Raw genomic sequence first — 144,179 nt, forward strand, 5'->3', positions numbered from 1 at the left:
GGATCGGATGAGCACAAGCAGTAAACAGCAGCCTGCCAAGCATGTCCCACTATAGCCGATCCTCCACACCATGCCTTTGATCACATGAACTGCTCTCTGCACATTAACTAATCGTAAAGTAGCAAGCGTTTAAACATGTCATTATTTCACCTCCTAAAGAGTTTATTGTTGTAGTTCCTTACATGCCTTTACCTTAACCATTCATGTATTATGTTATTCACTAGTCTCATCTCATGGGGCGACTCACACTTGATTTATAACTAGTGGTGGAACTGCTGATATAAATACACAGTTGATAACGTGCAAGCTACACCCTAAACATGACAGCCATCTTTCACAACAATGTACTGCTATATACTCATACCCTCAGTGCAACTTGCCATGATATACGCACGTTCAGCCTAGCATGCTCAAATATAACACACTTCTGTCTAAAAAAAAAAAAAAAGAATGCAGCTTCCGAATGAATCTAAAATGGATGCTGTCCAGGAGGTGGGAGGGTCTGGGAGGGAGGGTCTGCTGCTGATTGGCTGGAATGTGTCTGCTGACTGTGAGGTACAGGGTCAAAGTTTACTCAATGATGACGAATAGGGGGCGGACCGAACATCGCATATGTTTGCCATCCGTGGCGAACGCGAACAAGCTATGTTCGCCAGGAACTATTCGCCAGCGAACCGTTCAGGACATCCGTGTGTGTGTATGAGTGCAGTGTGTGTGTGTGGGTGTTGCGGAGCTTTGGTGGGGGGTGGGTATTTTTATTATTATTTTTTTAAAATAGTTTTAATAATTTGTTTGTTTTATTAATATTTTTTTATTATCATTTTTATTTTATTATTATTTTTAATATTATTTTATTATTTTATTGTATTATTATTATTATTTATTTATTTTTTGTCCCCCTTCCCTGCTTGATACATGGCAGGGAGGGGGCTCTCACTCTCTGGTGGTCCAGTGGATGGGCACTGTGTAGGAGGGGGCTGGCAGAGCTCTTACTTACCTCCTTACAGCTCCCTTCTCCTCCGCGCCGGTCCGTGCAGCTCCCTCTGCCAGCTCACACTGTAAGTCTCGCGAGAGCTGCACTATGACCCGGCGGCTCTCGCGAGACTTACACTGGGAGCTGACAGAGGTTCTGACCGGAACGGCGCGGAGGAGGAGGGAGCTGACAGGAGCTGCAGGAGAGGTAAGAGCTCTCTGCCATCCACCTGTCTGTATTATGGCAATGTAAATTGCCATAATACAGACATTGACTCGAGTATAAGTCGAGTTGGGGTTTTTCAGCACAAAAAATGTGCTGAAAAACTCTACTTATACTCGAGTATATATGGTATATTTACTGGCAATATTGCACTATATTATTTTGTGTCTTTTTAGATACTTCAAGACGTGTGATCCACCTATTGTATTGTATGTATTGTATTTTTTAGAGTGGTGTAAAGGGTTTCCTCTCAGGTGGCCTGTAGCATCTTGTGCTACCACACTCATCTGCTCCTATCACTGTATATATTCCTTTATTTTTATTTCAGTGACCAGTAAAAGGCTGAAAGCCTCAGCAGAGCCTCTCTGGCTGTCCAGCAAACGTTCTGCATACTGCAGCAGCTGGGAGGAAGAGGTGATGGGCACTGAGAGCAATTTTAGGGTTAAACCACTGGAAAATGTTTTAACCTCTGAAGGTACCAAGATAAGATGGTGCCAAGACACTACTGCCCCCATAACAACTTCGATGAGCTGAATTTGTTATTGAGGGGGAATGTTTTTTTTTTTAATGGAACCATCGGGACTTATTAAATTCAACACCAAAAAGGGCTTTATAAAGTGAAATTAAAACAATTTTGAAATAGTTACTCAGAACCCTGAAAGCCTTCAAAAGTGAAAAACAACAACACACTGACATCCTCCGAGTTGATAATGTGAGCTAGCAACATCACCAAATGTTATAATTATAATTAATTAAACAAAAAAAGTATTATTGAACACTATTACACTAATATTAGATAGTGAAATAGATAATAAAGTAAAAACACGTGTACACTATATCCAAAATATAACATAATACTGAACTTGTTTAAAAAAAACAAAAACATGCAGGTTATTGACACGCATAACCTATTATCACCACTGTCCTACAAAGGAGTCAAACAGGCAGGTCAGATCTTTCCTAAATTGATCCATTTTGTTTCTTGTTAACCTCATGATCTAGAAATTTCAATCTCAAGATAGTGTGATTAATAAGAATGATAATGCAAGTTAAGTAAAGTCGATACTGATTGCTAACTTTGGCAGCATTATCAGCAAAAAGAGGTTGCGGCATTTTTGGATTTTGTTCACACTAATGCAAGAAAAGACAAAATTCAGAAAATGTTGTTAGTTGGATTCTGATAACCGATCCCAATGTCTAAATTGGACAAATAAGATACTTTGAATGAGAATTTATATTGCAGATATACTGTATAAATAAAATATCACCATTATATCCATAGTTACGCAGGGAATATAGAACATGAAAATCTCAAATTACGATTTTTTTTCTTTTTATTAAAAAGGTATTATTGTTAGAACTCCAATGACAGCCTGTGACAATGCAGTCTAGTCACAAGAAACATTTTGTGAAGGTGACACCCTAAAATACTGGAATAGAGTAGCAAAATTAAAGGCTCGTTATCCCTACCAAATGATTTCAACAGTATGTCTTACAAAGGTGTTGATCCCTCATTTGCCTGGCAGTAAATAAAATATGCTTGGCTCCACTGCATCTGAATATAATTTTTATGGTAGCAGAAATTGATAATCCTTAATTGATATCTTTTCCAACTGTTGTCAGATGATTTATCTACCATATATTCTGCAATGAAACATAATTGCATTTACACGTCAACTGATTTATTGCTTTTTCTTCTTCGTTACTGAGCATTTAAGACTAATTATATCTCAGATCCAGTTTGGCTCTGGCCACATAATGAATCACCTCTGAATGAGATGACTAATATTAACGGGACTGTTTTATTCATAATTAAACAGCATGGGACACTGGCATCATCTTTCCAAAATTACAAATGCAAAAAGATCTAGAGACGGATTAAACTTCAGACTGTAGACAAAATAGCACTCTCTAGCTTAAATGACACCAACTAGCAGATGTTAACACAGAGGTTGCTCATTTTTCTTCTCCCATAAAACACTAGGTGAGAGGGAAATTGAAGTCCCACTCCATGTCTGCCGATGCCTTACTCTCTTTGAGAAAAGCCAAGTTAACACTAAAAAGTTTCCACCTCACCTTAGTGTGACTAACAGGAGAATAATTTGGAGGAAACCACCTGTTAAGCAGATTACATGTGCCAAAACCCTCACTACGCAGACATGGAATCAATTGGTTTCAGCTCAAAGTGTAAAAGTACAGCTCTCAGCTGCAGCAATTAAAGGAAACATATACCTATGCAGTAATAAGTAAGAATATAATAACCAAAACAAAATACATTCAAATATCATGAGGGGACTAACAATGGATATCAATGTAAAAAAACTAGGGATCCCCGTGGATCCCCACAAACCGAAGAAGACCTCTCTAATGACCCCACGTTGAACAAATTTGCATGGCCACATTTACTAGAGTCATCAACGAATACCCCCCTTCTCGTGTTGTAGTGGAGGATAATTACATTTGAGTATTCCAATTAGTCTTAATTGTTTGTAATTGTTTCCCTTTGAGTTTGGTTCATCTGATCCCTATTTATAATTAATAGAACTATTGTCAGATAAAAAGAAAAGAAGTCACATCTTGAATGCTTTATTCTGAATCCTTCAGTTCAGTTTAAAAATCACAATATACCTTTTAGGGAATAAACCCTATTGTACATTTCACTGCCAACTATATTTTTTTCCAAATGAAAATATAGGAAAATGTAGAAAACAAAGTAATTTATGTATCCCCTTAAGAGGATCAACTATGCAAAAAGACAACATTGTAAAATGAATCAGTCAACATCCATTTAGCAATTTATTGTCTTCCAGTTATCTCCTGTTGGCTACAGGCTGGCATGCACATGTCTATTCCTGATTTGTAAGAAAAAATAAAAAAAAATACACTCAGATTATTGCATATCTTAATCTTAGATATATGCACCAAAACCATCTGTGTAATCATTATCCATTAATCCCTATATAATTACAAATGAAGATGAGCAACCCATCACTTTGTCCGTTATATATTAATATATATATATATATATATATATATATATATATATATATATATATATATATATATATATATATATATATTATTTACATATGTAGATAAATATATAAATAATTTTTACCTGTTTCAGTGTGGTATTAAAAACTTTAAATGGAACACTGAATATAATTAGTTTTGACTGGTAGACTGGTGGTTGATAAAAGTCCTTCGGGGACTGAAACGTCGACTTGATCGTTCTTTTGAAATTATCACACGCATGTGAATAAATTAAATATATTTTTCAAAGAAGTCCTCTTGAGTGCACTCTTTTTCTATTTTTATATATATATATATATTATTTACATATGTAGATAAATATATAAATCATTTTTACCTGTTTCAGTGTGGTATTAAAAACTTTAAATGGAACACTGAATATAATTAGTTTTGACTGGTAGTAGAAGCTTTTTATGGGTTGTGTCTGATTACCACTGTTATTACCACCGAGGCCTTGAAATGCATTAAAGGATGCTTTCTACTTTCTAAGGACCATTAAACAGACAAAACAATGTTTTTATATGTGCTACAGTGTGTTGATTTTTTTTAATTTATTTTTTTACTTAATTGGCTTGGCAAAAATATTTTGCTCTAATAATATCATATAATTTATAAAACACAAACAAGTAATGCAACACCATTCAAGGAGATAATTATATTTGAAAGAAAAACAGAAAAATAAACTGAACTTTTTAATTCTAATTATATTTTTATGGTTTGGGAAATTATCCTATCTAAAAATATGATCCTTACAACACGTAATAAGCTGCTTAACAAATCATGCTGCCCTTAACATTTTTCATATACTAAAATATATTAGATGTCTTTTTTTCTAAAATGAACCAGTGTTTGTCCTTGACATTCCTTGTACATGGGGTCATTCCATCACACGGTTATTCGTTGATGGTCTTCTCAATGTTCTTTAAAACTATCAATTTCAGTCTTCACTTTCACTATAATCTACAGAGACCATGTAAGAGATCAGAGACAAATCAAATTAACTCATCCGAAAATAGTGTAGGTTACATATGTTCTTCTTTATGTTCTTGTTGGGAGACTCCTTATGTTTATTTTACTTTTTACGTGAAGATTTAGAAAATATCTCCATGTAAGTGTTGATTATTATAATATTATTATTATTATTATTATTATGAATATTAACAATTATATGAAGATATACATATTTGGCTTAACCACAACCAACAAACAGTATAATGTAACTTCACTTTGTATTATACTTCCACATTTAATTTTTTATTTAGTTTTATTTAAAGTGTGAATTGACATTTTTGTACGCATATTTATTTCGGACAATGATCAAGAAAATCCTAAAGAATAAAACAAATGTTACATTTTTATTAAAAAAAATCTACAAATGTATATCAATATAATGCTGTTTCACTGTTGATGTCAATTTGTGAAAAGAAAAAGAAAGAAAATAGTAAAATGACACATAATGAAATATTAATATATGAATTATATCAGGACGTATTACTTTACTGAGAGGGTAGTGGATGCATGGAACAGCCTTCCAGCTGAAGTGGTAGAGGTTAACACAGTGAAGGAGTTTAAGCATGTGTGGGATAGGCATAAGGCTATCCTAACTATAAGATAAGGCCAAGGACTAATGAAAGTATTTAGAAAATTAGGCAGACTAGATCGGCTGAATGGTTCTTATCTGCAGTCACATTCTATGTTTCTACTAGTTAGCGTTAGCCTTAGCTAACATAGACTTAATCTTCTTTCAGTTTATTTTTTATTTTTTTATAAGGTATTTGCACCCATCCTTTATTTTATTTCTCCCCTACCTCAAGTAAAGTTACGGATTGAGCAGTTGTCCATTTCGGCCATGGACTTAGAGTACAGCAGGTGGTTATGGTACCCAGGTGCCATCTGCTGGCAATGTGTCAAACCGCTTAAGAAAGGTCTGACACATACCTTGATGTAATAGGTGCCCATGGTCCTTTTGGGCTGAGTTGGTCTAATTAAAGCAGATGTTCACACCATATTAACACAGCTTTCAGTGGCTGAGAGCATCAGCTGATAGCTCTAAACCAATGAATACTATGTTAACCTGGTGAGAATTAATACTATAATGAACAAATATAAACTTCTACTCAGACCAGAAAGGCCATTTGAGTAAGTGTCAGATAAAAGCAAGGTAAGCTACTTTGACAAATAAAGTTATTTGTAGATTAAAACTATGTGCATATCATTTTAAGCAATTGCTATTCTTGTTTCTAGTGTGTAAGTGAAAGCAATGAAGCCTCTGAATTAGTGATAATGACAGCAAGAGGCTAATGTGCAGGCCGGAGCACCTCCGGTTTGTGGCAAGCCATTTGAAAATGGTTTGATGCATAATCAGGGACCGGCCAGGGGCAAGCTGGGAAAATAACCACAACAATGGGTTGTAGTGGTTAATTATTGTAATTAGTGTGCCTCAGTAAGAATAATAAATTGTTGGAGGTTTACTTTTATTTTATTTAATGGCCAAGTGCAAAACATAACATGGGATGAATTCACGGAAGATTTCACTGAACAGACAATAGACTATGGCAGAATTAAACATATACAAGTAGAGAAAATGTGCTGGGAGCAAACAAATACATTTTAAAACAAAAATCATGAAGGACGTGATCTCTCCCTTATAATAGCTGAAGCAGCTATGTCCCCCTTGTATTAACACATAGTAAGAATTTATATACTGTCAGATCACAAGGTACAGTTGCTGTTAAATACTTTGCTTTTTAGTCATGTTCTAATTGCTGGTTCCTGGAAAAGACACAGTGGACACTCTTTTGTGACATGTCTCTTCCCAGCAAGGATGCAGAAGTTCTCTCCAGAAAAACTGCATGTGTAACTTAGACATTGCAAAGAAAAATGTGTTTTTATTCCATTTGTTCAGGTTACTATGGTGCATGTGCAACACCTTAAATAACTATCGCCACTGTTACCTTCCTGATCTCGTGCAGAGAAAGATCTTAAAGTTTGTTCTTTGCGACCAACAAAGAAACAAAAACTGTGACTACATGATTGGATGTGTCAAGGTACAGTTAAGTCTCAACTGAAGCAATCAGGAAAAATAATTAAATAATTTTGTAATTAACAATATATTATTAATCCCACTGGACAGCTACTACTGCTGAAAAGGATTATAGGCACTTTATTTTTTTCCTAATCTGTTTCTACAGTGAAGCGTTTTTTTGTAAATTACCAGTACAGCCCCTCCATGATCATTGTCAGTCATGTATACCTTGAAGCTCAAGAAAGTCATTAAAGCCAAATTAAATACTTTTATTTCCTGTACCCCACATACCTTTTAACTACTGAAAATAAATAAATAAAAATTGTCAAATTGAAAAAATAAAAATGACTCTATAATAATATCTATAAGAGCTCCCGGGCTGCACTGCCCCCAGATTATTATTTTGAGCTGCTAATATTAATGTTATATATTTTTATATATATTTTATTTTGCTTGAAAGATTGAAAATAGAAAGTGCAAGACAGCCAAAACACCTACATTTTAAAGTGCGTCTCTCTCGGGTACATTTATAGGATAATGCATGTTCCAACTGCAGAAAGATTTTAAATTCTGAGCGCCTGCTTAAGCTGGCATTTGCTACCCAATAATATTTTTGGAACAAGACAAAATATTGCTTTCCAAACTGCTGAGGTTATTGTCTCATTATCACCATGTGTTGTTTAACTCTACAATTACTACAAATATGCTACCAATGGCTATCAGCTCCAAAACCGCGTCATTTCCAGATTCTGCTCAAATGTATTTGGGAAGATAATAGACTTAGGAATAAAGAAGGCTTAGGGGAAAGTTAATTATGTCCATATAAAGGAACATTTGGACGCTTGTTTGGAAACAATGAGCACTATACTGAGAAACTCTGAAAGTTGCGGTTCTAGCACATTTACTGGACAATTCTGTAGTTTTAGGACTTTTGACACCTCTAATATAGAAATATAAATGTATGCCAAATCAGTAATCTCAAGATAAAAGGCATGACGTTATACTAGGTTTCTATAATGTAATTTTGTTTATTTATTTTTTTCACAATAACTTAGAATAAGTAGAATTATTTTAACAAACCCAAGGATTCAATGATACTAACAATGTAATAAATTATTAGAACCTCTTCAGCTCAATGCAACATACATTAGTCAGTTTTCCTTGAGTTCACAATTTGCTCCAAGTTTCTAATGAAGTGAATAAAGATTCCATTTACGAGAAGTTGGAAATATTTGGCAAATAGTGAATTCTCTAAGCGTTCTGATTCAATCTGGTATCGCGGGCAGATGTCATGTACACCTGACCCTAATGAACTTTGTAAATATACATATATGATTTATAAAGGATACAAATGCCCCAAACTGTATAATAATAAAGATGATGGTAATAACTGTCAAAGGAATACTTCAGGCATCTACACATCTTATTTAACTTTTGGCCTTAATATTCAGCTTTATATTATCCGTGTTTAATATTATATAGTTCTTGGGAAACAAATATTTGCATCATTCTGTATCTTAACCTTTAAAAGAGAGGTAATTGTCCAATTTAAAAAAGTGTTGACTTTTCATTGTCTAGTAGTGATAAGTGGTGATAATCTATTAATGATATTATTTTTATTTCCTAAATATGTGCTGCTCTTATTGAAGGGTGTTTAAAAAAAAGGACTGATATATGCAAGGGATAATTATAAATATAATGAATGGTAATTGCTGATAGCACTATAACATTTGAATAATCAGATTAATGTAAAAATAGTATAGAAAAAAGTATATAAGTGTATGTCACAGGTAAACTTTAAAACAAGACTATCTGTTGCTTCTTATATAGAAGGAAAGTTCTTCAACTAACAAGGAAAATCCCCATGAATAAAATATATCTAAAAGTGCAACCAACAGACTAGTGCAATGATTTATTCAAACAAATAAAAACACAATAAAGACAGTCCTCACTTACCGACCTGGTTCTGTTCTTACGACTCGGTTGTAAAACGAATTGGTCGGTAAGTGAGGATGCGCAAGAGAGCATGCGCTAGAGAGCAGGAATTCCCTGAACATAGACAAGTTCACTAGCAGAAGGAATCACGCAAATCTATGTCCGGGGAAAACTCCCCGAACATAGACAACCTCTCTAATGTGGGAATCCCTCGAATCCCCACGCTATAGAGCTGTTTTTAAGTCTGAGCAGTCGTAAAGCAGGTAGCTCACAAAGTGAGGAACACCCGTACAGGTGTAAAAAGCAATGAATGCAGAAATTCACACAATTTACAAAGTATATAAAACACACTCATTTGTCAAAAACAAAAAATATGCAGAAATAATAACAAATAAAAAGGAACAGATATTACCCAGATGTGTAATCTCTTATTATTCCAAATGGACACAGTTCCATAGCAATCTGAGTTAAACATTATGCTGAATGATGCATGTAAGGTGTCCTATTCTAAATAAGCTGTTAAAGAGTGTTTCTATGTAAGCATCGGCTTGTGTAGTCCATTCTCCTGCCAGTCCTGTCGTGAGACTGCTGTGCTTATCAGGAGGCAGGTGGACGGTAGCTCCAAAGGGTCAAAAGAGTGTGAAAATCGGTAATAGTTCGCTCCCCACGCCTATGCATTTTGTGAGAGGTTCTCACTTCTTCAGGGAGCATGAATGATTGTACAATTACCGATTGAATGTCTTAAATTGAATGAAAGGGAGTAAGAGGTGAAGGGAGGGTTCTTTTTAAAAAATGGCGGCATCGGAGGGAGGCAGGAGGGAGCATGGAGGGAGTGAGGAGTAGGTCAGTGAAATCTTACAGGGATGCATTAGTAGAGGTGGCCATCAGAGAATAATAAAAGTTGTGCAATATGAATTAGAACTTCCAATGAGAAGTTCTAATATTCTGTGCAGTATAACATAAAACTAGTTATATCATATAATATTTCATATTACTCACAAACAATATTTAATTTACTGTATGTCTATTACCCAATGAAATTATCCAAATAAACCAATCATTGTAATTAATCTCTAATGCATTTCAGGTTTAAAATGCATATTGAATAACTCTGTTGAGGTATTTAATCCATTGTCATAATGTTCCAATACCTAATGTTAAAATGTATCAAATTATTATATTTATCTGTGTTAGTGAAGCCACATTAAAAAATGAATATTAAATAATATACAGCATTAAGTAAAGATGTTTTATTTTCCTAATATGGTGTAAGTTTGAATAGGGATAAAATCAATTATTTATTTAATATGACGTGTTTCGCTGCTCCGTCTCCGCCCATGTGCCTGATGTCACGCGCTTCCCTTCAAAAGGAAGCCGCGACTGCATCCAAATTGTTCAATCAATGTTTGTTCATCTTTCATCTACTTGCTACATTGTTGCCGCATCTCGACGGAGCTCTGCTAAATGATTTACTATGTACCAAACCTCTCTGGCTTTGATCTTGGCTACGCTCTACTTTCAACTCCCTGACAAGGAACAGACTTCACTTAGGATTCCTGCCTCTCTCCACTTACTCTGGAAAGGACTACAATGCTCATCATCCAAGAAAGGCAAGAAAAGTTCTCCAGTTATTGGGATTACTAATTGGTTCTTACCTAAAGCTATTTTGTAAGGAAACGGAATACTAAAGTCTGGCATCTGGGATTCTACGTGCCATCTCTTTTGAAAATCTAAATTACTGATTTATGTTAAATGAACACTATACTATATTTCCGTGTGTTATATTTCTGATGTATTTTATATATATTTATATACTGTATAGCGCCAAACACCATTACAATTATTTAATTATTAGTAATATTTATTTAATAAAATAATTGCCTACAGTGATCCTTTAATTATATTTATTGGAATCTAAAAGACTATACCCACTCTCATACCAGGATATATATATCATTGCCAAAATTTACTGGTTCAAGTTAAAACAACAACAGGAATCACCTGCTCTGTCAAAACTATATTGAAGTCTAACAGACTATACTACTTTCTGCTAATTAAGCATTCCTTATTTTCATTTATTTCTAAATGCTATATTCTTTAATGTTAATCCAAGACTTTGATACTGTTGTTTAAAAAAAGATATGTTTTGGATTGCCACATTATACCCTTTTTTGTTTTTGTACATTTACTATGATGTGCAGCCAAATTAGAGGATGCTAAGGAGGACTCATGGGAAAGTTGTTCTCAAACATTTTGATTGCCATGACCACCACATCAGGCATCTCACATACACACACATATACTGAAAGACTGAGTAAGGAAGAACTTGATGTAATAGTACTTTATAATCCCAGTGTCACTTTGTAATTTTTTGTTATGTGGACGTCAGACGCTCCAAACTTATGTCTTTTGCCAGGATCGGTGACCTTACATATTCATGTGCCAATTCTGTGTTTGCGCATTCTCATCTTATGAAGACATCAATATGATGAATAATGCTGCCACCACAGGTTCTTTAAATTCTCAGTTTTCCTCTAAGAGTTGTATCTTTCTGGTTCTTCCACCCACAAACACATTCCTTGTCTCATTGTTCTAATTGTTAAATTTTTTGACCTTGACTTTGTATTTTATTATTCTGGCCTCTAGTATCCTGACTCGACTAGTTATTCAGTCATGTTGTACCTCCTCTCGACCTCTGTCTAGTTAGACCTGTTATTTCCGTTTTATTTCTGAATGATAAGCCCAGCCACTCTAAGGCCAGTAATATGCTTTTGTATATTGTTAGATTGTATAGAAAACTGACCTACACTTTGCTTAAGCACCTAGTAGTTGTGACACTTGAATGCCAACTTGCATTGAGTAAATGTGTAGATGTTCCAGAAATAAACATATACCTCCATTCATACTTGACATCATGTTGTTTTTGAAACCAAAGCATGAAAAACTGTTTTATATGAGGGTGCCAAGTAGTTAGGCTGGCTTGAGCTCACAAAAACAGCCCCTAGCTCTACAGCATTGACAATGCTGACTCAATTGTTCATTTAGCTGGCTGTATATGCTTCCCTGCATTTACCTATCCTCTGAGCATTTTGCTTCTAGCCTCATTAAGAATGACTGCAGCTGTCAGCATATTCGCAAGCTTCACTTCGCAAATCATGTCAATATTTACATTGCCACTAGGCATTCATTCATTCCAAATTAGCTCTTGTTAACCAAGTATTAATGAAAGGAAAAATCGAGGCTGAATGTGATTATCTCAAATGCAGAAAATTCATCAAGGTGAAAAATATATCAATGGATTTCTTAAGGCCATTGATGACTTTCAGTGTTAGGACATTTTTCAAAACTTTGAAGACGTAAGAATAAAATGAAATCAATATACTGCACCAATTGGACAGAAGTCAGGGTTTCATGAATCTAAAAGGAGAACAGTTTGTAGAGGTAGACCCCTTGCATCGTCAGATTCAACAATTATTGTCAGCTATACCTATTTACCTCATCTCTATTTGTCTATTGCCCTTACTTTTTGTACATTTAAATATCCTTAGGGACACACAAAGTCTATAGTGTAGAACCCTTACTCAGTGTGCCTAGTGGTGTATTAGCTTTATCTTAATCGAGAGGATTATAAGAGGCTGGCCCAGTGCTGTAGCAGTGCTGTATTTGTTTTTATTTTTTTTTTAACCTGGACTTGAAGGTTTGATCTGCCTAACTGGTTGGATTTACAAGTCAATTGTCAAGGTAGCTGGTATGTAGGCAGCGACATGTCAGTGGTGCAGCTGATATGACTTCATCATAGGATCCTGCCAATGCCCAGCACTCTCCTGGTAGTTCAAGGGAGGCAGGACTGCAGTGAGGCTCATCAGAGAAGACATTTGAAGTGTGCACCACACGAGGAGAGCTGGATTTGTGAGTAAGCTTATGTATGTCAGTGTGTGTCAGTGTTACACACAAATACACCACTGCATTAACTAACACTATAAAAAAATGAAGTCCTTCATTAAAACGGCAGCTCTACACACACACCCACAATTGCCCCACTAGCCTTACATATTATTTCTAATACTGCTTTTCTTGGGATTGAGCCTGGAGGATGCTATGGATGAGTCAGGGAGCTTACAGTCTGCACCTCCACCAGACCACAAGCTCAGATATTTAATCCAGTGCCTTCTAGAAATAGCACTGCAAATGATTTGCACTAGTCAGAAATGCAGACTTGATACACATCTTTTTTCCTTACCTGGCCCATGATAAGCAAGAGGGATATATTTTGTTATTATGTAATCCCTATTCCCTCTACAATACAGGCCCTACCCCCTGTACTTCAGCCCATATTTCCACCTCACTAATACCCCCGCTCCATCTCACCATCAACCCTTCCCTTTCATCAACACTCCTTCACACCATCAGCCCCCCTCCTTCACACCATCACCCCACTCCCTCACACATTCACACTCCCTCCCATCACCACCCCCCTCGCTCACACCATCACCCCCTTCCCTCTCACTATCACCCCCCTTGCTCACACCATCACCCTCTTCCCTCTCACAATCACCCCCCTTACCATCACATCTCCCTCTCAACATCACCTACCTCCCCCTCACCATCACCTCCCTCTAACAACCACCCTTCCTCACCATCACACCATCCCTTTCACCATCACCCCCTCCCTCTCACAATCACCCTTCCTCACCATCATACCCTCCCTCACACCATCACCCCTCCCTCTCACCATAACCTCACACCAACTCCCTCCCTCCTTTACACCATCATCCCCTCCTTTATACCATTACCCCCCTCCCTCTCACCATCACCTCACACCAACTCCCTCCCTTCTTTACACTATCATCCCCCTCCTTTATACCATTACCCCCTCCCTCTCACCAAACCTACCTCTCACCATCACCCCCCTCCCTCAAACCATCACCCCCTTCCCTCATACCATCACCCCTGTCCCTCACACCATCACCCCTGTCCCTCACACCATCACTCCCTTCCAATCACCCCCACTCCCCCCCCTCACCATCATCCCTTGCTTCATAGCATCAATATCTGTTATAAAACCAGGAAAGGGTGAGCATGGGTGGTGAGCTGATTCGGTGGTGCAATGGGCCACTTGACTGGATTTGACACCCAGACCTAAGGCTGCCAGCCCTTCCCTGACTACCCCTATCCATAGACTGTAGTCGCTACCTCCCCACACATACTACACAACAAACAGCCCCACCAACAATCAACACCACATACAGCATTTCCCCACAGATTAATGCCACAAGCAGTGGCCCCACACAGAAAGCCATACACAGTGTACCAAGAAGTATGCAACACTACAAGGAGAAATTCCACAAACACGCAATACCACAAACAGCCCCCCCCCCCCCCAAACACCACATACAGCATATCAACAGATCTCCCAGACATGCATCCCAACAGACATCGCTACAAACATGCAATACCACAAACAGCCTCCACCACACACACACAATGGCAGCTTATGCTCACATACACAATAGGCAACACCACAAGTAGTCCCAGGGGCGGGCTGGGCCGGAGGGCAGGGAGGCAATTGCCCCCCAGGCCGCCCGAAATTCCTTTAGGACCGGCCGCAGCGGGCCGGCCCTTTAAATGCTGCAGCCACCGAGCGCTCTGTAAAGAGCGCTCAGACGGCTGCAGCTGCTTTTCCCTCCCTCCCCTACCCTGTAGGTGGCCGAGCTGGAACAGGAGTTTCTGTTTCCTGTACCCGGCCGGACTGACAGGAAGGTGCACACTGAGCACCTTCCTATCACTCCGGCTGGGCACCGCGGACGGAGTGCAGCTCGGCCACCTACAGGGGAGGGGGTAAGAAGAAGAGGGGGGGGGGGTAAGAAGAAGAGGGGGGGGGAAAGAAGAAGAGGGGGGGTAAGAAGAAGGGGGGGGGTAAGAAGAAGGGGGGGGAGTAAGAAGAGGGGGGGGAGTAAGAAGAGGGGAGGGGGGGAGTAAGAAGAGGGGAGGGGGGGAGTAAGAAGAGGGGAGGGGGGGGAGTAAGAAGAGGGGAGGGGGGGGAGTAAGAAGAGGGGAGGGGGGGAGTAAGAAGAGGGGAGGGGGGAGTAAGAAGAGGGGAGGGGGGGGAGTAAGAAGAGGGGAGGGGGGGGAGTAAGAAGAGGGGAGGGGGGGAGTAAGAAGAGGGGAGGGGGGGGAGTAAGAAGAGGGGAGGGGGGAGTAAGAAGAGGGGAGGGGGGGGAGTAAGAAGAGGGGAGGTGGGGGAGTAAGAAGAGGGGAGGGGGGGTAGTAAGAAGAGGGGAGGGGGGGGAGTAAGAAGAGGGGAGGGGGGGAGTAAGAAGAGGGGAGGGGGGGAGTAAGAAGAGGGGAGGGGGGGGAGTAAGAAGAGGGGAGGGGGGGGAGTAAGAAGAGGGGAGGGGGGGAGTAAGAAGAGGGGAGGGGGGAGTAAGAAGAGGGGAGGGGGGGAGTAAGAAGAGGGGAGGGGGGGAGTAAGAAGAGGGGAGGGGGGGAGTAAGAAGAGGGGAGGGGGGAGTAAGAAGAGGGGAGGGGGGGAGTAAGAAGAGGGGAGGGGGGGGGAGTAAGAAGAGGGGAGGGGGGGAGTAAGAAGAGGGGATGGGGGGAGTAAGAAGAGGGGGGAGAGTAAGAGGGGGGGGGGAGTAAGTAAGAAGAGGGGAGGGGGGAAGTAAGAAGAGGGGAGGGGGGGGAAGTAAGAAGAGGGGAGGGGGGGGAAGTAAGAAGAGGGGAGGGGGGGAAGTAAGAAGAGGGGAGGGGGGGAGTAAGAAGAGGGGAGGGGGGAAGTAAGAAGAGGGGAGGGGGGGGAGTAAGAAGAGGGGAGGGGGGGAGTAAGAAGAGGGGAGGGGGGAGTAAGAAGAGGGGAGGGTGGGGAGTAAGAAGAGGGGAGGGGGAGAGTAAGAAGAGGGGAGGGGGAGAGAGTAAGAAGAGGGGAGGGGAGGGGGGGAGAGTAAGAAGAGGGGAGGGGGAGAGAGTAAGAAGAGGGGAGGGGAGGGGGAGAGAGTAAGAAGAGGGGAGGGGAGGGGGGAGAGTAAGAAGAGGGGAGGGGAGGGGGGAGGGGGGAGAGTAAGAAGAGGGGAGGGGAGGGGGGGAGAGTAAGAAGAGGGGAGGGGGGAGAGTAAGAAGAGGGGGGGGAGAGTAAGAAGAGGGGAGGGGGGGAGAGTGAGAAGAGGGGAGGGGGGAGAGTAAGAAGAGGGGAGGGGGAGGTTAAGAAGAGGGGAGGGGGAGAGAGTAAGAAGAGGGGAGGGGGAGAGAGTAAGAAGAGGGGAGGGGGAGAGAGTAAGAAGAGGGGAGGGGGGAGAGAGTAAGAAGAGGATAGGGGGAGAGTAAGAAGAGGGGAGGGGGGGAGAGTAAGAAGAGGGGAGGGGGAGTAAGAAGATGGGGGAGTAAGAGTGGAGGGGGGAGTAATTAGAAGAAGGGGGTAAGAAGAAGAGGGGGTAAGAAGAAGAAGGGGGAGTAAGAAGAAGAGGGGGGAGTAAGAAGAAGAGGGGGGAGTAAGAAGAAGAAGGGGGGTAAGAAGAAGAAGGGGGTAAGAAGAAGAAGGGGGGTAAGAAGAAGAATGGGGTAAGAAGAAGAAGGAAGGGACAAGAAGAAGAAGGAGGGTTAAGAAGAAGAAGAGGGGGTAAGAAGAAGTAGGAGGGTTAAGAAGAAGAAGGGGGGTAAGAAGAAGGGGGAGTAATACGAAGAAGGGGGTAAGAAGAACAAGGGGGGGGAGTAAGAAGAACACAGGGAGGAGGGGGGGTAAGAAGAACACAGGGGGGTGAGAACACACAGAGGGAGGAGTGAGAAGAACACAGGGAGGGTGGAGGAGGGATGAGAAGAGCACAGGGAGGGTGGGTGAGTGTGAGAAGAGACCGCTAGGGGAGGGTGGGGGAGAGGAGAGACCACTAAGGGGCAGGGGAGAGCTCTAAGGGACAGAAGGGACAGCTCTATAGGACAGGGGGCAAGACAGGGAGCTCTTTAACACTACGTGCACACACACACACACACACAATGCATCCCTATACATACACAGAAACACACAATGCATCCCTATACATACACAGAAACACACAATGCATCCCTATACATATACAGAAACACACAATGAATCCCTATACATACACAGAAACAGAACATGCTTCCCTTACACACAGAGAAACACACAATGCATCCATTACACACACACACACACAATGCAACCCTTACACACAAAGACAATGCATCATTTGCACACATACACAGAAACATACAATGCAAACCCTTACACACACATGCAAACACACACACTGTTTTTCTTACATACACACAGAAACACAATGCATCTCTTACACTCAATGCACACACATACAGACACACACCTTGCATCCCTTATGCATACAAACACAGATTCACACAATGCATCCCTCACACATAACCAGAAACACATAATACATCCCTTATACACAAATACACACTGCTTCCACTACACACAAACACACTGCATTACCTGCACAAACTGGTATCCCTATACACTACTTACCATAAGCACACATATTAGATAACACATAACACATCCCCTACACACTCCACTCCCTGTGAGCGAGCTCATGGGTGGGTGGAACATATAAGTGGACTTATGAGTGGGCCTTATGGGCATACTCACCGTCAGGCACTGGGGCCCAGACCTTGAGCTGTGCCAGAGGCCCCCAAAAAATGGAGCTGCTTCCAATTCTCCCAGAACGTTGAATTTTGTGACCACAGTTGCAAACAGCCTCCAGAGGTCCTGTTCTACACCAGACCAGTGGAGCCAAACTGCAGCCCATCATCATCCTCATCTAATTGTAAGTAGGCAATCTAGTATATTATTAGTGACACTAATCTATAATTTACCTCACATTAAAGGGACACTATAGCTTAATGAAGTGGTTCTGGTGTCTATAGCTGGTCCCTGCAGGCTTTTTAATGTAAACACACACTGTGTGCAGCACTGGCGTTAGTTCATATGGCAGATCATATGGGTGGGGCATTGTGATGTCACATGGGGGGGGGCGGCAAATTTATATTTTGTCTAGGGCGGAAAAAATCCTTGCACCGGCTCTGATCCTGGGCAGGTGCACCAGTCTACTGGTGACCCACAGGAGGGGAGTGCACTGATTGCACTGCACTCTCCTCCTGCCCAGACCCATCTTGACCGCAGTGCAAGTGCCCTCTGCCCCTAATTTACAGTGGCTCACACTCACAACAAGCAGTGCCTGGAGCCCTTTGCAGAGACGGAAACAAAGAGGTTCTGCGGCAGCTGGCCGTCCTGCAAGCATTACATTAAACAGCTGTTCCCCATGCAGCCACAGGTGGCGTTGTGCTGGGAGACTGTGATTACTCTTCACTTCCTCCCAGCCTACAGAGCAGCGCATGGGGGAGAGAGGAGGAGGCATGATTTAATCTTGAATAAATCCTCTAAGCAAACCTTTATAAATTTGGAGGGATCAGCTCTGTTTCCACAGTTTATTGGTGTTTACTCTCATCTCTGTATTAATATTGAGGGATGTCTAAGTAGTAACATCAGTGTGTGTCAGCAGGGCCAGCCGTTGGGGTGGGCAAGCTGTGCGGTCACGCAGGGTGCCATGACAACAGAGGCGCCCGGCAGCCAACACAGCTCACAAGTTGGGTACACCAGCATATTTAATTTAAACGATTCGCTGGTGGTCCACTGGTGCGCACCAGCAGTAGGTGCAGTCAGATCATATCCTCTCCCTCGTGGTTCCGGCGCTCAGTTAGTGAGTCAGAGCACAGGCTCAGAGATTCTCAGCCTGTGCTCTGACAACATTTAAAGTCAGAGCCGTGAAGGAGCTGGTATGGCATAGAGCTACTGATTAGCATAACATCAATATCCGTTATAAAACCAAAAAAAGGTGGGCATGGATGGTGAACTGATTTGGTGGCGCAATGGGCCACTTGACTGGTTTTGCCCCCCAGGCCTAAGGCTGCCAGCCCTCCCCTGAGTAGTCCCCACCACAAACATGCAACCCCACATAAAGAAAACCTGCCTGGCTTCAGCTCTGAAAAATAAACACTCTCTACATTATGTAGAATAAGTTTAGGTTTTCTACAAGAGTAAATATATATAAAACTCTATGTATGAAAAACATTTCTTCACAGAGTTTTCTAAACAGATCACACAGCTGTCAACAAATAAAGTATTACTTAGTATTGTAAACAACATTATAAACAATATATTGATATCATCTTACCTGGGGTCTTCTTGATGACAGTCCCCATTTCACCCCCACATCCTTCAGACCACCTCTGGCTGTCTGGCCTGAACTAAACTGATGGTGCCGGGCTTACCTCATTGGCTGAGAGTGATTTGCTCTCAGTATAAATGGGCTGGCCCTTGCTCAGGAGAGCAGGTGGGGATCTGCATCAGGCAGACCCCAAGCAAGAATTAAAACTAATACTAAATTGTGTGACAAGTTACATTAAAGAGTGCCAGGTCATTCTTATCACCAGATCCACAATATCACAGTTATTGTGCTTGGAGTGGTCTTTTAATACTCAATAATTAATAGGAATCAGCTAAGATTTCAATTTGTACACATTTTATGATCTAGATATCGTGACTAGTGAATATACTAGTGAATCAAACCAATGGCATTCAGATTGCGCATAGACCTCCATAGTGGGCTTAATATTCAATGATGCTACAATATTAACAGCGAAAAAGATATTTGCTTTGTTTATGCACAGTATACCTTGATTATTACATATTTAAGCAGATTGAAGTGTTAGGCAGATATTCACATGTGCAATATGGGAGTTTATCCATGGATAGACAGACAGATGGACTGATGGACAGACAGAGACAGATAGACAGACAGGACTTTAAACACAGTAGAGTTGTGTATTGTAGTATCACACAGCAGCGGAGGCCTGAGTTCTTAAAGTTGTATGCTGGTTTCATAATTTTGTGGCGTAGTTGTTGTGTGTTTTAGAAGCTTGTGAGATGGCCATCAGTTTTTTTTTGTTGTTTTTTTGTGTGGATTCATAAGGTTAAACCACTTCCTTCTCAATTTGTAACATGCTCAACCAACTGAGCTGTACTCCTATGAAAAACATCATATGAAACCCATTATCAGGATGCAGAGCTATTACAGCTTCCCAGATTGCTTTTCTACACACAGCAGTGTGAAGATCTACTCTGATTATGACATATCTCTGCAGTGTTAAAAGAAAAATTAAACTGACAGCGCGCAGCAAATTGAATGCTGCTTCATGTTTCACTGTAAGGGAACATTCCTGGTTATAGAAAATCGATCTACCCTACCCCAACTGCACTAACAAATTGCTCCATTTGTTCATCTCTTCCCTGCCATGAGTTACAGCGGGAGAGCTCTGGTGGGAATGATGACGGTAAAGACTCTTCCTATATTTTTCCCATATAGAAATACAAAAGCTACTCACCTGAATGAAAAAGTTGTTTTTCTAAATTTGGGGTTCTAACTGTGTACTGTCTTGTCAGCTGAATTAAATCAAGTGTCAGTGGAAAGTGCACAATGTGCAAAATTGGTAGATCATCATGCAAAAAATTACTGTTGATACAGCAATCCATATATATATTTATCTTTTTGCACAGTTTTTGCCACATTCTTTTGTTTTTTAAATTATGCAAAATACAATCAAAATGGACAACGTTTTCCTACAGAATTCAGAATTCAAACAGTTGGCATTAGGTTCTGTTATAGGAATCTTTTTAGTGCAATGAAAACTGTAATTCACGGTGTATCATTTAAGAACTGGTGGTTTCTGAAGTTTAAAAATTTTTTACATGTAGCATGGTGACAGGAGCACATATGGTCCATGTTGCTATAGTGTGTCTTGTAGGTGAAAATTAGTTGGATATGTTTAGTAGATATTGTTCATAACTAGATACATGCGTAAAACCATTTATGCATCTTGTAATAATTTGTTCTATATGCGTTATGCAGCCCTTCTTTTGTCAGGTACAATTCTTAGTTCAACACATTGTAGGTGTAGGTAACTGGCCAAGTTGGTTAGTGGGTAGTGATGTACCGAACTGTCCGCCGGCGAACAGTTCCCGGCAAAATTAGCGTGTTCGCGTTCGCCGCTGCGGGCGGACACATGCGCAGTTCGATCCGCCCCCTATTCGTCATCATTGGGCAAACTTTGACCCTGTGCCTCTCGGTCAGCAGACACATTACAGCCAATCAGCAGCACTCCCTCCCTTCCACACCCTCCAACCTCCCTCCCAGCATCCATTTTCGATTCATTCGGAAGATGCATGCTTAGTGAGAGGAGGGAAAGTTTAGCTGCTGCTGATTACATAGGGAAATTGATAGCTAGGCTAGGGTATTCAGTGTCCACTACAATCCTGAAGGACTCATCTGATCTCTGCTGTAAGGACAGCACCCCAAAAAGCCCTTTTTAGGGCTATAACATCAGGCTGCTTTTTTTTTTTTTCCTGTGTAATGTAATTGCAGGTGCCTGCCTGCCTGCCAGCTTCTGTGTGAGGTTCACATTGGATACTGTGCCTATTTGCCCAGTGCCACCACTCATATCTGTTTTAACAATAGGTTAAGCTTTACATTTAAAATACATTTTTTTTTTCACTGTAATAGAAGAGCAGTTGCCTGCCTGCCAGCTTCTGTGTGAGGTTCACATTGGATACTGTGCCTATTTGCCCAGTGCCACCACTCATATCTGTTTTAACAATAGGTTAAGCTTTACATTTAAAATAAATATTTTTTTTTCACTGTAATAGAAGAGCAGTTAGTTGTCTGCAAGCGTCTGTGTTTCAGGCCTACTTCAGCGTGTGCTCTGCAGACCTGTGCCAGCGTGCTTTGACAGTTGCCAATCATATCTGGTGTCTCTTTAGCGTGCTTTTACAACCAAAATTTTGTTTCCACTGTAATAGAAGAGCAGTTGCCTGCCTGCCAGCTTCTGTGTGAGGTTCACATTGGATACTGTGCCTATTTGCCCAGTGCTACCACTCATATCTGTTTTAACAATTGGTTAAGCTTTAGATTTAAAAGAAATAATTTTTTTTCACTGTAATAGAAGAGCAGTTAGTTGTCTGCAAGCGTCTGTGTTTCAGGCCTACTTCAGCGTGTGCTCTGCAGACCTGTGCCAGCGTGCTTTGACAGTTGCCAATCATATCTGGTGTCTCTTTAGCGTGCTTTTACAACCAAAATTTTGTTTCCACTGTAATAGAAGAGCAGTTGCCTGCCTGCCAGCTTCTGCGTGAGGTTCACATTGGATACTGTGCCTATTTGCCCAGTGCCACCACTCATATCTGTTTTAACAATTGGTTAAGCTTTAGATTTAAAAGAAATAATTCTTTTTCACTGTAATAGAAGAGCAGTTAGTTGTCTGCAAGCGTCTGTGTTTCAGGCCTACTTCAGCGTGTGCTCTGCAGACCTGTGCCAGCGTGCTTTGACAGTTGCCAATCATATCTGGTGTCTCTTTAGCGTGCTTTTACAACCAAAATTTTGTTTCCACTGTAATAGAAGAGCAGTTGCCTGCCTGCCAGCTTCTGTGTGAGGTTCACATTGGATACTGTGCCTATTTGCCCAGTGCCACCACTCATATCTGTTTTAACAATTGGTTAAGCTTTAGATTTAAAAGAAAAAAAATTTTTTCACTGTAATAGAAGAGCAGTTAGTTGTCTGCAAGCGTCTGTGTTTCAGGCCTACTTCAGCGTGTGCTCTGCAGACCTGTGCCAGCGTGCTTTGACAGTTGCCAATCATATCTGGTGTCTCTATAGCGTGCTTTTACAACCAAAATTTTGTTTCCACTGTAATAGAAGAGCAGTTGCCTGCCTGCCAGCTTCTGTGTGAGGTTCACATTGGATACTGTGCCTATTTGCCCAGTGCCACCACTCATATCTGTTTTAACAATTGGTTAAGCTTTCGATTTAAAAGAAATAATTTTTTTTCACTGTAATAGAAGAGCAGTTAGTTGTCTGCAAGCGTCTGTGTTTCAGGCCTACTTCAGCGTGTGCTCTGCAGACCTGTGCCAGCGTACTTTGACAGTTGCCAATCATATCTGGTGTCTCTATAGCGTGCTTTTACAACCAAAATTTTGTTTCCACTGTAATAGAAGAGCAGTTGCCTGCCTGCCAGCTTCTGTGTGAGGTTCACATTGGATACTGTGCCTATTTGCCCAGTGCCACCACTCATATCTGTTTTAACAATTGGTTAAGCTTTCGATTTAAAATAAATAATTTTTTTCACTGTAATAGAAGAGCAGTTAGTTGTCTGCAAGCGTCTGTGTTTCAGGCCTACTTCAGCGTGTGCTCTGCAGACCTGTGCCAGCGTGCTTTGACAGTTGCCAATCATATCTGGTGTCTCTATTGCGTGCTTTTACAACCAAAATTTTGTTTCCACTGTAATAGAAGAGCAGTTGCCTTCCTGCCAGCTTCTGTGTGAGGTTCACATTGGATACTGTGCCTATTTGCCCAGTGCCACCACTCATATCTGTTTTAACAATTGGTTAAGCTTTAGATTTAAAAGAAATAATTTTTTTTTCACTGTAATAGAAGATCAGTTAGTTGTCTGCAAGCATCTTGGTGTCAGGCCTACTTCAGCGTGTGCTCTGCAGACCTGTGCCAGCGTGCTTTGACAGTTGCCAATCATATCTGGTGTCTCTATAGCGTGCTTTTACAACCAAAATTTAGTTTCCACTGTAATAGAAGAGCAGCTGCCTTCCTGCCAGCTTCTGTGTGAGGTTCACATTGGATACTGTGCCTATTTGCCCAGTGCCACCACTCATATCTGTTTTAACAATTGGTTAAGCTTTAGATTTAAAAGAAATAATTTTTTTTCACTGTAATAGAAGATCAGTTAGTTGTCTGCAAGCATCTTGGTGTCAGGCCTACTTCAGCGTGTGCTCTGCAGACCTGTGCCAGCGTGCTTTGACAGTTGCCACTCATATCTTGTGTCTCTATGGCGTGCTTTTACAACCAAAATTTGTTTTTCACTGTTATAGATTGAATAGCAGTTACTTGTCTTCAAGCGGGTGTCTCAGGCCTACAGTGTGTGCTCTGCAGCACTGTTCCAGTGCACATTGCCAATCATATCTGGTGTCTCTATAGCGTGCTTTTAAAACCAAAATTTGTTTTTCACTGTTATAGATTGAATAGCAGTTACTTGTCTTCAAGCGGGTGTCTCAGGCCTACAGTGTGTGCTCTGCAGAACTGTTCCAGTGCACATTGCCAATCATATCTGGTCTCACAGTAGCTTGCACGCATAGTACCACAAATCCCCCAAAAAATTACAGGCAGAGGCAGGCCACCCCGCAGGGGCCGTCGTGGTCGTGGTGCTGTGATTCCCTTTTGCCCTAGAATAATGCCCAGTTTTCAGAAGCCACGTACCCTGAACTTGAAAAGTTCTGAGGACTTAGTTGACTGGCTAACACAGGACACCCAATCTTGTACAGCCTCCGCTCGGAACCTTGACGCACCATCCTCCTCCAGCTTAGCTTCAGGCACCTCTCAAGATAGCACTCACCCGCCTGCCGCCACCACCAAAACTAGCACCACAGCCGCTTTACTTGGTATGTCAGAGGAGTTATTCACACACCCGTTTGAAGAAATAAGTGATGCGCAACCATTATTGCTAGAGGATGTAGATAACAGGGATATGTCTCAGGCAGGCAGCATTAAACACATGGAGGTACGGTGTGATGATGATGATGTTGTACCCGCTGCTGCTTCCTTTTCTGAGTTGTCAGATACAAGCGAAGCGGTTGATGATGACGATGCGTCCATGGATGTCACGTGGGTGCCCGATAGAAGAGAAGAAGAACAGGGCGAAAGTTCAGATGGGGAGACAGAGAGGAGGAGGAGGAGACCAGTTGGAAGCAGGGGGGGGTCGTCACAAGGAGCTAGTGGCACAGTCAGACAGCATGCATCGGCACCCGGGGTCAGCCCGACAGCACGCCAATCAACGCATGCTGTGTCCACCACCAGAATGCCGTCATTGCAGAGCTCAGCAGTGTGGCATTTTTTTTGTGTGTCTGCCTCTGACAACAGCGATGCCATTTGCAACCTGTGCCAAAGGAAACTGAGTCGTGGGAGGTCCAACACCCACCTAGGTACAACTGCTTTGCGTAGGCACATGATCTCACATCACAAATGCCTATGGGATCAACACATGAGTACAAGCAGCACGCCTACTCTAAGCCGCCATCCTCCTCCTGGTCCAGCATCTTCAGCCACGTCAACCACTGCTGTCCTTCTTGCCCCCTCTCAACCATCCGCCACTCCGTCTCCCGCCTTGAGCAGTTCCCGCTCATCTGCCCACAGTCATGTGTCTGTCAAGGACATGTTTGAGCGTAAGAAGCCAATGTCACCAAGTCACCCCCTTGCCCAGCGTCTGACAGCTGGCTTGTCCGAACTATTAGCCCGCCAGCTTTTACCATACAATCTGGTTGAGTCTGAGGCGTTCAAAAAATTTGTAGCTATTGGGACACCGCAGTGGAAGGTACCCGGCCGGAATTTCTTTTCACAAAAGGCAATCCCCAACTTGTACTCGATTGTGCAAAAGGAAGTCATGGCATGTCTGGCACACAGTGTTGGGGCAAGGGTCCATCTGACCACTGATACCTGGTCTGCAAAGCATGGTCAGGGCAGGTATATCACCTACACTGCGCATTGGGTAAACCTTCTGATGGCTGACAAGCAAGGAATGCGTGGCATTGCAGAGGAGTTGGTGACACCGCCACGAATTGCAGGCAGTCCTGCTGCCACCTCCTCTACTCCTCCTACTCCATCCTCTTCCATAACCTCCTCGGCTGAGTCCTCTTGTGCCGCTGCTTCTTGCTCCACATCAACGGCACCCCCCCAGCTCCCCAGGTACTATTCCACATCCCAGATACGGCAGTGTCACGCCGTCTTGGGTTTGACTTGCTTGAAAGCAAGAGTCAAGAGTCACACCGGACAAGCACTCCTGTCCGCCCTGAACGCACAGGTGGAAAAGTGGCAGCAACTGGATATCGGCAAAGTGGTGTGTGACAACGGAAAAAATTTGATAGCGGCATTGAAGTTGGGCAAGTTGACACATGTGCCGTGCATGGCACATGTGTGTAATCTGATCGTACAACGCTTTGTGCATAAGTACACAGGCTTACAGGACGTCCTGAAGCAGGCCAGGAAGTTGTGTGGCCATTTCAGGCGTTCCTACATGGCCATGGCTCACTTTGCCGATATCCAGCGGCGAAACAACATGCCAGTGAGGCGCTTGATTTGCGACAGCCCTACACGTTGGAATTCAACACTCCTAATGTTCGACCGCCTGCTCCAACAAGAAAAAGCTGTTAATGAATATTTGTATGACCAGGGTGCTAGGACAGCCTCTGGGGAGCTGGGAATTTTTTTGCCACGCTACTGGACGCTCATGCGCAATGCCTGTAGGCTCATGCGTCCTTTTGAGGAGGTGACAAACCTAGTCAGTCGCAACGAAGGCACCATCAGCGACATCATACCATTTGTTTTCTTCATGGAGCGTGCCCTGCGAAGAGTGCTGGATCAGGCTGTAGATGAGCGTGAAGAGGAAGAGGAAGAGTTGTGGTCACCATCACCACCAGAAACAGCCCTATCAGCATCGCTTGCTGGACCTGCGGCAACGCTGGAAGAGGATTGTGAGGAAGAGGAGTCAGAGGAGGATTGTAGCTTTGAGGAGGAGGAGGAGGAGCAAGACCAAACACAACAGGCATCCCAGGGTGCTCGTTGTCACCTATCTGGTACCCGTGGTGTTGTACGTGGCTGGGGGGAAGAACATACCTTCAATGACATCAGTGAGGAGGAGGAACGGGAAATGAGTAGCTCGGCATCCAACCTTGTGCAAATGGGGTCTTTCATGCTGTCCTGCCTGTTGAGGGACCCTCGTATAAAAAGGCTGAAGGAGAACGACCTGTACTGGGTGTCCACGCTACTAGACCCCCGGTATAAGCAGAAAGTGGCGGAAATGTTACCGAATTACAACAAGTCGGAAAGGATGCAGCATTTGCAAAATAAATTAAAAAGTATGCTTTACACAGCGTATAAGGGTGATGTCACAGCACAACGGGAATCTAACAGGGGGAGAGGTGGAAGTCATCCTCCTCCTCCTCCTCCCCCGACCACGCCGGCAAGGACAGGACGCTTTAAAGACGTGTTGTTGATGGAGGACATGCGGACCTTTTTAAGTCCTATGCATCGCCACAGCCCTTCGGGATCCACCCTCAGAGAGCGACTCGACCGACAGGTAGCAGACTACCTCGCCTTAACTGCAGATATCGACACTCTGAGGAGCGATGAACCCCTTGACTACTGGGTGTGCAGGCTTGACCTGTGGCCTGAGCTATCCCAATTTGCTATAGAACTTCTGGCCTGCCCCGCTTCAAGTGTCCTGTCAGAAAGGACCTTCAGTGCAGCAGGAGGTATTGTCACTGAGAAGAGAAGTCGCCTAGGTCAAAAAAGTCTAGATTACCTCACCTTTATTAAGATGAATGAGGGATGGATCCCGAAGGGACTGACACTGGGCGATACACTCGCTTAAAAAAGGCCTGATGAGATGAGCTGCCTTGGGCTAAAAATGGTCCACTGCTGTATTTTAGCTCTGAATGACGTTTGACTTGCGTGACTTATCCGCCACCAACTAGGGTTCAAGCCGCCATGTTTTAGGGCACTTTCTGCCTGTGAAACAAACATCAATTTTTCTGGCCGCTGCTACAGCAGCGGCTGCAACAATACCAAATTTTTCAGGCATGTGTACATGCCTAATTTTTAGCCCCACTGGTACAAGTGGACTGATTACAATTACAGGGCCTCTAAAGAGTCCTGTATTGTTATTTGTCGTCACTACCTTCCCGCGTCGGGAAGATTTCTTGCACAGGGCGCCCAAAGGCCTAAGGCTGGCCCTGCGCATGGGTCAGTGGCTCTGCACCAGACTTCCCTCCAATTGATCAAAGTTAAAGGATTTCAAGTGGACTGATTACAATTACAGGGCCTCTAAAGAGTCCTGTATTGTTATTTGTCGTCACTACCTTCCCGCGTCGGGAAGATTTCTTGCACAGGGCGCCCAAAGGCCTAAGGCTGGCCCTGCGCATGGGTCAGTGGCTCTGCACCAGACTTCCCTCCAATTGATCAAAGTTAAAGGATTTCAAGTGGACTGATTACAATTACAGGGCCTCTAAAGAGTCCTGTATTGTTATTTGTCGTCACTACCTTCCCGCGTCGGGAAGATTTCTTGCACAGGGCGCCCAAAGGCCTAAGGCTGGCCCTGCGCATGGGTCAGTGGCTCTGCACCAGACTTCCCTCCAATTGATCAAAGTTAAAGGATTTCAAGTGGACTGATTACAATTACAGGGCCTCTAAAGAGTCCTGTATTGTTATTTGTCGTCACTACCTTCCCGCGTCGGGAAGATTTCTTGCACAGGGCGCCCAAAGGCCTAAGGCTGGCCCTGCGCATGGGTCAGTGGCTCTGCACCAGACTTCCCTCCAATTGATCAAAGTTAAAGGATTTCAAGTGGACTGATTACAATTACAGGGCCTCTAAAGAGTCCTGTATTGTTATTTGTCGTCACTACCTTCCCGCGTCGGGAAGATTTCTTGCACAGGGCGCCCAAAGGCCTAAGGCTGGCCCTGCGCATGGGTCAGTGGCTCTGCACCAGACTTCCCTCCAATTGATCAGAGTTAAAGGATTTCAAGTGGACTGATTACAATTACAGGGCCTCTAAAGAGTTCTGTATTGTTATTTGTCGTCACTACCTTCCCGCGTCGGGAAGATTTCTTGCACAGGGCGCCCAAAGGCCTAAGGCTGGCCCTGCGCATGGGTCAGTGGCTCTGCACCAGACTTCCCTCCAATTGATCAAAGTTAAAGGATTTCAAGTGGACTGATTACAATTACAGGGCCTCTAAAGAGTCCTGTATTGTTATTTGTCGTCACTACCTTCCTGCTGCCTTCCTTGCATGTGGTAGCTGTTTGTCAGGGATTTGTCAATCCATATCTGCCAAGTGACCCTATGTAGGGGGAACAGTCTCTATTCTGCTCTGTGTCAGTGTGTATCAGGGATCATTAGGGTAGGTGTCAATCCATATCTGCCAAGTGACCCTATGTAGGGGGAACAGTCTCTATTCTGCTCTGTGTCAGTGTGTATCAGGGGTTTTGAGGACAGGTGTCAATCCATATCTGCCAAGTGACCCTATGTAGGGGGAACAGTCTCTATTTTGCTCTGTGTCAGTGTGTATCAGGGATCATTAGGATAGGTGTCAATCCATATCTGCCAAGTGACCCTATGTAGGGGGAACAGTCTCTATTCTGCTCTGTGTCAGTGTGTATCAGGGATCATTAGGATAGGTGTCAATCCATATCTGCCAAGTGACCCTATGTAGGAGGAACAGTCCCTATTCTGCTCTGTGTCACTGTGTATCAGGGATCATTAGGATAGGTGTCAATCCATATCTGCCAAGTGACCCTATGTAGGGGGAACAGTCCCTATTCTGCTCTGTGTTAGTGTGTATCAGGGGTTTTGAGGACAGGTGTCAATCCATATCTGCCAAGTGACCCTATGCAGGGGGAACAGTCTCTATTCTGCTCTGTGTCAGTGTGCATCAGGGGTTTTGAGGACAGGTGTCAATCCATATCTGCCAAGTGACCCTATGTAGGGGGAACAGTCTCTATTCTGCTCTGTGTCAGTGTGTATCATGGTCTCTGTGGACGGTGAACAGTCTCTATTCTGCTCTGTGTCAGTGTGTATCATGGTCTCTGTGGACAGGGAACAGTCTCTATTCTGCTCTGTGTCAGTGTGTATCAGGTGTTTTGAGGACAGGTGTCAATCCATATCTGCCAAGTGACCCTATGTAGGGGGAACAGTCTCTATTCTGCTCTGTGTCAGTGTGTATCAGGGATCATTAGGATAGGTGTCAATCCATATCTGCCAAGTGACCCTATGTAGGGGGAACAGTCTCTATTCTGCTCTGTGTCAGTGTGTATCATGGTCTCTGTGGACGGTGAACAGTCTCTATTCTGCTCTGTGTCAGTGTGTATCATGGTCTCTGTGGACAGGGAACAGTCTCTATTCTGCTCTGTGTCAGTGTGTATCAGGGGTTTTGAGGACAGGTGTCAATCCATATCTGCCAAGTGACCCTATGTAGGGGGAACAGTCCCTATTCTGCTCTGTGTCAGTGTGTATCAGGGGTTTTGAGGACAGGTGTCAATCCATATCTGCCAAGTGACCCTATGTAGGGGGAACAGTCTCTATTCTGCTCTGTGTCAGTGTGTATCAGGGGTTTTGAGGACAGGTGTCAATCCATATCTGCCAAGTGACCCTATGTAGGGGGAACAGTCCCTATTCTGCTCTGTGTCAGTGTGTATCAGGGGTTTTGAAGACAGGTGTCAATCCATATCTGCCAAGTGACCCTATGTAGGGGGAACAGTCTCTATTCTGCTCTGTGTCAGTGTGTATCAGGGCTGAGCTTTGAGGACAGGTGTCAATGTTAGGTGATTTCTGCCCTTTATGGATTAAAAGCAGACTCTGCATCAACTGTGTAATTTTCCATGGGAGTTTTGCCATGGATCCCCCTCTGGCATGCCACAGTCCAGGTGTTAGTCCCCTTGAAACAACTTTTCCATCACTATTGTGCCCAGAAAGAGTCCCTGTTGTTTTTAAAATTCGCCTGCCCATTGAAGTCAATGGCGGTTCGCGCAGTTCGCCGGTTCGCGAACATTTGCGGAAGTTCGCATTCGCCGTTCGCGAACCGAAAATTCCGGGTTCGCGACAACACTATTAGTGGGTAGTAAAATATGAATCCACTTATCCCATAATCTGCTGATTTTATCACTGCACTAGGAGAATGAGGGCACTATAAACACACTCTGGGAGACGTAAGATACAGTCCGAAAGGCCAAGAGATTAATAAAAGAAAAGGATCTCAGCATTATGTGCATGTCTTTACCAATAAGTTCTAATCGACTTGATTGTGAAGATAAAATCATAGTATTCAGTCTATTTTCTTCCACTAATAGCCAAGGATAATGATTGGCGATCTTGGCATGTGGCACCTGTACCCACTCTAGTAAACTTGAAATGTCAGCATTTTCTATATGTTGTTAATGGCCAAAGAAAATCCTTGTATGTTTCACTGAGCTAGAGAATGCCCAGAAACCCACGTGCCTATTAAAGAGAACCAATAAGCTCTTAAATAATAGGAAAAGTAGCGACCTAATCTAAATATCCTCCCTCATAATCGTTCACAGGATACAGTCAGAGCCACTAACTCCTTCATAATGTATTCCATTATCTATCTGTCTGTCTGTCTGTCTGTCTGTCTGTTTATCTATCTTTATCTATCTATACGATCTGTCTATTATTTTAGTGGACAGGTAAAATGTTCTCTTTCCATACCTCACAGATGAAACATTATCAATGCAATTATTTCCCTACTGAATAATGCATGGATCATCCATTTCCCTGAGGTTAGTGGGAGTTACAATAAAAGCAGCTGCTGGAATGTTAATGTAGCCTTCACCTTAACTTCTTCACTACACTATTGCTACTTATTAACCTCTACATAATATTGCATAACCATTAACCCCTACTCTACGCTAATACTAATTCGTAACTAATACTTAGCCTTTGCACTACCTTAAGAGTAACGCTAACCCTAACCTAAAACCATCATGTAATTTTAAAGATACATAATGGTGATGTGTGTATTAATGTACAAGAATGTCATATGGACATATTTCATTATGATGTCTCCAGACATTCTCATTTTACCATTAGGTATCTATGAGTCTCATTACATGCAATAGTAAATTGGCTTACCCATAAAATTTGCCAAAATAATTACTCCTTTATAATCAAACTGGTTTATTTCTTTGCATGAAATGGTTAAATATTAGATCAGTGGTGAATTCAATGTTGTTGTATCACTTACAATTAAGCTCTCTGAAGCACGTGGATGTAGAAAATTAAACTGCATTGGCTCGAATTTAGTCACACAGTCCACTCACCCGTTATCCATCTGTTCTTCCAGCCTAGTTTCTGTGCCAAGGAAACTTTTGCCAGTGAGGGGGTGTCTGCTAGGCCGTCCAAAAGATTTACGAGATTCCATACTAAGAATGATTTTGGGAATCAGTCAATTTTATCACTCTTGATGGACCCAGAGAACTCTGGACAACTGGCAAGTGATAATGACACAAAAGTATTTTATTTTGTTCCTTTTCTAAAGAGTTTTTCATTTTTATTTTAGTGTTAGTGGTTTACAATAAAAATATTCTACTATTCACTGAATTATAGCAGATGTGAGATAATCCAACCTAAAGTAAAACATGCAAAAAAATAAAAAATAAAAAATACATACAGTCCTGTCTGAAATACCCAATGCATTGTTCAAAAATGATTACAGTTTTAAAACAACCTATTCATTTTTCAATTTATTTTGTCTAATAGATACACTATAAACATCTCCAATTTTATTAGACTGACATAACTGTCACAAAGCCAGTATGTACTGATGATCCACAATATTAAAACCACCTGCCTGATATCATGTAGGTCCCGTCATACTGTCAAAACAGATCTGATGCATCAAGGCATGGGCTCCACAAGACCTCTGAGTTGTCCTGTGGCATCTGACACCAAGACATTAGCAGCAGATCCTCTAAGTCCTGCAAGTTGAGAGGTAGGACCTCCATGTATCAGATGTGTTGTTCCAGCACATTCCACAAAAGCTCAGTTGTATTGAGATATGGGGAATTTGGAGGCCAAGGCAACACCCTGAACTCTTTGTCATGTTCCTCAAACCTTTCCTGAACAATGGGTGCATTATCCTTCTAAAATAGGCCACTTTTATCAGGGGACACCATTTCCATGAAGGGGTGTGTGTGGTCTGCAACAATCTCTAGATAGATGGTACATGTCAAAGTGAAATCCACATGAATGCCTAGATGCAAGGTTTCCCAGCAGAACATTGCTTAGGGCATAACATTGCCTCTGCTGGCCTGCCTTCTTTCTATAGTGCATCCTGCTGCCATCTCATTACGAGGTAAATGACGCACGCACACCAGACCATCCAACCGATCTAAGGAAAAACGTGAATCACCAGACCAGGCAACCTTCTTCCGTTGTTCTATGGTCCAGTTCTGAAGCTCACACCCCTACTGAAGGTGATTCCAGTGGTGGACAAAGATCATCATAAGCACTCTGCCTGCTTTGAGGCTACGCAACTCCACATGCGGCAAACTATGATGCACTGTTTGTTCTGACACCTTTCTATCATGGCCAGTATTAAGTTTTTCTTTTTTTGGGATCGAACCAGACGTGCTAGCCTTCACTCTTCATGTGCATCAATGAGCCTTGGCTGCCCATGATCGTGACACTGATTCACCGGTTGTCCTTCCTTGCACCACCTTTGATAGGTACTATTTACTGCATACCAGGAACACACAACAAGATTTGCCATTTTAGAGATGCTCTGACCCAGTCATCGAACCATCACTATTTGGGCCTTTTTAAAGCCACTCAGAACTTTTTGTTTGCCTATTTTTCCTGCTTCCGACACATAAAAATTTAAGAACTGATTATTTACTTGATTTCTAATATTTCCCACTCCTTGCCAGGTGCCATTGAAACAATATAATAAATGGCTATTACTTCACCTGTCAGTGGTTTTAATGTTGTGCTGAACAGTGTAGAAGCAGTCAAAATACTTTTACTGTTTATACTCACATCCCAACCCCAAAGATACACAGAGGACATCATTTAAAATGGTATTTGGCTCCACCATTATACTTGTGTATACAAAACCCATGTATAGATAAATTGTGAGTGAAAATTAGAATATAGTATATCAAGCCTTATATTTGACCCTGTAACTTTCAAAAACACTATAAAACCTGTAAATGGGGGGGTACTGTTATACTCAGGAGACTTCGCTAAATACAAATATTAGTGTTTCAAAACAGTAAAACGTATCACAATAATATCATTGCTGTGATGTATATACATGATTTTTATTATTTTATTATTTATTATTTTTAAATGTATTTTTATTTACTTATTATTTATATTTTATAATATATATATATATATATATATACATGTGTAATTTAATTACGAGTATATTTATATATTAATATATGTCTATTTGTGACTTTAATTTCTTACATTTTAACGAGTATATACATAATGAGTGTTAAAATGCATCCCCAGCTCAATTTCAGATTATTATTATTTTACTTATTGAATAGAATGAGAATTGCGGATTTGCGGATGAATCAGTAACTATGGTTGAAAAACCACCCTCTGGCAGATGAGACAGCGTTAGAGACACTGAGAAGAAAAGTCAAGGACAATAGGAGTAGATTTACGCTTATTGCTGATTCTATTGTGAAAGGTGTTTACTTAGGTGTTGATCATGCTGACACAAAAGCGTTGTATGGTTTCCCAGAGCTATTATTAAGAGGGACAAAATAGATATATTGTCACGATTCTTAAGGCTGCTAGAAAAGGAATGTCCAGCTAGATGTTTTCCCCAGTAACAATATTATTCTAGTGAAAAAGGTACTTTGTGACAAAGGGTATGATCTTGAAAAGGTGGCATAAACAGCATTTATCTGTGAAATTGCCCATGCACAATCAGGTCACATGACAGAGTGTAATAAGTGGCTGTGTTGGTACAGCAGAGAAAGAGACTAAACGAGCATGTGAACTTTAGGATGTGATAAAGATGAATCCTTAAGAGAGAATATTTGCATCCATCTAGTAAATAGAGAAAATATACTGTATACTATATAGATTGATCAGTTCACGTTTTTTCTGTGTTATAAAAGCTGGACAGGATGGGGAGAAGTCCTGAAAACTGCAAGGTGGGGACCTCAAGAGATTCGATTTGTTGTTCCAGCACATCCCACGATGCTCAATTGGATTGGGATCTGGGAAATTTGGAGGCAAAGCCAACACATTGAACTCTTTGTCATGTCCTTTAGGCATGGATATGACTATGTGTTAAAGTAACATCCACATGAATGCCAGGACTTAAGGTTTCCCAGAAGAACATTGCCCATAACATAAAATTGCCTCCACCGGCCTTCCTTCTTCCCATAGTGCATCCTGCTGCCATCTTTTCTCCTGGTAAGCAATGCACACACACCTGGCCATCCACCTGATTTAAAAGAAAACGTGATTCATCAGACCAAGCAAACGTTTTCCTTTGCTCCATGGTCCAGCTCTGATGCTCACTTCCCCATTGAGGGCACTTTCAATGGTGGAAAGTGGTCATTATTGGCACTCTGGCCAATGCACTGTGTATTCTAACACCTTTCTATCATTGTCATCATTACAGTTTTTGGTAATTTCAGCAACAGTACCTTCCTGTGTGATCGGACCAGACTGGCTGGTCTTCGCTCTCCACATGCAACAATGAACTTTGGGTGCTCATGACCCTGACACCAGCTCACCAGTTGTCCATCCTCGCACCCCTTTTGATATGTACTAACCACTGGGAACACCCCTACAAGTTCTGCCATTTTGGAGATACTTTAACCAAGTCACCTAGCCATCACTATTTGGTCCTTGTCAAAGTCACTCAGATCTTTTTGCTTGCCCATTTTTCCTGCTCCAAACACATGGAAATTCAACAACTGACTGTTTGCTTGCTACCTTAGATACCCAGCCCCTTGACAGGTAATGATATAATCAATGTTATCTACTTCACCTGCAAGTGGTTTTAATCTTGTGGCTGATCATTGTGGGTGATGCACAACTGTACATTTTAAAATGTAGTCAACTCATTGGGGATCTTTATAAAATATATATATTTATATATATATATATATAAAGCTTTTGTATTTAGTGACTCTTGTGCAATGCATCTAGATATGTGATGTTTCAGCTAACCAGGTGACATATTTTATTACTATATATCATGTCCTTGTCGCCTCACTCACCTACCTCGCGCTCCTACGCTCTCTCACTCACTCCACTAGGACATTTAGTCGAAGCACGACCGCCCATGCAGTGTGGTCGGTTCAATCACCTACGCCGACCACTCACATTCATGTGGACCAAGGACATACTTGAAAATGAGAGAAATCTCAATGTATCTTTGGTAAAGATATTGTATCCTGGTAAAATATTTTATAAATAATAACAGCACCTCTGTTTGCACGAACGCCACTTACCAGATACAGAAGGAAGAACTCCATGCGTACGAATGCCACCTCTGTTCATGCAAACGCCACTCACCTTTACTGCAGACAGAACTCCATTTGTACGGATGCTGGCTCCCGAACACAGCAATAACAGACATCTGTTTGTGAGAATGCTGCTGCTTCCACGTGCGACCACACAGAAGGAAGAACTTAAGGAGAATCAAAGGGTGTGTGTACTCTGACAAAGAGCCTTTTAAGGGTACAGGAGGTAGAGACCAGGGTGGAACCTAAATTAACAAGACCACCCACTTTCCCCATTTAAGTCGCACACACCCTTCACTCTTCGTTCAGTTGTACTGTTCTCCTGATTGTGTAAAGACCGTCAGAGACTTTCCTGTTGCATCCTGATCCTGTTCTTGATTTTAACCCTTGCCTGTATCATCACTTCTGAACCTGTGCCGCCTGTTCGGACTTTTGGCTTCCCCGACTATTCTCTTCATCTAATCCTTTGGTACTGCAAACTTGGTTCTTTGCCTTCAACATCTATCTGCATATTGGTCTCTGTCCACTAAACTGTGTTCCCGTCACTATAATGTTTATGAATATAAGTTTGCACTATGAACAGAGGTCTGAAACTAGTTCCAGAACAATGAGTATATAGAAGTTGTTGAGGGTGATTGTGGAAGGAACAGGACTCTAATGTTTGGATAGCGCATTTTGATAGAAGTGTATTGTTAGGTTATGGTTATATTATACATCTTGTCCTACTGGTAATAAAAAAAATCATAGAGAATGTAGTTGAAGACTAAGCTTTAAACATACTTGAAATAACATTCCAAGTAACATAACGTTATAGCTAGCTGTATAGGTATGGTGCCAGGAGATCCATATTATCATCAAACCCCCCCCTGCCCCTCCATAACTCTCCCCCCCACCCACTCCCCCAATCCCAATTAGAACTAGTGAAACCGGTTTAGAACAGTTTGACTTCTTACCTACTGATTAGGACCTGGTTGATCTTGGTCAATGAGCCAAGCCCTGCACTACTGGGCTCATCTCTGTTATAGACTGCTGGCTGGCCTGGAGCATGTAGAGTGGAACTGTAGCACCCAGCAGATCTCAGTTGGAATTTGTTGGAATTTATATTTCACTGTGCATGGGCACAAATACATATTTTGGGGGTTTTGGGAGACCATAATCTGTTATGATACTGTTACTCATGGGACATCAGTCATAGGAGGGTAACTTACAGGAAGGGGAAAACACCCCTATTGCCCTATCCTGCTGATGCCACTGTCACAGAAATGTGACTCCGTAGCAAGTACAACCTAATTTATTCAGTATAACATTGAATCCAGTGAAGTAGAAACTGTAGACCGACCACTCTTTAAATGTATTCAAACAATGTATGAAGAGACAGAGGTATACGCGACTGTATGTGAAATGAATGAATTTATGTTTGCAAGGAGTGAGGTGTCTTGGTATTCTTATAACCAGTTGCAAATTAAATTTTCCAGCAGACAGCTGCATCTGCCAGTGTTGAGCTTGGAATCTGAAGCAGACTGGGTTTGAGTTTAACAGAGTTAGGCATCCAGATAAACGACCTACATGTAATGAAGGAAGGCAATGACACAGCAGCACATGAAAACACCAAGGTCAGGAGGAGGGATGGGTGATATGGTGGTTTGTAGGATTATTGCTTAAGCGATGGGAAAAAACATTAGTGACATGCAGTGTTTGATCAAGTGCGGGAATGACTGTAAACTAGCAAGACGCAGGGAAAAATGGGTGATTACATGCATGTCGAGCCATACAGGGAATACTTTATGAATGTGGAAGAAAGGAGATAGGTAATTGTTAGATGAAACTTAATAATTTTGACTTTGCCGTAGAATAATAATACAGCTCCATATAAAGGGAATAGACCCCTCATATTTAAAATGTTGTGATCGCTTCTAGAACTGTGAGTTTCATTCTAGTAGCTTCTAGTAACTTTACTGACTAGATACTGCCTGCTTGTGGTGCTCACCTACATTATCTGTATAACAATCCTCTCATTACAAAACAGTCATCAAAACATGAAGGCTCCTTCTGTAAAATGTTAAATCCTTGGTGAAAAGATAACATTAAGACAATGTCCTTAAACCAGCTCTGTACTATACCCTAAACCAGGGGGGAAAAAAAACGTTTAGTCGTACTGTGCCAAAAAATAAATCTTGAAGTCCCTTGGCGTGCCAGTCCTTTTTTTTTTTTTAACTGAGGTGTGTATGTTGCAGTATTCTGCTTGTGTTATTTTTTGGTGCCACAGTTGCTTTGTAGCATTGTATTTGTTATGTATGTGGGCTGTTATATTGTATATGTTCCGGAGCAGTTTGTCGTATTGTGTATGATACCTATGAATGTGGGCTGCATATCAGGGCTGCTTGTGTGGTTGATATGTTTGGTGGAATATGTATGCTTGTAGTATTGCGTGTATGTGGACTGTCAGTGGTGTTGTGTTTGGAGGGACTGTGTGTGTTTTTGTGTGTGGGCTGTTTGTATTATTTGTATGAAGGGGAACCTTCTTCAAGCAGCTCTGTGTATATATAGCAGTGTGGGTGGTTTCCTGGGGTCCGGAGGGGACTGGGCTGACCAGGTACAGCCTACAGGTAAGGGCAGGAGATGCTGTGGGCTGCTCTACTGCAGTGCAGATTCCTGTTCACAAGTGCTGGGAGGAATTGATCTGAGATCACTTATCTTAAGTGCTGCAATGCTTAAATTGAGGATTGCCCCTCACCAACTGCAATTACCACTCGGTTTGCACTAGCAGATATCTGCTCCTCATAGGCCAGAGCCTAATTGGCTCTAGCAGACTTGAGTGTCGTGCAAAGGCACCTCGAATGCCATCCATGGAACACATGCCATAGGTTGCTGACCCCTGCCCTAAACCGACCTTAAATCCTAATGTGCTCTAGAAATCACATTGTGAAACGAAATAGTTGAATTAATTCAGAGTATTAAATTAACCGACCTACAATCGACAAACTCAACACTTGCTTCATTAACTGCCAGCTACACTGTATTAACTTTCACTCCACTGCATTAAAACCCACGCACCCACAGCAGGGTTTTAATGCAGTGCTTTCTTTTTAACTCTCAATATACTATATTAATGCAGCACTTTAATAAATTAGGAAACTGAAATGATCTATTTACCCATTTTACAGGGGGCTTGGAGTTAACAATAAAATGTTGTTGCAATGTATTTGCTTGGGCTACCCCTAAGCTAAAAGGTAATCCAGACATGGACCCCATGCTCACTACGCCTAGAAAGGTGTCAGCTACGCCTCGCTGATGAAACAAGGAGAAAAGGTTCATCCGGGGTTCGCATCATCTCTCATACAGAGAGGACTTGCCAGCATTTCGGTTCTGAACTACCCTTATGGGTGGGATCAGTCTGATATGCAAATAGTATAGGTTCTCTTTGTAATGGCACAAGTGAGCAAAAACATTTTTGTAACATGAACAGGGATTAACCGAAGGGCAAGCTACTGAGTTTCTCAGAGTTCACATATTCTCTGTTTTGTAACAATGAAATGATGTCAGAATTACACCCTGGCTTTTCAGAACTCCACTTGGGGATCCAATCCCTGTAAGCACCCCATCCCAAGCTATGCCCTTGCCTATAATCAGACTACATTCCAGTAGAACCGACTCCTTATCAGTCTGCACTGACAGCACCTTCTGACTCCTGTACAGCAATACTGGAAGGAAGTGAAGTCACACTCTACGGAAGCCATGGCAGAGTGAGTGGAGTCCTCACACTTCATACAGCCAGTTCCCAACTGGACTCCAAGGAAGTCATTTTCCTCTAGTCAAAAGGTACGCAAACAGAAATGTGTCTGACTCCAAGCTGTATTTCAATATTTTTATGTGAGTGATAGTGTGTGTGTGTGTGTGTGTGTGTATTTGAGTGTGTGACATTGTATATCTGTGGGGTGTGTGTGTGTTTGTGTCTGAGTGTGTATCTCTTAGTGTGTCTGGGACTGTGTATCCATGTGTGTGTGTGTGTCTAATTGTTTCTCTGGGAGTGTGAATGTATGCTTGTTTGGCACTGTGATTGGCAGGATTGGCTAGTGGTTTTGTAAGGACACTTAAGAGTTCTGAAGTCATCTCTAATTAGAACTTTGCAATTTACCATTTTCTCCTACTAGATTGGTGCATTAAATATTGCCGCTGTGGTTTTTTATACTGTTTGACAATGTAAGTAATTTTTGGACTACATTCTCAAGGAAATAATGCATTAAAGGAAACAATAGATCTGGTAATTAAAAGTGTTTTTTCTTATTCTACACAAAATAAATCAAACTGTACCAAGTTGTATTATGAGTATGTATTCCACAAAAGAATACGGTATTGCAAATACTATAATTATTTGCAACAGTGGCTGAGATTTGCTATTGCTTTGTTCAGATACATATAAATGTTTAATAATTAAAAGTCTTACTTTTAGCTTCAGCACAGGAGAAATGTACTTGATCTTGTCAAGGCTAATCGTTTGTAATGTTTCATTATGTTGTGCATGTGTAGCTCAGCTTTTGTCATTAATAGGACTTACAATGACACCTCATCATCAGTATATTCTATAATCCTAAAAGCATTCAATTAATGGATTCAAAAATGTAGGTATCAAGTCAATATCTAGTGAACTATACAACTAAATAAAAAAAGTGGGAAAACACCCAGAATATGTAAAATAAGTATAAACTAGAACAACCTGAATTCAGGTGAAATATCCGTGGATATGGTCTGTATAGAAAAATCAGACCGCTAACATAGCGTAAAATAGTAGAAAGAAAATTATATAAATAAGTGTAAATATAGGTACACTCACAAACGAAGGTGAAATCAGGCTTGTCACCCTCTCAAGGGTAATATGATGAAGTTTGTTTTAGTGAAACAGTGAGGGGTATGAAACTTTCATAACAAGCGCATCAAAGAGAACATTTCTGTGAAAATAGGAAGCAGTTTGTAATGTGAACTGCATCCAGTGTCTATTTCACTATACTTTCTGGCATGTATGTTTTGCACGTTGTCTTTTCACATAATTAGGAGTCCAACACATCAACACAATCACATAGTGCAGAGTCCCAAGGCATTTAACATTGTCCTTTTGCCAATATTGTATTTGCCAGTTTGCTGTATGTGCGATATCATTTCTGTGAAGGAAATGCAGGTTTTTTTGCAGGTTTTTTGTAATACCGTCCTGTCTGATTTGTATGCATCTTTATGAGTATAGTTTCAATCATTAGCAATAGAATCTTTGTTTATCTGCTCGAGAATGTTTGTACCGGACTACAGACATGACCTGGGTGACAGCATATATCCCCAAGACTGCTTACTTTGCTTTTCACATGTCAATTTGTTGTTGTTAGTGCAATGACCATTGGACTTGGAGATCATAGGAAGTGCGCTGAGTAAGAGTGAGCATGCTGCTTAGAAAGCGAGGATTTTTTTTCTAAAAAAAAAGAGATCATGAGCCAGAAAATTAACAATATATCTGCTTTTGATCGTTATTGGGTTGAGATCTTGACATATGTCATCATAATAGGCATTTCAATCATATCACAGTGCAAACTGCTGAGATAGATTTGTTGTATGAATGCATATACCCTAAATATTTTATTAATAATTACTGTAATTGGGTTCTCACTGGAAAAATGTTTACACATAAATAGGTAATTGGGAAGATCTCCTTTGGATTTTATCAATAACATAAATTAGCTGAAAATAAGGACTTTTGGAGTGTTTATATTGTGCTGATAATCTACACACTTAAACAATAAATTATAATTTTGCATATGAAATAGGCACTGACTGTACAGACTGTTTTACAGATGCTCCTCACTTAAGGACCGGGTTCCGTTCTTATGACCCCGTCGTAAAATGGATTGGTCGGTAAGTGAGGCGCATGCACACCAGTGCAGGTCTCTGTTCTGGGAAATTTTCCTGAACATAGACAAGCACAGCAGAGTAGGATATCCCTCAAATCTATGTTCAGGGAACATTCCCCAAACATAGATTAGATGGATTCCCTGCTCTGGTGCGCTTGTCTATGTACTGTGAAATTTCCTTGAACATAGATTAGAGAGATCCCCTGCTCTGGTGCCTTGTCTATGTTCAGGGAAATTTTCCCTGAACATAGACATACGCATCAGAGTAGGGAATCCCTCTAATCTATGTTCGGGGAAAATTCCCCAAACATAGACCAGCTCTCTAACGTGGGGAATCCCTTGAATCCCCACGCAAAACAGGTAGGTCGCAAAGTGAGGACCACCTGCATTACTTGTTGTCATAATTAAGAGCAAAGATTCTAAAATCTCAAAAATCTCAAAGACTCTAAAATCTCATCTGCTAACTTGGAGACTTTATAATGAGTTAACTTATTTTTAAAATAACTCTTTAAATGATCATAAATATTCTATGCAGCAATTCAACAACTATGCTTGCAAAACAGAAGCCACACATATTAAACGGTTACCAAATCAAACTTTTTTTTTTTGCAGGTGACACACAAAAATGTTGTGTAATAGTTTATATAATTCATATGTTGCCTGAAGGAAATCAGTTAATTAATCAAAGTGGTTGTAATTAGCTCATATCCATCAATCATTGATTCAATTTTCTTATGCAGAATATGAACAATATGAAAACTTACTTTTATCTTTATTGAAATCTTGGTTTGCCATGACACAAATATATAGTTTTTATTGATTCACCTCTATTTAAGGAAAGGTTCCGGTTAAACGTACAGTGCTTTACATGCCTTACATGCATATTAATTACACTTTGGGATGTTTTCATTTTAATAAAATGTGGAAATTATAATCTTGTGTTTTACCACAACAGGTTTTCCTCAGTCATTGTCCAATATGATCTCCATCCATCTTGCCCTGAATTCTGACCAGTTTCCAATCATCAACACTACATGATTCTGACACCATCATGTTTTACAGGAAGGATGAGCAGCTTTGAACCATACATAGCATAGGCAAAAACTACAATTTTGATATGATCAGATGAGAGAATGGATCACTATGCTTGCGGCTTCTCTCTCAAATGCCATATGAGAAACTTGTAACGGCTACCTCAGTTAGTGAGGGGGGTATCAGCCATTGGAGACGTCCTTCTTCCCGGCAAGATGCTGTGCAGTAGTGGAGTTGCTTTATCCCATCTGCTGGATCCGAGTAGAGAGCAAGGCACAGCTCTTAAATGAGCTAGTGATTATGATGAGCAGGTTCCCATTTAATAACGAGACAAGGCTACGTTTTGAAAGGTCAAAAAGATCTGAATTTTAATGGCAGGTATTCTCCTTTTATGCGATTCTCCCATGCAAGAGAGACACCCACAACAATTATTACAATAACCAATTAAATACAAGGTACAGCCCACACATCTCCTCCCCTTAGATAAGCATTTAACATAATTAACAAGTACACACTTTTCCCCGAGTTTTGGATGTACCCCAAATATCTGGGGTACACCCATAAATACGGTATCCCCTGATAGCCCTGATCTGGGTGAGGAACATATTCAAAAATCACCCAGATCGGGCCAGGGGTTCGGGAGTTATGGGGTGTTAAAGTTTTGACCAACCGCACAGGCACAGTAGCCGAAAACAGTTCCATAAGTTTTGGCCTTGCGGTCGGTCTCTGTTCGCGGAATAAGAAATCCCGAAAGGCTTGTCATCCGTGGTTATCCTGGTGTTTGTGTGAATCCCCATGTTCAGGTTAGTCTTTCTACCGAACGGCAGCTCGTTCGGTAGTTTCCTTCAGTCGGTTCTGACACTCTGGAGGTCCCAGCAGTGTTTGCTTAGTCGAGTGTCCAAATTAAATTCCAGACACTCGACGACCAAACACAGCTGTTCGGGAGTTTAAGATGGCCGCCGCCAAGTGTTCGGCTCCCGAAATGGCGGCCACCCAGGGACTTCAGCACAGCGTTCGTGTATTTCCAATGTAGCTGATATTAAACGAACAGGGAGGTAAATTGAAGCCACACTTCCATTGCAGGGTGGTCTAGTTGTTCGGTATATAATTCGGGATTTTGAGCAGCTTGCATTGTAGTCCATTACAATACTCCAAAAAGGATTTTGCATAGGATTGTTTCATAAATTACCATTAGTCTCAATTACCTATCTTGTTGGGTGTCTGGGTTACTGTGACATTTTCTCCCATCTCAGCTCCCATCTCAGCTGGATCCTTTAGAGTTGCCATTGCCTTATTGGTTGTTTATCTGGCTAGTGTCCTCATATCTTTCTAATTAATTTTTGTGGACTTTGTTCTCTAGGCAGAGGTCTGGTATCAATTCTAATTATAAATAGAGAACAATGTTAAGATCACCTCCATGCATGTCACAGGCTGCCTTATGTTAGAGAGCAACACATCCAAGTTGCAAATGTAACTCTTATTCCAAAGCTGAATCAATAAATCAAAGTGAATGTCAAATATTAAGCCAGACTGAAAACATAGTTGACTAAGAAAATGTTTCCAGTTTGGCTTTTGTGTTCTTACATTTAATTCGGTTTGAATTCTCGACAATTCGTACTTTAGAGAATAACCATGTAAAACTATGGCTGCATATTAGCAGTAAGCAATAAGCAAACGTGCAATAAATAGAATAAGCTAGCCTGTCACATCATGAATACTGAAATGATTTAAATAAATGTAAGGGGCTTTTAGTAGAGAAAAACTACACCCACCGCAACTTATTAGCCCAGGTGTGCCCATTATATCTTCATTGCTAAATGCCATTGAGTTAGGGCGGTTGCCAGACTGAACGGGCATTTTCCTAATGATTCTCATACACAATAAATTATGTGGAAGATGTTCTGCCTGTAGCAAAATGAGCTAAATAGCAGATCATTTAATGGAAGCTGTTTTACATTTCCCCCAAATTATTGAATATACTAGACACATTTCTTTCAGCAGATGATTGGAATGGGAGCAGCAAAGCCTGCAGGAGAAACGATCTGTTACTCCAATTAGTGAATGTGTTATTTAGCTTCCAGTCAGAGAAAAACAGCTCTTGTCAGGTCATGTAGAATGCGAGAATAAAGAGAAGCATGTTTGCACTAGATAATCGTGCTCTGGATTGTTAAGGTTGCAATCCATGTTCTGGTACCAGGCTACGAAAAGGAATGTATTCATACAAAAACATTTTATTATATGTAAACATACTTTTTTCATGTATGTTTGTTGTGGTTTTTTTTATACATAACGTGAAGATTATTTAATAATAACCTTTTTCAGTAATTTACTTTTTTTTTTTTTTCATTTTTTTTTACAATAAATTTAATATTGCAACAGTTACTTTGCTAATTCCACCAACTTCCATTGCATTGTTAAAACTTAGTATCATCTCCAGATGTGGAGATTAGGGGATGGCACACTTTCTGGTGTATTGGGACCCACTGTTCATCTCCATCTACTAACCTGACATACATAGCAGGCATGACATCAATCTGTGCAGCATGTAGGGCCAGATTGACAGCCACCTCAATTTATTTGTATCCCTTAGACCAGCTAAAAAAATAAATAAATAAAACTGTTCTTGCATTTCCTCAAATTAATATCTATATATTGATTCTTTAATTTGGTTTGTATCAAGCGATTCAAGCAAGTACAAGTGCATAATGTATCAAACAAGAAAAGAATCACAGTTTTCTTTGTACAGCTGAATGAAATGAACATACAGGAAAATCACTGGCCTATGTATAGAAAAAAAAATAGAAAGGCTATAGATGGGGTGGAAACATGCTGAATTTAGAAAGTACAAAATAACACAACACATATTTACACACTGCAAAATAACAATACTAAAACACATACTGCATTTACATGTGGTCACATTGACACTACACACAAACACAAACAAACAGTGTGTTTCCCTGACAATACAGAAAGAAACACTTGCAAACAGTGAGACTACAGACTAAAACAGAGACACAGTTAAGCGGACTCTGAACTCTACACACGGTTACAGCATATTACCAGTATATTTCATAAAAATACATAGCTTCATATATATATTTTGTTCAAAGATTATTCTCGGTTTGTATTGTTCTCGGTTAAAAGGACACTATAGTCAACTGAACAACGTTTGCTTAATTGGTGTATAGAACATGCCCCTGCAGCCTCACTGCTCAATCCTCTGCCATTTAGGAGTTAAATCCCTTTGTTTATGAACCCTAGTCACACCTCCCTGCATGTGACTTGCACAGCCTTCCATAAACACTTCCTGTAAAGAGAGCCCTATTTAGGCTTTCTTTATTGCAAGTTCTGTTTAATTAAGATTTTCTTATCCCCTGCTATGTTAATAGCTTGCCAAACCCTGCAAGAGCCTCCTGTATGTGATTAAAGTTCAATTTTGAGATTGAGATGCAATTATTTAAGGTAAATTACATCAGTTTGAAAGTGAAACCAGTTTCTTTTTTCATGCAGGCTCTGTCAATCATAGCCAGGGGAGGTGTGGCTAGGGCTGCATAAACAGAAACAAAGTGATTTAACTCCTAAATGACAGTGAATTGAGCAGTGAAATTGCAAGGGAATGATCTATACACTAAAACTGCTTTATTTAGCTAATGTGTGACTATAGTGTTCCTTTAACCTCGGTCACCTTACTGTTAAAACATATATATTTGTTAGTGTAAATGTAAGAAAGTAATTCTCTCCTAATACAAACTGCCCTGCTACCTATCATGATACACTGTGCAGAAAAGGTAATTAAAAATGTTTTGATCCTTATAAGAGAATTGCTTGTTTCTTTTCCCCATTTTTTTCCCATTAAGAACAGGTCTTTATGTGCAGTGGGGTTCTGTCACATCCCTTCAGGCAGATCTTTGGCTGTTAGGGACTTGCAGGTAGAGAGAAGCCGACAGATAAAATAAGCTGGATGAATTATAATGGGAATGAAAGTAAATTAGAGAGCAATCCAACCTGTTCAACTAGAAATTGAATCATTAGTTACTGTAATTGGTTAAAAAACGAGCTGAAGAAAGGATGGCTACATAGCATCGTACTTTTTGTTATTTATTGTGGTCTTTTTTTGTCTGGTGCCCATGAACAGAGGACACAACTAAATCTCTTTGTAATATGTGTTTAATGTACCGTATATACTCGAGTATAAGCCGACCCGAATATAAGCCGAGGCCCCTAATTTTACCCCAAAAAACTGGGAAAACGTATTGACTCGAGTATAAGACTAGGGTGAGAAATGCAGCAGCTACTGGTAAATTTCTAAATAAAATTAGATCCTAAAAAAAATATATTAATTGAATATTTATTTACAGTGTGTGTATAATGAATGCAGTGTGTGTGTATGAGTGCAGCGTGTGTGTATGAGTGCAGCGTGTGTATGAGTGCAGCGTGTGTGTATGAATGCAGTGTGTGTGTATGAGTGCAGTGTGTGTATGAATGCAGTGTGTGTATATGAATGCAGTGTGTGTGTATGAATGCAGTGTGAGTGTATGAATGCAGTGTGTTTGTGTATGAGTGCAGTGTGTGTATGAGTGCAGTGTGTGTGTATAAGTGGTGTGTGTGTGTATGAGTGCAGTGTGTGTGTATGAGTGGTGTGTGTGTGTGTGTGTGTGTGTGTGTGTTGCAGAGCCTTGGTGGGGGGTGGGCAATTTTTTTAATTATTATTTTAATTTTTTTATTATTATTTATTATTATTATTATTTTTATTTAATTTAATTATTATTATGTTTGTATTATTATTTATTATTTAATTATTATTTTTTTATTATTACTAATTATTTTTTTTTCGTCCCCCCTCCCTGCTTGATACATGGCAGGGAGGGGGGTTCTCCTTCGCTGGTGGTCCAGCATTGGTAGTTCAGTGGTGGGGAGAGGGGGGCTGTCAGAGCTGTAACTTACCTGTCCTGCTGCTCCTGTCAGCTCCCTCCTCCTCCGCGCCGTCCTTGCAGCTCCCTCTGTCAGCTCCCAGTGTAAGTCTCGCGAGAGCCGCGGCTCTAGCGAGACTTACACTGGGAGCTGACCGAGGTGCTGAACGGACGGCGCGGAGGTGGAGGGAGCTGACAGGAGCTGCAGGAGAGGTAAGTAACGCTCTCTGCCAGCCCCCACAGTCCCTGTCTGTATTATGGCAATGTAAATTGCCATAATACAGACTATTGACTCGAGTATAAGCCGAGTTGGGTTTTTTTAGCACAAAAAATGTGCTGAAAAACTCGGCTTATACTCGAGTATATACGGTATATGAGGACAGCCTTTTTTTTTCTTATAATAAATAATTAATAATTTACAGCAATCTTATTCTAGGATCCAAAAATTATCCATTTCCCACCATCCTTCCGTTAGGCAAATATTTTTTTATAGATTGCAAGTTACAATGACAGTTGACCTCAGGTATTCAGCTGCTTGAAAATATATACCGTACAGGAGTCAGACCTTGTCTTACATGTGTTTACTAATTTTGATAGAATTTATTTTTAATAGATTCATTTAAGAATAGTTCCAAAATCATGCAAGGCTGTATTTGGCAAAATGCAGAGTATAGCATGTTGTCATATTTTCCCAAGTACAGTGTGTTTTTTTTGTTTAGTTTTTTTTTACATCCTTATTACAATATATTATGCAATATATATGATATACAAAATATATTATGATATATGATACAATATATTGTGAATTTGTGATATATGATCCTTATGACACAACCCAATCTATGATGTGATCTAGAGATACAGTTGCTAGTTCAACAAGTGTATATTTAAAATAGTTTTTTTTTTTTTTGTTATCAGTAAAGTATAGCATCTAGCTCGTATATTACTAGCATAGACATTAACTTTCTACAGTAGGGGTGAACTTCTCCCATAAGTAGGAGCAGAAAAGTAACATTTATGAAACAAACATATTAAAATAAAACCAAAAAATGTAACTAAGTAGTTTAATACAAAAAAAATACCAAGGCTAATTATAAAGACAAAAAAATAATAATTTAGCAGGATACATCACTATAGTTATGTAACTTTGTGAAATTATATGAATATATATATATATATATATATATACACACAAATGGAAGCTTGGCACTCTCCTCCAAAAATAATTAATTATGTCACATATGCCTGGGTGCAAATTGCTGGCGTCAAATATATACACTCATAAATGAAAAAATCAAAATGCACTCACAGGTCTTCGTGTTAATGGACAAATTGGTGCTTTATTTGGTCATCAAAAGTGTACAAAAATCAATCGACGTTTCGACCCTGCCGGGTCTTTTTCAAGATCATAGAGTACATGACAGTACAATGTTTATATATAAAATACAAATCTAAGAAAAAGTGCACTTACCCAATGGTGAAGTGAGGAGGAGTGAGTCTGCCCGTTAAAACCCGGAAGTGATTGGAAGCCGTATAGGACGTCACGTGATCGGACGGAGGCAAAGTGGTTGCCGAGGCAACAATATACACAGAAAATGATTACATGCCGGGCGCAAGTGAAGCATTAAGGAGGACAAAGTGAAAACTGCCGAAGGGTCTACATAACCCTGATGCCAGGAAAGAGCACTGGTAGACAATAACCAGTGCTGTGCAATACAGTGTGTGGTGTTGAAGGACACGCAAATGATAAAGTGTAGCCACCAAGTGAATATATATATATATATACACAATAAACAATACACAAGATCCAGCGCACTCTCCTATCTACTAAACAGCAACTTCAATGTTGACAGATTTTATTAGTTACATTATATGATCATACATTGCATAAGCCTGCCACAACGTCAATGTACCCCATCTTTGGCAGGTCCTACTCTCACAGTCTAATGTCTGCTCTTATGAGATTAACCCACTTACTTGGGAAAAAAATTCCATCTGAGGCTCTCTGCAGTACAAGGCTAAATAGGGACCTGAGATGAGGCACCTGTAACAGGGAGGGGTGCAAAACCAAGGAGTTGGCTAGACTCCCAAATATATATATATACATATATGAAACATGGGGGATGGTTGCACTCACCTGAACATAATATGGCCCCCAGCAGCACCCCATTTAAGCATGTTCAGGTGAGCGCAACCATCCCCCATATTTTATACATGTATATATATATATATATATATATATATATATATATATATATATTTATTTATTGTATTTATTTGTATTTATTTATTTAATTTCATAAAGTTACATAATTATAGTGATGTAGCCTGCTAAATTATTATTTTTTTGTCTTTAACATATAAGTAAATCATTAATGTAAGAATTTAAGTGAGATAAGTGAGATTATTTTATACATAGTTTACTATACTAGAAAACATCTGTTGACTTGTTAAATTGCTCATATTTTATGCTGTAATCCAATAATTATAAATGTATGTTCTAATAGCTAGTTTGTTAGTATTAATAAATCCCTGGGCTGTCATAAGCTCACACAGAGTCCCAAATTAAGCATAAACTCATTGACATCATTTGGTTTATAAAAGAAGGTTACAACACAAAGTAACACAATTTGGGAGAAAAGCAAATAGCACTACCCCCTCATGATTTACACAGGAAGCAGTAAACTCTATGACGTAGAAGCCTCAAAAGAACATTTAATATTCCATTTGTAATATTCAGACACACATAGGTGTTATAGAAAGAAATTGAAGAATTTATCATTATCTCTCTCTCTCTCTCTCTCTCTCTCTCTCTCTCTCTCTCTCTCTCTATATATATATATATATATATATATATTTGGCTGGCCGCATGGAATATTGTGCCGTTTATATCACTAACATCCACTTATTGGTGGAGATTTATCAAAGTATTCTGAAAAGTATCTTTGTGGGAGGCATTCAAAAATCTGCTTCAGTTTATTAAAGTACTTTAAAAAGTATTCAGTAAGCATTGCATATTTAAACAGATCTTTGTACTCTTTAAAATTATTTGCAAACTAAAAATAATGTGTAGATATTCCGTAATTATTCATCCACTCTTTTACACCACAATACAAGTGTAGCAAGAGAATGACAGAAAAAGGAATACTTTTTTGGTGCAAAAAGGAATAGATATAAGTAAATGATTAATGGAAATAAAAAGTAATGCAAAAGGAAAAATAGAAAAAAAATTGATAGAAAAGTTGAGACAGTAATAAATAGTGGAAAAGACTGTCAGTATTTAAAATTTACATCAGAGAAAAATTCTGGAAAAGGTTTAAATTATTCAACAACTCTTTGATAAATATCCTACTGAGCCTGGATTATAAGCAGATTGTGTAAAACAGGTAGGAAAGTGCTAGTAGGAAACAAATCTAGCTGTTTAAGTCATAGACCAGGTTCATCCATTATTCACTAATTGCAGTGCCTATGCAACACTGCAATTAATGAATAATGCTATATCATGCATAACTGTTAGGGTAAGGCTAGACTGATTCCTTTCTTGCAACTGTCATTAGTCTAATACTATCCTTACCTTTTGTGTCATTTTACCCCACTCCCTCTAGCATGTAAGCTTACTGAGCAGGGCCCTCAACCACTCTGTTCCTGTGTGTCCAACTTGTCTGGTTACAAATACATGTTTGTTCGTCCACCCACTGTAAAGCGCTGTGAAATTTGTTGGCGCTATATAAATAATAACATAATGATAATAATAATAATAATAATAATAGAAGAAGAGTGTTAAATCAGGCTGATAGTCATGCTAGATAAGCCACCGATCTGACACATCAAATCAAAATAAGAGCAGGTGAAAAATAAACGTATAAGTAAATTGGAAGCATAATGGTGGGCATCAACTTGGACAGATCAGATAGTGTCCCATTTAGTAAGGGAGCTCTCGTTTAGGAGTGTTAGTGAACAGGTTGTGCGGACAAGAAAGTCTACAGTAAGCCAATACCCATACTGGGTAGGAAGGCACCTAGGACCTGTAGTTTCCACAGGAGAATGGCAAGTTGTGGGTGTAGGGAAGCCGCCCTCCAGCCCCAGGCCATTTGGAAGGTCAGCACCTGTGTAACACACACTCAGGAGCTCTTTGAAGCCGGGTCTTCCCCATTTCAAGCACCATGGAAGGCCTAGGTGTTCTGCCGCCGCCTGCGGCAGTCGGTCTTCCGGCGATGTGGTCTATGCTGTGTAGGTCGTCATTTGGCATGAGTAGTGGTTGCAGCGATGTAGGATTCACCGAAGAGAGGCCCATTCCGTCTCCACACCTCAACCCTCCTCACCTCCTTCTGTCACGTTTAAACATTTGTTATGAAGGAACACAACTGCAGATTTCTTATAGTTTGAATATTTATTATAAAAAGTAGAAGATATTGTGACGTTAAGTCCAATTTACAGGTACTGTAGCTTTAATTAGTAAACGATAACTGAAGTCCACAATTACAGGCACTGTAGCTTTAAGTAGTAAACGATAACTGAAGTCCACAATTACAGGCACTGTAGCTTTAAGTAGTAAACGATAACTGAAGTCCACAATTACAGGCACTGTAGCTTTAAGTAGTAAACGATAACTGAAGTCCACAATTACAGGCACTGTAGCTTTAAGTAGTAAACGATAACTGAAGTCCACAATTACAGGCACTGTAGCTTTAAGTAGTAAACGATAACTGAAGTCCACAATTACAGGCACTGTAGCTTTAAGTAGTAAACGGTAGTAATTAGCAGACACTGAATCAGAAAGAGTCTCTTAGTAGTATTAACGAATTAGGTGATAAGACGTTACAATAGCTTTTCCATAGCATTTAACTGAAGCAAGACAGATGCAGCTAACTTGTATAGTGAATGAGTTAAAGATAGCTGTAACTGGGTTGTTTTATAGAAGGACTTTGGAGACAGGAAATAACGGCTTTGAGATGTAACGCTTATCACAGAGGTTTTACTTAGCTTCCGGCACATAGAACACTGGTTCCCGAGATCTCCTCTGAGGCGGTTATCATAAGTGAAGAGAGTTCAGCTTTAGTCGTGGATGAGGAGAGGTGAAGGGAACTTGAAGTGTCTTCCAGTCCGGTCTGGTAACAGAAGGCTTTCACAACGAAGTTGTAGCCGGTTCGTGAGTACGGAACGTAGTTCAATAATCCAGCGTTGATCAGCTGGTGCGGTCGGATTAAATAAGGAGACCGTGTCATAAAGGGGTGTGGCTAGGCTCCGTGGAACCAGGAAGTAAGAGGATACCATAGTTAAGGCATGACAGTACCCTCTCCTTAATGAGCAACCTCTGGGTGCTATTGACTTGGTTTAGAAGGGTAACGCTTGTGAAATTTGGAAATCAATTTGTCAGCATGAACGACAGAGGAGTTTTCCCATGTATCTTCATCAATTCCATATCCTTTCCATCTGATGAGGTATTGTAAAGAGCCACGATGAATCCTTGAATCCAGTATACTTTGAATTTCGTATTCTTCTTCACCCTGGACCAATATGGGATCAGGAGAAGTAGTGACTTTTCTATGGAAAGGGTCAGGATGATGAGGTTTTAGTAAGGACACATGAAAAACAGGATGTAGTTTCAAAGTAGGTGGAAGCTTCAATTTAACAACATTACGGTTGATAACCGATATTATCGGAAAAGGACCAAGAAAAAGGGAACTTAACTTCTTTGATGGACGGTTTGTAGAGATGTTCTTTGAGGAAAGCCAGATTGCATCTGAACGATCCGGAAGTTTTTGCACCTACACCGTGTATCCGTGTATCCATAAGGATTGAGCTGCGAGGAGGACACTCTGATTATAGACCTTCTCTCTCTTTCTCGGACTATCGGTAGCAGGTTGCAGGAGACTGGTGTTTTATATCTTTTTATGCATTGGTAATAAAGAAATTCTTGGTTTACACATATCCGGATTGGCCCACGTTCTTTCTACACTGAGTGGATCCCACGATCACTGGGGGCTGATCCTCCCTGGAGCCTGATAGTTTGGGGTGGTACTTCAACCACTCCACCATTGTGAGTGAGATACCTATTTATTTATTGTTAATTTTGCACTGTACAAACATATTGCACTAGGTGTTGTATTATTTGTATTACAGAGCCATGTATTATTTGTTCCAGAAGCTCTGCAAGTATATCAGTCCTTTTTTTATTTATATTGGATATCCCTTGTCTGCACATATATGCACTTTGGCACTCCACATTTTGTGTAAATTTCTTAAAGCACTATAGCACTTTGGTATTATTGCATTGTAATCAAATGTGTTATATGCCCTTCAGATTTTTTAGGTGTGATTAACACTGTATTTTATTTATTGTAAGCGCACTCACTATTCCTTATTACCTATTTAGCACTTAGGAGATCTCACCAGGACTCCCAGTGAGTTGCAGCTATTTGTTTCGATTTATATTGTGTATGCTCGCTATACATATATTTTCCTCCTTGTGCGCCATTTAACCTTCCGTCGATATACTTTGAGGAAAGCCATACAAGATCACCGATTTCATAAGAGGGAGGAGGTTGTTCCACCAAGAAGTCCATAGAAATGGATTGCCAAGGCCGTTCAGGAATCGGTAAATTCAATAATTGACCGAATGGTTGATGATGGACATGTTTGGATCTTTGGCATATAGAACAAGATTTGACATAAGATTCAATAGTTTGGTCTTGACGAGGCCACCAATAGTATCTCTTAGACAATTCAAGGGTCTTTTTTATACCTGGATGACCTGCCAGAGGAGAATCATGAATAAATTCAAGTACTTTAATTCTGAAAGAGGGAGGTACATAAATCCGGTCTTTAAAATAGTAGAGACTGTTTTTCTTGGATAATTTAATTGATTTAGGAAGTTCAAGAGCATCTTCACTGAGATCTTTAATGTCGTCAATAAGAGAAGATAAGATTCCAATGACTGTAGGAGGAGGAAACTCCAGTTCGGTGTCAGAACAACATGAGGTTTTAGCTGGTTCTTTAGTAGACTGAAGAATTGGAATACGTTGCAAGCATGTTTTCTTGCAATAATCGGAATTAAAGGCAAGAGAGAAGGGAAACCATGAGATTTGAGGGTTGTGGTTCCTTAACCAGTTGATCCCTAATATAATAGGAAAAAATGGTGATGAGATAACATCAAATATAAGACTTTCAGTATGAGTATGATTGATGGTTACTTTTAGAGGGATGGATTCATGAAGTATTGGTCCCGATGAAATGAGGGACCCGTCAATCACTTTAACAGGCACAGAAGTTCTTTTACGAACACAAGGAATTTTATTCTTTGTTACAAAGGCTGAGTCGATGAATACTCCATTTGCACCGGAATCGATAACAGCCTTGGTTATAATTCTTTTATTGTCCCACTGTAATACAAGAATGATAGGGGACATTTGAGTATTTGCTGTAGAGGGAATTACACTTAGGATGGAAGAGGCATGAGACTGCCTACTGCCTTTTATCCGTTTCAATAAAGGACAATCAGAGACTAAATGAACTTGAGAGGCACAATACATGCAGAGGTTTAATATACGTCTTCGATTTTTCTCTTCAGGAGTGAGGGGACTTCTTATTATCCCTATTTCCATATGTTCGATTGGTTCGGATGGGTTGTCAGGAGGCTTTGGAGGATGAAATGATTTTTTCCCAGTTGAAGTTGAGAGAGCCTTTTCGGCCTTTCTTTCTCTAAGCCTTCTGTCAATGCTGATCGATAGATGAATCAGAGCATTCAAAGTAGTAGGGAGTTCTATTCTGGATAGTTCATCTTTTACAGCTTCAGATAAGCCGATTCGAAACTGGTTGCGCAATGTGATGTCATTCCATTGCGTTTCTACTGCCCATCTTTTAAATTCAGCAATGTAATCTTCAACGGGTCTATGTCTTTGCTGTAGAGTTCTGATTGTTAAATCAGCTGTTGCTTGTTTGTTAGGATCTTCATAGAGAAGAGACATGGCTTCAAAAAATTCATCCAGTGAGTCTAAGATGGGGTCATCGTTTTCCAGAAAGGAATGGGCCCAGGACATAGGTTCACCTCTCAGAAATGAGATAACTGAATAAACCTTAGATCTTTCTGTGGGATAAGATCTAGGTTTTAAAGCAATCAATAATTTGCAGGAATAAAAAAACTCCTTATATTTGGAACGATCACCATAGAATTTTTCAGGGTTACATACAGCAGGATCGCTAAGTGAGTGCAGAACAGTATGAGGAGGATGTGTCTGTAAGTCTTTGACATAAGTGAGAATTCTTTCATTAGTAACTTGAAGGTCTTGCAAACCATGGGCTAGTGTATTGACTCGTTGATTCAGCGTAGTTATCGTAGAATCGAAATCTGCTGAATCCATTACAAGGGCTGGATTATTCTGTCACGTTTAAACATTTGTTATGAAGGAACACAACTGCAGATTTCTTATAGTTTGAATATTTATTATAAAAAGTAGAAGATATTGTGACGTTAAGTCCAATTTACAGGTACTGTAGCTTTAATTAGTAAACGATAACTGAAGTCCACAATTACAGGCACTGTAGCTTTAAGTAGTAAACGATAACTGAAGTCCACCATTACAGGCACTGTAGCTTTAAGTAGTAAACGATAACTGAAGTCCACAATTACAGGCACTGTAGCTTTAAGTAGTAAACGATAACTGAAGTCCACAATTACAGGCACTGTAGCTTTAAGTAGTAAACGATAACTGAAGTCCACAATTACAGGCACTGTAGCTTTAAGTAGTAAACGATAACTGAAGTCCACAATTACAGGCACTGTAGCTTTAAGTAGTAAACGGTAGTAATTAGCAGACACTGAATCAGAAAGAGTCTCTTAGTAGTATTAACGAATTAGGTGATAAGACGTTACAATAGCTGTTCCATAGCATTTAACTGAAGCAAGACAGATGCAGCTAACTTGTATAGTGAATGAGTTAAAGTTAGCTGCATCTGTCTTGCTTCAGTTAAAATGCTATGGAACAGCTATTGTAACTTCTTATCACCTAATTCGTTAATACTACTAAGAGACTCTTTCTGATTCAGTGTCTGCTAATTACTACCGTTTACTACTTAAAGCTACAGTGCCTGTAATTGTGGACTTCAGTTATCGTTTACTACTTAAAGCTACAGTGCCTGTAATTGTGGACTTCAGTTATCGTTTACTACTTAAAGCTACAGTGCCTGTAATTGTGGACTTCAGTTATCGTTTACTACTTAAAGCTACAGTGCCTGTAATTGTGGACTTCAGTTATCGTTTACTACTTAAAGCTACAGTGCCTGTAATTGTGGACTTCAGTTATCGTTTACTACTTAAAGCTACAGTGCCTGTAATTGTGGACTTCAGTTATCGTTTACTACTTAAAGCTACAGTGCCTGTAATTGTGGACTTCAGTTATCGTTTACTACTTAAAGCTACAGTGCCTGTAATTGTGGACTTCAGTTATCGTTTACTAATTAAAGCTACAGTACCTGTAAATTGGACTTAACGTCACAATATCTTCTACTTTTTATAATAAATATTCAAACTATAAGAAATCTGCAGTTGTGTTCCTTCATAACAAATGTTTAAACGTGACACCTTCTCAGGGTTAGGTGGTGCATGTGTGAGCCGAATGAGCTGAAGTGGTCTGGGTGTATACAGTGTCCCTTTAAGAGCCAATATGTTTTTTTGTTGTGTAGAATAAATGGTATCACTTTGACCTACCGGTATGTTCTTTGTAAATAAAAGAGTACATGTATAGAAATTGAAAGATGGATTCACGGTTAAATGACTTGTTTATTTAGAAACCTTTTAGCAAATTTGTCTTATATCACACAATAGACTGTAATAAAAAACTTCTCTTGTGTTAATTTTCCTGTTGCTGACCTTAATATGAATTCTAACTGCAATCTGTTTGGATAAAAACACCATGCTACCATTTAAAAGAAAGAAAGCAAAAATGATGAATATCGGCGTTAATTTCACCATTTCTATTTGGTAGATGTTCAACAATATAAGTTAAATTAGTTAAAAAAAAAAAAAAAAATAGCCAGTATCAAACTCCCTTCTTGATGCTTTTAAACTGTTTAATTTATTTTTCACTTTTTCAGATATTCCTGAAAAATGTTCATGAATAAATATGAAAGTATAAGACTCTAATATAAGGAATCAATCTATAATATTGAATAAAACTAGATCAATTTAGATAGCTATATTCAATTTAAATGGTTTTAACCTCTTCTTATCATTACTATATATTATGTCAGTTTGGAGCCTCCTGGCCTAATTTCTGCCTCTTCAAAAGGTCAATTATAATAACTTGTGCAATAGCTAAGTAGGGAAATAAGTGAACCTCTGTATTTAATTTTTCAAGATTCTTTTGTTTCAGGTATTGTACCGGAGGATTGGAGGAAGGTAGATGTTGTTCCTATATTTAAAAAGGGTTCAAAATCCTTGCCTGGAAATTATAAACCTGTGAGCTTAACTTCTGTGACTGGGAAAATATTTGAAGGGCTATTAAGGAATACTATTAAGGAATTCATTGGGAAGAACTTTGTTATTAGCAATAATCAGCATGGTTTTATGAAACATAGGTCATGTCAAACAAACCTAATTGCATTCTACAAAGAAGTAAGTAGAAGTATAGATCAGGGTGTTGCAGTGGATGTAATCTACTTGGATTTTGCCAAGGCATTTGATACGGTTCCTCGCAATAGGTTAGTCTTCAAACTAAAAGAAATTGGTCCAGATGAATATTCTTGTTCTTGGGTAGAACATTGGCTTAAGGATAGAGTACAACGAGTTGTCATTAATGGTAAATTTTCAGGCTGGACAAACGTGGTAAGTGTTGTCCCTCAGGGTTCTGTTTTGGGACCACTTCTATTTAAAATATTTATGAATGATCTTGAAATAGGCATTGAAAACTAAGTATCAGTGCTGGCAGATGACACAAAACTTTGTAAAGTAATAAAATGTGAACAGGATATTGCCTTGCTGCAGAGGGATTTGGATAGATTGGGGGACTGGTCACTAAAATGGCAGATTAAATTTAACGTAGAGAAATGCAAAGTTATGGACTTCGGGGTTAAGAATGCACAAGCAATTTACACGCTAAATGGTAGTGAACTAGGGATAACCACACACGAGAAGGATTTGGGAATTGTTATAGACAACAAATTAGGCAGCAATATGCAATGTCAATCCGCAATTGCTAAGGCCAGTAAGGTTTTGTCATGTATAAATAGGGGCATACATTCTTGGGATGAAAATATAATTTTGCCTCCTTATAAATCGCTGGTAAGACCACACCTTGAATATGCTGTGCAATTTTGGGCACCTGTTCTAAAGAAACATATCATGGCACTAGAAAAAGTGCAGAGACGAGCTACAAAATTGATAAAAGGAATGGAGCATTTTAGTTACTAAGAAAGGTTAAAAAATTTAAATCTGTTTAGTTTTGAAAAACGGCTCCTGAGAGGGGATATGATAACATTATACAAATATATTCGGGGCCAGTACAAACCTTTACCTGGAAATCTATTCATAAACAGAGCTATACATAGGATGCAAGGTCACACATTTAGGTTGGAAGAAAGGAGATTTTATCTAAGGCAAATACAAGTTTTTTTTACAGTAAGAGCAATAAGGATATGGAATTCTCTGCCTGAATAGGTGGTTTTATTAGAGTCCATACAGATGTTTAAACTGCAATTGGATAAATACTTGCAAAAACATAAAATACAGGGATAACATTTCTAATTAGTGGGGTAATAGCTGCTTGATCCAATGAGACATCTGACTGCTATTTTGGGGTCAAGATTGATTTTTTTCCTAGTTTGTTGCTAAATTAGAAGCGCTTCAGACTAGGTTTTTTGCCTTCTTTTGGATCAACAGCAAAAACATATGTGAGGAAGGCTTAACTTGATGGACGCAAGTCTCTTTTCAGCTATGTAACTATGTAACTATGTAGCTTTGCAAAAAAAGGAATTGTATGCAATTAGAAGATTCACCCTCAAAGTTTCCTTGGTATGTTTACAATTAGATACAATTTTTGTTATTAATAAAATGAATGTACTTATTTAGTTTCGATATTGGGAAACTCAATGAAATGTTGAGTTTTCTGTGCATTAAAAAGTAATCATAAACTGATTGCCAACGACCCGTTTAGCAGTCATCAAAGTAGCCGCTCATCACTACTCCCAGACCGGCCATTAGAGAAAGCACAGTAGAATGTTGACTTTCTCCTCTGCAATAAAGTAACTAAAGAAATAAATATTGTTCGTGTTGCATAGACTGGAAAAATCGATACACAAAATCAGATATTTTCTGTGAAAATTGAGCAATTTAAACTGCATTAAAACTTCAAACCCCAGTGCTCAAGACTCAGATGTTGTTTCTCTAACCATCTAATTTAATGCTGTACAGGATCAACCTTTCCTGGCATTGTTTGACCTCAGTAGACTTACACATATAATCCTGCTATTGTCAGAGGTAATGCATTGCCCAGTTCAGTGTGCTTGTACTGGTTAAACTTGTGATTACTTTTTATGTTCAGTCTCATGTGGACATAGAATGTATAAATATAGCTCTAATGTGCCATCTGTGAGCAGCTAATTGAAATGCTTCTCTGCTTTCTTATTGTTGCCAATGTGACATATCCACAGAAACAAAACTCTAAGCTGACAGAATACACAATTTTTCCTTTGGAGGGAGATGTGCCCAGTTCTTCTTTTTGGGGATGATGATTAGCATCTTATCTGTGTTGCTAGGATCTGGAAATACAACTTTTAACTTGCTACCTCCTGGTTCCCAGTAAGTGTTTTGCTTCATGCCAGCTTCAAATTGGCAGATGTATGTGTTACAGACACTGTAGTGAGGGCTTTCAGTTTCCATAGGAAATAATGAACCCATTATTTTCTTGGAAACCAGAATGTTGGATTCAAAATATTCTGGGTTGTGTTGCCTAATGTCATTCCAAAGCCTTCCGAGAGAGAAAACCATCTTTGCTCAGGACTATTAAGCATGATTAATTAGACCTCCAAGTCTCTCTTAGACATAATAGGAGATACAAGTAAAGGTTTAACGTAAGTAGGGAGATGGGATTCAAATATTGTGAGAATGATTCGACAGGTCAAGATAAAAGGTAAACAAGGTCACATGCAATGGATGGGAATTCTCCTGCATCAACTCTGGGAATTCTCCACGTACTCACTCTATAACTCTGGGTAATGGGCATTTTAGGGCAGCAGCTGTTGTGATCTAAGAGGTCAGTTTACTAAGGGTTAATGTTATCCACCATAAACACACATTTCGTGCTCATGTCACACAATGAGGGATTGAAAGCTCTGTGGTATAGGAGGAGTTAAATGTTCCAGATCAATATTGACCAGCCTACTGAAACAGGGAGTCTGTATCACTGGGCCAAGGGCAGTCTGGCTGCACCGCAAGGGCTGGGTAGAATCAGCAGGACAAAATCCACCTATATTACAGAGCTTGTAGACTCTCATTGCATGTAGTGAGCAAGTATTGTTAAGGCTATACCTATTTGGGAAGATAATAAGGAAATTAAACTCACTTATTATGCCGTCTCCAGCTATAGCAGTAGGATTAAGGTATTGGGTAAGGTTCCAGGATTTAGCAAACAGGAATTGTACTCAGAGCCTCCTCAGAGCAACATACCTACAACAATAACAACATTCTGTACTGCTGCAGATGGGTCCAGTTGGTACAAATAAAAAGACAAAGGTACATTATCTGACACAATACAAATCTTGACAAACAAATAGATGGCTCTATTGCCATGGGAACTAACAATTAAGATAGATAGGAGGGGTGAGAAACATGACTGCAAAGTCTTTAGGGAGTGCTTAATGGAAGGCAAACTAGGGCATAGGCTTGCCACGTGGGGAAGTTCATTCCAGAGGGTTGGTACTGTACGAGAGAAGTCCTGCAGTCTAGTGGAACAGGCGAAGGTAATAGATGGAAGGAGCAGGTCATTGTTAGATCTTAGGGGGTGAGCTGGAGTATATTTGTTGATAAGAGAGGACAGGTATCAGGGAGTGGGGTTAGTAAGGCTTTGCAGGTTAGTGTGAACATTTTAATTAAATTCTCCTGTGGATAGGGAGCCAGTGAAGGGACTCGCAGAGAGACACAGCCAGTACCGGCTTTAGGGGTGTGAGAACTGTGCAGCTGCACAGGGTGCCATGGCTGCAGGGGCACCAAGAGGCCGACACAGCTCGCACATGCTAGGGCTGGAGGTGATAAGCAGAGCTTCAAAAGCCGGCCGCAAGTAAGAGAGGCGGAGGTGATGTGGGTGAAGCTAACGTGCTGCCCGGTTATTGCTGCACACTGAAGGGGGAAGCAGGAAGAAGTCCCTGCTGCCCCAAAAACTAGACACCAGGGACTGCCGGGCCTCCACTCCTCCCCTATCCAGTAACCATAATGGAAAGAGGTAACTGTTTGTTTGTTTGTGTGTGTGTGTGTGTGTGTCTCTGTCTGCCTGTTACTTTGTGTGTGACTGTCTGTCTTTAACTCTGTGTGTGTGACTGTCTTCCTGTGACTGTGTATGTGAGTGTCTGCTTGTAACTGTGTGCAGGGCCGCCATCAGGGGGTGACAACCATGACGGTTGTCACGGGCCCGGCGGCCCTGGGGGGTCCGGACTGCTCTGGCAGTCCTGGGCCCCACTTTCCCTCTCTGCACACATAGATTGCGAATATCGCTATCTATGTGTGCAGCCGCGGGCTTCCCTGTTACCGCAGAGGGGGCCCAGGCAGCACACAGCTTCTTCTCTTCTCGTCTCTGCTTAAAACTCTCGCGAGAGCCCGGTTGCCATGGCAACGCTCCGCGGGTCTCGCGAGAGTTATTAGAGGAGAGAAGAGAAGAAGCTGTGTGCTGCCTGGGCCCCCTCTGCGGTAACAGGGAAGCCGGGGGGCCCCACCATGCCACCGGACCACCAGGGATGGAATCTCCCCCCTCCCTAGACACAGGTAAGCAGGGAGGGGGGAGAAACAATTTAATTAAATTTACATATTTTTTTTAAATTATGTTAAAATGCTCCCCCTCCCCCTCACCCCAGATTGCACATTTACACACATACACTGACACAGCACACACACACACTACATACACTGACACAACACACACACACACTACATACACTGACACAACACACACACACACTACATACACTGACACAACACACACACACTACATACACTGACACAACACACACTACATACACTGACACAACACACACACACTACATACACTGACACAACACACACACACACTACATACACTGACACAACACACACACACACTACATACACTGACACAACACACACTACATACACTGACACAACACACACACACACTACATACACTGACACAACACACACACACACTACATACACTGACACAACACACACTCTGCATACACTGACACAACACACACTACATACACTGACACAACACACACACACACTACATACACTGACACAACACACACACACACTACATACACTGACACAACACACACTCTGCATACACTGACACAACACACACTGCATACACTGACACAACACACACTGCATACACTAACACAACACACACTGCATACACTAACACAACACACACTCTGCATACACTAACACAACACACACTCTGCATACACTGACACAACACACTCTCTGCATTCACTACACTAACACACTCTCTGCATTCACTACACATTAACACTCTGCATTCACTACACTAACACACTCTCTGCATTCACTACACTAACACACTCTCTGCATTCACTACACTAACACACTCTCTGCATTCACTACACATTAACACACTCTCTGCATTCACTACACATTAACACACTCTCTGCATTCACTACACATTAACACACTCTCTGCATTCACTACAAATTTACACACACACTACATTCATTACACTGACACACTCTGCATTCACTACACCCTAACACACACTCTGCATTTATTACACACTAACACACACTCTGCATTCAATAAACTATGCACACACTCTGCATTCACTACACTAACATACACTCTGGATCAACTGTACACACAGCATCCACTACACAAACATCCTGTATTCACAGTACACACACTACATCCACCACAAATTGAAACACTCTGCATTCACTATACACAGACACTGCGTCTAATACACACACTGCATCCACTACAGACACTGCATCCACTAAACACATTTCATCTAGTACATACAAACACTACATCCACTACATCACTGTACACACACTACATCCACTACTCAAACACACTCTGCGTTCACTATACACACTGCATCCGCTACACAAACACACACTGCATTCACTGCACAAACAGTATTTAATATACACAAACACTACATCCATTACACACATTCTAATTCACTTCCACTATACACACCACATTCAGTCCCGCATCATTGTCAGCAGACTAGGTAGGGCATGGGCGGGCCCGGGAGGGAGGGGGCGGGGGGCCCAGACCTTGTGCTTTGTCAGGGGCCCCAAAATTTCTGATGGCAGCCCTGACTGTGTGTGACTACCTGTAATTGCATGTGTGACTGCCTCTAACAGTAAATGTGTATGGTACTGTCTGCCTGTAACTGTGTGTGACTGTGTGTGAGTGACTATATTCCTGGAACTGTGTGCATGTGGCTGTATTTGACAGTATATGTGTAGAAATGTGTGCATCTGACTGTGTTTCTAAATGTGTGGGACTGTAGACATGTGACACTGCTGAAAAAAACACTAGCATTCACACATGAGCCTACATCCATTTTTTTAAAATATGGGTTAAATACCCATCATAAATATCACACACAGTCAATACATACATATAGCACACGCAGTCAATACACCCATTACAAATATCACACACAGAGGCAGAGACAAAGACCAGATTTACATAACACCAATAGAGATCAGCATGCCCCTACCTGCAAGATAACAAGAGGGAAGGGGAAATTAATATATATTTTTAAAATAATTTTTAATTTAATAAAGTCCATATGCAATCCCTACAGCCCTATGCACACTATACATGGATGAGCGGCTGTGACCAGGAAGGGGCGCTGTGAAGATTTTTCGCACAGGGTGCCTAAAGGCCTTAGGCCGGCCTTGGAAACAGCCGTTGCTAAATGCCAGGTAAGGTGGATTAGCATGGCAGAGGCATTCAGAATGGGGGCAAAGGTGGGAGAGAGGCACGCCAGTTAGTAGGTTAATCAGGTTATTAGCCAAGAAGTGATATGACCAAGTAAGTGGATTATTGATGTCAGAGCTCAGAAGAATATCATGTAGTGGGTTGCAGTAGGATGAAGAAAGCGATTGGGGGTGGGGGATGAAGGACAGTTTGGAGTCAGCTGTAACTCCGAGGCAGCAGGCTTAGGGTTATGGGGAGATAATGATGCAGTCTACATTGACAGAGAAGTCAGAAATAGGAGTAGAGTTCTCAATGAGATGCACATTTTGTTTAATAGTTATGGTAAGAAGAGCTATTAATTAACTCATCAAACTTCTTTTTTCCTGAGTCACAGAGGATGTTATTAGTACAAAAGGAACTACTCATGAGTTTGTTTCCCATATTGAATTCTTGAATATGATCCCTTAAGAAATAAAGGAGTTTAAGAAAAAAGATGGAATCAGCTATGATGGAGTATATCTACCCTCAACTGCAAACCCCCAAATATTGCACACTGAGCAGGGATGTCACCTTGGACGGTCTTTGCAAAATATGCAGAGCCACAAAGATGACAGAGGAGCTTTAACAAGCACTGTCCTTGAAGCTATAACCTTTAAATCCATCCTGCCACATCACTGCAAAAGAATCCAGCTCAGACATGATAAGCCAACCCAAACACAGCATGCACATCTCATTATACATCACTGGAGACAGTGCTGAAATTGAATCGACACTCGTTCACTTCAATGTGTCAAGCTTCATATAAAGTCCATTAGATTTAAATGAAAGAAAAATAATCATGCAGTTTTTGTAATGATGAATAAAAGGGGGCTGCCACCTCAAAACAGAAGTAAAACGTTTTGTACATTTAACTTTTGCCAATTTCAACTTATGCTCACCCAAATTAAAGAGAGACTGTAGGCACTGTAACTGATTTATCTCATTGAAGTGGTTATAGTGTCTGGAGTCAACTGCTGCTATCCCTATTTTCAGCATTAAAGCATTTTTAATGTTTTAATGCTTAACGAGAGTCCCAGCAGTCCATCCCATCTGTGCAGCTTAGGATATCGATGAAGCATGATCCTAAGCAGCAATGAACGGCTGTGACTGGCTGAGAGTGTCAGCTGACTGATTTCAGCCTATCGTAGTGCCCATTGCAGCTATGAATCAACAAGACTGGAAGGTAGTAAACTCTCCCATAGCTTCTGCCACCATAACTTCAGTAGAGGGGAGCCACGGACTATTATTCAGTGTTAAACAGTGATTTGAGCAACAGCTCCAATGGACTCCAGGCACTATAACTAAATCAATGAGATGACATAGAACACTTTAGTTAAACATTAGAGCTCAGTTTTCTCCACTCCCGATTGACATAATCTTTATCTCTTCACATCTAGGAACCGATACCTCTGTATTGTAAATATCTGTCATGCCTAAAAAACGTGTCATCACATTTTCATGTTGTACCGAGCATACAATGACTCTGAAAAGTGCTTGTACAGTACAGGTATATGTAGTTTATTATACTTTACCTTGTGATAAAATAATGTGCGTTTTACATTTCTGTTATATACTACTCTAGTTATGAGCACAAACCAGGGTTCCTAAACAGTGTTATGATCTTCATACAAGAAGCAGATGTTTCACTGCTGGCAATTTATTGGTTTTAAATTCCATATTGACTAGAACATACCCTTACGTGAGAAAAATAAAAAATGTATGGGGTATACATTTTTTCGAATAAAATGTTGGAAATTTATGAAATACATCTCCCATAGAGGTAGTATGGAGATTAACCATAACAAAGTTCAAGAATACCCAGTGGATTGCAGTGAATCAGATACTAAAGGGAAGTAACTGGCTCAGTGATGGAACTTAAATAGAGAGGGCCCTGGTGCAACAATTTTTATTGGGTCCCCCTATTGCAAGGATGGACAAAAAGGTAGATCCCATCTGTTACACAACTCCCACAATGATTTGCCAGCTGGGGATCTAACATTTACCCATCATTGCAGTTTCTACTCAGCAGTGAGCAGTGTTTGAATGTAAGCAAGCTTGAATGGTATGGGTGTGTGAATGTAGGGGTGTATTTGTGTGTAGTGTTGTGTGTTTGTATGTACTGTTGCCATTTGAAAGCATTAGTTTGCTTGTTTGTAGTGTTTGCATTTAAATGTAGGGATGTTTTTGTGTGTATATACTCATAAACATATACACTGCCACACACTGTTACACATACACACATTTACAGACACACATACACACATGCAGATACACAGAGACACAGAGACACAAATACACATGCTGACACACATACAGATGCATGCACTGGCACACATACAGATACACAGGTACAGCACACTGACACACATATAGATGCAAGCACTGGTACACACAGTGGCGTACACATGACCCATGGGGCCCCAGTGCGAAAATTGATCCGTGGGACCCCCGCCCCGCGCATACTTTGCGTGGGCCGGGACCGCAACACATGGCGGCGGCGGGCACCTGGTCGCAGGGGTTGCAGGGCTGCGATCCCTGTGACCGCGGTATGTACGCCAGTGCATGCAGATGCACACACACTTAAAGGACCACTACAGACACCCAGATCACATCAGCTCAATGAAGTGGTCTGGGTGCCAGGTCCCTCTAGTTTTAACCCTGCAGCTGAAAACATAGCAGTTTCAGAGAAACTGGTATGTTTCACTGAGGGTTAATCCAGCCTCTAGTGGCTGTCTCATTGACAGCCGCTCGAGGAGCGTCCGCAATTCTCACTGTGAAAATCACAGTGAGAAGACACTGAACGTCCATAGGAAAGTATTGAGTAATGCTTTCCTATGGGCGGTTTGAATGTGCGCGTGGCTCTTCCGCGCATGCGCATTCGGAGCTGAGAGGCAGAGGGATCCCCAGCGCCAAGGGAGTCCGGCGCTGGAGAAAGGTAAGTGCTGAAGACACACACACACACTCTCACGAACAGACGCATACACTCTAGCTAACAGACACACACATTTACTGACAGAGACATACTCAGCGACAGACATACACACAAACACACACTCACTAACAAACATCAAACAGACTCACTAACAGACACACACAAACACACTCAGTAACACACTCACTGACACTCACTAGCAGACACACACACTAACACACACTAACACACACACTAACACTAACACACACACTAACACTAACACTAACACACACACTAACACACACACACTAACTAACACACACACACACACTAACACTAACACACACTAACACTAACACACACAAACTAACACTAACACACACACACACACGCAAACACACACACACTAACACACACACACACACACATGTTTTTTTTTAAATTTAATCCCCCAGCCTCCTTACCTTTTGGAGTGCTGAGGGGATTCCCTAGGGTCCAGTGGGGCTGCCCGGCGGCCGGTCTTGCGGGCGGGCAGGCTGGCGGGCGCGCGAGGGAGCACTCTCCCCTGAGTGCTTCCTCTTCAGCTCCCTCGCGCGCCGCGTAGGTATGCCGGCGCCGGAAGATGACGTCATCTTCCGACTCCGGCATCAGTACGTGTGTGCGCGAGGGAGCTGCAGAGGAAGCACTCAGGGGAGAGAGCTACCTTGCGCGCTCGCCAGCCTGCCAGCCCGCCGGGTGACACCAGGGCCAGCCTCGGGGGGCCCTGAGGTGGCCGGCTCCTGGGCCTCCCAGGAGAAGAGGCTGGCCACACTGGGTATGTACGCCACTGGGTGCACATACAGATACACAGACGCACAGATACACACACAGACACACATGCAGATACACAGATACATGCACTAACACACATAAAAATACACAAATACACACACTAACATGCGTACAAATATACAAACACACACTAACAAACATACATATACAAGACATGCTGATATACATACAGACACACACACTGACATACATGCAAATACAGACACACAATGACACTCATACAGATACAAACCAAATACAGTGAAGCACACAAATACACAGATACACAAAAACGTAGATAATACATACACACACATATACACATACAGACACACACACACAAATAGTGCATACAAACACACAGATATCAAATACATACACGGATACACATACAGACATAACACATGCAAACAGATAACATATGCATACACAGATAACACATGCAAACAGATAACAACACATACACACAAAGATCACATTACTTTTTTTTAGCCACCCCTCTGCTTTCAGTGGCATCTGGCTGAGTATACTCTTACTCCTCTCTGTTCCCCCCTCTCCCATGCGACTTATTGGTAAACTAGAAGGAAGTATATGACACTTACTTCCACCCAGCACTGTCGCATTACACAGACCTAAGATGGCCACCAGGTGGCCCTGAGTGCATGGGCCACCCAGTGGGCCATGGTGCAGACTATTAAAGGATTACTCCAAGTATCATAACCACTACAACCTGCTAATGCTAAGAGTTCCCTGGGTTTATCATGGGTTGCCCTCTGTCAGGATCGGGACAGGGATCCAACACGCAGAATACAAACAGGTAGAATGTACCTATACCGGACCTTAGAATGGCCGGACTAACGTAAGGAGTAAGAAAAGAATGGTCTAGAGACAAGCCGAGGTCGAGGGAACGAGAGAGCAGGTAAACGAGAGACAAGCCGGGTCAAAAGGGTAACAGAGGTAAGAAGAGTAGAATAAACAAGCCGGATCAGAACCAAAGAGTACAACAGAGGTAAGAGCGCTGAGTGACTAGACTAGCTAGAACCACGACAGGGCAATGAACCAATACACGAAACCTCATTATATACCCTGGTTCCAGATAGATGATCACGCCCCCGACGAGTCCTGATTCGAGCTCAGGACTGATTGACAGGTCGGAACGGCAAATCGTCATGACGTCGGCTACTAGAGCCGCGTCATAAAAGGAGGCGGATCAGAGGCGTCCGGCGTGTAAACGTCCGAAATGACCGCGAGGAACGAGTGAGTCAGTTCCTCTGAGAGGACGGAATTCTCAGTATCTCACCTCCTCTGAGGTAGAGACAACAGGTACCCTGACAGTACCCCCCCTCTCAGAAACGCCCACCGGGCGGAAGGAACCGGGACGAGACGGAAACCGGGAATGAAAAGCCCTGCGGAGGCGAGGAGCATGCACCTCCTCCTGGACCACCCAGGACCTCTCTTCCGGACCATATCCTTTCCAGTCCACAAGATATTGTAACCTCCCCCGAGAAATTCGAGAATCGAGGATGGAGTTGATCTCATACTCCTCCTGGCCCTCAACCTGAACAGAGCGAGGGGAGGGTACAGCGGAGGAAAACCTGTTACAAACTAGAGGCTTCAACAAGGAAACATGAAAGGAGTTGGGGATGCGCAAGCCAGGTGGAAGAGCAAGGCGATACGCAATGGGATTAATTTGAGTCAGAACCTTGTAAGGACCAATGAAACGAGGCGCAAACTTCAAGGAACCTTCAAGCGAATATTTCTGGTACTCAACCACACCCGCTCCCCTGGAATAAAAACCGGAGCCGCCCTTCTACGCTTGTCTGCGTGTCGTTTGAACAACGTGGAATTATGAAGGAGAATTTGTCGAGTCTGATCCCACAACCTCTTCAAATTGGCAACATGGACATCAACCGACGGTACCCCTTGGGAAGGGGAAACCGAGGGAAGAATAGGAGGATGAAAGCCATAGTTCATGAAGAAGGGGCTAGAACGAGTAGAGTCACAAACGAGATTGTTGTGTGCAAACTCCGCCCAAGGAATCAGACCGACCCAATCATCCTGGTGTTCGGAAACAAAACAACGCAAATATTGCTCAATCTATTGGTTGGTGCGTTCAGCAGCTCCGTTAGACTGGGGATGATATGCAGTAGAGAAATTCAGTTTGATACCCAATTGAGAACAAAAGGACTTCCAAAAACGGGAAACAAATTGGGAACCTCTATCAGAGACAATTTCGGAGGGTATACCATGTAAACGAAAAATCTCTTTTGCGAATATCTCAGCCAATTCGGGAGAAGACGGAAGTTTAGGTAATGGTACGAAATGAGCCATCTTAGTAAACCTGTCAACCACCGTGAGAATAACAGTCTGTTTTTTAGAAATAGGTAAATCGACAATGAAATCCATAGCCAGACAAGACCATGGTCTCTCGGGGATCTCCAAGGGGTGCAAGAGCCCACAAGGAAGCGTATGAGGTTGTTTAGTCTTCATACAGACCTCACATGCCCCGACGAAATCCTTAATATCCTTACGTAACGAAGGCCACCAGAAATCTTTAGAAATCAAGGAACACGTCTTGCGTATGCCAGGATGGCCAGACACTTTGCTGTTGTGAAAGCATTGCAACAGTTCCGGTTGAAGTTCAGGAGGAACGAAGTGCCTTGCCCCGGGAACCTGTCTGGGGGCCAGATGCTGCACTTTCATGATCTCAGCAAGCAACGGAGAGTGTATCCTGAGATTCGTGTTGGCGATAATATTGCACTTGGGAACTACAGATGACACAACCGCCTCAGATACAGTAGAAGGTTCATGTTGGCGAGACAAAGCATCGGCCTTAGAGTTCTTAGAACCAGGTCTATAGGTGAGCACATAATTGAAATGAGTGAGAAATAAGGACCAACGAGCTTGCCTGGCGGATAAGCGCTTGGCTTCCCCAATATAAGACAAGTTTTTGTGATCCGTTAGAATAGTAACAGGGTGCAAGGTCCCTTCTAATAAATGTCTCCACTCCTTTAAGGCCATAATAACCGCTAATAGTTCCCTGTCACCAATGTCATATCTGCTTTCAGGCCCAGACAATTTTTTGGAAAAAAACCCACAAGGATGTAATGGTTTATCCACACCTAATCTTTGAGACAAGATAGCACCTATACCTGTCTCCGAGGCGTCTACCTCGAGTAGAAAAGGTAAAGACGTGTCAGGGTGAACCAAAATCGGTGCTGAAGAGAAACGATCCTTGAGTGTCTTGAAAGCAACGAGAGCTTCAGTAGACCAAGTCTTAGTGTCAGCCCCTTGTCTAGTCATATTAGTAATAGGCGCAATAATAGACGAGTAACCTTTAATGAAGCGCCTATAATAATTAGAAAATCCAATAAACCTCTGAATGGCCTTGAGTCCCCTGGGCAAAGGCCAATCTAAAATAGACTGGAGTTTAACCGGATCCATCTTAAACCCGTCCCCAGAAATAACGTACCCAAGGAAGTTTATCTGAGACTGATCAAAACTACACTTCTCCAATTTGCAGTATAATCCATGTTGTAGAAGTTTGCGCAATACCCTTCTGACTTGTCTGTGATGAGTCTCAATCTCACTAGAATGTATAAGTATATCATCTAGGTATACGATAACGCAATCATGTTGAAACTCCCTAAGAACCTCATTAATCAGATCCTGAAATACTGCTGGTGCATTACAGAGACCAAAAGGCATTACCGTGTACTCATAGTGCCCGTAACGGGTATTGAAAGCTGTTTTCCACTCGTCTCCCTGTTGGATTCTCACCAAGTTATACGCCCCTCTGAGATCTAACTTGGTGAAAATTTTGGAGCCCTTTAAACGATCAAAGAGCTCAGTAATCAAAGGGATCGGATAGGCATTTCTAATAGTTATTTTATTCAATCCCCGATAATCAATACAAGGCCTTAATGTACCATCTTTCTTATTCACAAAAAAGAACCCGGCCCCGGCAGGGGAGGAGGATCTCCTAATGAATCCCTTGTCCAGGTTCTCACGAATATACTCCTCTAAGACTAGGTTCTCCTTAGTAGATAAAGGATATACCGTGCCCCTCGGAGGCATGGTACTGGGCAAGAGTCTGATCTTGCAGTCAAAGGGCCTGTGTGAAGGTAGAGTGTCAGCATTCTTCTTGTCAAAGACTGCCCTTAAATCCAGGTATAGGGGTGGTATTTGTAAGTCAGAAGACTGGGTAGAATTAACCAGTGTGTCAGCTACGCAAACCGGTGAGACCTTCTGTAAGCACCTGTCTCGGCAACCCTGACCCCAAGAGATTATTTCACCCAATTCCCAATCGATAATGGGGTTATGTTTTTTAAGCCAAGGATACCCTAAGACTATAGGAACAGAAGGGGATGAAATGAGCATAAGAGATATACCCTCCTCGTGTAGGATACCAACAGTTAAGTTAAGAGGTAAGGTGTCATGAGAAATAACAGGTTCAGATAATGGTCTACCATCTATGGCCTCAACGGCCAAAGGTGTCTCCCTTAGCTGGGATGGGATAGAGTGTTTAGTGACGAAGGTTCGGTCAATGAAGCTTTCAGCAGCTCCGGAGTCTATCAACGCCATGGTATTAAGTACTCCCTTCTCCCAAACTAAAGAAACAGGTAGTAGAAGCCTATGATCTTTATAGTCATGTATAGAGGACAAGATAGAAACACCCAAGGCCTGTCCTCTGGAGGAACTTAGGTGCGAGCGTTTCCCGGGCGGTTAGGACAATTTAGGCGTAGGTGACCTCTTGCTCCACAATACATGCACAACCCCTCCCTTCTCCTGTACTGTCTCTCCTCTTCTGAGAGACGAGTATTGCCTATTTGCATAGGTTCTGGAAGCGCTAAAGTTGTAGATTCAGGATTTTGGAATGTGGGAGCTAGTCTAAAGGAAGGTCTACGGGTTCTATCTCGAGTGTTCTGTCTCTGTCTTAACCGTTCATCAATTCGTGAAATAAAAGAAATTAAATCCTCCAAATTTTCAGGAAGCTCTCTTGTGGCAACTTCATCTAGAATTTGGTCTGATAGTCCGTTTAGAAATACGTCCATGTAAGCCTGTTCATTCCACCTGACTTCTGCTGCCAGGGATCTGAACTCTAAGGCATAATCAACAAGGGTTTGGTTATGTTGTCTAAGACGTAACAGTAGTCTAGCAGCATTAACCTTTCTACCTGGAGGATCAAAAGTCCTTCTAAAAGCAGTAACAAAGGCATTATAATTATAGACTAACGGATTATCATTCTCCCACAAAGGATTAGCCCATCTCAAAGCTTTATCAATGAGTAGTGTGATTATAAATCCAACCTTCGCCCTATCTGTAGGGTAGGAGCGGGGTTGTAATTCAAAATGAATACCTATCTGGTTTAAAAAACCTCGACACGTATCCGGGGAGCCACCATAACGTACAGGAGGAGTTATACGAGATGAAGCACCTACTGTGGCTACCTCTAGGCCTGAACTTACAGGAGAGACGGAAGCAGTACGCATCTCTTCTGATTGGTTACTAGAACGAGATAGTAAGGCTTGCAATGCTAGAGCCATCTGGTCCATTCTATGATCCATAGCCTCAAATCTAGAGTCAGGAGAACTGACCTGAGAGTTTGTACCTGCAGGATCCATGGCCCTGTCGTAATGTCAGGATCGGGACAGGGATCCAACACGCAGAATACAAACAGGTAGAATGTACGTATACCGGACCTTAGAATGGCCGGACTAACGTAAGGAGTAAGCAAAGAATGGTCTAGAGACAAGCCGAGGTCGAGGGAACGAGAGAGCAGGTAAACGAGAGACAAGCCGGGTCAAAAGGGTAACAGAGGTAAGCAGAGTAGAATAAACAAGCCGGATCAGAACCAAAGAGTACAACAGAGGTAAGAGCGCTGAGTGACTAGACTAGCTAGAACCACGACAGGGCAATGAACCAATACACGAAACCTCATTATATACCCTGGTTCCAGATAGATGATCACGCCCCCGACGAGTCCTGATTCGAGCTCAGGACTGATTGACAGGTCGGAACGGCAAATCGTCATGATGTCGGCTACTAGAGCCGCGTCATAAAAGGAAGCGGATCAGAGGTGTCCGGCGTGTAAACGGCCGAAATGACCGCGAGGAACGAGTGAGTCAGTTCCTCTGAGAGGACGGAATTCTCAGTATCTCACCTCCTCTGAGGTAGAGACAACAGGTACCCTGACACCCTCTTAACTGGGTCACACCGAGTGCTGAGGGTGCCACAATGGCAAATGAACCACATCCAGCTTCTTCAAAGATGAAGAAGCCAGATGCCAATGCTGAAGTTCATTCATTGGTTGAGAGCATCAGATGAATGAATGAACGTCTGTTAATAGAATATGCACAGGACTGACATTAGCCAGCCTGGAACTCTTGTTCTGGCATAGCTAATGAAATCCTAATGAAACACATGTGGAGTAATTGGAAGTGAATTTTTCTAATTTGGCTATTTTGGCCTTACATTTGAAATTCATTTTGAATTCTAAATTTAGTGAATAACCCTGTTAATACCATTGTATGTGCAACGTTTCATACTTAACGTGGCACTTCAAGTTACTGATGTGGTCAAGGTGCGAGGAGTTACTCTTTGAACAAGAGAGATAAACAAGAATGTCTTAAAAGGAACATAACAAGCTGGCTGATCTGGAAATAAGCATACCCTGGGTTTATGCCCTCTTAGTTGTAGAGGAATCAATTTGATATCCATGTCTCTTATTAATTACATGATTTTCCTAGTTCATGACTGTGTTGCTGATTGTATATATACAAATTGAGAGTGATGATATATATATATATATATATATATATATATATATATCATCACTCTCTAAAGATATTTAGTTTAAAAAACTAAGATATTTAGTTTAAAAAAGAAAAACACAGTTTGCTACAATTATGCAATATTATGTGCACACTGCCCAGAGTTCCAGAATCTTCCAAAGTGCAGGTTTCTTATCATACATGTCTCTGACTCTCTGGGCGTCTGACCAACATTTCAGAGTGGGTTGACATCTTGCATGCAATCACATTTATTTGAAATGTGCATGTCACTTCTATAAACCAGGTAGGTAAATCCCTTTTTGTATGATTATAATAGCTGGGTTTTTTGGGGGGAGTTTTTGTCAGAAGCCTTGACTCTAGACGAATGCTGAAAAAAGTGGCTTCCCAGCTGTAACGAACCTCATGCACTTCGTAAAGTACGTTCGTTCACATACTCCCAAAATGCTAGAGGCTTAGTTATTAGAGCCCATTCGCATAGTACGCTGATTCGTACTTTCCCGAAATCCAAGCTGATCGTGAGAATAAATTGATCGCTTCGTAGTTCACATACCCAAACATCAGTCGAGACTTGATGAAGGGTACAACAGGAATGTTTTATTATGGCCAGGTGGCCCACTTATATACACAGACCCCCCTGCATGGGGTCTCAAGCAAGGACATAATGAAACACTCCCACAACACGCCCAAGACACTCCCAGGCATTTCTGTGTCTGGGAGATAATTTAGTGTACTTTACTTAAACTAATTATCTCCCAGGCACTAGAGGTACAAATCATAAAACATAAAATACCACAAAATTCATATAATACATATAGGAACCCCCTACAAATATTAAATCCTGTATAGCCTGGATCTGAGCGCCCAAGTTGTCCAAATAGCGCTCAGATCCAATGAACATAGCTGAATCGCCACCGAGGTCACTTTAGAGATTTCCTTATGAACAAACAGACAACCAGTTCTCCTGGCTCATAGGTAGCGATTGTTCGTATTGTTCTTGTGAACAATCCTACCTAACAGCGGTCTCCTGGCTTGTCGTGGAAAGAAGCAGGCATTCATATGAAGTCGCCGGTGTTCACAAGGTCGAGTGCCCGACTTATAGTTCCAGACACTCAACGACCAAGTCCCACTGCCTGCTTTCGTGCAACATGATGGCTGCCATTTTCTCCAGCACATGTTGTTTGGTTATACGAATGGCGGCCACACAGAGAGAACACTTGAGTTTGTGGTTTATTTGAAGTTAATGATCCAGGAGAGTGTTTGATGTTCGGTAGCTCCACTGGGTGAATAAAATACAGAGTTTTTGTCATACCAGCCATGATTGTGTTAGCCTGGATATAGATTAATCTGTACAATTCTAGTAATTAGAAAGATTATACTAGATTATCCTTAATAACTTGTAATTATAAATATTGTACTATTTTTGTCGAAATAAAGAAACTTTTATTATTTCACTCAATTGGTACAATATTCTACATCCTGGAACCTAAAATATAAGCAACACAATGACAGAAATACAGAATTTCCTGATTTTATGAAATTCAGTACAAGATGAAAGGAACCAAACCCACCACACAGGGTGCATGGAATATGACTCCTCCCAAGTGAGAGCATATATTCAGAATAAAGAAAAAATATTCCAGTACATGTTTTGACCATTACAATGGCCTTTGTGAAGCCTAACAAAAGACATTGAAGTGGTTGAAATGTTGTTGCTGTGTTCACTCTTGTCACTTAAGTAAAGGCACATTGTTTGAAAGGATGTACTGGCATTTTTTTTCTTTATTCTGAATGATGAAGACTTTATGAAGACACAGAAGTGAATATTGTGTATATATCTCTTTTTTACGTCCATAGCAGCAAAGTAATAAAGAAATCAAAGTAAATATATTTCTCCCACATACCCATCCCATGATGACTCAGCTTTACAAAAACCCCAAGACACGCTCAGATACTTCCTCTTTCATTGCAATACATAAACAAACAATACATCAGAAAAGAAATGAGAGACAGGAAGAACAATTCAACGATGCAGAGGATAACCAGCCACTGTAACCAAGTACTTTAATGAATCCCCGTCAGGAAAAGGAGGCAACAATCTGGAAGAACAGAAACAGATACGAATGGCTGAACCACAGTAGTGATGAGGGCTCTTCAGACTAGAAGGGAAGGAACAAGGAGCTACACATTTGTGACGGTGACATATAAGGCGCATCCATTCTGAGATTATAACTAGGCTAACTTGACACTCCTAATATGCAAACAATGGAAGATAGAAATCACAATAAACAAATAACCTCATATAGAACCAACAGCTTCATCATCATAAACAAACATGTCACATTGCAAAACAAACCAGGCAACAGATCCCACTGCAATACCTACCTGACATTGTCATCTGTAGAAACAAAAATGAGTAAGGAAAACAGGAGAAAAGAGGGACTCCGAAAGAAAAGGAGAGACAATATTTGCCTCCATGTCTTTCACAAAATTATGACTTTCTGTCGTGGACTATCAAAATCATGTAATTTTATTCTAAGACAAGGAGGCTCATATTGTGCAAGTTTAAAAGTGAGCCACCACAGAAGAGAAAATATGGCAAGCTAGCTTAAAATAGAATTCACAAAACATGGATTCTCAGGACCTGTCCACTGAATGTATGACATCTTCCAAATGGTCCACAATCAAAAAAACATAGTCCAAAGCCCCTCTGCTGGAATGAGCACCTAATGATGCCACATCGACACCGGTCTGGGACATAATCCATTTTACCCAATGTGCTGAGAATGATAAAAAAGAAACAAGGTGAACTGCTGGCGTAGGGGAGAGGTCTGCCTTTCTTACTCTGGGCACAGACAGGATTTGTCTGGAAAAGCCAGTTAAAACATGTTTCGAAAAGACTACTTAGTACACCTGGAGATATCAAAGGAATCGCACTCAAGGGTGAAAGATCGAGTATTCACATCCAGAGCAAAGACTCTCTTGCATGAAACAAGGCAAAGGAGGGTCAACAACTTCACAGAAAGCTGATGATGGGTAAGGTTTGAGTTTGAAGGCCAAGAGTCAAGGAGATTTAGGACCAAATTGATGTCTTGTGTACAAGAATACTTTAGGCGCGACAGCGTCATCGATCTGGCACCTTTAAGCTATCTGCATACCAGAAGGTGTTGTCCAACTGACAGTCTGCTAAACCCCACATTGGCGCACAAAATGGCCAAATGGTACAAACTGATAGTCCAATAGGCATGTCTGCCATCAAAAAGTTGTGTCAGAAATTCCAGTATGAAAATTACAGAGGCTGAAAAGGGATCCACATCACTTGCCAAGCACCAACTAGCTCAAACGCCCCAGGCTGAACCATGGTCATCCGCGGGGGGGGGGGGGCTCCTTCCTGCTTCTTGTTGACCCTTCCTGCTCCTTGCTGACCCTTCCTTCTCCTTGCAGACCCTTCCTTCTCCTTGCTGCCCCTTGTAGACCCTTCCTGCTCCTTGCAGACCCTTCCTGCTCCTTGCGGCTCCTTCCTGCTCCTTGATGTCCCTTCCTGCTTCTTGCTGACCCTTCCTGCTCCTTGCTGACCCTTCCTTCTCCTTGCTGACCCTTTGTGCTCCTTGCAGACCCTTCATGCTCCTCGCAGAAGCTTCCTGCTCCTTGCTGCCCCTTTTCTGCTCATTTATGTTTCTTTGTGCTCCTTCTCCTACTTTACCCTTTGTGTTCCATGCTGTCCCCTCCAGCTCCTTGCTGCCCTTTCCAGCTCCTTGCTGACCCTTTCTGCTCCTTCTACTTTACATTCATGCTGCTTTACCTTCCAGCTCCTTGCTGTCCCTTCCTGATTCTTGCTGACCCTTCTTGCTCCTTGCTGACCCTTCCTTCTCCTTGCTGACCCTTTGTGCTCCTTGCAGACCCGTCATGCTCCTTGCAGAAGCTTCCTGCTCCTTGCTGCCCCTTTCTGCTCATTTATGTTTCTTTGTGCTCCTTCTCCTACTTTACCTTTTGTGCTCCATGCTGTCCCCTCCAGCTCCTTGCTGCCCCTTTCTGCTCCTTGATGTCCATTCCTGCTCATTTCTGTTCCTTCTCCTTTCTGCTCCTTCTCTTACTTTACCTTCCTGCTCCTTGCTGACCCTACCTGTAGGCTGTCTCCCCCATCCCTCACTTACCTGAGGGTAAGCCTCCCCCATCCCTCACTGCCTCCCCCCATCCCTCACTTACCTGATCTGTAGGTGGATCCCCCCATCTCTAACTTACCTGATTTGTAGGTGGATCCCCCATCTCTCACTTACCTGATCTGTATGCTGCACCCCCCCATCTCTCACTTATCTGATCTATAGGCTTCCCCCCATCCCTCACTTACTGATTTATAGTCTATATCACCCACCACCACCATCCATCACTTACCTAATCTATAGGCTGTCTCCCCATCCCTCACTAATTAAACACACATTAGTGAGGGATGGCTGTCTCCCCATCCCTCACTAATGAAACACAGGTGGAGTAATTGGAAGTGATTTTTTCTAATTTGGCTATTTACATTTGAAATTCATTTTGAATTCTCAATTTAGTGAATAACCCTGTTAATACCATTGTATGTGCTGTCTCTCCCCTCCCCACTCCCTCACTTCCCTGATCTGTAGGCTGCCCCCCTGTGCCTCACTTCCCTGATCTATAGGCTACCTCTCCCCCCCCATGCCTCACTTACCTGACCTGTAGACTGCCCCCCCATCCCTCACTTTGCTGATCTGTAGGCTGTCTGTGCAGTATGTGAGTTGCTGCTCATCTGCAGATTTAGTCAGGAGAGAGAAGTAGGGATAAGATGTAGCTACCTATCCCTGTCTCTTGCCATACACAGCGCCACCTTTTTAATCTCACATGAAAAATAGCAGAACAAGCTGAAAAATCCAGAGGGTGGCAAGTGCCCCCCCCCCCTTATACCTCCTGCAGATGCCCCTGGGCTTAACAATGAATCTGCCAGTGATCATCCAGTCGCCTCTGAAACTCCTGGGGTGTTCTAAGGCCCCCTGAGATTAGCCACGCCAGAAGAGACTGATGTCCAGAGATGATAAGTGGAGGCTGACTGTCTGAAAAATGGAGAAAGGAGCAGAGCAGCTGAGGAGTGTCAATTTCCAAATGAGGGCCAATAGGGGGTGATCAACAGGATAGTTGTTGCTTGGCATCTGAGACGGAGGATCATTCTGGGGATCATGAAAAATGGGGGAAATTCATAGTTCCGATTCCCAATCCAATCCAGAAAGAAATGCATTTACTACAGTTCCAGATGCCAACTGAAAAAGTGAGGCAGTATGGTGTTCAGGCAGTAAGTAAAGAGGTCAAAATGAAGAGGACCTCATAACCGCTGTAGTGAGTAAAAGGTCTTGTCGTCCAGGGCACAGTCACTGGAATCTGTAAAGAAACATGAGTTCCAATCTGCCTCCACATTGGTCAATGCCGGGATGTATACCACCTGGACAGAAAGGTTGTGAGCCAGACACAATTTTCTAAAGTCCTTGGCTAGGTTGACAAGACAGCCAACAGGGTACCCCCTAGATATTTGATTTATAAGACAATTATGCAATTCTTGGAGAAACAACAGAGAGCAAAAGATGCAGCCAGTAGCTCCAAGCAATTGATGTGGAGATGCAATTCTCGATGACCAGTGACCTCCAATGGAATTGTCTCCACATCTCTAACCACAGCCATGCAGGCTCATGTCAGAATTTTTTGAGTATTTCAATTGCATACCGAAGATGGCACTGACATTCCACACCTTCATATTGAGCAGCCATCATTGCATTTTGTCCCTGGTCTCTGAGTCCAACACAATGTGATCCACGTAGGAGCAATCGCAGCAGAGATGGCAGATCTTAAGACATTGAAGAGCCTGGTAGTGAAATGACCTAAGAAAGATGGCTTGAATAGAAAGCCAATGATGTGTGAAAAGTGCCTTAAAGATATTGTAGGAAGCACGAGAGCTCTCTGATTTCCTTGCAAATGGAAAGCAGCTTGATAGAATGTAAACTGAGTGCCTCTGCATCTGAATAGACCGGAAAACCATGGAACTCTAGCCGTTTCAAAGAGGTAATATGTGACCTCTCCCTGTTGATTAGGAATTCAAGGTGGGTTAAGAAGTCTCTTGCCCAGTCCAGGTGGAGGAAGAGAGCAGCATGATCCTGGGATAGCAAGAGGATATTGTCGAGTTACACTCTGAGGCAAAGTACCCCATAAGAGAGCAATCTCCGGCTGGAGAAGCATAACGAAACAGACGAAAGACTGAATGGTAGACAAGTGAAGTGCCATTAGGACCGGTACAACCAATTCTGCCTCCCTAGGCAAAGATCCATTTTGCCGCTCCCTCATGAGATAGTTCCATTGCATCACAAATTTATTCACTCAACACCAAAAGGAACATTTTACATTTTTTTTTTTTAACAATTCATTATATATACCCACAAAGAAAATATGTTATTTTTGTTTTTCTTCAAGACCCTAGTCTGTGCCAGGTAATACTCCAATCATAGGCTTCTTATTAAGACGAAGCCTCTGTGCTGAAGCTGCAAGTGTGTGCATGCACGTTTGATTCCTGTGCTTCCCATTGAGCTCTAGTTTGGATGATTGAGAAAGGGAGAAGGCAGGCCCACACTAGTACAGCCAGTCTGCTTCTTCTGCTAGCTCTTTGGAACTAAAGGAAGTGGAAGAAAGATTATCCGTCTGCCTGAGTGCCCCGCATTATAAAAGGGCCAATTTCTATGAAAGAAACTGACAGACTCCAGATTTATAAAGTATATCAACAAGATGACAGACTTTATACATGTTGATTATTCCTCTTTCTTAGCAAAACTATTGTTTATACACTAATTTTTGCTAAAAGACTCACACACAACCTTCCCTCAGTTTTTTTCCCTTTACTTACAGTCTCCATCTCTGCTTACTCTTGTCTACTTAATCTTTTTAGTCTGTCACTGCTTTTGTTTTTGCTTTTTAGTGTCTCCATCTCCTCTTTTTAACCTACGTTTTAAGCTTTTAGAGACTTATCAAATCACTCTTTAGTGAATGGACATACACAAACTGCTTAATACATGAACACATACACTGCTAAATACACACACTGCTGAATACATACATACACCAACACACAAATTGCCTAATATACACGCATACAGCCTCACACACACAAACTGCCTGATACACACACACACACTGCCTAATATACACACATACTGCCTCACATACACACAATGCCTAATATACACACATACTGACTCACACACACAATATACACACACAGCCTCACACACACAAACTGCCTAATACACACACACACAGCCTCACACACACAAACTGCCTGATACACACACATACCCTCACACATACAAACTTTTTTTCCTTTACCTACAGTCTCCTTCTCTGCTTACTCTTCTCTACTTAATCTTTCCAGTCTGTCGCTGCTTTTGTTTTTGCTTTTTAGTGTCTCCATATCACCTTAGTTGAAAGAGAAAAATCTTAACGTAAGCTTTTAGAGACTTATCAAATTACTGCTCAGTGAATGGACCCTCGCACACAAATTGCCTAATACATGCACACATACACTGCCTGACACACACAAACTGCCCAATATACACACACACAGCCTCCCACACAAACTGCCTAATACACACAAACACACACAGCCTCACTCACACAAACTGCCTAACATACACACATACTGCCTCACACACACACAAACTGCTCTATAGATGCATACTCACACACACTGCCTAATACATGCATTGCAATATATTATGATTATACATATAATACATACATACATCAACACATACTGTCTCATACTCACACTCACTTCCCAATACATACACACAACCAAACTGTCTAATAGACGGACACTGCCTGATACATACACTCACACAAGCTGTCTAACAGATGGACACTGCCTAAAACATACACTCGCACAAACTGTCTAATAGACACAGACTGCCTGATACATACACTCACTCACACAAACTGTCTAAGAGACAAACCAGAAATTTTGGGGCCCCTAACTCAGCTCAGGGTCTGGGCCCCCGGGGGCCCGCCTCCAAGCCCGCCCACAGGGACCACCTCCAAATCCCGCCCACAAGAATACACACACAGACACAAACACACTCACTGAAACAAAAGGACACAGATACACACACACATAGATACATACTAACAGACACACATACTGAAACAGACATACACGTATATAGGCATACATACTGACACACACATACTGAGACATACACACATATACAGACACACAGGCATACATAGTGACAGACAGATATATACTTACATACATACAGACACACATGCATAAGGACATACATACACATACATACATACAGACATACATACATTCATGCTGGCATACATACATATATACATACATACAGACATACTGAAAGACATACATACATACATTCATACAGACAGACATACATGCAACATGCATACTGACATACATGCATACAGACACTGTATGTATCAGTGTGTGTGTTTGTGTCTGTGTGTGTATTCCTGTGGCCGGGATTTGGAGGTGGTCCCTGTTGGCGGGCTTGGAGGCGGGCCCCCGACCCTGAGCTGAGTTACATACATACATACATACTGACATATCTACAGACATACATGCATAAATACATACTGACATACAGACATATTGACAAACATACATCCATACATGCATACACACACTGACATCCATACACACATACTGACATACATTCATAATGACATACATTCATACATACTGACAGACATGCATCCATAATGACATACAGACATACGTTGATACTGACATACATTCATAATGACATACATTCATACATACTGACAGACATGCATACAGACATACACACACATAGCTAATTTTTCAGCCACCCTCCTGTTTCTCACCTTTTTTTTGCAGGAGGTGGCTGGAGCCTCTTCAAGGCCTCCACGCTGGCTCTCCTCCCGCGCTGAGTGAGCTGGGGGGAAGTGACCACTTTCTCCCAGCAGCATTTGTGTTGCGGCTGCATTTTTTTTTTAAAGGCGCCCGGTCGTGCTACTACACGGCCACAGCACTGACCGGGCCCCTGAAGCTTCCTATAACGCGAACTAGGCAGCCACCTAGGGTGCCATATAGGAGAGGGCGCCTTGCACCCCCATCGCCGGCCCTTTAAATGCTGCAGCCGTCAGAGCGCTCTGGAGTTTCCCGCACGCCCCTGGCTATGGACAGCGGGCCGGGGGTGCCAGAAGAACGCCTGCACAGCCTGGACAGCCTGGGGCATCTGGGGGGCCTTCCCAGGCACCTTGCAGTCGGCAGACCTACAGCCGGGCCGGCGGTGGTGGGTGGGCCACATGGGCATTGGGGGGTGAAGGGGCTCCTCCCCGGGTTATCTGTGTCCTCAGGGTACAAGGGACAGCCGAGGGGGCCCCCCTTTCCTCCCCCTGCATCCATCCACCATCACCCTCTTGTGGGGTGCTCCCGGTCCTCTCTTGGAGGGGGCCCCTTCCTCTGGTACCCGCCCCCCCACCTCTCTGGTTCCTCTCCTCCTTTTCTCTGCCCCCCTTCAGCCCTCTCTCTCTCCATTCTGCCCCCCCCCCCTCCCTCTGTGTACCTTCTGGTGCCCTCTCTTCCCGTTTTGACTCCCCCCCTTCCCTTTGTCTCCCTGTCTGTCCAGCTCTCTCTCCTGCCTTCTCTTGTCCTCACTGTGTCCCCTGCTCATTGGTTTGGTGCCGGAGGTATGAAATGGGTTCGGGTTCGGCTCCTCCCGGAGCAGGTTCCGCTGTCCCACCTTTGGGGGGGTCCTTAATGTTCGGGTTATCCACCTGGGGGGCAATGAGCTTGGGACGATACCAATGTGGTGTTTGGTGTCTGCCCTTAAGAGGGTCTTAGTGCGTATTTTGGTTGTTTCGTGATATGTGACTCAATTGGAATTTTGGTTTGAATGAGAGGGGAGGCAAGAACCCTGTGGGCAAGTTGGTGCATAGGCACATGGTCTCTTTCATTGGCAAGGACGCTTATGTTAAGCGAAGGCTGTAGTATATGTAAAGTTATGGATTATTTATGTATTTATGTATCATAGTGAACCCCATATGTCTAATGCAGTGGGGGTAGGAATTAATATTATTTATTACAAGGAGGGAGCTGGTAGCGCTGCCGGCTCCCTCCTTGTTTTTTTGTTTTTTTTGCACATGTGCAGTGGTATTTTCTTCCTAATGGATGCAAAAAAATGATTTTTTACAGAATTTCGTCCAAAAAACGAACGGTTTACAGACGAAATTCAGAATGGACGAATGAAATTTTATTCTGTATGAATTAATTCGTACGAAATTAAAATTTCATTAGTGCACATGTCTAATAGTGTCTCTTTAATGCTTCATTAAGCAGTTCCTTTTGGATTCCATCTTGATTACCTTCCTGCACCTAAATACTACATGCTACAGAAGAACACTTGTCAGGTTTTCAGAATGTGAGGATGATATGAGTCCAGGAAAAGATGAATCTAGCAGCCGTGACCGGCTATGATCTAGTTCTACAGAGTTGGCCATAGCTGCTAAATTACTGATCTTCATAGATAAAAATCAATTGAGGGATGTCTTATAAAAATGAAACCCCCTAAATCATGCAGTTGATTTGAGTTCAATATGATAATTCTTCTTCTGATACCAAGAACCCGCTTTTAAACTGTAATACAACACAATGCTTCTGATTAGATGTCACTTATGTAAGTGATGAGCAGTTTAAAAAACTCTTCTCAATAATGATCAATCTCACAGTGTGCAATTTAAGACACTTTTTCTGAGTCACGGTTTTCCTCTGTGTGATTGCAGGTGCGACAGCATAGTTTAAAAAAAGACTTCTCTCAAACTGATTCTAACGTTCTGCAGTAAAGACTTAAACAGGTTTGTCTTGTCTGCAGCTGTGACATAGTATTGTGAATAATAAATAAGATGTAGACACTTTTAAACACATTTTGGAAGCCCTGTGGCAACGTTACCTATAATTATGTTTTGCCATGGGTAGAAACTAATTGGATGGAGAATATGTAGATAAAATAACTAACACATAGCAGCACACACATCTCATGCATAATGACATCTGAGCCCATATTGATGAGTGAAAAGCAAAAATCAGACTACTGACTCTGCAGACTAGGAAGTTGTGCAGTAAGGCATTATACATATTATACGCTCATGGCAATCGTTTGTGCAGTGTTTGATCGCTCTATTAAAGAATTGTTTAATATTTTTTCAGGGTTGACTTGGCTGACTGTATTTATTGTACTCCCACATGCACAAGATCTCCAGCTCATACGTTCCCTGAATTTGTAGTGCTCCTGCATGCAAACATGTTTTAAATTGGAAATGTGTAAACTGGAGTTGGACAGCTAAGTACACACAGACTGTTAGAGGCTTATCCACTAAACAGTGAGGTGAAAATTCAAATGCCTAAAAGTAGGCCAAACAAGCCAAGCTGTGGAAATAGCTATGTTTATATCACTTGGCTATTCGAGACATTTTTTGGACAATATAACTGTCAATTATATTGCACTGTCAAGTGCAGAGGTAGGGAAACTTCTGTACTCCAGGTGTTGTGGACTACATCTCCCCTAATGCTTTACATTATGGCTGTAAAAGCATTTTAGGAGTTGCATTCCACCTAGAGTGCCGAAGGTAGCCTACCCATTGTCTACTGAATAAACTCCTGAACCAGAGCATATTGCATTAAGGGAAACCTGGCTTTGGCTATAGCCCTCATTAATTTATAATAAACTTCTCCTGAGTTGTTCAATCACTATTTATTTGCGTTACAAATCTGCAAGCCGTTATTGTCTGTTTGTTCAACATGTCAATGATCTATACAATGTAACTTTGGTGGTAAAGTAAGAAGGAATTGTTCATGTAACTGCAAGTCATAAACTTTCAATGCTGTGCTGGATACAGATTTTATTAAAAATTAATTAGAAACAGCAATCCTCCCGGACACAAAATAAATAGAACAGTTTGGGCCCCAGCTTTATTGTACACTTGGCTAAAAGCCTCACAGGTGTCTTCAGAAACAGTCAAGAAATCTCTGGAAGTCCCTGGATAGAATCGTTTTTTTTTTTTCATGCCAAATTTATCATCCATTGCTACATCACATGTGTGTATTCATAGGGAGGTGAACAAAGTTGTCAAACATCCTGTTTTGCTCCACAGATGACTGGTAAAATAATAAAGGTAAAGGTGTTCTTCAGACAGCATGAAATGCCCATGGTAACGTGATCAGACAATGCTTACTGTTACAGTTACATTCAGCTTTTATTTTTAATGTAAAGCAGGATTATATTAACCTGTGATTTTTCTGAACCAGTTTTACATCCATGTAAGCTATATTTCTCAGTATCATAAAAGTATTCACAGCCCTCTGCCTCTGTGTCTCTCAACCTCATACACTCATGGTTATTTACTAATCAGTGAATTTTTGTAAATTTAATACGAACTTTAAATTTGAGGCTAAAGTAGCCAAGCTTTGACTGGAGACGAGTTAGTGAATTGTTCCAGAGCAGCTGTTTTGGCCTATATTTTGCAGCTCACATTTTAATTCCCTTAAGTTTCGTGTTTAGCTAGGAAACACCTATTGGCTTAATCATTTTCCCCAATTTCCTCTACTGCATACATATTCCCATGTTGTTGAAAGTACGGAGTTTCCCAATATGATCTTTTCAGCCAATCAATGGGTACATTCTGATATGGCTTGCGTGACATATTAGCACCCTGGTTTATTCACTGAATGCCCAATTGTAATTTGAATTCAAATGGCAAAATATAGGTGAACATAGAGGTAAAAAAACTCCAGCTCTGGTAGTCATAACTTGGCAATTTTAGCCTAAATTTTGCCATTTGGATTTCAGTTCACTACAGTTCTGAGTTGTGTGAATAGACCCCAAAGAATGAGAAAGATGTTGGATAAAAACTTTTATGGCTGGTAATCTCTCCTGAGCTAGCGAGGAGATGTGTTTAAATTTCCTTTCTTTTTGTATGATTTGTTCTGACACAGTGACACCTGAAATTCGAATGGTGAACAGAGACCGAACCTTTGTATTTTGCTAACAATAAACCGGTTGACTAAAAATCTTTAAATATGTCACTGAATATTAAAAACCTTTAATGAAATTCAATTGAATTCAGAGAGGATGAAATTAAAGAGACACTATAGGCAACCAGACTACTTCATCTCATTGGAGTGCAATGTCCCTGTATCCTTAACCCTGCAGTGTGGAACATTGCATTTATAGAGAAACTGCAATGTTAGCAGACAGCCACTAGAGGCACTTCCTGCTGATCCATGGAGTTTGCATGAGAATGCCGAGAGTGTTGAAACATTGACTTAATGCTTTCCTATGGGGAAAGCCTAATGTGCGCACATTAGATTTACCCCATCGGCTGACATTGGCTGAGGAGAAGCCTGACCCAGCACTGAGGAGGTGAGGGGGGGGGGGGGGAGGATATGATTGGGGGTGGGGCATGGAGAAATGGGGCAAGGAGGACTGAGGAAAGGTTGTGGGTGTAGAGTAACACTGTAGTGTTAAGAACATAGCTAATTAAATATAGGTCTTGCCTATTTACATTTTTATACATTGAAATTTTTCGGATTGGTTTGCTGGGCCTATGTTGCCTATGTTCACCATATCTTGCGAGTACAACAGTACCCCCCATGCACAGGTGTTCTCACGACTTTCTGCCTGTGTTGTCAGGCAGTTCCCCCAATATATAATTAATGTGAGCCATCTTTGTGATGCTCTGTTTTTCATCTAGGACTATGGCCTTGACTCTCATCAGGCCCCAACCTACTTCCTGCTAGTGTACAGTATCTGTGTGTTGGATTTTGAGTTTAATACTCTATTCATAATGAGTAGTTTCTGTTTCTTAACATCCAAAGTGACTGGTTCTTCTCTTAGCCAGGGTATTATTCCAGCTGGGTACCCAGCTGGCTACCTAATGACTGATAGAACATATGTGTTGATGACTTGGATCTTGTTCTTGCCATTGAGTTGGGACTTCAGTCTGACACTCTGGATGTGCTTAGATGCTGATATCCTCCTTGCCTCTTAGATAGATAGATAGATAGATAGATAGATAGATAGATAGATAGAAAGATAGATAATTTAATTCTAAATGTTTTTAGGTATTTTTTAACATAACAATGTGCTTTTGTTAATATATGTTGGGGAATCTGTGATTGCGATCACATGACTCAGATCAGAGAGACTGTATGGGTTGTCAGGCAGTCCCCCATATCAGATTTGGTGAGAAGAATAAGGTATACAGGCTGGAGGGAGAGCCCGAGGGGGGTGTAAGAAGTTGTCCTAATGACGTTAACACCCTCCTGTTGTAGGGTGGCATAACATGCCCTAATGTCAGGAAGGAGTTAAACTGTGTGGTTCGATTAGCTACCAAACTCAGTTCACTTCATAAGCTATTTGTTGGTGGAAATCACACATGTTTATGTAGGAGACTGCTGTTGAAAACTGTAGAAGGAAAATCAAGGGGACCATAGAGGAGTCTCAGCAACTAAAGGGATATTTCTTAAAGCTTTCAAAAGTGTAACTGGACTACAAATCTGTAAACGTATTATGAATGTGATTACAGTATACTAATTTATTCAAATATACGCACTTGTAAAGAAAGTTATATAATGTTGGGTTTATACAACCCTACCATGTTTGATATTTCCATGAAAATAGAATTTGTAATTAATAGAAACTCCATCTCAGTGAAAATATACCAAAAAATAGAGTAGGGACTATTTTAATTTTTTTGACAAAACAAGTTTTCATAAAAATGTGTCTATGGGAAAGTTTCCACTGCTATGTTTTGCCTTTTCCCATCAGCAGTCACGGAACAGGCATCTTCTCGAAATAGAAAAAATACAAACATGATTTTGAAATCTCACTGCGTATGCTTAAGATTATCTGTAGAAGATCCAGTGGATGGCGAGTTCTTACAAATGAAGTATTCTTGAACAGGTATGAGATTACAATTGTTTTCTAGCCCCAGGCTGATGAATCCATCGGGTTCTGGTGGGTAATATCATCAAACATATGTGTCACCTGAGAGAGTCTTTGCAAATATATAAAGCTCCTAAAAATTACAGACCCATTTTACATTTCTTTTCACACAGAAGTATAAAAATCAGAAAGTCATTGCGTTGTTTTAACCATTGACAGAGCCATTAAGTTAAAGTACAAAGTCATTTAAAATGCGTCTATTGGAACTCACAGACAGCAGGTGGCGCTGTGCAGGCTGCAGCAGTATACTTTTGGACAGGTTTGCCTCAAACCTCCTGTAGAGCAGGAATCCTGTGGAAAAGATGACGTTTTATAATAAATGTAGGCACTTTGGGATAGAAGTAAGTGGATAAAGGATTTGGTTAATTTTAGGAGGATACATAATACGATTTCTGAAAATATTTTGCCAGGAGAAGACCAAAATTAAGTTCACTTTTTTATAATCAATAAATGTTTACTGAGTTTTCTTTTTTTTCTTAAACTGAATCATACAGAATATTTGAAAATGAAGAAAAAGAATACCAAAATTCCCATAAACATAGACACAAGTAAACGTGAAATATACAAGAGAAATATACACAATGTGTACATTATAGAGTACATGAGGACTGGTTACAAGATGTATAAGTACCTCACACAGTTGGCACCAGTGGTGTCAAAATTACACTGCGTCATTGCCATATCCACCACTCCCACAGCCATGTATGTCATAAAGAAATAACCGTTGGAAGATGCATGGTAAGTAGTCAGTAGAAAGATGAAAGAGGAGATGGGAAGAGAAAATAGATTTAAAAAAAAAAAAACATTTCTTTTTTATAATGTGGAGAAAAGAGTATTAACAATACTAAGGTGTGTTGGGGCAGCACTGGCAACCACTTCACCTGTCTCCCTGGCCCCTTCAGCAAGCCCCCTGCCCTATGCCTGACTCCCAAATGCCTGAATGACTAGAGAGGATAATAACTCCAGCCAATTAAACCATTGCCTCCTGTTTCTTAGGAGTTTAGGCCCCCCAACTCATCATCTGTCTTGCCTTCTTATAAGTTTACTTTTTCACTTTAAAATGAGGAATTATTCTAGCTTCAAGTGACCGGATAATCAAAATTGTATTAAAGACAGGAGGCGAATATTTGCTTATATTTCTTTACTGAAACTCCAAGCAGCAAAGAACCCGTTAACAATGAGTGTAAAAAAATTCAACAAATCAGAATGCATAACAGTAATATATAGTGCCATCAGACTCCTCCCAACTCCTCTTTCTTGATGTTGCCGAACAGTAGTAGAGTCAACATTGTAAACAATAGACTGTATCGAACGAACAACTTTAGATCAATAAGTAGATCAAATTGGGGTCAACCAGGTAAACAAGTTGTCACAAGACGGTGGAAAACTCTTTGCAGAGACAATGCGAGATCTTCACACTAGGAGAAAAGAGAGAGAACATCATGAAAGTATGGTCTTTTAGAAAACAGAAATTAAATACTCACAAGTATTAAGGTAACACTGTAGAATTTGAATGCATGAACTCTAAAGTCACAATGCAAGACAATAACATTTAATATAACTAAAATCGGCAAATTAATAATGTTATGTACAAAGGGTAGTACTTCGAGAGACATATCTTGAAGGGAGGGAAAAGTATTCCAAGGGTGGGAAAATATTCGCCTCCTGTCATTAATAAAATATAGAATTTAGATAATTGGGTCACTTGAAGCTAGAATATTCTCTAATTTTATGGCAAGACAGGAGACTTCATATTTGCTGTTTTAACACTCTTCTTTATAGAAAAAGCATAGGTGACGTAGGTTCGAAATAAAGTTAGAAATGTGGATTCTCTGAACCAGTCTGCAGAAGATAAAATATCAGACAGGGAACTGCCAGCATGAAAAGCAGAAGTTGCAGCCGCATGTGTGACCGAATGAGCACCAAAGGATTGCTCAATTCCTGCTTGAGTGAGTAACCATCTGACATAAGAGATAAGAAGGGGCCCTGAAGGAGTATGCAGAGCAGTCGTGCTATCAATGTAGTGGCAGGGGTACAACAGGCAGCACAGAGGGATGGCCTGTCCGGAAAATATGGATAAAAAACGATGAGGAATTAGTCTTTGTACATTTGGTAACAGCAAATCTGACTCCATCTGGCATAAAAGCCATGGTGTGAAAGTCAAAAACGTGAATGCCAGAAACTCTACGGAAAGACACTGGACATAGGAGAAGGGCCAGTTTAGCAGAAAGCTTGCGTAGGGATAAGGCTTTGTTTTAAGGCCAAGACTCCTAAAATGAACTCGAGAGACATCCCAGAAATTAGAATACCTGGGGGTAGGAGTTCTCGCCAACCATATGCCACATAAAAGTCTACAAATGGAAGGGTGTTTTCCTATTGGCAAATTATCAATAGTTTCAAGAGTCGTAGAGATGGCGGATCAAAATGCATTGATTTATCGATAAGATTTGCCTTGTTCAAAGAGAAAGGATCAGAAGTTCAATAAGAATGTAAGAGATGCTGAAAAGGTATCAATATCCCTTTCCAGACACCAGCTGACCCAAATCCGCCATGCAGAAAGGTTAGTTCATCTAGTTCCTGGGGCCCATGAATCCTTTTATAGGAGTGTTTGAGCTGTGCGCGAAAGTCCCGCAACATGCCAGGATCCCCTGAAACGTTCGAAGCTAAGAGGTGAAGATAGCCCTGCAGGGCCAGTGGGTGGCAGTCACCCACTGTATTCCTGAGGATATCAAGGGATCAAGTTAACAGAAGGGGATAATCTACAGATAGTTCCATCAGAGTGGGGAACCAGGTCTGGGCTTTCCATAATGATATTATGACTATTTTGACTCTCTGAATTCTGACCCAATGAAGGGTCCGTTTTATCATTGAGAAGGGAGGAAACGCATATGCTCCCCTCGCTGGCCATAATTGCTGGAACGCATCGACTGCCAAGAACAGGGTCTCTGGGAGCCAGCTGAAGAAGGCATCCATTTGGCGATTCAGTTGTGACGCAAAGAGATCCAATTTGAGAGGTCCTCGTAGGAGGTGAATGGGAATTAGCTCAAGACAATGATATGTAGTGCATGTTCTAAAGGCACTTTGGTTTAAAACTTGGAACAAGTTGCTCACCATCCCAAGAGGCCGGCATCTGACTCCAAAATGAAGTCTGGTTGTGATCCGAAGATTGCTTTCCTGTTCTAGGCTTCCATATTGTGAAGCCACCAGTGGAGTTCCATACGGACATCATCTGTCACAAATCTTAATTGGTTGTAACAAGTGGAGCGTTGCCAGTTGAATGTTTTCAATAATTGCATCGCTCGGTAATGTAAAGGTCCCGAAAACATAGCCTGGATGGAAGCAGAGAGAAGGCCTATGAAGTGTGCGAAGTCTCGTAGACGAAGTCATTGGGTGGACAGCAATTTTTGAATTTCTCTCTTTATAGTTTTTATTTTGGAGTAAGGCAGTTGTAGAATTGCCTGTATCTGAAATACCAGAAACTGAATCACCTGAGAAGGTTCCAGATTCAATTTCAGGAAGTTTATAACAAACCCTAGGTTTTGAAGTGAAACAGAAGTCATCTTCGTGTGATGACACAGCAGGTGTGGGTCCTGAGGCATGAACGGAGTAACGCCATAATCGGTTTAATCATTTTAGTGAAGCACCATGGTGCAGAGCAAAGGGCGAAAGGAATGCAGGTGAACTTCCAAATTTCTCCTTGCCATAGGAATTGAAGGAAAGCATGATGGCTTTGGGCGACTGTGACTGTGAGGTATACGTCTTTGAGGTCGAATTTGGAGAACCAGTCTCGAAAGCAAAGGAGGTCTCTGAGAAGATGAATGCCATCCATCTTGAAATGACGGTACCTGATATATTGATTCAGGTTCTTCAGATTGATAATTGGGCAGTGGCTTTCCTTTTTTTTTTTTTGCGTACAAGGAATATATTACCGAGAAAAGTACAGGGAAAAGGCAAACGTTTCTCCATGAGTTTGCATAACTTTGGTTTGGTTTTTGTATACATTTAAAAAAAAAAAAATTGATTAAATTGTATGTGTTATCAATCATATTAAGGTTTATGTTTAAACCTCATGAGAAACCTATTTGGATAGGGCATTTTGTTCTCATTTCTCTAAATTTGCTGCAAATACTAACTGTGGTGTATGTTTATTTGTTTTTACCATGTAAAAATAAGTTGTATTATAGTACATTTTACTGACATCAGAAATCCCATTTATAACCCTTCTAGTGGTATGCAGACCTATTGATGGTCACTCTGGCTTTGAATAATACAGCTAACACACCTTTATCAAGCCAATGCACATTTCCAAGGTAACCGTCACTAGGGTAGATTTTTCAATGTCAGTTTAGGAATCCATATAGCTGAGTAAAAAGCCTAGAACTATTGGGCTCTGGGAGGGAGCAGACCATTTAGCTAGAATGGTAGTTAAAATTGTCAATGCTTTAAACAAGAAGAAGAGAGAGATGCAATCAGGAGAGCAGTGGGAAAAGGAGAAATTCCTTCACATGGAATGACAAAAACCATTCCATTGTGAGCTTGAGTCCACAGTATGTGCTCCATCCAGATTCTAGGTTATTCAGAAGGGTGACTTGTGCACAGTTTATTTAACAGTTTATTTACAAGACAAAAAGTAATGGCTGTCATACTTTTACTGGAAAAGAGTCTATGTTTCTACATTCTAACTTGCATTTTACTCTAAGAAACAAAAAAAAGTCAAAGCAGGTGTTATTCTTAGCAGATGGGCTAAATGTTGAGATGATGACAGACATTTTACTGGTTTTCTTGCTCCTTGTTGCAGTCTGCCTACCTAGGTTTGGACGACTGAGCAAGTGCACACAATAACAGACAAGCAACACAACACACCCCACGTGTTGAGCACTTCACAACTCCGCACTCAATAAGGGAAGTGGCAACAACTATATTGTACCATGGACATGAACACTATCAGAGCACTTTAGGATTATATGTCAATACTTCATATTTAGAAGGTTTGTCTGATAATAGAATGTGTTTCCCTTGATAAATATGGTCCAATGAGTGTCATGTAAGAGTCATGTCTGCCGCCACTGGTTGGTATGAAGCCTTTTAAAGGAGGATGCACCATAACGAAAGACCAATAGCATACCGTATTTTCTTATTGTCTTAAAAATATAGTCATGTCACAATGGAGGAGGTGTGTAAGAGAAAATCATAGAATCAACACCTTACATTTTGTGCCACACAATCTTTAATTATACACACCCCATATAATCCCCAGAAATTGTATTTATTATTATTATTGCCATTTATATAGCGCCAACAGATTCCATAGCTCTTTACAATATTATAAGAGGGGGATAGCATTTAGCTATAAATAGGACAATTACAAGAAAACTTACAGGAACGATATGTCGAAGAGGACCCTGCTCAAACTAGCTTACAGTCTAAAGGAGGTGGGTGTAAAACACAATAGGACAAGGAATAGCAATCAAAATCATCTCTGCTAGTGTGTTACATTTTGCAGACTAGTTTAAAGATGGTGGGGTGCTGCCCTTTCCCTCCAATATGTTGGGATCTATCCATTTAACACAATAAGATGCCATGACCTGTCCAAAACTAGCTGCATACCCAGTCATAAATAAAGAGAAGAAAATAACTGCAACTGCATATATAGTCATGATAGACACCTTTGAGGTTTTATAACACACACTTATCAGTAATCCTTACAATGCCAATAGATTATTTCTTTATTCCACACCTGCCCCTATAGACCAGCCTGCACTGGCAATGAATGATTTATTTCTGCCTGTTTCACTGCGATTACCACTGGTGGCAGCACAATTTTTGTAGATTGTACTTTTAGGCATGAGCAGGGTCAGCTTTCCATAAACAAGTTTTTTTGGTACATGCACGGGCACTTCTTATGTCCAATCATGTATTAGCTCCACCCATTTTGAGTATGCCCAGTCCACTATATACAAATTATGCACATGTCCCACTTGCACTTTATCCAAATTACCTAAAAAAAATTCTTGTTTTTTTGTTTTTTTTTAGTGGAAAGGGCAACTGTAAAAAGTGACCTGAAAGACACCAGAGATGCTACTGGTTGACACCAAAGTAGTATATATTTCCCAGCAAATGCACAGAAAAATAACAAATTATTTTTATACTAAACTATATATGTAAATATGTAAACCTATGTGAACATATGGAATATGGAACTTATTACATTTTGGCCAGCCGACTGGTCAGTTAATCATTTTTCTGTTCACTTTTTTTCCAGAATCATCTCTTTCTGTTTAGATCATGTTTGTTGGTACAACATATTTCTGAAAGCCAAGGCAATCCAAGGATAGACGTGAAAGTCGGGATGGTTATATTTTCTATTACCATATGCTCTGGCTGGAATCATGATTAGGTTTTCACTGAACAGCCATTGTATGATGAGTTTTGAGGAGAAGCCAAAAGACGTGTTTGGGGGAGAAGTGCAGATTGTTTTCCTTTCCAAGACGATGAAAACTCCAAAATACAGAAAAAATACAGGATGACCATTATGCTGAAACACGATCATAGTTAAAGTCACCGACAGCAAGTTAGTAGCAATTATCGTTGACTGTGGAAAAAAATGAAATGACAATCAACATGTATGTTTTAATTAGATGTTATAAAATATATAAAGTGTAACTGGAGAGAGGAAAAAAAAACAATAAATCAAAACTTTAGTCTAAAATGTAGAATGGAAATAACACTGGAATGAAATGGGCAACTGGAATGAAATGCTTGCGGCTGATGTCACACACGCACGCACACACATAAACTAATGTTGTTACCCTACATACGTGACATCTCACACATGCACATCAATAAAGCACATCTGGATATAGAAATGTAAACATGTTTATTCAAGAAAATAACATTTCAAGACTGTGGGATTTTGCACTCACAAATACACCTGGCAAAAGACGTATTTAGATAGACTGTGTTTATAGGGTCCTTATCATGAGTATCTTTACCAGCTCCTTGAATGACAGGAATTACAAATTTGCTAATGAACAAAAAAAAAATCAGTCTTTCATGATTATGGCAAATCATGATTATGATATTCTATCTCAAGACAAAGCATTAGTGAAAAACGTTATGCACTGGTCTTTCTTTCTCATCACATTGAGGAAACAGTAGTCTTCTGCTATGAGGTTTCTCCATCTTTTTGCATACACCTGTATGTACCAGTCGTCAAAGATATTTCTAATACTTTACCCCTAATTTCAACAGGTACTCCAAATGCCAGCTGTTTATAATGAGTGTTATTCACTGCTGAAATAAAAGAATTGCAGTAACAAATGTGCCTTCCAGAGGACCTAGAGAACAAATAATAATAATGTAACTTAAATTATGAGGGGTACCTTTCGATTCTCTAAATGTAAGTACAGTAAGTTTGGTATTTAAGTTATTAACCAACCCAGAGTATTAATTTAAACACATTTGGAAAGATAGAAAGCTTTTGTTGACTCTGCACAGAATAAAACATGGACTCCTGCAATTTGAACATATTCTTAAATCAATGCTTTAACTAACAGAGCTATTTCACCAGCATATATTTGTAGCACAGGGTAAACAATTGTCAAGTTTACAGCCCGGGTGATAGTAACGTTTACAGTTTTTAGTTTTTCATATTTGTATTGTATTTGCAAGATTTTGAGTTTTTGTTGCAACATTGCTTTCTAAATTTCTCAAACCTGTGAAGGCTCTTCCACCTTCTTTAAAATGCTCAGTGACTTTGTAACTGTGCTTAACTCAACAATCTGTGAGTGAAACCAATAAGTGTCTTGCGATTAAGAGGCTATAACAGTATCACTCTATGTTTTGTTTCATTTATCTGTTTCAGTGATACCAGCTGGATCCCCATTTTTTTGTCTTTTGTATTACTTTGTAATTGACACCTGGAACACTCAAGCTGTGGCTATTTGAAAAGTTGTGAAGCTTCAAATTGCAGGACTAGGGCTGTGACTCTGAGGACTGAGCTGATTCTGATTTCAATCGGTTTTAATCTGTAATTATTGTTGCTCCTATTAACATGTTAACTATGTCTTGGCTCCATATTAGATCTGCAGATTGTTCATATTGTCAGCTGCAAATGTTATTAGAAGCATATCAGTATCCTGCTGTGTTAACCATGTGCACTGAGAGCTAGTAGTGAGTCAGGAGTAGCTCACGTTTCATAGAAGCTGCAACATTTACTAGAAAAGTAAAGTTGTGATACTATTGAAGATGAGATCAGAGAATGGAGAGCTAGAGACTCAAGAACCATAGAGGGCTCAAGTGCTGGAGTTAGACAGAAAGAGCTGGAGCATTACAAAGAGACATTGTACTGTAAACGTGTAAACTATATGGGATAGTTATCCCCAGATTGTATCCTGCTCTGTGTGTTGTATCCCTGTATTTACTAATGTCTGACTGTTACATGGTTATCTCTATAATGTACCTAACCGTGTAATTTATAAGTATTTCTGTATTGTGCCTAGCTCTGTGTATTATGTGGTTATATTTGTATGATGCTATTCTCCATGCAGGGCCGGCCTTAGGGGTGGGCGAGCTGTGCGGTCACACAGGGCGCCATGAAGCAGTGGGGGCGGAGGTTACTGTGCGGTTGGGGCGGGGCTTACATGCGGCGGGGCAGAGCTAAAAGGGCTGTGTAACTGCTGCAGGGGAAGCAGGAAGGAGTCCCTGCTTCCCCCAACAACCAGAATCCATGAGCTGCACTGCCTGTCTGCCTCCACAAGGAACAGAAGTAACTATGTGTGATTGTCTGCATGTGTGTGTGACTGTCTGTGTGTTTGACTGTCTGCCTGTGTGTGTGACTGTCTGCCTGTGTGTGTGTGTGACTGTCTGCCTGTGTGTATGATTGTCTGTCTGTGTGTGTGACTGTGTCTGTGTGTGTGACTGTCTGCCTGTGTGTGAGACTATCTGCATGTGTGTGTGTGACTGTCTGTGTGTGTGTGTGTGTGTGTGACTGCCTATGTGTGTGTGTGACTGCCTATTTGTGACTGTCTGGGCAGACTAGATGGGCCGAATGGTTCTTATCTGCCGTCACAGTCTATGTTTCTATGTCTGCCTGTGCGTGTGTGTGGCTGTCTGCCTCTGTGTTTGTGTGTGGCTGTCGTCCTGTGTGTGTGTATGTGTGTGGCTGTCTGCATGTGTGTTTGTGTGTGGCTGTCTGTGTGTGTGTGTTTGTGTGTGGCTGTCTGTGTGTGGCTGTCTGCCTGTGTGTTTGTGTGTGGTTGTCTGTGTGTGGCTGTCTGCCTGTGTGTTTGTGTGTGGCTCTCTGCGTGTGTGTTTGTGTGGGGCTGTCTGTGTGTGGATGTCTGCCTCTATGTGTGTGACTGTCTATGTGTGACTGTCTGGGCAGACTAGATGGGCCAAATGGTTCTTATCTGTCGTCACATTCTATATTTCTATGTCTGTGTGTGTGTGTGGCTGTCTGCGTGTGTGTGGTGACAGGGACGTTTAGGGGGGGCGCTGTGAGGATTTTTGTTGCACAGGGCGCCCAAAGGCCTAAGGCCGGCCCTGTCTCCATGTATTGTATTGATATCTCTTTATTGTACTGGGTTCTTTGTATTGTATTGGTATCTCTGTATGTACACAGTTCTGTGGATTGTATAGGAATTGCTGTATTGTATCGAGCTTTCAGTATTGTATGGATACAAAACTATCTAGTTATTATACCTAACTCTGAGTATTGTATTAATAACTGTATTATATGCAACTCTGTGTATTGCAAAGGGACTACTGTTAGGGGTGGAGTATGTGAGGTTAAGTGCACAGATGTAACAGCTAAAAAGATGATGGTCCCAGAGTTCAGGGGCGGATTCAAAAGCATGGGGAAGAGTCTAGCACCCCACCATCTTAAAACGTAACCAGCCGTCACTGCAAGAATTGATTCTACTTCATGCTGTAACCTGAAACATATTAGAATGTCAAGATTCTTTTTTTAAATCACTGGCTTCATGCAAGCTTCTGATCCTGTACTTATTCTGTACGATCTTTCTCAATTGCCTGGAGAAAAACTCATTTGTTGTAATTTGCCACATTAAGAACAGTGAGCAATTCTTCCTGTGGGTTTGACAGTTTGCCTGGAACTCCTACACAAAATTTTATTAATTAACTCATTGTTGAATCATTTGTAAAGAATGGAGCTAATATGAATAAATTATAAAAATGTAAAAAATGGAGAACATAATAAGCAAGATGGGTGAATGACTGGGCAAAAGGGATCACTGCCCAATAGCCACTCAACTTGGATGGAATCCACTTGAGAACAGTAGGCAAAAAGGTATGTACCCAAAAGACAGCATTGACGAATGTGCATAGACTTGTCCTTATCAATCTATATTGAAGACTGCCCTGGCTTTATTTGTTCCATGAAATGATTCCAACCTCATTTGGACCTCAGTTAATAAAGAGCTGCATTCAAGTTTTATTTTTCATGGCACTAAGAGAAGCACCACAATTGTGTTTTGCTATAAATAGTTTATTTAACCACTGTAGAATAACATGGGACTACATTCTTCTCTTTACCCCTCCCATGTGTATAAAGCAATGCTCAATGCAAGTGTGTTTGTGTTACCCAATCTACCTGTGATCACAGGAATGCATCTATACCTTGTATTGTTGAGATTTATTTGTACAGTAACTGAAAGGAAATAGTTCTATGAGCTCTATTCTTTTTTAATCAGAGCAAATAGAATGGGTGTGAGGAGCATACAATCTATGTACCGGAATTCGGCCCGGTCTATTGTGTAACTATGTTGCTTCTGATAAAAACCTATGCCTGGCTTTTTCTCACCAAAATGTGTTTTTTTGGCTGTCCTTTATTTAGCACTAATCTTGATTTCCACACCCAGTATGATCAAGAGACCTCCGTGGCCTTCTTATCCAAGATAAATAATGTTTATTAACTTTTTCAGTACTTGCAGCCCATTTTTAAGGCATTATATTCACTGACCAAAGGAATAAAATTAAGTTTGAAGGAGACATTGCATGGTTTTATAATACTTTATATTATTATTACTTTACGAAACTGAACTTTTATTATTCAATACTATTCAATATTTTTATGTTTAACAAAAACATTTTTTTTAAACATTATCTAAGATGCTATATACTTAAGGAAAGCTGTAATTGTTTTTACTATTATTTCTAATAATACATTACCTGTATTGTAGCCAATGCATTCATAAATATAAATATCTCTTTTTAGTGGATTTAAACCATGCCTTTACTGTATTAAGGGCAGCCATTTTTGGTCAGAAGCACAGTTTACCTGACCAAAATCAAGCAGGTAATCAAGAGGTAGTGTGCGTTCACATATTCTGACGTCATCAACAGGTGCTACGTATCGATAAATGCATTCGGGGACCATTTCAGGCCCTCCGATTTTGCATGGTTCAAGCAGATAAGTTATGTCTCTGACTAAAGGGACACAGCAAGGGAAGACAGGAGATACACAGACAATGTAATTAAAAGCTATTAAATTATATGTGTTCATCACAAAATAATACACAGGCTGCATGGTATAAATGTGTATGCTAGCTCAATATAAATATGATACTTTATGCTCTATAAAATGAGCATAGCTTATGTGTCTCAGCATAGGTACACTTTAAAATATATTTTTTTATTTTTTTTTGCCATTCATACATTATGAAATAAAACCTCTGTTAAATATGAAGTTGGTTAGTTTAAACATGCCTTAGTTTAATTGCATGTAATTGCTAGTGGTTTTAAACAAGTCTCTGCCAAATATAATATTTTACATTTTAGAGTGAGACAATAAAGGGATATATTTGGTGTTTTCAATATTTTGTTATGAGGAACCTGCAAACCAAGTATTACACTTTTCAAAAAGATAAGCAAAACAAATCTTGTTTATAATCACATATTTTCTTGCATTAATTATTGTGTAAACCATATAATACCTTAACCATAACATATCACATATTTTGCTTTGATAAATTTCTTGAAAAAGCTAAACCGTGCTGTGTTTTATGGTCACGCTGATGTAAACAAAAAAAACAATTAACCCCTTAAGGACGGAGCCAAATGTACACGTTGTGAACGAAACAAAATGTAAACAAAACCTGGCATTTGCGCTATTTGTCTGTCCAACCGTAATTCACCTCTTTCAGGTGAATTACGGTTGGACAGACATATATATATATATAATATATATATGATCTAAGTATATATTATTATTTTTTTACACTTTTAACATTATTTTATTTTATTTTCAGCCAGCAGGGGGACCACCTGTCATTACAGCTATCCCGGCCATGTGATTGTGAGGTCCTCGCAAGGACCTCACTCTCACATGGCCGGGGGGGGACTGGAGGAGGAAGATCTGCCGCTGGGGGGCTCCCTGGGAGTCCCCCCAACCGCGATCGCCGGCGTGGGACCGCCGGCGACCGGGTAAGTAAGGAAAGACCGGAGGGCGTACTATTACGCCCTGTGGCGTTTAGAGCCGCTTTAAAAAGGAAGTAATAGTACGCCCTCCGGTCTTAAGGGGTTAAATTACGCAATATTGACACAGCCATAATCTAATGTCTAATGTCAATTATTTTGGATACATGACATGTTCAAAAGGTTAATGTTTGGAAATACATATTGTTCTATGACATAAATACAATGAAGTATGCCTTTACAAAAGCTGCATTTAGAATTATTAAAACAAAAGATACCAGTAACTTTCTAAAGGGACATTCCAGACCCCTAAAGCACTTTACATTGCCGAAAAGCTTTATGTGTAAAGAGTATGTCCTCTTTTTTTATTTTACAAAATTGCAGTTTTTTATAAAACTTCCCATTTTTATAAAAATTTACCTCGTTACACCCCCCTGGTTGTCAATCAAACAGCCAGTCCTGTTACTTCCTGGTTGTTTAGTTCAATGGAACTAATCTGAAGATACAGGCAATTGCTCAGAGCACCTGCCTTGCAAAGACTTCTCCTTAATCTGCATTGGGAAGTATGTGATTGGACAGTCACAGAAAGTCTGGGCTGGATAAGAAGGGGAAAGAATTACATTTACATTTTATTTACGCACAACCTTGAATCATTTGCGGTAGTAACATCACTGCAGAGTTTTGATTTCTGTAGAAAAAGCAAGTCTTATGGCTTGACTGGTGTGCAGATTTTTGTTTAACATTGTATTAACTATCCACTATCTGGTATTGTAGAAATAAAACAAGTTAGTTGTATATACGGGTTTCCATATAGATGATATGACATATGCATCCCAGAGGATTAGCAATCCACAGACAAACTAATTTGCAGAGCTTGCAATCTAAAAATACTGTGTGATATAACTCAAGATATGCCAATACATTTCGCTGTAGCATAAAAGCTGATTAAGCTCATGAGAACTCTACAACAGAATGTGACCTTATTTGGTGTTAAAGGAACACTCCCATCAGTTGATGCTCTCATCCTATCACCGGCCACCAAGGCAAAGCTTTCCCGTTTACTGCACTGCCTGGAAGGGAAGTGAGGAGTCAGTACTACTGGGCACTGAGGAGACAATTTGTGGGTTATAAAATTTAATTCAAAAATGGTTTAACCCTTGAAGATAAGACTGCACCCAGGTACTCCCACTCCATAGTGACTTCATAGACATTCAATGTTCATTGAAGCACTGACAATTACCTTATGGGCTATTTTGCATCTACAGTCTTTACTTCCAATCACACCTACAGGCCTAGGGGAATTGACACAACACCACTGTGAGGTCCAAATCAATTCTGAGTTTATTGGTGTAGCCATCAGATTAAATAGGTATCCTATCACATTATATCCCATTTGGATAATTGTCAAAGATGACATACTATCACAAGATATTACAGTAAAACTTGGCATTAATAAAAGAAAAAGAAGTTATAAAATGCCAAGGTCAAGGGGATTGTGGCTTGGTAAATTCCTTATTTTCAAAGTATTAATATTCTAAAGCAAACATCTGTTAGGCAAAATGTTATATATGTTTTATATGAATAATATTTCTCTGATATGGATAATATTTGTAAGCATTTTTGAGCAGTAAATATCAAAATGGAGCTTCAACTCAAAATGGGGAATTGGTTATATGATTTTATCCTATCACCTTCCTTGCAGAATGGAAGCTCAAAAAGGTAATGGCTTCAAATATTAGGCGGAAAGAAGAAACAAGTATAATGGCAGTTGTGTAAAACGTATCACTATAAATATTAAGAAAAATGTTATTTATTGATAACATATAGTAGCTATAAGCTTCCCAGACCAATGTTTTCCCTCTGCTGGGTTAATTAGTTTGTAAAGAATATCCAATTTTGGCTAATTTAAGGTTTTCTATTTAAAGTGAAAACAGCAAGCACCCTTGCAGTGATACTAAGAAATCTGTTTTGGTTTAGTAGTTTTGGTTTAGTAGTATATACTTGACCTATAGTGTCTTTATAAATGTATGCTTTCCTTCTACGAGTAGCAATTTTCTTCTTTAGAGAAATTATTATTCATCCTTTCTGTGAAATTCATCATTTTCATGAACTTAAGAAAGCCAGTGTTGTCAACACCAGTAATGGTGTCAATAATCCACTAGACCAGCAGTAGAGAAATCCACGGGGAGTACGGAAACATAAGTATGAGCCACATGCCTGAACTCTTTGCAGGACACTGACAGCAATGTGGCCACAGTGGATTCAAAGAGATGCCAGAGGATCTGCTTTGTTTTCTATAAACAAACTCCATGACAACATTGTTCTACGGCTTAACATGTCACATCATTTTACTATTTCAGGATGTCAGCATGTAGAGGTTCACTTCAAAGTGAGAATCTATATGTTTTCTAAGCCTCCAATTTCAAAATAAAGTCATGTGAAGCATAACTAGAAGAAAGGATGCATTCCCCTGTCTATGCATGTGTACACATTTTTTGGATATAAGCTGTCCTATTTGGGCTGTGTGTTAATGCCGAGGAAGGATAGCAGGATATAGTCTTTCCTATCAAACCTGGTCCAGAGCAGGTAAAATTGCTCTGGGGCACTGGTATATGTTTTGGAGTTTTGTGCATAGCTTTGTCTCTTGACGTTTACAAATTATTTATGCATACATTCAGTATCATGATCTATCACCTAGTTTTACATTAGTGTCAGGCAAATAATGTAAACAAACATGCTAAAACTAACACATGGCTGGAATAAAAGCGATTCCATGTTATGGATGATTGTTTGCAAGAAGCATTCCATCTAAGGTGAGTAGTCCAGAGCTTAACAGGTTAAGGCATAACGTCTTGTAAAAACAGAGATTTGGCTGACTCTTCTCATGGGTAGCTGCCAAAAGACTGATGTGATAAACAAAGGGAGCCTTTAAGATGAATTCCAATGCTGACCTCCCATCTTGATTTAAAGGAACACTTCAGGCACCATAGCCAGTGCCACTACACCAGACGGTAGTGGGTATGGTGCAAGGAGTGCCCTGGAAACACTGTCATCTCCCCAAAGTAAGTAGTAAAATAGTTTAGTAATAGTTGACTTCTTACCTGGGGTGTCCCAGACACCGCTTCTTCTCAGACAGAAGCTCATTGGCAGAGAGCCATCAGTTGCCATTCTTAACCAATGAGCATGCCCTGCATTTACTCATAGAACTTATGGTAAGTTTCAAGTCCAAAATGCATTAACTAGCTTTCATGTTTTTGTACTTTTGGGCTTGTGCTCTCCTATTTTTCTGTTCCATGTATTTTTTATTGATTGCTGATTTTTTTCTTTTTGTTCATCCACTTTTATCACCAAGAAAGCATTCCTGTCTGCTAGGAAATGTCTGCCTGTGTCTAAGTAGAGCACAGAGTATTGCTATTATATGCCTCTCAAATGTCTAGATTTTACAGGTCCTGTCCTGCCATAAATCTCTGCTTTTGGGAACCAAGGGCACTGTCCCCAACAATCATAGCACAAGCACATCATAAGGGGCATTAGGACCCTGCAGGGAGCATGTCCTGCCTTCAGTATTCATACAAAAAAGGGGGCAGGTCTGCCATAGTTAATGGCAGGACAGTTGACCTGCCCCCTTTCTGGTGGGACTGTTCCTTTGAGGTGGAGCTAGAAATTCAATTGCATTACTGGCCCCTAGAAATTATGCAGTCACCATGGAAACTTGAAAATCGCCTTCTGACCCTGACCCACCAAGATACTTAGAACCTGAGACGGTAGGGGGAGCTGGAGATATGTGCCCACACCAATACAGGGATACCCCACACTACCCAAGCATCATCACGGGAGGAGGAGGGGTGTATGCATGCTTCACAGGCCCCCTGACAGGGCATGACAAGGCAGGGCCCCTTTAATATTTTTACTATACTGCTCGCTGTATTGGGCAGTCTCCCCACAGTGTTTATTGTTTAGACCCGTGCACTACACACATGTTATCCCAATCAACCAGAGCTACCCCAACACATGGCAGGATATCTTTCAATATTGACGGCCCTAGAAGCCGACAACCCTACGAGGTAGCAACATCTGCGAGTCACCTACAAGTCTGCAGGGGACACCAAGCTTTCATGCACAAACACAGTAGCACCCCTTCACCAAAACTCAGTCGAGCCCTACAAGGCAACAGACAAGAGACCCCAGGGGGGAACAAACCCTTTCGACTCGTACGGTACTTTTAGACGCTTGGAGACTCCAACACCCTGATACACAGGACTACAGTTACTATTCAGCTCCACACAACACATACTCCAGGAAAGATAACATTTTCTTAAACGGCACGGGGATGGCCAAAGTGTTGCACTCCTAAATCAACAACATAACCTGGTCGGATCATGCAGACATTGCGGTCGCCTTGGGGGGGCTACAGTATAGTTCCAACTGGTCCTGGAAGCTCAACAATAGTTTGCTTAGAGACGAGGACGTACTCTCCAACACCAAGACAACTATCCAAGACTATTTTCACAACGAAATGGGGGACATCAATGCAACAACAATATGGGCGGCACACAAAACGGTCCTACGAGGTCACTTCATACAAGTTGCAACGCACAAAAAACAGCCAAAAACTAAGCTCCTGCTGGAGCTACTATCCGCCTTGCAAAAAGCTGAATTCCAGCATAAACACAACCCTACTAGTTTACAAAACATATGACACTCCATCAAGGATCTTTCCATAGGAGAGGTAGAACGCTCCCTGCTGTGGTCGCGGCGACTCTACTATGAGAAATCCAACAAAATGGATATACTATTGGCAAGATTGCTCCTGCCTAGGTAGGGTAGCAAACCTGTTACGAAAATGCGAAACTAAGCTAACGAGCTAGTCCACATCCCAACCGAAATTAACACTGTCTTTACTGAATACTTTCAGAAATTGTACAACCACTCCCCCAGAAGTGTAGCAGAGCAGACCCAATACCAATCACGCATTAGCGCCTACCTGGTGGGCAGGGACTTACCCAAAGTTGCTGAGGGGGAAGCCGACATGCTAGGAGCACCCATCTCCCAAGAGGAGGTAGAGGCAGTGATATCAGTTCTCCAGGTCAATAAAGCACCGGGCCCTGACAGGTATGACATAACGGTGATCAGGGCCTTATACACAGATCTACAGGCACAGACAATACTAACAGGATCCCAAAAAACCCTGTTCAAACTGAGCAATGGGACACATCAGGGGTGCCCCTATCCCCGGTCCTATTTGCAATATCCTTAGAGTCACTCCTGCACTCAATCAGAACGGACCCACACATAAAGGGCATCCAGCTAGCAGGGTAGCAATTCAGAGTGGCAGCTTACGCTGACGATGTGTTGCTGACACTCACAGTATCCAGTATGATCCATGACCAGACTTACCACGCTGCTAGATGAATACGGTGCAGTCTCGGGCTACAAGATGAATCTCAATAAATCAATAGCAATGCCCATCCACATGACAGACCAGGACATAACGTACATAAGACAAACACATCAGATCAAGATTATTATTATTATGATATTTATAGAGCGGCGTCAAATTCCGCAGCGCTTTACAATGGGTGGACGAACAGACATGTAGTTGTAACCAGACAAGTTGGACACACAGGAACAGCGGGGTTGAGGGCCCTGCTCAATGAGCTTACATGCTAGAGGGAGTGGGGTAAAATGACACAAAAAGGTAAGGATAGTATTAGACTAGTGACAGTTGCAGAAGAGGAATCAGTTGGGAGCTATTAACAGTTTAATTGATACGCTTTTATGAAGAAGTGGGTTTTTAACGATTTTTTGAAGGAGTGGAGACTGGGTGAGCATCTAACGGAGGAGGGAAACGAGTTCCACAGGAACGGTGCAGCCCTCGAGAAATCTTGAAGGCGAGCATCAAAGGTGGGAGTACGGACAGAAGATAGACGTAAGTCTTCAGCAGATCGTAAGGGCCTAGACGGGACATACTTGTGTATAAGGGAGGATGGATAGGTGGGAGCAGCATTATACAGAGATTTGAAAGCAAGAACCAGAATTTTAAATTGAGCTCTATATTTTATAGGAAGCCAATGTAGGGACTGACAGAAGGGTGAAGCATGGGAGGTGCAGGCGGACAGGAAGATGAGCCTTGCCGTCGCATTCATTATGGACTGTAACGGCGCAAGTTGGGAGCACGTAAGACCACTGAGAAATGGATTACAGTAGTCAAGGTGAGAAAGGACAGTGGAATGGACCAACACCATAGTCGCATCCGGCGTTAAGTAAGGGCGGATGCGCGCAATGTTTTTGAGATGGAAATGACAGGATTTGGTGATAGATTGAACATGAGGCTTGAAGGAGTGGTCGGAGTCAAAGAGAACACCCAGGCAGCGAGCCTGCGTGGTGGAGCTGATGGTAGCACCGTTGACTTGGAGACAGACAGACACAGGAGTAACAACACTTGAGGGAGGAAAGACCAGAATTTCAGTTTTGGTCAAGTTTAGTTTAAGGAAGTGGGCAGCCATCCAGTTAGAAACAGCAGAGAGGCAGTCAGAGACACTAGTCAAGAGGGACAGGGAGAGATCAGGAGAGGACAGGTAGATGTGCGTCATCTGCATAGAAATTATATTGGAAGCCAAAGGAGCTAATGAGTTTACCAAGGGAGGCAATATAGATGGAGAACAGTGGGACCAAGGACTGAACCTTGGGGGACACCAACAGAGAGGAGTTGGGGAGAAGAAGCAGAGCCAGAGAAAGAAACACTGAAAGAGCGCTGGGAGAGAACAATATCTTGTAGACCGATATTGCGGAGAAGAAGCTGTTGATGATCAACAGTGTCAAAAGCCGCAGACAGGTCAAGGAGAATTAGGATAGAGTAGTGACCACAAGATTTTGCAGTGAGTAGATCATTGGATACTTTGGTCAGTGCCGTTTCCACAGAGTGCTTAGCGCGGAAACCAGACTGAAGCGGGTCTAGCAGAGAGTTGGACTCGAGGAAGTCTGTCAATCTCGCATACACAATTCTTTCAAGGATCTTGGATGCAAAAGGCAGTAGCGAAATAGGACGATAGTTGGATGGGGAGTTAGGGTCAAGATTGGGCTTCTTTAGAATTGGGGTTACAGTTGCATGTTTGAAGGGCGATGGAAATATACCAGAGTAGAGAGAGAGATTGAGAATTTTAGTGAGAGGTGGAGAAAGAGAAGAAGACAGAGTATGGATGAGATGCGAGGGAATTGGATCTAGGGAGCAGGTGGTGGGGCGGGTGGACTGGAGCAGAGCAGAAACCTTTTCCAGTGTAGCGGGTGCGAATGAATATAGAACAGGAGAGTGAGTGAAATTAGGGGAGGTATTGTAAGGGGAAGAAGAAAGATGAGAGATCTCTTCTCTGATTGTAGAGATCTTGTCAGTGAAGTGAGTTGCAAAGTCTGAGGCGGTCAAGTTAGTAGGTGGAGGAGGAACAGCAGGGTGAAGAAGAGAGTTAAATGTGTGAAATAGTCGTTTGGGTTCGCAGGAGAGTGTGGTTATGAGGGTTTTGAAGTAATTAACTTTTGCAGAGGAAAGAGCCAAGCTGTATGAGCTCAGCATAAATTTATAGTGGAGAAAGTCAGATGCACAGTGAGACTTTCTCCAATAGCGTTCAGCAGTTCTGGAGCATTTTTGGAGGTATCGAGTGAACTTGGTGTGCCAGGGTTGTTGTTGGGGGGGCCTGCGACATTTAAATGTACAAGGTGCCATGATGTCTAGTTGAGAGGAGAGGGTGGAATTGTAGAAGGAGGTTGCAGAACTAGGACAGGTGAGGTTTGAGATAGGTAAAAGGAGGGTTTGCAGATTAGTGGAGAAATGCTCTAGGTCAAGACATTGGAGGTTTCTGTGAGAGTGATGTTCAGACGGTGGTGTCAATTGGGTCTTAGGTATGCTAATGTCAAAAGTCAGCAGATGGTGGTCAGATAGAGGAAAAGGACTATTGGAGAGATTAGAGGCAGTACAGAGGTTGGTGAAGGCAAGATCAAGAGTGTTTCCCGCTGTATGGGTTGCTAAATTGGACTATTGCGTAAGGCCAAAGGAGGAGGTTACAGAGAGCAGATGAGAGGCATCAGTGCAATTGGGGTTATTGATTGGGATATTGAAATCCACAAGTATAAGGGAAGGAGTGCTAGATGAGAGGAAGTGGGGAAGCCAGGAAGAAAAGTGCTCAATGAATTGTCTAGGATAAACGGGGGGGGCGGTAGATGATAGCAATTCTTAAAGGAGTGGGTTTAAATAGGCGGACAGTGTGAACTTCAAAAGAAGAAAAGGATAGGGCAGGGGGAGTTATGATTGGTTGAAAGGTATATTGAGGGGAGAGAATGATGCCTACGCCGCCTCCTTTACAGTTGAGTCTGGGAGTGTGACAGAATTGTAGCCCACCAAAACATAAAGGGGCAGGAGTAGCGCTATTAGATTGGGACAGCCAGGTCTCTGTAAGTGCAAGCAGTGTGAGTGAGTTTGAGATGAAAAAGTCATGTATGGTTGTTGATTTTAAATTACTGCAGATGGAGCGGGCATTCCAGAGTGCACAATTAATTTTGGTAAGTGAGGGTAAAGGGCAGGGTACTGTGATGAGGTTTGTGGGGTTTCTGGTTGTCTTAGTGTGTGTAGAGAAGGTGAAGGGCCCTGGATTCGGAGAGACATCACCAGCTGCTAGAAGTAGGAGGAGAGAAAGTGACAGGAGGTGTGAATGGGTTTTGTATGCATGGGGTCTAGGATGAGATCGATTGTGGGTTGGAGTGAGAGAGTAGAAAAATGAGTGTAAGGCATGAGATGAGAGAAGGGGGGGAGTGTAGCAGAGAAGGGCATATGTAAATGTGGATGGGGGATGAGTGAAGTGGGTGTAAGGAGAGATTTTTATACTGAGGGAGACTGAGGAAATAAAGAGGAGGAAAAAACAGCAGGTGAAGGTAGTAAAAATATGTTTTATGGGTTGAGAAAGTGCAGGAGTGTACTAATAAGAGGCAAGATTACCACAGACGCATTCACGTATCTAGGGGTTTAGCTCTCGGCAGACCCAGAAGCACTTTATAGGTACAACTACACACCCTTATTCACCACACTTAAAAAGGACAAGGACAAATGGATGGATAAGCCAATATCCTGGCTGGGACGCCTGCACTCAGTGAAAATGAATATCATGCCTAGGCTGCTTTTCATGTTTCAGCCCGTCCCAGTACGGGTCACAAGGGGTGATTTAGTTGACATCCAGAAGGCCATTGACACCTTCATATGGCAGAGGAAATCCTCTATAGACCTATGTAGATGGGGGCTTGGGGTTGCCCCACCTCAACCTGTACTATCTCACAGCGCTACTGGCTCAAATCGCCCACTGGCACTGCCCCTTGGAATGCAGGAGATGGGTGAACATTGAATCACTACTGACAGGTGCAGACCTCCCCCAGTTTTACATGTGGACCCCTAGGAAGCACAGGGAACTCCTCAGGATCGCCTGCCCATCCATCCTAAACTCCTACGACATATGGAACAGGGTATCTCAGAAATACAAGCTTGCAACTCCTCACCCATGACCACAGTGCTGAGGAACAGAGCTTTCCTACCAGGAATGAGAGCAATAGCTTTTAAGGGCATAGAAGCCACGGGACCGCAGCGATACATAAACCTATACGTTAACGACAAGGTAGTGACATACGAACACTTGAGCACATTAGCAGACATGAGCTCCTGAGACAGACTATTTTCGCTACATACAGCTCCAAGACTTTGCTCAAACCACTGACGTAAAGATGACGATAGCGAAGCGACTAACCTTTTTTGAAAATATATGCCTCTAAGAGAGCTCACCAACAAGGTTCATCTCCCTACTCTATAGCCACTTAAGCTCAGAATCAGAGGCGGAGGGTACCCTACAATACACAGACCAGTGGGAGGAAGACCTGGGGGAGACACTGGAGGGGACGGAATGGAGGGACATATGGGAAGCCTGTGTGTAAGCTTCAATTTGTACAATGCTACAAGAACAAGCGTACAAAATGCTCTTCTGCTGGTACACAACCCCCCGTCAAACAGCACCACAGGAACACCAGCCTCACAGACACTTGCTTGCACTTATGTGGGGAAAAGGGCAGCTACATTAACATGTGGTGGCACTGTTTCAAAGTCAAAGAATACTGGAGGGTGGTGGACCTAAGCTCATGTATCCTACAAATGAGGCTCACTTTAGATCCCTGGGCATGCCTTTTGTCCAGACCTACTGAAGGACTGGATAAGTTTACACAAAGACTACTAAACATGATATACCTAGAGACAAACCCAGAGATGCCCCAAACAGACCTGATCATTGTAAAGATTAAAGACAACTATTTGATGGACAAGCTGACAGCACAGGTTTCGGAATGTGGGATTTATGGGAGCAGTTCGAGGTGTAACACTCAACTGACACAGGACAGGGGGGGGGGGGGAAGAGACTTTTTATGTCCCGATAGAGAGCAAATACACATTTGGTCACTGAGCAACAGCGACAGACGGTTACACCGGGGACACCATCGTACTAAAGTGGGTGCCGGGGGCCACATAACACACTCGATCTGTGACACAGTTGGCCACCAAATGCTACTATCGCCCCTTAGAGGTCATGCATACGAAGTGCAACTAAACATGTTGATCATATCGGCTTCTGCGCAAGCCAAACGATGCCTGACTGTTTCCTTATTATCTTATGTGTCACGACATAAATAAAGAATTGAAAAAAAATAAGAAAATCGCCTTCTGCTGATACCTCCATCCTTTAGAATTTTACCTGTAAAGTATACATATTTTGTTGGCTTAAATGATAAGGTCCATTTAAAGCTTCTGTAGATTCTATAGCTGTTAGGGTTTAAATGCCACTGGGGGGCAAGTCGCCAGTATGCATAATATTCAATGTTTTTCTGTGCAATCCTACAGTAAAAGTTAGAAACTATTATTTTCTTTTTGTTGGATGAATTATATTTTAATTAATCAGTGTTAAGGTCTTATCGGAACGTAACTGATGAGCCAATTATTCTGAGTTACTGAATAAAACAATTTCCACAACACAAGGTATAATGTCCATTGCCATTTAAATTGGGTAAACAACAGAGTCACTGCCTTAAAACAAATTTTCCCCCAAGTAAAAAAGCATTCCTGTGGTGCCCCAGCACAATCCTCAATCATGATTTTATGCAGCCCCACATACAGGAGGACCTCATGCCAATGTCTTGACGCATACCATCAATAAGTAAGTGTACACTTGAGTGTATATTGCCCATGGTTATAATGATGAATCATTTCAGTTTCTCGTAGAGAATCTTACATTCACTCTCGATGTTAAAAGAGCATTCTGGGAACCCACATGTTAAGTGCAAATTGTAGGTTAGGTTACAGTTAATTGATGTGGATGTTTTCTTTTTTATATAATCTTGTTTAGTTTAAATGAAAATTAGTTTTACCCTTCCCCCCAAGTTGTATTGTTTTCCTTTTTGTCTGACAAATAGCGGTGTGTGATGTCAGTAATTTTATGGGAGTTAAAGTTTAGCTGGAAGATGACAGTTGAACTAAAATTCCTGGAAGTCTTGGTATCCTTGTAAAACAATATTGGGAAAGCATAATAATGTTATAGAAAGCAAACTTGGTTGGCTGAATTACATCCTGGTTTGGTGAGAGTTCACTGCACAAAGTACACAGCCTGTTTATTTTTATTATTTTTTTGGGGGGGGGGGTTACATTTTTTTTTTTTTATAGTTTTTCATATTGTATTTAATTAGCCTGTCCACTAGGAGGGGCCTGTTTTAACACGTCTAATGTAACTTTTTCAGCTTAAAGAGACACTGTAGTCCCCAGAACAACTGTTCCTGAATGCATTTTATTTCAAACACTGTCTTTTCAGAGAGGTGGGTCGTGGCCTGAATGGTTCGGGGTGGGTGGGGGTTGGGGGAGTAAGCCACTTAAATGGTGGGGTTTTTTTTGTAAATCAGTTTTTATTGAAACATTTACACAGTGATACAAGTGACAAAGAATATGCAAATACATCATTACAAAGACATAGATCAAAAAATGCAGCTTACAAAGACATAAATTGTGGTACTATTCCTCCGTTTCCTCTTTTTTTTTCTTTTTTTTTTTAAATATGTTGTTTATTAAAAGTTTTTTCTTTTTTCACTTGAATTGCATCATAGAAAGACTTCTGCGTGGACTCGCAGGCCTCTTTAATCATACAGAGTGTTTGGGTTACACGACTGGTGAGGGATATTGCTGTATACTTTGGTGGCTCGCAGGCCGCAAGTTTTTCTGTCAAGTTACACTTTATCGGACTCGCAGGTCCTATTGCATGTAAACAATTCTCACATTAACATTTATCAAGGCACATGAATGCTATGAACATCCATCTGATACCTATACGCCTTAAAGTCGTAAGACGGTCCCTGTGCAGTGGGCCCCTAGTGGTCCCGTGTGTGGTTCCCATGTCTGCTTCTGTGGATCATTATGTGTGGGTTTAGATTCGCAGGTCGCATTGTCTTCCACTTTGTATGTGTTGTCGTGGTAGGTGAGTTATATGCTCTTGTTTAGGTTTGTGACATGTGGTTGTGGTCAGACTAAATGAAGTTGTTAGTGAGCCCCGAAATGGGTGTGCTGGTGTTTCTTTCTGTTGTATCATGTACGTACTGGTGTGTGAGGGTTAATGTTTGTTACCTGATTGGTGTTTACCCTATCTTCCTGGTGTCATGTCCCGAGGATTTGTGTCTTCCCATGTCTGGGATGTCTCCTCTATGTGTTTCTCTCTCTTTCGTTTCAGGTCTGCTGGGCTGCCCCTAGTCGGGGTCCTGTATTGTCCAACTCACGTGTATGAATCAGCTCCTGTCAAGATCTGGGTGGTGTAATGGTGGGTTCAATGTTGGATAGGTGGGTGTGGGTAAGGGTGAGTCAGCTTTTAACACTATAGGGTCCAGAATACATGTTTGTGTTCCTGATCCTATAGTGTTCCTTTAACCCAACTCCAGCTTTAAACCCAATAATCCTAAACAGCTCCTGAACTACAACTTCAACACCTCAAAAACTGTAATTTTTTTTAGCACTAAACACTCTATTTACTCTATCTCTGATATTATGGCATGCATACATTTATACTTATGCAGTTGTCATATCTGAGATTTTTAGATGTTTCTAGGCCTGCATTGTCCAGTTAATAAATTAATTATACTTTAACTGCCTTATTTTTTAGTTGGGGGGCAGGGGGCGCCTTAGAACTCTGAGCCTACAGGTGCCTGACATGTAAATCCAGCCCTTCCCAAATCTGTACAGCTGCGGGAGTATTAACTTTTTTGGGACTTGAATTTGTACTGTTTGTTGGCTTCTATTAATTGCCTTATGATATGTTCTGGCAATGTTAGGAGGAAAAGCGAGAAGTGAGGTGAGCTCAGGACAAGACTATGAATAATTATTTCAGATCTGCAACATATCGCAGAAGACACAGATTTGAAAAAGCAAAACAATCCCCAACTAAACTCTAAGTCTAACTCACTTAATGCAATAACAATATACAAAACATGAGATGAATTTGAAGGTAGATTTAATGAGACTGAAAGTAAGAGATTCACTTTAATTAACAATGCTGTCAGGGAACAGTAAAAATGGAAAACAGCCTTTTAATTATTATCTGAATTAAAAACCGAGAGCTTATAATTCCCAATAGAATTCACACTGCCAAAAAAATACCCTGTCTCGCAAGCAATTAGAATTCCCAGTGTCTTGTTATACATATCTGCAGTCTTAACACTTGTTTGTTTGTTTGTTTGTTTGCGTTTATTTATTATTTTACTTTTTTTTACACTTCTACACATGTATTGCAGCACGTGAAAAAACATGGAATGTAAAATAAACGTTCATCCCATCCCATCAAAGAATGTAATGCTTAAAGAAATGCAGAGTAATGTACTGAACATCAAATTTTAGCGAATTAAATCCAAATTGCAAAATGTAGTGTAAAGTAGTAGATGGAAAAACAAAAGATATTTTGTAGAATTTATCAGCCAACTTTGTCTAACTTGGCTGTCAACCCACCACAATTCACTGTTTAGTAACTAAACCCCTGCATTGTTCTTAGCTCACAGTTGTTACCACATGCTTACCCTGGAACGTGGGATGATGACTGAGTTCATTGATCAACGTAAAAAAGACTTGGACCTAGGGGGCACCCTATACTTGTGAAAATACATTTTGAGTTAAACAAACTACAAGCCTGAACTTGGTTTTGCAGACCTCAGGTTGGTTCAGAGCCAGGTTAAATCCTTTTTTATTGCTCTTTAAACCACATCTGAACCGAAGTGTGTGGTACACAATTTTCTGCAATTTCCAATGGTCACAACAGCCAATTCAAGGTTCCTTGTTACATATTTGTGGTCAGTAATGTATATACTTTGCAACACCTAGATTAATACTTTAACGAAATGTTCGTTTTATGGCTTTTGTGACTGATATATTTTCAATAATGGCTTACACCTTAATAATTTGTCTGAGTCGTTAACCCTTTCTGTGTCAGAAGAGAAAAAAGAAACATGGATTGTTCAAAGTGTTCTTACTTTATATCAATCAAAGATTGATAGTGAAAGGGTTATTACATAATTGATTTGAAGTGATCTTGGTGTCTGGGGTCTGTGGTCCAAAGTCCAATGGAGATATGCTCTTCCACTCTGTTCCCCACTGTCTTTCCCTAAGGTCGCCCTTCCTAGCCATCCTTTTTTTTTCATGGAGTGGGTGTACCAGTTTGGAAGGGTTACCCCAATCAAAACCAGTTTTTATTAAAACACTGCTATTTGGTTGGAATAACCCCTTAATAAATATTCTACTAACTAAAATACATAGCTTTATGCATATTATTTTATATTAATATAAACCATTCAAACGTTTACGTGCAGGAACAGCACATGTACGATACAACAGGGGTACTGAAAGGTAACTTTAAACCTTAGCCCTCCAGCTGTTATTTTTGACTTGCAGAGTTTAATGGGAGTTAGAGTACACTAGCATATAAAGATTGTTGTAAATAGGTACTATAAGATTACCTGCAAATGCTATATTTGTTATTGTGAAAGTAGATAATAAAAATCATTTGTAAAGGTTTACTTCTTTTTTCATCTATTTTGTTTCCAGACATGAATAACCAGAACTACAAGACAAATTGTCATTTTGTTTCCAGTAGCCCATAATCTTGACCTCCTCACCCCAGTAGCATTATTCTAAAGCCATCCTTGTATATCATAACATTTAGTTCCTTTCAAATAATGCATACTTGACTGGGGGATCTGGAGTTAGCCCTTGGCTATGTAAAGAGATACAGAGAATGCATATGCCAATTCTGGATAACAAATGGACATACAAAAAAAGCACATTCTTTAACTAACAGCAATTTTGGATTAACATTTGTATGTGGTTTCAATGGATAGTCACCAGAACCACTACAGCTTAATGGAATGGCTCTGGTGTCTATAACTTGTCCCTGCACACTTTTCAAAGTAAGACTGGTGCCTAGTTACGTTGCCTAGTAACATTGGTGCCTAGTAACACCTCTACTGTCACTCAGACGACCACTAGATCAGTGCAGTACAGTGTGTAGAACTTGCGTCCAGAGTCTCAATACTCTGCATGGAGCATTGATTCATGCATCGCTATGAGGAGATGCTGATTGGCGCAGGGCTGTGTCGCCAGGTGGCCGAGCCTCACAGGTAAAGCCGCAAGCCTTCTTATTGTGGGTCTAGCCAGCATTGTTGAACTCCCCAGTGAATAGGAAATCAGGCACAGCTGGCTAAAAGATTAACTGGATGGCAATCCAACAGGTGAGTGGGACAAGAGCGCTGTTTTGAAAAAAGGGGCGGAAGGAGAGAGCTATAGAGGCCTGTAAGACTTGTGGAGGTTATTTGTGTAATTTTGTATATTTTGTTGTATATTGGAATGGCGTACTGATGTCTGGGAGATAATGAACTTAGCATGATACCGGAGAAACTGACGGAAGCCAAGCACAGAGAGATGGACACAGGTTTCTTCAGGAAGGAAGAGATTCTTTATTCGGTTCACCGATCGGGACTCAGAGGGACTAATGTCACCAAAATACAACAAGTTCTGAGCCCCGGACAATAGTGCAGGCTCCTTATATAGGCACATAACTCCTCCCATATTAAGCTCCACCCGCACATTCTCTTGACCAATCAATACAAATAAGAATTAACTTCCTGCTTGACCGCATGGCCTGTCCAGCACAATGGAGGAGGGGAATACTACATCCTGTATTCTTGCACATGCTCCGTACACTACTGATCGTATCTTGCCACGTGCAACTAACTGATCGATACGTCAGCATATGCACGTACACATGCCATGTGGTAATCTCGGCCTACTAAATTTATTTTTACTGAGATTCCACCACATTCCCCCCTTTGATGCCTCTTGATATTTCACAATTACTTGAGGCATCACTTAACCTTGGTTTGCATACACCGCAAGTTACCATGAACCAGACCAGACTTATCTATGATGTGAATCTTCAACACTCATCTTCCTGCATTGGTTCTCCCTGGTCTAGAGCCTTATATTTATAAATTGCCATTATCTGTGCAGCAGCCTTCCTCTCTGCTATATTTTCTATCAGGCTTTGCACAGACCTAACTACTAAGGGTATAAGACATGGCAGGAGTAGACACAACATTAAAATCAGTAGGACTCCACCTACCAATGCCTTAAGCCCTCCAAACTGCTCATACCAGCTACCAAACCAACTACTTGGATTGTACCCTTTCCATACCTGAGTAGGCACATGCGCTAGTTTAACCATATGGCTAGTAAGCTCAGCTATTGCTTGCCCTTCGTCATCTATTTGAAGACAGCAATTGCTCAGGTTAAACTTCCCACATACACCTCCCTCTACTGCCAATAGGTAATCCAAGGCTAATCTATTTTGGTATACTGCTGTCCTCATCCTGGTATTATGCTTCGCTAGAAGATTGAGCGCTTGTGAGGTCTCATTAGTAATAATCTCAACCACTGCCTGTAATCTTATAATACAGTTGAGCATATAAATTGGGGTTCTATAACCAAAAGTACCATCCTCTGCCCACGTGGCTGGCCCATAGTAATCTATAATACGCTGGGGAGGCCATTCATCATCTTCCCAGGCGCCTATCTCTATGGGTCCCCTTTTCTTCCTATGATTCACATCATAGACTTTAACACCTAAAGTCTCACCTGTTTCGATAGGTAACAAGAAGAAGGATGGTTTGAGCATACCCAACACACATGCCCCTTCCCAGTCCTGTGGCAACTCCGAATAGGCTTTCTTACCACAGATCCAGTACAAATTTGCTGGGGCTCTCCAATTAGATGTGATGGATAGATCAAACCACACATCCTTTAAATTGGCGTATCTTGCAAACGGGTTAGATGGTTCTGAGACATTTGAAGCCGACCACCAAGTTGTATTCTTTGTATCATCATCATAAGCTTTTTGCCCTAGACAAGTTAATTCTCCTACAGAAGTATTATACATCATTCCTTTCCTCGCTATGCAAACATAGCCTATGATGGAGGTCTTTAATCTCCACTCAGATTTACCTCTAACACTCATATCATAATCGGCTTGTGAAGATATTAATTGGTCAACTGCCTCAGAACCGGACATTACCTCCTTTGCTTCCCAAGGCCATTGGTCTCCCATGTTAGTACCTCCACACACATAGCAGTTGGTAACATTAAGACTACCGGCAATACTTTCAGCTAAATCAATGAACAGGTTTTTAGCATTATGGGGGATCTTATTATCTATACTCATTTCTTCATAGAAGGAATGGTATACCTGATGAGTTTGGGAGGTTACCGTATCAGTCTCTATCCCTATAAACAATACTGTCCCAGGGTCTAAACCCGTCCCATATATTTGAAACCCAAATAAATTACCATATTTATCTAAGAACTTGTCGGGTTATTTATAAGTATATGGACTGGATTGCATTCCATAGACTTACAGTATGGATTGGTAGGCAACTTAGTCACAATCATGTCCTTGTCTGCTGTCTGTCCCCAAGTTGCCCACCCCACACAAGACCAATATGGGCCGTATGAAGCCTCCACTTTATACCAAGCATATGAGTCAGTTGTTGTAGGCACTGATGAACAAAAGCTGGACCATTGTCCGATCCTATAGAGCAGGGTAGTCCATATCGGGGTATTATTTCTCATAGCAGGAATCTCACAACTTCTCCTGCTTTCTCCGTACGAGTAGGACATGCTTCTACCCAGCCTGAATAGGTGCACACAACTACCAGTAGGTAGCGATGTCCACCAGATTTAGGCATTACTGTATAGTCAATTTGTAGATCGGACATGGGGAGTCCCCCCATAAACTGGACTCCTGGTGGCTTTACTGGTCCTTGCCTTGCATTATTTTTAGCACACGTTACACATCTTCGTACAATGGCCTGAGTCAAGTTGGACAATCTTGGTATGTAGAAATGTTTTCTGAGAGATTCTTCTGTACTATCTCTCCCAGAGTGTGTCCCGTTGTGATAGTTTTGGACAATTTCTACCGCTAGTGATGCTGGAATGACTATTCTTCCATCTTCTAACTGATACCATTTGTTCTCCAAATACTTTCCAGGTTCAGTCTTTAACCACTCCTCTTCTTGAGCTGTATAAACTGGAGTCCATTGAGACAGTGGAGTTGGTATCAGAGCCGCTATATGCTCCACATATTCTTGTCTTCCTGATTCAGCGGCACGCTTAGCTGCACTATCTGCCATCCGATTTCCTTTGGTTACATCACCATCTCCTCTCAGATGCGCTCGACAATGTATGATACCGACTTCTTTCGGCTCCCACACTGCTTCCAATAGTTGTAGGATTTCAGCTGCGTACTTGATTTCTTTGCCTTCTGAATTCAATAGTCCTCTTTCTTTATACAAAGCTCCGTGGGCATGAGTGGTTAAAAACGCATACTTGGAGTCCGTGTAGATGTTCACTCCTAAACCTTCAGCCAATTGTAACGCTCGTGTCAGTGCTATCAATTCTGCCTTTTGTGCTGATGTTCCTTTTGCCAGTGGCCGAGCTTCTATCACCTTATCTATCGTTGTTACTGCATATCCTGCATAGCGGATCCCTTCTTTCACATAACTACTGCCGTCGGTGTAATATTCAACATCGGGGTTCTGGATGGGAAAATCACGAAGATCTGGTCTACTTGAAAATACTTCATCCATCACTTCCAAACAATCATGTTGACTTTCAGTAGGTTGTGGCAAAAGGGTAGCTGGATTTAAGGTATTAACAGTCTCTAAATGCACTCTTGGGTTTTCACACAACATTGCTTGATACTTGGTCATACGGGTATTACTAAACCAATGATTTCCTTTGTAATCCAACAACGTCTGTACTGCATGTGGGACCCGTACATAAAGTTCTTGACCCAGAGTGAGTTTATCGGCTTCAGCTACTAGCAGGGCGGCTGCAGCTACGGCTCTTAGACAAGGTGGAAGTCCGCTGGCCACTGCATCCAGTTGCTTAGACATGTAGGCAACAGGTCTTTGCCATGAGATCCCAAGTACTGTGTCAATACTCCCACAGCCATTCTTCTTTGCTCATGTACATACAGGTAGAATGGTCGTGTGTGATCAGGTAGACCTAATGCTGGGGCACTCATCAAAGCCTTCTTCACATCTTCAAATGCCGTTTGCTGTTCTTGAGTCCATAAGAAGGGGTCGTGCTCTGTACCTTTGATAGCTGCATACAGAGGTTTTGCCAGTATCGCGTAACTGGGAATCCATATCCTACAGAAGCCTGCTGCCCCCAAGAATTCTCGCACTTGTCTTCTATTCTTGGGTATCGGTATTTGGCACACAGCTTCTTTTCTCTCTGGCCCCATAATTCTTTGACCTTCAGAGATATGGAATCCCAGATATTTGACAGTTGGCAAACACAACTGAGCCTTCCTTCTAGACACCTTGTATCCTGCCTTCCAGAGAATGTGTAGTAGATCGTGCGTTGCTTGCTGACATATTTCCTTTGTAACTGCTGCTATCAACAAGTCATCTACATATTGTAACAATACACACTCTCCTGGGATGGACTCGAAATCCAGTAGATCGTGACTTAGAGCTGAACCAAATAGGGTAGGTGAATTTTTAAACCCTTGGGGCAGTCTTGTCCAGGTCATTTGGCGTTTTGAGCCCGTCACAGTGTTTTCCTATTGGAAAGCAAAGATACATTGGCTTTCTGCGGCAATTCGGAGGCAAAAGAAGGCATCTTTGAGGTCTAAGACTGTAAAATAAGTAGCCCCGCCCGGAATTAAAGCAAGCAGGTTATACGGATTGGGCACAACTGGATGTATACTAACAACCGCATCATTGACTGCTCTCAAGTCCTGCACAGGTCGATACTCATCTGTACCGGGCTTTTGAACAGGCAGCAATGGGGTGTTCCAGGGGGAAGTACAGAATTTTAGGATACCATACCGTATGAACTTATCCAGATAAGATTGGATGTTCTTCTTAGCCTTCTGCGGGATGTGATATTGTCGTAGGCTCACTGGATAAACCCCAAGTTTTAGTTCAATTTTAATAGGTGGAATATTGCGGGCCAGTCCTGGTGGGTTGTTCTCTGCCCAAACTCCTGGTATGTTAAATAAGGATTCATCACTCCTAGGGTTTTGGCTAGTCAACGCTGTATAAAGTCGCCACTCTTCTTCCTTTGGTACGGATAATGTCATAATACCTGAAGGTTCATTAAACTTTAAGGATGTTGTTCCATTTGGTAGGAACGTAATCTGCGCTTGTAATTTGGATAGCATATCACGTCCCAGCAATTGGACTGGACATTCAGGCATGTAAAGGAATTGATGTTTTACTACGTGGCCTCCCAATGTACAGAGTCGACTTTTAAGAACCGGTTTTGCAGCACTTCTTCCAGTTGCTCCTATTACAGTAATAGTTCTTCCAGATGGAGGAGCAACTAGGTTAGTCACCACCGAATGTTCAGCACCAGTGTCGATCATGAACGCACTCCTTTTTCCCCTTATTGATACATCGACCATAGGCTCCGCTCGACCAAGGGGGATGGAGCCCGGTCGGTATCAATAGTCCTCCATGACTGTGTCAGCCAATCCTACAAAGTCCCTACCTTCTCTATCGCGGGACCTTTGCGCTGCTGGATAGTACCTGTCTTCTCTTACACTTCCTCTGTTCCCATTACTTCCTCTATTACCATTGCTCCCTCCGGGGCCTCCTCTACCTCTCGCTCTGCCTCTAAAGTTTCCATAACCTGCCCTGGGTGGGTCTCTCTCGTACTGCTCTCTTTGCGGACACTCGCTTCTCCAATGCCCTTCTTCTCTGCAATACGCGCACTGATTCCTACTCAAGGGCTCCCTATTCCACCTACTATCGCCTCTATCTGGGCCCCGTCTATCTACGCCTGCGATCGCTACCGCTAGCATATCAGCCTTTTTACGCATCTTGCGCTCTTCCTCTTTCTTACTTTCTGACTCCCTATTCATGTACACCTTATTCGCTACCTCCATTAGTTGGGTGATAGACATACCTGCAAACCCTTCTAACTTTTGTGGCTTGCGCTTAATATCTCCGTAAGCTTGGCTGACAAAGGCGGAGTTTACCATTCGGGAGTTATCAGCGTCTTCCGGATTAAAGGGGGTATACAAGCGGTATGCCTCCAATAATTGGTCATAAAAGACACTGGGCGCTTCATCACTTTTCTGAATCACCTCAACTGTCTTCGACATATTAATGGCTTTCTTCCCTCCGGCTTTCATGCCAGCAATTATAGCGTCTCTATAGGCTTTTAGTTGAACCATATCTGCGCCATTAACATTCCAGTCGGGATCGGTGTTAGGATAATGTGTTGCGGCCCATGCTGCTGGATTGGCTTGATTTAAAGCACGGGCTTCATCCTCTAGCGCTTTAATGGCCGCTTGGTTAATCCTAGTCCTTTCCTCATTATTGAACAATGTCATTAATAACTGCTGGCAATCAGCCCATGTCGGATTATGTGTCTGAACTATCGAGGTGAACAGATCGGTCATAGCTTGTGGTTTCTCAGTGTACGAGGAATTGTGGGTCTTCCAATTCAAGAGATCGGTAGTCGTGAACGGGACATATACGAAGACTGGGTCAGCATATACCATTTGACCTGCGGCATCGAGATAGGCTGACCCAGGATTCAGACGAAGAGGCATCTGGTAATGTTTGGGTCGTTGGGTACCGGTCAGTTGTCGGGTTAGTATAGGGCTACGTGGAGGGGCGTCGGTTAGAGGTTCCGGTCGGGGGGTGGTAAGGCATGAGGATGTGGAAGCTTGATTTTGGGGAAGGTCGGTGAATAGAATATTCCGAGCCAAGCTAGAAGAAGCTTGACCGGAAGTTTGAAGTTGCGCCAAATCAGGATATTCGGATCTAACGGGGGTTGGTTCCGGAAGGGAAGGTTTAGTACGACGGGGGGTGGATTCTGCACTGGAGGAGGAAGCGGAAGTGGATGGGGGCAATGGGGGAAGGGGTGTAGAACTTCCTGTACTCGTATCACTTCCTTCTAAAGGGAAGTAAGGGGGCGGCAAAGGGATCTCGGACTCAGGGGGCGTGTCCAAAATGGGCCTAACCATAGTCCTAGTGGACAAACAAGTCCTGGCCACCATGAGGCGACATTGCTCCTCGTGGCATATCCGAATCCATCTTGGCGAGTCGTTTACGGCCTGTCTCCAACAATCAATATATGGAAACTGTCCGTAAATTTCAGGCCTACCTGATACAGCCACGTGTACACGCTGTACCAGAGTTGGATCCAAACTGCCACGTGGCGGCCATGCCGCAACCAAAGTAGGCCACTCCCTAGTGCACAAAGTGACCAAACGTACAGGGGACATTTTAACCCCAAAATCACATGTTGTAAATCCCTTTTTAAAATTCTTTACCATACAACCTAAGGGATCCAAAATCGTCGACTCCGACGCGCCCATACTTATCAATGGAGCGTCGTTGACAACGAATACTATGCACACGCTCTATTCAACAGTCACACCCGTTTCTTCCGGCAACAGCACCTCGTGGTACGGTTACCAAGTGAAACGTACACAATAACACAATAAACACTAAGGGAATTCCCGTACACACACAGCTGTTACACCAGTCACTAAATAATCAATATTATGCCCTTTGGCGAAACTATACAGTCACCCACGCTATAATTCTCTATATATGAATTACCCGTCTATAACACACCCCAGTAACATCGTCTTTTACAAACAGCGGTTACAGTACGGTTATCATAGGTTAAAGCACAATTTAAGGTCACAATACAATTATTAGTGGTTATGGTGTTAAACATGCAATAGACGACAATGATTAGTACTTATATACAGTGTCAGTAAATATACAGGGTTATGGTACCGTGCACTATGATACAGCAACACACTATTAACACTCTCGCTAGACGGCTGAGCTCGCGCTATCTAACAAGATATACACTTTACTAACAATCTTTAACACATATACAATCCCAACTAAACTATTGGCCAGTACCTTGATGGACTACCTAAAACTATCTACATCCGTTTTGGTTAGCCACACTGCCCAAGCACCACATATAGCGAACTAGAGGGCGGAATTTACAACAGAACCCTTTTAGTCTTTCTACTCTATCAATAGTCTACTGGGTTCCAAATTTACACGCCTTCCCACTTAGCCAAGATAGGTTTAGATCTAGCAAACGATAATGTACATCAGAGTCTGCTTAGTCTCCCGGTCCCTCCGACCTAGCGAACGAATTGTACACCCTAGAACGCTAGTCTAGACAAGACACCGGTGTCCGGCTAGGGCTATTTACACCAGAACCCCGCCTGACTCCAAACCAAATCAAACGGTCTTACTAAAGAGCGTTCGATTGAGCGGTGCGCCTTCGCTCCTTCTCTCCGACAGAGGGGGCAGATTCCATACACAGATTTAAACCCCTTATGGGCCTACCGCACAATCGGTATACCCCTAGTGGGTCTGCCGTCTAAAACAGCGGTCGTCTTACCTCCTCGTTCTTGAACCTGAGTTCACACTCATCGACGGGGACACCCCAGCACTTCTTACGTAGAGGCCGATGATCTCCTGGACAACAGACCAGTGGCGACGAGACGAAGGGAGGTCCACGCAGAAGTTCAGGGGTGCAGCCGTAGAGAACGTGGGCAAAGATAGACCGTCTCACGTCTCTGCCTCTCAGCTACCGTTGAACGATGAGCTTCCCGGCCAATGCACCAAATGATACCGGAGAAACTGACGGAAGCCAAGCACAGAGAGATGGACACAGGTTTCTTCAGGAAGGAAGAGATTCTTTATTCGGTTCACCGATCGGGACTCAGAGGGACTAATGTCACCAAAATACAACAAGTTCTGAGCCCCGGACAATAGTGCAGGCTCCTTATATAGGCACATAACTCCTCCCATATTAAGCTCCACCCGCACATTCTCTTGACCAATCAATACAAATAAGAATTAACTTCCTGCTTGACCGCATGGCCTGTCCAGCACAATGGAGGAGGGGAATACTACATCCTGTATTCTTGCACATGCTCCGTACACTACTGATCGTATCTTGCCACGTGCAACTAACTGATCGATACGTCAGCATATGCACGTACACATGCCACGTGGTAATCTCGGCCTACTAAATTTATTTTTACCGAGATTCCACCACAAGCGATTACTGATCTAGTTATCTCCCAGACTCAGAGTTTTTCCTGTTCTAACTATGGACCTCCATTTGGGGTTGTGTGTATAAAAGTGTGACTTGTTCACAATAAAACAGTTCTTATTCACCCTTCATTAAGTCTCATCTAGTATTTGGGTGATACAGCTATAACCTCTATAACCACTCCAGGTATCCAGTGTTCAAAGAGAGGGACAGAGACTCTCGAACCGAGTGCTGAGCTCCATTACAGTTAGTGTGTATCTATGCTGGTCTGTGAGTGTGTTTGTGTCAGTGAGTATTTTATGTGCATATGGGTCAAATTTGATATATTATGCACATATATATATATATATATATATATATATATATACTTGTATATTAATATATGTGTGTATATTTTATAAGTGTAGTTATATGTATATGTAGGCATTGTGTTTTAATGCATGTCATCATTTATTTTCCCAGTCAAGCCCTGGGTCTGGAGAACTGCCATCAGCCTGAGTTTCCACAGCTGTTGCCCTGATCTGCAGCCTAGTGTCTGCAGCATAGACCTTTGGGTTGTATTTGCCCCTGGGCAAAAACTTGCACGTCAGCTGCAGCTTTGAGAGGGGATGGCTTGTAATTGATGATGGCATAGCAGTTTACCCTCTCTGGCCCCACTCCTCGTATTGGGATGCTCTGCCTTTAAATGTCCACGCCTAACTTGTTTTCACAGTCCAGTCCTTTACAGAAAGCATTACAACTAATAAAAAAGTGATTTCAAACTATTTCAGAGTTCATTTAATTCTTTCTGCTAAAGGACAAAGTAGAATGTGCGTGATCATGCCATAGCTTCCTAAAGTTGATGACATGTTATAAAGGAGCTGGTGGAGCTGGCTATATTGTCTACAAAACCCTCCTTAAAAATGTTTAAAAGTTAAATGGGGTTTGGCACCTGAATGGAAGAAGCTTGAAAGACTAGACATAAATAAAGAACATTGGTGACATTCTCCTATCGGTGATGAGTTGTAGAATTAAAAAAAAACCTATATATATATATATATATACATATTTGTTGTCAATATGTCTGCCTGCATGTCGTTTTTGCTATCTATGCATTAGCTCAAAACTACAAATTCATACCGCAGAAGAGCAATGATCTAATAGAATGGAAATGCTCAGCTTAAAGCAGCAAAAGCTCAAAAACCTGAAGTTATTCATACATTTTACTCCACCAACTATTTAAGAGGATTTATGTTTATTGAGCTGTGAAATAGCTTTGTAAGGTTGAATGGTCTAAACCTGGAGAAAAGGAGGGTTTTTTTCCAGATGACTTCAAACAATAATAGTGAGAACAAAAGAGAATATAGGAAAGTGTACAATGTAAACCTTAAAAGCTAGAACAGGAATAAAAACAAATAAATTAATTAATAAAATCAGCTATTGTATCCTCAAAAACACTGTACCAGGTTTCATAGGACCCTGGAATGAGGTACTTGTGACAGCGAGGGGTGTAAAGCCGGACATTTGGCCTAGACTCCCAAATAAATATAAATATATGAAACCAAGAGGGCTGCACTCACCTGAACATGCATATATTATAAGGGTGCTGCTAGCCAAATTCATAAAACATATAATTGGTAATATCACTGCCTTAGAATGAAAGGGGCTACATGAAATGTATGTGGGAGCTAGGGTTGAATAAGAAATCATAATTTACCCTAACACCAAAATCATCATCAAGAGGAATCTAGTGTCACAATTGGAACTAGACAGACTAGACGGACTACAGAAGTCATCAACCATGCACCACGAGCAGGGCCGCCACCAGAAATTTTGGGTCCCCTAACTCAGCTCAGGGACTGGGCCCCCTGGGGCCCACCTCCAATCCCGCCCACAGGGTCCGCCTCCAAATCCCGCCCACAGGAATACACACAGACACAAAAACACACACTGATACAAAAGGACACAGACACACACACAAAAATACATACTAACAGACACACATACTGAAACAGAAATACACGCATATAGACATACGTACTGACACACACATACTGAGACATACACACATATACAGACACATAGGCATACATAGTGACAGATAGACACATACTAACATACATACAGACACACATGCATGAGGACTTACACATACATACACCGACATTACATACATACACACAGACATACATTAATTCATACTGGCATACATACATATATACATACATACTGTCATGCCTTAACTATGGTATCCTCTTACTTCCTGGTTCCGCAGAGCTTAGCCACACCCCTTTATGAGACGGTCTCCTTATTTAATCCGACCGCACCAGCTGATCGACGCTGGATTATTGAACTACGTTCCGTACTCACGAACCGGCTACAACATCGTTGTGAAAGCCCTCTGTTACCGGACCGGACTGGAAGACTTCAAGTTCCCTTCACCTCTCCTCATCCACGACTAAAGCTGAACTCTCTCCATTCAGGATAACCGCCTCTGAGGAGATCTCGGGAACCAGTGTTCTATGTGCCGGAAGCTAAGTAAAACCTCTGTGATAAGCGTTGCATCTCAAAGCTGTTATTTCCTGTCTCCAAAGTCCTTCGATAAAACAAACCAATTACAGCTAACTTCAACTCATACTTTATATCAGTTAGCTGCATCTGTCTTGCTTCAGTTAAAGCCTATGGAACAGCTATTGTAACTTCTTATCACCTAATTCATTAACACTACTAAGAGACTCTTTCTGATTCAGTGTCTGCTAATTACTACCGTTTACTACTTAAAGCTACAGTGCCTGTAATTGTGGATTTCAGTTATCGTTTACTACTTAAAGCTACAGTGCCTGTAATTGTGGACTTCAGTTATCGTTTACTAATTAAAGCTACAGTGCCTGTAATTGTGGACTTCAGTTATCGTTTACTACTTAAAGCTACAGTGCCTGTAATTGTGGACTTCAGTTATCGTTTACTAATTAAAGCTACAGTGCCTGTAATTGTGGACTTCAGTTATCGTTTACTACTTAAAGCTACAGTGCCTGTAATTGTGGACTTCAGTTATCATTTACTAATTAAAGCTACAGTACCTGTAAATTGGATTTAAAGTCAATACCTTTTACTTTTTATAATAAATATTCAAACTATAAGAAATCTGCAGTTGTGTTCCTTCATAACAAATGTTTAGACGTGACAGAATAATCCAGCCCTTGTAATGGATCCAGCAGATTTCGATTCTACGATAACTACGCTGAATCAAAGAGTTGATACACTAGCCCAAGGTGTGCAAGACCTGCAAGTTACTAACGAAAGAATTCTCACTTATGTCAGAGATTTACAAGCTCATACTCCTCATACTATTCTGCACTCGGCTAGCGATCCTGCTGTATGTAACCCTGAAAAGTTCTCTGGAGATCATTCTAAATACAGGGAGTTCCTTAACTCTTGCAAATTATTAATTGCTTTGAAACCTAGATCTTATCCTACAGAAAGAACTAAGGTTTGTTCGGTTATTTCCTTTCTAAGAGGTGAACCTATGTCATGGGCCCATTCCTTTCTGGAAAACGATGACCCCATCTTAGACTCACTGGATGAATTTTTTGAAGCCATGTCTCTTCTCTATGAAGATCCTAACAAACAAGCAACAGCTGATTTAACAATCAGAACTCTACAGCAAAGACATAGTTCGTTGAAGATTACATTGCTGAATTTAAAAGATGGGCAGTAGAAACGCAATGGAATGACATCACATTGCGCAACCAATTTCGAATTGGTTTATCTGAAGCTGTAAAAGATGAACTATCTAGAACAGAACTCCCTACTACTTTGAACGCTCTAATTCACTTATCAATCAGCATTGACAGAAGATTAAGAGAAAGAAAGGCCGAAAAAGCCCTCTTACATTCTAAAGACCGCAAACCTTTCACTCCCTCAAAAGCTCCTGAAAAGACTTCCTTACCAAGCGAACCTATGGAAATAGGGGTAATAAGAAGTCCTCTCACTCCTGAAGAGAAGAACCGAAGACGTCAATTAAACCTATGCATGTATTGTGCTTCTCAAGATCATTTGGTTCCTGATTGTCCCTTATTGAAACGGACAAAGGCCGGTAGGCAAGCCTATACCTCTGCGATCTTCAGTGCACTCCCTTCTACACCAACCACTCAGTTCACTCCTATATCTCTCATACTACAGTGGGATAAGGTGAGAATTATGACTGAAGCTATCATCGATTCTGGTGCAAATGGAGTATTCATCGATTCAACCTTTGTAACAAAGAATAAAATTCCTTGTGTTCGAAAAAACACTTCTGTTCCTATTAAAGTGATTGACGGCTCCCTTATCTCCTCGGGACCGATTCTTCATGAAACCATCCCTCTAAAGGTAACCACCAATCATATTCATACTGAATTTCTAGTATTTGATGTTATTCCATCACCTCTCTATTCCGTTATAATAGGGATCAACTGGTTAAGGAACCACAACCCTCAAATTTCTTGGTCTCCCTTCTCTCTCACCTTTAACTCCCATTATTGTAAAGAAACATGTTTACAACAAATTCCCATTCTTCAGATCTCCAAAGAACCAACTATACCTTCTTGTTATTCAGACTTTTCAGACGTATTCAGTAAAAAAGAAGCTGAAACGCTCCCACCTCATCGTTCCTACGATTGTCCTATAGACCTCATACCTGGTGCCCCAGTACCTTTTGGGCACATCTACCCTCTCTCGGAGGCTGAATTGCAAATTCTCAAAGAATATCTGGATGAAAACCTACGGAAAGGGTTCATTTGACCCTCTAGTTCACCTGCAGCCTCAAGTATGTTTTTTGTGAGAAACAAAGACCAGACTATACGTCCTATCATTGATTACAGAGCTTTAAACAAAATAACAGTTAAAAATCGTTATCCTCTTCCCCTCATCAATGAACTTGTTGAACGATTAAAAACTGCTACCATCTACACTAAGCTTGACCTTCGCGGGGCATATAACCTCATCAGGATAAAAGCTAATGATGAATGGAAAACTGCTTTCCGAACAAGATATGGCCTCTTCGAATATCTGGTGATGCCTTTTGGCCTCTGCAACGCCCCTGCAACTTTTCAACATTTCATAAATGATATCTTTAGAGACCTATTGGACGTCTGTGTTATCATTTATTTAGATGATATTCTCATATACTCCAACACTCCTGATGAACATAGAAAACATGTCAGATGGGTGTTATCCAGACTCAGAACTCACAAACTATTCGCTAAACCCGAAAAATGTATTTTTCACGTCAAAGAAATAACCTTCTTAGGTTATGTTATTTCCCCTCATTCAATAAGTATGGATAATTCAAAAGTCGATTGTATCATCAACTGGCCTGTTCCCTCTACAGTAAAAGAATTACAGCGATTTCTAGGGTTCGCCAACTTCTACAGAAAATTTATTAAAAACTACTCTGAGATAGCTCACCCACTCAATCAACTTAACAGTAAAAAACATCCCTTCAATTGGAACGAGAAGGCTCAAACTGCCTTCAATGAATTAAAGAGAAAGTTTACAACAGCTCCTGTTCTTCAACTTCCAAATCCTTCATATCTTTATGTCCTTGAAACGGATGCTTCGGAAATTGCAATTGGAGCTGTCCTTTCTCAACACAAAACTCCTCAAGAACCTCTTCATCCTGTCGCCTTCTTCTCACGATCATTATCTCCTGCCGAAAAGAATTATCCTACAGGAGAAAAAGAATTATTAAGTATCAAAGTGGCTTTAAAAACCTGGAGACACCTTCTTGAAGGCGCTCGGAACTCTTTAATCATTTATACTGACCATACAAATCTCGAATATCTTCACTCCAATAAAACACTGTCTGCTCGACAAGTAAGATGGAATCTCCTTTTTTCCCGGTTCAACTTCCAAATCGTCTTTAGACCTGGGTCTAGAAACAAAAAGGCTGATGCCCTTTCCAGGATCCATAAAGACACTAAAATTGAACCTCCTTCGCCTAAAGTCATTGGAATCTTATCTTCTCTTATTGATGACAGTAAAGATCTCAGTGAAGATGCTCTCGAACTTCCTAAATCAATGAAATTATCCAAGAAAAACGGTCTCTACTACTTCAAAGACCGGATTTACGTACCTCCCTCTTTCAGAATTAAAGTACTCGAATTTATTCATGATTCTCCTCTGGCAGGTCATCCAGGTATAAAAAAGACCCTTGAATTGTCTAAAAGATACTATTGGTGGCCTCGTCAAGACCAAACTATTGAATCTTATGTCAAATCTTGTTCTATATGCCAAAGATCCAAACATGTCCATCATCAACCATTCGGTCAATTATTGAATTTACCGATTCCTGAACGACCTTGGCAATCCATTTCTATGGACTTCTTGGTGGAACTACCTCCTTCTCATCATCATACCACCATTTTAGTGGTAGTAGACCGCTTCACGAAAATGTCTCATTTTATTCCTTTAAAGAAGTTACCCTCATCCTCTGAACTTTCAAAAATATTCCTTGACAACATAGTTAAACTTCATGGACTGCCAGACGAAATCATTTCAGACCGAGGAACTCAATTTACCTCCAAATTCTGGAATGCATTATGTGCTACTCTTCATATCCAACGTAAACTATCATCTGCATATCATCCTCAAACAGATGGACAAACTGAAAGAGTCAACCAATGCTTAGAGCAATATCTACGATGTTATTGCTCTCACTTACAAGACGATTGGATAACATGGTTACCCATGGCAGAATTCGCATACAATAACTCTTTTCATACCAGCAGCAAAATGACTCCATTTCTATCCAATTATGGATTTCATCCCTCCTCATTTCCTGCTCAGACAGTTTCTTCATCTAACCTCTCCGATTCGAATCAAATCTCTCATATGTCCTCTTTATTCAAGAAATTGCATGAAAATCTAGAATTGGCCTCCTCCAATCAAAATAAGTTTTTCGACACAAAAAGACAACCGTCACCCTCTTATGAAATCGGTGATCTTGTCTGGCTTTCCTCAAGGAACATCTCTACAAACCGTCCATCAAAGAAATTAAGTTCCCTTTTTCTTGGTCCTTTTCCAATAATATCGGTTATCAACCGTAATGTTGTTAAATTGAAACTTCCACCTACTTTGAAGCTACATCCTGTTTTTCATGTGTCCTTGCTAAAGCCTCATCATCCTGACCCTTTCCAAAGAAATGTCACTACTTCTCCTGATCCCATATTGGTCCAGGGTGAAGAAGAATACGAAATTCAAAGTATACTGGATTCAAGGATCCATCGTGGCTCTTTACAATACCTCATCAGATGGAAAGGATATGGAATTGATGAAGATACATGGGAAAACTCCTCTGTCGTTCATGCTGACAAATTGATTTCCAAATTTCACAAGCGTTACCCTTCTAAACCAAGTCAATAGCACCCAGAGGTTGCTCATTAAGGAGAGGGTACTGTCATGCCTTAACTATGGTATCCTCTTACTTCCTGGTTCCACGGAGCTTAGCCACACCCCTTTATGAGACGGTCTCCTTATTTAATCCGACCGCACCAGCTGATCGACGCTGGATTATTGAACTACGTTCCGTACTCACGAACCGGCTACAACATCGCTGTGAAAGCCCTCTGTTACCGGACCGGACTGGAAGACTTCAAGTTCCCTTCACCTCTCCTCATCCACGACTAAAGCCGAACTCTCTCCATTCAGGATAACCGCCTCTGAGGAGATCTCGGGAACCAGTGTTCTATGTGCCGGAAGCTAAGTAAAACCTCTGTGATAAGCGTTGCATCTCAAAGCTGTTATTTCCTGTCTCCAAAGTCCTTCGATAAAACAAACCAATTACAGCTAACTTCAACTCATACTTTATATCAGTTAGCTGCATCTGTCTTGCTTCAGTTAAAGCCTATGGAACAGCTATTGTAACTTCGTATCACCTAATTCATTAACACTACTAAGAGACTCTTTCTGATTCAGTGTCTGCTAATTACTACTGTTTACTACTTAAAGCTACAGTGCCTGTAATTGTGGATTTCAGTTATCGTTTACTACTTAAAGCTACAGTGCCTGTAATTGTGGACTTCAGTTATCGTTTACTAATTAAAGCTACAGTGCCTGTAATTGTGGACTTCAGTTATCGTTTACTACTTAAAGCTACAGTGCCTGTAATTGTGGACTTCAGTTATCGTTTACTAATTAAAGCTACAGTGCCTGTAATTGTGGACTTCAGTTATCGTTTACTACTTAAAGCTACAGTGCCTGTAATTGTGGACTTCAGTTATCGTTTACTAATTAAAGCTACAGTACCTGTAAATTGGATTTAAAGTCAATACCTTTTACTTTTTATAATAAATATTCAAACTATAAGAAATCTGCAGTTGTGTTCCTTCATAACAAATGTTTAGACGTGACACATACAGACATACTGACATACACACACAGACAGTCACAGACATTCTGACATACACAGAGACATTCTGACATACACACAGACATTCTAACATACACACAGACATACTGACATACATACAGACATACTGACATACACACAGACATTCTAACATACATACAGACATTCTAACATACACACAGATATTCTAACATAAATACAGACATTCTAACATACACACAGACATTCTAACATACACACAGACATTCTAACATACACACAGACATACTGACATACACACAGACATACTGACATACACACAGACATTCTAACATACACACAGCCATTCTAACATACACACAGGCATTCTAACATACACACAGACATTCTGACATACATACAGACATACTGACATACACACAGACATTCTGACATACATACAGACATACTGACATACATACTGACATACATGATACAGACATACTGACATACACACAGACATTCTGACATACATACATACAGACATACAGACATACACACAGAGATACTAACATACACACAGACATACTGACATACACACAGACATTCTGACATACACACAGACATACTGACATATACACAGACATACTAACATACACACAGACATACTGACATACACACAGACATTCTGACATACACACAGACATTCTAACATACATACAGACATTCTAACATACACACAGATATTCTGACATACACACAGACATACTGACATACACACAGACATACTAACATACACACAGACATTCTGACATACACACAGACATTCTAACATACACACAGACATTTTAACATACACACAGACTTTTTAACATACACACAGACATACTGACATACACACAGACATTCTAACATACACACAGACATACTGACATACACACAGACATACTGACATACTCACAGACATTCTAACATACACACAGACATTCTAACATACACACAGACATTTTAACATACACACAGACATACTGACATACACACAGACATTCTAACATACACAGACATTCTAACATACATTCTGACATACACACAGACATACATACACAAATACAGCTAATTTTTCTTACCTTTTTTTGCAGGTGGAAGGCTTTTGCTGATGGGAGTCGGCGTGGCTCCTGCGGGCTGCGGCCTGTCTTTCTTGCCTCCCGCGCGGCGCTGAGGGGAGGGGAGGGAGCTGGGAGGAAGTGACGGCCACTTCCTCCCAGCAGTACTTTGCGGTTGGGATTTTTTTTAAAGGGGCCCGGTCGCGCTATTGCACGGCCGCAGCGCTGACCGGGCCCCTGAAGATACAGGGCCCATCGGGTGGCCCTAAGTGAGTGGGCCACCCGATGGACCCCATCAGCATGCGCTACACGTGGGGCCCGGGCGGCCGGGACCCCCAGGGCCACCGGGCCCCCCAGGGCCGCCGGGCCCCCCAGGGCCGCCGGGCCCCCCAGGGCCGCCGGGCCCGTGACAACCGTTATGGTTGTCACCCCCTGATGGCGGCCCTGACCACGAGGAGGAAGAAATTCCCATAGTCACATCCATACCTGCAGACAGGGCCGGACTGGGAATACAAAGCAGCCCTGGAAAAAAATCTATGCCAGCCTCATAAGTAATTGCGTCATATATTGTCACATGTAATATGTAAGGCTATGTCTTACCACCCCAGATGATTGGGTAATATATAAACACAAATATATATATATACATATATAAACATATATGTAACATAAATATATATTTCTTTTTCTAATATAAAATAATGGTCCTTTCAGAGTAAAACATTTAATTATACAGTAAGCATACTCTCATGCAGACACAGACAATCTCACTGATATACATAAGCTCACAGATGCACACACGTAGGCTCACTGACAGACAAGCTCACTGACACACACAGACAAGCTTATTAATATACACACAAATGTAGTACAGACAAACTCTGACACGCACAAGCTTTCTACAGACAAGCTGACTGTCACACACACACACACTCACTACAGAAAAGCTCACTGAGAAACACATGCTTCCTACAGGCAAGCTCACTGACTCCAGCACAACTCTTCCAACCAGATTTACTGTTCTCTGCCATTACTACTGCCAACGACCGCACATTTTTTTGACGGGTCCACTGGTGTGCTCCCCGAGCCTGATTTACGTTGTGATGGACAGGGTAATTGGTGACCGGCTACTCCCCTAGTTTTCTTTACTTGGGAGTCCATATTCAGCACCCTGAGCCCGATCACATTTGCCCGGCGGGTTTAAGAGCTCCGTGTTCCTTTTGCCTGATTCTACCCTGCACAGAGTTAAAGAACTTATTCTTTTCTTTTATACTATAACATTTATATTATGGAATCCTGACATTTTTTTACTTGTGTATCATACTCCAGTTGAGGGGCCCCTCACTGGAGCTACACTCATCTGCTGTATCCCCCTGTTTTTTTTGTTGTTGTTTTTTTGGGGGATCGTTTTTTATTATATTATTGTTTATATATTTTTGATGTATTACTGTTATTATTTAGTTTCTGGCTATTGATGTATCTGCCTAGGAGGCTACTGTCTGATACTGTAGCGTGCAGGTTAATTTTTAGCTACTTTTTATATAAAGTTCTATCAAGTGCTATACATTGTTTTATGCCTTCCTTTTAATAAAAGGTTTCTCATGAGTTGCCTTATTTAATGCAACGGATTGTGTCGTTATATATATTGTGGCACCTTTCTATCAGAGACCTGATTTATAAATATCTTCTATCAGATTGAAGGTATCGGGTTTACTATATATATCTAATTAACCCATGCATTGCTGGTGTAGTTGGTTTTATTATGTGAACTATGTGATTGGAGCGCTCACACTACTTTATATTTTTTATATTTCATTCTGACAGTCGCTCAAACTAGTTGTGAAGCAGCCCACGTTATTGAGAGTGATATACAATAATCTTATATAGTTTTATTCTAATACGTTTCTTCCTCTTCCAGCTAGTATATTTTGTTTATTTACTTTGAAGCTCACTGACACACAAGATAACTACAGACAAGCTCACTGTCACACAAATGCACACTACAGACAAGTTCACTGACACACACATGCTCCCTACAGAAATGTTTGCAATAAACACAGTCTAGATATTCTGTGACCACCCTTTACTTTATCCTTCAAACGAGTCATTTGCACAATGCCACACCTACAATGAAACAGATATGATTATATGCTTCTAAAACCTAACTTTAGAGGGATCTGGTTATATATGCAGTGGAGAACCTCAGGCTTTATCAAACTGTCCCCAAAAAATCTCACAGAAGTAGAGCTATAACCAATGAGACACATACACACACAAGCTTACTCACCAGCAGGCACACACACACAGACACACACACAAGCTCACACACTAGCAGGCACACAAACACACACACACAAGCAGGCACACACACATACACTCACTCACTAGCAGGATCACACACACTAGCTCACTCACTAGTAGGCACACTCACACACCCAAGCAAGCTCACACACAAGCAGGCACACACACACATACACAGCTTAATTTAGTGGTTCTGGTGTCTATAGCCTGTCCCTGCAGACTTTTCAATGTAAACACTGACTTTTCATAGAAAAGGCAGTGTTTACATTGCTTCCTAGTGACACCTCTAGTGACAATCACTCAGACGGTCACTAGAGGTGCTCCCTGTGTCAGTGCTGCACAGTGTGCAGCACCTACATTCAGTGCCTCTACGCTCTGCATGGAGGCGCTCAACATTCCCCATAGAGATACATTTATTCAATGCATCTCTATGAGGATATGCTGATTGGTGTAGCGTTTTGCAGCCAATCCTATGGCAAAACATTGGATTGGCTGAGATCATCAAGCTTAGAGGCAGGGCCAGTCGAGGGGAGACCTGCATGGCAGGTGGAAAAAAAAGGTGAGTAAAAACACTATTCCCTTGCCAATGGGAGGGGTCTGGTAACCTAAACACACACACAGACACACACATACACCAAGACAGACACACACACATACACACACACCATGACAGACACACACCATGACACACACATATACCATGACAGATACACACACACCATGACACATACACATACCATGACAGACACACACACACCATGACAGACACACACACTATGACAGACACACACACACCATGACACACACATACACACACCATGACACAGACAGACACACACCATGGCAGACACACACACACCATGACAGACCCACACACTCATACTGACAGACTTACTTACACATTATTGCTACCTGTGGGGTCCAGTGGGCGACTGGCCAGGGGATTGTGCAGGCAGGCAGCATGCTGGGTAGTCGTACAGGGTGGGCGGCTGGCTGCGCGAATAGGGATCTGTGCTGTCTCTGCTCTGCTCCCCAGCACGCAGCTTAATGAGACCGGGGCCAAAATATGACATCATATTCTGGCCCCGGTCGCATTAAGTAGCGCGTGAGGATGGGGGAGCAGAGACAGCACAGGTCTCCCTCCAGCCACCAGCAGCCTTATTGCAGCCATGCCAGCTGTTTGCCGGCCCCAGGTGCCATGGCCCACTGGGAAATTTCCCGGTAGTCCGGCCCTGCCCGCAGAGGAGTGCCAACCTAAATCTCTGCCCCAAGATGGCATAACAACAAATATAAGAAAAATGATCCTAGAAACACTAGCAGTCCTTGACCAGCGGACAAGATTACTAAAGATCACTGGAAAACTGCCACCAGACAGCATGCTAGCTGGAGTTAATGATGCACTGCCCACAATCCCAACCTGCATCATCATAAAGACCAATAGGCACATATATGCCACAGCATTAGTGGTCCTCCAGCTGCTTGACTCCAAGATCAAGCTCAAAGAGAAGCAATGCCCACCATGGAGACAACGCCTAGAAGACAAGATAAAGACAACATGGAAGGAAGTTGGTAAGCTGGATTAACTTCACAGAGGTGGAAAGAACAAGGTTAGATCCTGCCTATGGTGGAAATACAAGGTTATGCTGATACCAGAGGGGCTGGTAATGACTGACAGCACTGGGAACCAGACTGAGCAGATACACCAGAGAAGCAGAGGCTAAGAGAATAAATACCCTTTTTGCAAAAGAACCATTAAAGTTGTATTCACAACTGCAGGGTAACCGCCACATCTCCCCCAAGACTCACTCAGAGCAGACACAATAACACAAATGAGCATCAAATGGCGCATATACCAAGGTGATGCACTATCCCAAATGCTGTTCTGCATAGACCTCAACCATATCATCAAGAATGATATATGTATATAGGTTCAAGAGTGGAGCTACCATCAGCCACCTACTCTACATGGAGGACATCAAGTTGTATAAATGAGTGGGACATTGACTCAATGATCCACCTAACCAGTATATGTAGCAAGGACATTGGACTAGATAATTGTGGACGGATGATCGCAAAAAGAGGGCAGATGATCAGGACAGAAGGGGTTCAAGTACCAGAAGGCCAAATAGAAGATGTAGACAGCTACAAGTACCTGGGTGTATCACAAACACATGGCAACAATGAAGAAGAGGCAAGGAGGATAGCAACATCCATGTACCTCCAGAGAATCGCACAGGTCCCGAAAATGGTGCCTGGACCAGATAATGTAGCAGGCCACATCCTCCAGGGATACTTCTTTGAGGGAGTGTTTTATGGCATTTAGTTCTGTTAGTTTTTCTGTTGTGGGATTGGCTTTGTGTTGTTGTTCAGCCCTCCGTAACGTTGCTTGTGACTCTATCATGAGTTGTGACATGCGTTGTTTTTTTTTGTGTAGCTACTTTAATGAAGTGTCCTCTCAGGACCGATATGTGTGCCGCCCACACTGCCATCGGGTTGACTTCCGTGGATGTGTTGTGTGTAAAGTATTCTAGGATAGTGTCGCCAACTGCTTGGCAGATGTTGTCTTGTAACGGGCTAGTATTTAGTTTCCATGTCCAAGTGGAGGAATACTTACATTTGTCTCAGGTAATCTCGATTTATGCATGGTCTGACCATGTTATGTTGTGTCTTTCTGATTGAGTGAGTTTGGCCATCCATCCCTGACCCATTTAGGAGAATATTATCAATATGTACCGCGTGGTGCATAGTAAAATGTGAAATCACGAGTGGCTGGATGTGCCACGCGTCTAGGAGGCGTGTATTGACTAGGAACATGTGAAACTGTTTGCCCCTCTACCGTGGGACCTTATGACTCCTGGCTTCGTGCTTCTGTCGACCGCCGGACACGGCACTGTGTTAAAATCTCCCCCAACCACCTGTATGCCTCCCCCTCCAGAGCTTACAAGTGTTGCGAGCATGTCCCAATACTGGGGGTCCCGCTTGTTTAGGGCGTTGATTTTTAAACGTTGATAATTTGTAATTTGGAGTTATGTAACATTGCTGATATGGTTACCTATCGTCCGGACATGCTGTCACAGTGAGGGGGCAACGTTTGTGTACTAAAGTGGCAACGCCTGCTCACTTGCGCTGCGTCCTGGCTTTGTAAACTCCAGTGTAGTGCCTATCCGTTAACCTAATCTTTTCCAACCTGGGGAGGTATGTCTCCTGTACCAGGGCAATGTCTGCCCCTTTTGCCCTAAGGTCCTGCAGGAGCAGTTGAAATAGTTTTCTTTAGATCTGCATATTGTCTCTGCATATTTTTTTATAAACTTAATAGATCTTCCATTAATGTTTTTAACTGCGCAGTCTGGCATGAAAATGAGCTATTTTCCGTTTAAGCAGCTTATTTGTTAAAACGTGCACAGTAGTGATGTCCCGAACGGTTCGCAGGCGAATAGTTCCTGGCGAACATAGCGTGTTCGCGTTCGCCACGGACGGCGAACATATGCGATGTTCGGTCCGCCCCCTATTCGTCATCATTGAGTAAACTTTGACCCTGTACCTCACTGTCAGCAGACACATTCCAGCCAATCAGCAGCAGACCCTCCCTCCCAGACCCTCCCACCTCCTAGACAGGATACAATTTAGATTAATTCTGAAGCTGCAATCCTTCTTTTTTTTTTGTGTTTATTGTACATTATCCTCCATAGCCAGTAACCTGTGTTTATTATACATTATCCTCCATAGCCAGTAACCTGTGTTTATTATACATTATCCTCCATAGCCAGTAACCTGTGTTTATTATACATTATCCCCCATAGCCAGTAACCTGTGTTTAATCTACATTATCCCCCCATAGCCAGTAACCTGTGCTTATTATACATTATCTCCCTCATAGCCAGTAACCTGTGTTTATTATACATTATCCCCCCCACAACCAGTAACCTGTGCTTATTATACATTATCCCCCCATAGCCAGTAGCCTGTGTTTACTATACATTATCCCCCGATAGCCAGTAACCCGTGCTTATTATACATTATCTCCCCCATAGCCAGTAACCTGTGTTTATTATACATTATCCCCCCACAACCAGTAACCTGTGTTTATTATACATTATTCCCCCATAGCCAGTAACCTGTGTTTATTATATATTATCCTCCCCATAGCAAGTAACCTGTGTTTATTATACATTATCCCCCATAGCCAGTAACCTGTGTTTATTATACATTATCCTCCCATAGCCAGTAATCTGTGTTTATTATACATTATCCTCCATAGCCAGTAACCTGTGTTTATTATACATTATCCCCCATAGCCAGTAACCTGTGTTTATTATACATTATCCCCCCATAGCCAGTAACCTGTGTTTATTATACATTATCCTCCCACAGCCAGTAACCTGTGTTGATTATACATTATCCCCCCACAACCA

This window comes from Pelobates fuscus, chromosome 3, assembly GCF_036172605.1.
Source record: "Pelobates fuscus isolate aPelFus1 chromosome 3, aPelFus1.pri, whole genome shotgun sequence".
In the NCBI taxonomy this organism is placed as follows: domain Eukaryota; kingdom Metazoa; phylum Chordata; class Amphibia; order Anura; family Pelobatidae; genus Pelobates; species Pelobates fuscus.